Genomic DNA, 143084 nt, shown 5'->3' with positions numbered 1-143084 from the left:
CGGATTTATGTATTCATTTCACCCCAACATCTCTGGACCGCTTTTTAGGCTTCATTTTCACAGCTGTCCTTCAGTTTCACAGCTTGAAAAATGGTACCTTAACTGTCACGTTTCCACTCAGAAAAGGTGGGAGTTATTTTAATGGTTCAAATAAGGCAACTGGGTACACACACACACACACGGATTATATAACACCGAAGACTGGCGTAATGATCCTGAAAATTCAGCTTTACAACACAGGAATATATATATATATATATATATATATATATATATATATATATATATCACAATATTACTGTCATATATATGCACATAGTCTCTGTAATATTGCAAATTTTGTGTCCTACCATTATTATGATTTATATTCCAAAAGTGTATATGTTGGCAATGTTTATTATTAATAAAGCTGTTTACATTTTGTTTGCTGAACCCATGCGGAGGCTTCATAGTGTGACATTAATAAAGCTAAAATGAGTGCTGTCAGACGTTATATGTATAAAAGAGAAGGTATACATAAACCTTGCAACATACAGTATATTTTGACATTAAATATATCCCATTTCCCTCACTAAATCCTGGTATTTACAATTGGACGTTCTGTTTTTGTTGGTATTATAATATACATTGATATTCTGGGAGATTATTTTAGGCTGTTGCATTTTGTTATGTTGATGTTCGCTGTCTGTTTTGACTTGCCATCCGGAGATTCAATATGGCAGGATTTTACAAGCAACAATTTGAACAAACTGGCGTCATCTTGTCACCCTGATGAGCTCCCCGGAGACCGGCGTCACTCTTTGATCCCTGTTTCCGAGTCCAAAAGGATGCTGAGAGTAGATGCCGGTGTCCTGAAATAGTCTGAGCTCAAAGTTTTTCCGTATCATCCAGCCTTTCAACCTTTAGCTGCTTTTATGCAAAAGGGGAGCTGGAGGGGGGTGACTTTGGAGGATCTTTCATTTATTGTTGAGGTACTATGTGTAACTCAATAGGAACATTTCCAAAACACATGGGATCTCTTTTATTAACCTTGCATATGAAAGGGTGCGAATGCTTTCATGCAAAAATCATGATTCATCAGTAAGTTTGCACTTTCTAGTGGAAATGTTGCATTGTTTTTCAGCCTAGGCTCATCAGAAAAACGTAGGCTACTTGTGGCAACATTTTTGCAAAAAATACATGTTTCGAGACAGTGTCAAAGTGAAAGTTCCATTGAGTTGCGCTAAAAGTGTGTGAGAACAGATGAACGTGAATATGGCAACGTTTTTTTTTTTGTTTTTTTTTTTTTACATTGGAGTTTATCACCAAAGTTCAGAGTTGAAATGTCCAGTGAGTGGCACAAACATCTTAAAGGGATAGTTCACTTTTAAATTAATTTTTGGTATGTTTTATCTTACCTCAAGGGCATCCAAGATGTAGGTGTCTTTGTTTCAGCAGTATTTTCAATTTTGATATTTTTAGGTCAAACCGTTCTTGCCTGTCATTCATATAATGGAGGTCTATGGTCACCACCTCAAAGAGCATGCACAGAGAAGTCCAAGTTAAACATGATTTGGCAATGCCAGTACTTCATGGGAAGTTAAAATTGCAGTATGAGTCTTTACCTTAGACTTTGTTGATTAAATTTGAAAGATTGAATGCAGGGTGCTTTCTTTTCTTTTCTTTTCTTTTTTTTTGCATTCACCCTTGGGGGCCGAAATCAATTAGGATTTGTATGTTTGCATGTTTGATTTCTCCACCTATTCCTGTCCGTTTATTGTAGTGTGCTTAGCCTATACGTTGCACATCAGTATGGAGTCACCCACTGCTATATAAAAGCACTAGAGCGATCACTCCCTGCGAAAAACAGTCGTCCTCCATGCAAAAGCCTCCCCTCAGCAGAAAGAGCAGGGTTACAGAACCTCAGGGGTACAGTAATAACCATATAACCACTCAGCTGTGCCTAATATAGACAGAAGAAGGGCAGATAAACAAAAGGTCAGTAAGCATCATTCTTTCCAATTTACTTTACCCAGAGGGCTGATAGGTGGGTTAACAATTTAAAAAGAGGCTTTATGCAATCTAAGGGTTTTCTGAAAAAGCTTAGGGGAGAATTTCAGGGGAGGTCTTGGAGTATAGGCTATTATCGTCTATACATAAATGATTAATAACATGTTTGATTGGTAAGCTTTACTAAGTCTCTTTGGAGACTTAGGAAAGGCTGCAGATATACACTGTAAAAAAATGTATACGATCAATAAGTTATGACAATAATGTTTTTATGTTGCTTTAACTCATCAAAATACGTTTTTAATAAATCTTAACTTTATTTTAAAACCTTATACAAGAATCAACTCATTTTTAAAGCCAGTTTAATCCAATTTAAGTTGAAAAGACTTGAACATCCATGTTGATTATACTTAAAAATTTAAGGCAACACATTTTTTTTTGTTTTATTTTTATTAGGGGAGACCAGGGACAGTTGTAACAAGGGACGGTTGTAACACTTTGAATTCCTCCAATCAGAAACAACCTAGAGTGATGAGACTCACTCTGCTCATGCTCAGGTAGTTTCCCACCATTTTTTTTCCAAAAGGGAGCTACAGTTGAAACTTTCTGGCAGAGTTATCAATAAAAGGTTGTTTTTGAGGTAAAAAAAAATACTTTTCTTTCTGATGTACTTTTTTGGATGCTCTTATAAAATAAAAATTTTATTAATTCAAACAAGTATTATTAGAATCACTGTTTTTTCAGCTAAAAATAGAAATGGCTAACAAGTGTCAAACTAGCAGTCAAGCTAGCTCACATGAGATGAAAACATGGTTGCTGATACTGGGACGGTTGTAACGCCCCGTTACAACTGTCCCTGTATCACCAACCAAGTTTCGTTTATATTTTAAAAACTAATTAAGTTTAAAAAAACGGCATAGTTTCCATTTAATGTGCAAATTAAAAGTAAAATGTGCATTGTGCATAGCAAATTAAATGTAAAATGTCATCATATGGCATTTGCCATGTGACCCTGCACCGATTCCACAAGAAGAGGAGTCAGGGATCAAAGACACTTCCCAGAGTTGGATACTGGATAAATTAATAGTCACAATAACATGACTGATACATAATATTTTCCATTTTGAGTAGGTTATATCATTTAATTCATTATGTAGCCTATATTTTAGACATGTTACAACCGTCCCTGACATATGTTACAACCGTCCCTGTACACTGGGACGGTTGTAACAGTGGAGATACTATATTGAAATTAATTTTGCAACCTATACATATTTCATAAAACCACTTTAATACATTGTTTCAGCAGTAGACTGATTGAAGTTTATAATATAACAAATTGGATATTCCAGTATAAATGGTTTTTGATATATTGCTAAAAATTGCAAAAAGTGTTACAACTGTCCCTGGTCTCCCCTATTATTATTATTATTTTTTTTTTTTTTGCAGTGTAGTCAAAAATAGGCCTACACTAATGTTGGGAAGTAGTATAACACTTTAAAGTAACTGTTTTCTATTTTTAGATACTTTAAAATGTAATTTATTCCCATGATCAAAGCTGAATTTCCAGCATCTAGTCCAGTCTTCAGTGTCACATGATCCTTCAGAAATCATTCTAATATGCTGATTTGCTGCTCTATAAATCTTTATTATTATTATCAATGTTGAAAAAGTTGCGCTGCTTACTTTTTTTGTGGAAACTGTGACTTTTTTTCAAGTTTTTTTGTTGAATATAAAGTTCATTCTTTGAATAAATTTTAAAATAGATTTTCTAACATTATACATACTGACACTCTTTTGATACATTTTATGTTCCTTGCTAAATAATTCCTTAAAATTCCTTAATTCCTTAAAAGAAGTCTTACTGACCCCAAAACGTTTGAAAAGTTTGAAATATATATATATATTGTTTTAAAGTTTGAATATTCAAAGTCAATAATAATTTAGCTTAAATTTAGTTAAATTTAGCTTATAGCCAAATAAAATGCTATATATTTATACTTTGTGCATAACTTTTACATTATCTATCAATTCAGAATGCATCAATCCTCCTGATTTATCAAAACACTTGAAGCAGGAGATTTAAGTTTCAATTTGTTATCCATTTGAACTCAGAACTGAGACACAATTATGATAGAGAAATCGCATTACTGATTTATATTTCCTCTGGGTGGATATCATGTCACCACCATTATAAATACACCCGCACGAGAAGTCTTGTTTGTTCATTGAAACACCCAGTTCTGCTGAATATAAAACGGATGTAATGTGTTTTTTAAACTTCCCCCTGTGAGTCTCAGCTCTGCAAGCAACTAAGCTAGTGTGGCACAAAGACATGAAAGGATTCTGGCCATAGATATGGAAGGATAGACAGGGCTATTGACTGGTAGGCGGTTGCTCTACACCCCGTGGTTTTCATCTCTTTACACACACAGCTGTCTGTGGCTGAGCGGACCACAGCCTGAGTCTGGTCACTTCTCCAACACCCCAAAACAAGCACTGCAAAATCTGCTATTCTCAAACGGCCATATATGTTCCATCTTGAACTTCACAGCATCGTCAATGCTATCTAATTTGTGCAAGTGATTAAAAGGTGGCAAATATCGAATGAACTCAGATGTAAAAAAAAAAATAGTCTAAACCCACGTGAGGGGAGGTTTAGTTGCGGGGTCATTCGTACGAATTCATACGAACTTGTAAGATTTGCACGAGTGAGGTTGTATGAATTCTTGCGAATTAGCCACTAGACAGGTCATGATACATATTCTGTAGTCTCTTGTAGGAAGCAAGAGAAACAATTGGACTGTTGTCAGTATCATAGTTGAGTCTGTTTGTGGATCATGTGACTTGGTTCAAATGTCCTGTGCTCGTTTTGTAAGTTTGACCTGAAGCCAACATGTCCACCCATAATGCTGGACATTCAAACACATATTTTGCTGCATTTTGCTCATTTTGACTTTCTGATTGGTGGAATTATATGGGTAATGTAGTTTTTTTCCAATATGAATTTTGAACATGATTAAAATAAAGCTAATTTGAAATAATGCAAGCTTCACCAGAAGTTCAGGATAATGTCGATTAACAGCCTCGTTGCTCACAGTAAGTCTGGCTTTAAGTTACCATTAAAAATAAATGTCTTTGTGGAGATATTTTAAGTTCCAGTACCCGACTGGCACTCTATATGCCTTATTTTTATCCTTATTATTACTTGATTTATTTTTTTTTTAAATGAATGGTGCAGAATTTATTTCAAAACCATTTTCAACAGCAAATAACATAATTAAATGTGACATTTCTAAGTAGAAAAACATAAATAATATTTTCTTGTAAAACATACGCCTACTCCAATAAACTTTACAGTGTAACTGAAATAAAATACAAAAATGACTAAAACTGCAACATAAAATAGACATAAACAAAATAATAGAAGTAAAAGCTAATTCAAAATACCAATAAATTCGGAATTAAATTATGTTAATAGGAATAAAACTATATTCTCTACTCCATTATAATTAAACATACCAAATTAACTATTCTCTCATAATTAATTTGAGCATGTGCTATTAAACAAAAATCATACACCTTATCCTCATAATTCATTATTTCCAAGAAACAAATCACTCAGCATTAGTAATCTTAATGTTCTTTAGGCTCATGCTTGACCTAACCAGAAGTGCTACTCTTTAGTACAATGGTAACCCCCCAAATGTGTGTGATTGAATACAAATGTTTAAAGGGATACTTCACCTCTGGAAAGATCATTTATGTGAAAAAATGTGAAATAATTTTTGAATTCAGAGCTTTCTAGACTGAAAAAAGCCAGACTTATATGGATGAAAGACAACAACTCCCAGACTGCACTTGCTTCACTGCCCTAGGAGGCCACGCCTACCGGTAACAGAGCGCAGTAGTTAAACAACAAGTCTAGGCTACTAGTGAGTCTCCGTGACGAGTCTGCCCGAAAATGTGTTTCGAGATCGCCCAAAATGTCAGAGATACAAAGCTTAATGCTGAGTCCTGAGGTATCCCTTTAAGTCACTAGTTTGAGAATGTATAGGATTAAGACGTATGAAGTATACTGTCAAATAGTTTGAGTTAATAGCTTTGCATTTCATTCTATTTTAATGCTACTAAAAAAATTAAATAAAAAATTGACTGATCAAAGTCCTGTGAAAGAGAAACTTTATTCCATCATTGTAGGGAAACATCTGAATGCCCCTTTCTACAAAACCTATCGATAGGGGTTAGAAAACTGGAGGACGTGGACTAAGTGTCCTCAACTGCTCACCTGAAGATCAAGCCGTGAAAGCCTGTTCCAGTCAGAAATGGCCGCATGCAATTATCATATCATTCACTGTGTGTTTCAGGAGAGGCATTAAAAGTTAAACAAGTGCAATGAGAGGTTTGCAGAGAGCTTGTCCTTGCAGGCATTCGCCAATAAGTACGCTTCACCGAGCCTTGAGTGCTTTACTGCGAAACTTGGGATTACCGAATGTACGGAAAGGCAACAAATAAATGATTCGGAACAAAAACATTAAAGATAAATCCGACTTTGACGGCTCATCTGCAATAAGATGTTGAGAAGAACTGCCTGTCAATACGGCAAACTTAGGAAACCAATTCATTTAAATAAAAATGACGATACTTGCAATCGCAATGCAAGCGATACCATTTGGAATTAATAATAATAATAATAATAATAATAATAATAATAATAAACAAATAAATACATATTAATTTAAATCTTTATTAAACACTTGCATGAAATTGATAATGGAAGTATTAATTTAGACTTTCTAATAAATAATAATACTACAACTACAACAGCAGCAATAACAATAATAATATTAATTTAAATATTATTAAGACACTTGCAATGGAAGTATAATTAATGGAAGTAATAATTTGGACTACTTAATAACAACAACTTCATCAGTGACAACAAAGATAATAATAAACAAATAAATACATATTCATTTAAATATGTATAAAACACATGCAATGGAATTTATATTAATGGAAGTATTAATTTAGAATTTCTAATAAATAATAATACTACAACAGCAGCAATAACAATAATAATATTAATTTAAATATTATTAAGACATTTGCAATGGAAGTATAATTAATGGAAGTAATAATTTGGACTAATTAATAAAATCAACTTTATCAGTGGCAATAATAATAATAATAATAATAATAATAATAATAATAATAATAATAATAATCATTATTATTCTTATTAATTTAAATAGTATTAAGACACTTACAATGCAAGTAATAATTTGGACTTTCTAATAAATAGCAACTAGTTGTAATAATAATGATAATCATTTTTATTATTTTTATAATTAGTAGTGTAGTCGTAGTTGTACCTGGAAGTGATCATTTCGACTACTCAATTTTGTTGAATATTGATTAATGAATATTCTTTAACACATTTCTCATCTTGGCATGTATAATATTTTGGTCGTTTGGCTATCCTATACTTGTAGCAATAAACATTGTGTATGTTTAATGTCTGGACCTCTTAATTTTCATTGTGTGTCTTTCTATAACAACAAGAAAGAACAAATTGGAAAGAGTTAAAAGAGTCGAGTCTACATGTTTCTCTTCGTCCATACTGGAGTTATCCGGCTCCATTTACATAACCCATCACCCAGGCTCAGTAAGGCTAATCTGATAAAATGATGAGTAAGTAGAAACAAGCTGGAGACAATTACCATTACCTACATCTGCAATTACTCGCCCTGGGCGTATTTTTCTATTCATGCAAAAATATGACATATTTATGGCGCCTCCATTGAACACGTTTACATCATGGGTCCTTGGGGCCGAAAAACCTCTCACCATCTCTCCTCACAGCTCTCATACAGACCCAAAGCACAAAACAACACTGCGGCAATGAGAAGACGCATTACAAATGATGTACAACCTCAGAGAAGACTTTGAACGGAATAAATATGTATTAAAGTCCACAAGATTATTGTTTTATTTTAGAGAATGAAGTAAAAACTCAGAAATGAGATCTCTTTGACGTCTCAATTGTCTCTCCTTGACATCAAGATTACATTTCTAAATGAGTTTAACGCAGAAGTATACATTGGGCTTAATGACTTCATCCTACAGGAAGTGACATCATATTTTTGAAAGGGATACCAACGACCGAAAGGATCAGAACATTCCATCCTGTTTGATACAATCACAGATATCATTTGATATCATTTTGCTTATTTTTTTAAAAGGTTCATAAGGCACCGCAGAACAGAAATGACCAAATTGGCTCGCGATTTGATTCTGTAATATTGCTGGATTTCCTTGTGAGCTCTGTTGAATAGGTGCCTCTAAGGGAGTGCTTTTGTCCATAGTGACATTAAGCTCAGAACATGAGTGGTACATGCTCTTCCCACTGAGCTCATCCTTTTAAACCTGCCAGAATTTTGTGTTTCGCTTGCCATCCTCCCTGACAGCATAGACAAGAGATGTTTATTTTTGTAAAAGATCATTATTTTGCTTTTAATGCAGAACAATATGAAATCAAATACAATCTTCTCTCGAAAAGGACAGGAAGTTATGTGTGTGCCTGTAGCATATTAACAAAGCGAGGTCATAGATGAATGAATATGACGCCGTGAATCATGCATTTCAAACCATTGGCAAACACACTCTAAAAATGCTGGGTTGTTTTAACTCAACTTTGGGTCAAATATGTACAAACCCAGACATTGGGTTAAAAATGTAATTAAAAAATGTAACCCGATGGCTGGGTTTGTCCATATTTGACCCAAGGTTGGGTTAAAACAACCCAGCATTTTTTTAGAGTGCAATCATAACTCATTTCGCTTCAATCCATTCAGTCCCATTGCACTGTAATGGATAAGGTCATTTCTGAATCATGATTGGAGTTCATATATACTAAAGAAAGGTGTGTAGGTTTTAAATTAATTAGGACAAGATGCATAACATGCAAATATGGTTGCTTGAATTGCTAAATCAATATAAATAACATAAATAAACAACTGCAAGACAAACGTCGTTGTTCACAATCAATTTATACATCAATCAAAACTGCTAAAAATCCATTGGTAACATTTTAGTTTAAGGTCAACTTGTTGCTATGAACTAGTGTACACTCATCCAAAGGATTATTAGGAACACCTGTTCATTTTCTCATTAATGCAATTATCTAATCAACCAATCTCATGGCAGTTGCTTCAATGCATTTAGGGGTGTGGTCCTGGTCAAGACAATCTCCTGAACTCCAAACTGAATGTCAGAATGGGAAAGAAAGAGGATTTAAGCAATTTTGAGTGCTGCATGGTTGTTGGTGTCTGAGTATTTCACAATCTGCTCAGTTACTGGGATTTTCACGCACAACCATTTCTAGGGTTTACAAAGAATGGTGTGAAAAGGGAAAAACATCCAGTATGCGGCAGTCCTGTGGGCCAAAATGCCTTGTTGATGCTCGAGGTCAGAGGAGAATGGGTCGACTGATTCAAGCTGATAGAAGAGCAACTTTGACTAAAATAACCACTCGTTACAACCCGAGGTATGCAGCAAAGCATTTGTGAAGAAGACACAACACACACAACCTTGAGGCGGATGGGCTACAACAGCTGAAGACCCCACCGGGTACCACTCATCTCCACTACAAATAGGAAAAAGAGGCTACGATTTGCAAGAGCTCACCAAAATTGGACAGTTGAAGACTGGAAAAATGTTGCCTGGTCTGATGAGTCTCGATTTCTGTTGGGACATTCAGATGGTGGAGTCAACAGAATGAGAACATGGATCCATCATGCCTTGTTCCCACTGTGCAGGCTGGTGGTGGTGGTGTAATGGTGTGCGGGATGTTTTCTTGGCACACATTAAGCCCCTTAGTGCCAATTGGACATCGTTTAAATGCAACGGCCTACCTGAGCATTGTTTCTGACCATGTCCATCCCTTTATGGCCACCATGAACCCATCCTCTGATGGATAATTCTAGCAGGATAAAGCACAGCTCAAATCATTTCAAATTGGTTTCTTGAGTTGACTGTACTAAAATGACCTCCTAAAATGAAATTTATTTATTTTTACTGAGTGATTAGCTTAGTCATGTTTGGGTCGGTTAACTCTTCAATTTGAGAAGATTCATTCTATCCAATTTGTGATAAAAAAGGTTTTGGTTTGTTTACCCCAAATTTGCAATTAAATCAACCAATAAATCAAATCAGTTGTATTTATGTATCAAACATGCCAAACAATCCAATTCCAAGTTGTTGTTTTTTTTGGAAAATTATCATAAGGGTGATCACATGGTGGCAAACGCTCAGGACGCCTTCATTTATCATGCTCGTTTAGTAAAGCATCTCGACTCATTTTTATGATTCTACTGCTGTCAACATCAGTCACCGGAAAGGATACAATCAATCATTCCTTTGAGAGCGAGTGATGGCCGTTTGACAGGGAAGGATCATTAGTCAGTCACTTTTTTGTTTACGCCACACAACAGCGCCTGCCAAGTCCTGGCTTCCGTGAGCGCCATTTGCTTTAGTTGGAATGGCTGGATGTGGAATTTCAATCCATTAGCAGCCTGGCTAGCCGTCCCACCGGCTTTACTGAGAGTGGCCGCCATCAGATGAATCTGCATTCATTTACACCGGCGGACATTTTCAGCAGCAGATAAACTACAGTCTCGTGTTCCTGGCTTATGCGATAATTGCAACATGACTAAACCGTATCTCTTTAAATCAAAGACATCAAATGCAACCACAAGGAAAATGATGTTTTCATAGCTCAGATGATTTAGTTCTCTTTCATGCCTCATCCCAATGTGTTCGTCTAAAATAAGCAATAGAAATAGACACAAATGATTTTGTTTGCATATAGTATAGAGCTATAAAATGAATGTGGATTGCAGCATATTTTTTATAGACAGTTTATCTCTTGTTATCTTAGAGAATCTAAACCAATGAAGATCAGGGGAAAAATATTGAGAATAGGAATACTTTTTAGGCTCTCCACACAACTGAAGAAACAATTGAGATATCAAACGAGGTCTCTTTTGTGATTTTACTTTCCTCGGGGAAAGCTGCTCATTTAAAGAGAGGCTGGTTGACCAAATGTTGCACCAGATGGATTTTCATTTTTTTTGTTTGCAATAGTGAGTCAGTATGCTTTTTTAATCTTTAGAAGATTTATTGGGTGCTCACCTTAACACAAATCGGAATATTTCTCAATTTAGACAGCATACTGGTACATTATTTGCTAAATGCATGTTGCATGAACAACCCAGGCTCATAAAAAAAAATCTGAAAATGATATTACGTTGCTTCTTGCATAATTCGTGACTCTTTCAAAGTGATGTGTCCGGTGAAAAGCGCGTTCAGTTTTGGTAACGGGTGGTTATGATTTCACTTGTCTAACTTGAGTTGGCGTGTAATGTTGCTGTTTGAGCATAAACAACATCTTCAAAGTTACAACGCTCAAAGTTCAAAGGAAAGAGAGATATTTGCTTTTAAAGAAGTTTTTAAGGATACCAGTTATGTGAGCCGGGCTACGCACCCATCACATGGAGTCGAAACTAGACCCTTGGAAAAAAGTTACCCCTCCACCCGAAAGCCTCAAGGTGTTGGTATTTTCAAATTCAATACGTATTGAAATAAATGGGATCAGTATTTAATATTGCCATGCACATTTCAGACATCTTGGCTTTCACTCAAACCTACAGGTTTGAGTAAAATCATTCAATGTGATTTCACAGTGTTTCTATTCAGCCCATTCTCACCCCCAAGGCGTCACTTAACTGACGCCTTGGGAAGCATTTGGACATGCTTCAATATCTGACGCTTTAGGCGCCCTTTAGCGTCAGTTAGATGACGCCCTAGGATCGCGTGTACCCTACCCCCACCCCCACCCCATACCTAAACCTAACCGCGTCCTCTAACAGACGCTTTCCTTTGGCGTCAGTTAGATGACGCCGTAGGATCGCGTCATGTAAGTGACGCTAAAGGGCGCCTAAAACGTCAAACATTGAAGCATGGTCAAAGGTGACGCCTTGGGGTGAGAATGCGTTGTTCTATTATGACGTGTCTAAAATATGGGGAGTTAAATATGTAAATATCAATAAGTCATTGAACATTTTTACCTTGCAGATAAATCTCTTTTACTGGGATTCTGCTTTGTCTGTTTTCATTTATCGGATAATCAGCATAGTTGATTTAGTATTTTACATTGACACTTGCTAAACTTGGCAAATTCTAAACTTATATCTAAATATGTTACAATTTAAAAGTAAATCCACATTGTTCTTGCCCCTTGTCATAACACAAAAATAATCTTTAATTCATCTATAATCTGCCCCTGACTGAAGTAATTTGTATATATTGGTAAGTTTTGGGAGTTTTGCACAACTGTAGTTGGAGGCGCCTTTTACCAATGAGCAAGTGTTGCATAATAAATAAATAAGTTGGTGAAATAAATCAAACATTGCATGTGAACAGCAACCGTTAGTGGCAAACGAGATCCATCGGTCATGCTTGAATGTTCATTCTGTAGTGCAAAAAGGAAGTGCAAAGACTTCCAGAAAGAAGCAGGGTAATTAAATGGACCAAAACCAAGTATGAATCAATCCTGGCCTCGACCAGGAAGCCCTCGGGGATTGATGCTAAGCTTTGTTCTGTCTGTGAAGTGCTGTAGAGGTGGAATAATGACCGTGGCCATAACAAACACTGTCTGCCCGGACCCTTGATGGATCACGTGAAAGTACCTTTAATGCCCTGACTCTCTAATCCTCTTTCTTCTTATTCATTCTCTTATCCTTCACTGTCTAATCAGCATCAACTTTGGCCTCGACTGTGTTTTTTTGGTGATGAAGTTGCTTTCATATACAACTTTAAAGTTTGCTTGACTTAATCACGTCTGGATATCTGGTTATCCGGGGAGGTTTTTGCACTTGAATACTGGGCAACTATTTAGTGAGACACAGAGGGGCCATTTACTGTACACAACACCCGTTTTAACTAAAACCTGAAAATGTTTTATTTTTTTTATTTTGTATGTGTTTTGGCCATGACAATGGCATTTTGGCGTCTGAAAATGCCAACTTCTGAAAACAAGTTTTTAGAAACGACACCATTATCGTCTTTGTGTATAGTACAAAAACACGAATTTGAGGAAATGTTCAATACAGTCTCGTGATGATGCGTATCTATACCACGAATGTCATTTCTTGTGGCATTTATACGCCAAAAATATTTTTGGCGTGCTTATGCTACGCACTAAAAAACGAAAAACGCGTGAAATGACATTCGTGCTATAGATACGAACTTTCATGAGATCGGGCTCAAATGTTGACATCTTGCCCAAGTGTATTATGTGTTCAGTGACAGTCTATTGGCGAATAGTTGGCCAAATACTGGCCAGAATAGAACTTTTTTACTATTTTTAGTGGATCCGTGTTAATGGTAAATGGACTGCGTGTATATAGCGCTTTCACAGACCCAATTGTCACCAAAGCGCTTTATATTTTACCTCACATTCACCCATTCACTCACTCATTCATACACCGACGGCGGTGTCAGCCATGCAAGGTGCCATCCAGCTCGTCGGGAGCAGCTGGGGTTAGGTGTCTCACACACACACACAGCTGGGATTAGTTGTTTTGCTCATGGACATCTGACCGAGTGTCGAGGTGTAGACAACCTACACTCTTAGAAGAAAAGATTCTATATAGAACCTTAAAAGGTTCTATCAGCGCTATGTATTTGGTACCACTAAAAGGTTCTATACACTCTTAAAAAAGGGTTCCTCTGGGTTCTATATAGAACCCTGAGGTTCCATAGTTGGCCAATAAAATATTTAGCCAAAAAACAAATGGTTCTAAATAGAACCATTGTGGAGTTCCATATATGAAGCGGCTGATGGAACCATTTTTGGTTCTAAATAGAACCATTTCTTCTAAGAGTGTACATGAACCACTGACCCACTGCCTCCCCCTAATGGGGATCGTTGTCGTCTGTATGTGAAAAACGTTTCCGTTTTTAGTACATCATTGCCTTGTAAACATACCCAGAGAATGTACCAGCCAACACGAGAATAGAGCCAAGTCTTCAGTTTACCAAGACAAACTTAGCATGAAGGAACAGTGATTTTGGTTTTATAAGACATTTTAAAGCTGTATGGATGTCATGATGAATAACTAAACTTGTTGAAGAGCACCTACCATACCCGGTTCATATTGCTTTCACAACATATGTGATGCCTAATCAAATACTACTCAAATATGCTTACTGTGGAGTCCAGTGGTTTACAAGATCGACAAGAAAGCTTTCGACCGACAGCAATTACTCCAACAATAAAGGTTTATCCCGAAGATCACAGCTTGAATGTACACCGTGAATGCCTTCGCCTGAAACAACTCCAGGATAATACAGAAAAGAAAAACCTTCATAAAAGCAAAAATCCTGAGAGGACAAGGGCGATCACGAACCAACTCATCTTTGACCTGTTTAATAAAACACTCGCTGTTACTGTTTTCAAAATCTCAAAGTATCTATAATTACTCCTGCAGCAAGGAGTGACGGTTACGTAATGTTCTCGCAACATAGATACGAGGGGGGCCGACACAGATTGACTAAGAATTATGCAAGCGTTGCCACGAAAAACAGGTCATAATAGAGCTAAATCTGTCTGCAAACCTGTGACCTTGCTTCTGCAATCAACTACGATACGTGTAACTAGGTTAGTTCTCCTAAAAAAAAAAATATTATTTATTCACCTTTCAAACAAGTAGACTATAGGCTGTTGTATTTTCCACTGAACACAAAGGGGGAACACCTCTTTTTTTTTGGCTGCAAACCCGGCTGCAATTATTTAATCAAATGTAGAGATCAAAACAGTAACATCACTCTGAAAACTGCCGGGTTGTTTCAACCCAACTTGGGGTCAAATATGGACAAAGCCAGTCGTTGGGTTACATTTTTAATTACATTTTAACACACAGTTTGGGTTTGTCCATATTTGACCCAAAATTGGGTTTAAACAACCCAGCATTTTTTAAAATGATATTATGAAATATTACTAACGTTCAAAAATAACTGTATTCTATTTGAATTTATTTAAAAATGTAACTCCTGTGATCAAAGCTGAATTTTTGGACTTCAGAAATCTGAGTTGATGCTCAAGAAACATTTCTGATCATCATCCATGTTGAAGACAGTGAAACACTCAAAAAAAAATCTTTGAATGAACTTGAAAAAAAATAAAAATCATGCGGAAAGGTTTTCCACGTGATTACCTTGCTTCTTTTCAGCATTATGCAATTCTGTTATTCGAATTTAATGAAATTACGTTGGGTCAACTTAATGTATTAAGGTTGATTTAACTTATTTACTATGGTTGGCACAGCTTAATTTAATATTGTCAGTGAATTTAAAAAAAGGCTCCCTGATATGATTCAGGTCTTCAAATTCTTTCACCCAATACAATAAAATTTACTTTAGTGTCACACTTCTAACCAAGAATTAGCTAGAATAGCAATTGTTAACATTTTAAATTATAAAAAGTACATGCTTCAACCAAAGCATTTGCTAAAAAAGAAAAAAAAAATAGAATTGTCAAAACAGTTTTCAACCTAACAAAATGCTCCACTCTTCTCCACAATGGTAAACCACTGAAATTTAAATGGTTCTAATAATTCCAATGTAATTTTATATTAAACATAATTACACACTATCAAGTATTCGCCTTTTCTAAATTTCTCAAAAAAAGATAAAATAACACTTATTTTTAACATTTATTCTCTCTTAATTCAGCCACATGCAAAGCATGCTGGGAACTAACAAGCACCGCCCAGTTTCATTAAATGCAACACAAATCATTCATGTAACCCAACACAAACGGATTAAGTAAACTTTAAATTTGACATATTTAAGTAGATTAAACACAATCAAATTAAGTTTGGACAAATTGTATAGCAATTGTGTTGCTTCAGCTCATTTTAATTAAGCAATTTCGACAACAAGTTTTTGTTGCTCAGTTTCTTTGTGGAAACTGTGATGCATTTTTTCCCAACAATCTTTGATTAATAGAAAGTGCAAAATAACATATTTGATTTACAAAAAAAAAAAAAAAAATGCAATAAAAGTATTCATAAAAAAAAAAAAAAATCGTACTCACCCCAAATATGTTAAACTCAGATTTGTTTTTAATGTTCCGTACTAAAAATGAACAACAGAGGTGTGGAACAACATGAGTGAATTCAGAAGTATTTGGATTTGAGCAGGGGAAGCTGGTCACGGATTGGAATAAAAGCAAATTATTCGGGGAAGGCTGGTGCTCGATGTCCTTTAAACTTGATCTGAAGGCCTCCATAAGTCCTAGAAGCTGACGGCATGATTCCTGCGCTCAGCTAAACAGGGAGAGTTCTGTATCTGTGATTGGCAGGATTAGGCTGAGGCGTCTGCGAAGCATCCATGTTGACAGACAAGCAGAGGAAGGACTTTAGTGCTTAGCATTCTGAGGTTCAAGACGGAGAAAAAACATGATTGTCGGGCTTCAGAGAAGGCCTGTGGATCAGAGGCACTCTAAATGAGTATAATTATCATTTCTGTTGCTCCACATTCCCAGAAGGCCATTAAGAAGACAGTACACGGACCTGATAACCTTCTGGAAACATTTTAAAAACGTGTGAGGATTGTAAAGATCTGTTAATGTTCCCAGCACAACATTTGGTGCCATTTTTGAATAGTAATGCTTACGAGCGCGATTGAAAAAGCTCATCTATTGTGCGCTTGTGCTCTAGTGCTAGTCGACACTTGTATTAAAGCATCTTGTACAAATGAATATTATGATTCCGACTTGATGCTTAATTTATCAGGACCCAGTTCACTTCTTTTTTCTTTCTTTGCAACTAATTTACTAATTCAATATTCCTTCACCTGGGTGTTCCTAGAGGAAATTTAAATCATTAGTTCAAGGTAATTGCTCATGAATTTTAAAATCAGCACAGTTCAAATTAAAAGCTGCAGAAAGATTGAAAGCAAACATTTTACGCTAACAGATGACATTAGCAGCATTGATTAATCATTTTAGGGATCTATCTATCTATCTATCTATCTATCTATCTATCTATCTATCTATCTATCTATCTATCTATCTATCTATCTATCTATCTATCTATCTATCTATCTATCTATCTATCTATCTATCTATCTATCTAAACTGAAAGACACAGTGCAGCATGTAACGTGTATTGACAAATAGTTTCTGTAAAAGAGTAATGCTAGTAGTATTGTGAGAGGAAACAACATCAACAGAATAATAGGAAGGCTCATGAATTTAAACAATTAGATTTTCCAAAAGCACATCTCTGAAATGCATTACAGGATTGTGAGAAGTAAATTGAGGTCTACAGATAACTGCAACAATTCACACATTAAAAAAAAAAAAAAATAGGACACAATGTACTGCATTAATATAAAGTCATTTCCCATACTGATTTTTCACAGACATTGAGTTTTAAATTGTTCTAGAGGTTGAAGGAAATGTGTGGTGAAGACCACACAAAATGTAAATGTATTGTTCAGTGTTATTTTTTAGTATTATTTTTCTCAACGCATTCTCATCCTTGATTTTTCTTTATTCATTAGAGGCATGATGGGGCGAGAGGAGGGAGATTTGGGGAACAGAGAAATCTGGAATGAAGACCACCTCCCCTGTACCCAGCTGGCATTCAACTGACATTAAACGTTTAACTCCTATTGGGGTCAATTTGACCCCATTGAATGTTTAACATCTGTAAACACATCATTTTATTTATTTATTTATTTTGCTTCAGATTTAATTACTTTTCCTAATTTAATGGGGACAACTCTGCAAAAATAAAATTAACCAGCTATTATTTTTTCAAAGTCCTGTACACATTTTGTAGCATCGCTGTTCCTTGGGGTCAGTTTGACCCCAGGCTCTTTTAGTTGTATAAAACCGAAGAAATATTAAAATTTCACATACATTAGGTGGATGTCAACTTAAAAGATTACTTAAGTAGTCAACAAAGACATAAATTACCTGAGACAAACCTTTGTAAAAAAATAAAAAAAATAATATATATATATATATATATATATATATATATATATATATATATATATATATATATATATATATCAAATTGACCGCAGTGGGTAAAAATGATATCAGATTTGAGGGTAACTGGAGGGTTAAATGTTGGAAAATGTCAGTCTATGAAAAAAAAAAAAAAAAACATGAATTAAACGTCAAAACAATGTTGAACCCCAATATAGTTGAAGTGGTGTTGTTAGCTCACTATGGATTCAACATAGAAATTTCAAAAATGTTTGAGTTGCACGTCAAATCAACATTATTGGTTATCCAACACCGGCACGTGGATTGATTTAACAGTGACTCGACGTTAAAATGCCAGCTGGGTAGCTTTATTATTAAATGCCTGTTTCTCTCTGTCTGACACATGATACATAATAAATAGAAATCTCTTGGCAAAAGTAACCGGTTCTGCGATTAAACAATGATGGGGAAAGCGTGATTTTAAAATCTGCAGTGGAAACTTAGTGGAATCTTTTTTTTTTTTTTCTTACTGTGCAAATTTCATGGAATTTTTTTATTTGCACAAGCTCAAAACAAACCAAACATCTTTTCGTTTGTCTTTCCTGCAGTATCTTCATTTCTACAAAATCGGTCTCATGAGCCGGAAATTACAGCGTCTCTTCACCAGCACTTCATTAGCCATGCTATCTCATGCACCCCGTTTCTTTTCGAGAGCCTCAATTTGGATCGACATGAAGCTCCTTGCTGTGCTTTCTGCCAGAGACAGCGAAACCAGGGCAGGACAAAACAACCCAAAGAACAAAATCGTATTATGCTACATTTCTTTATGAACATTGCAAAAGAAAGGAGGAAGAAATAACTATTGCTAAAATAACATCAGCTCTGTAACTGCCATAGGAAACAATCTCCATATAATGGGCATGAGTCATGCATGAAATCACATTGTTGTGTATGGAGATTATGTTTCAATCCTGCATGATATGTGCACATAGCAGTGTGTGTATCTGAACACGAATATGAAATTAAAGCCAGAAGCAATTTTTAGACAAAGTCCAATCCATAAGCCTCCAGAAAAGACAATGCATCAATCGTACACTATCTTGACATAAAAAAAAAAAAAACACATGCTAATGTATTCATTGCAAAGGAATATTAATAATTACAGTAGATGTTGCTGCATGTTTCAAGATTATGTATCATAAAATCAACCTGGTTTAAATAAAAACGAGTATGAAAGACATGCACATTTTTGGCAGCCGGGTCATTGCTGTTAAGCAGTACAATTTTAACCCCGTAACTTTAAACATTAAAAAAAAATTCACATGTAAATGCGTGTTGCAATGTCAAGTTTTAGAGTGACACACAACTACTTCCACAGAATTTATTACAATCATTTCTAATATGTATTGAACTGTAAATTCTTTAACAAAATTAATTAATGATGAACATAATTAAAGCATTCTGATTTTGGTTTAAAGGGCAAACAATTGCATATTTCTTAATAAGCAGGTTTTCATTGTAACAAAAATAACCATTGGGAACATTTCACAATACCAAGGATGTTTATTAAATTGCGATATTGTGACAAAATCAACTGTTATGATTTCCGTCTTGTAGCCCTCAAACCATATTCACTTTATAGCCCTTAATCCTGTAATTGGCAAATGTGGGCACAGAGGACTCAGGTGAAATCCGAATTTTTATTTATTATAAATGTTATATCACTGTCTTCGATAAAGTTTTGTCTATCCATTTAGGGTGTTTTTTTTTTTATTATTTTAGTTTTTTTTTTTATTTATTTACTTCAAAAAGTACCATATTTTCTATGTAAATGATTTCTATGTAAATGAATTACTATGCAGTTTTATTTTTACATTTTTTTAACTACATTAAAATATTATTCCAATAAGTTCTTAGAGCTAAAACCTAAAGACTTTGCTGTTGCCAGGTGTCTTATTTTAGAATGCTCTAAATTACAGTTTGTCCCATTCATTTCTATGGGTGCCCATTTTTGACCCAAATACAAGATTAAGGAGTTTTTTTTTTCACCCACTTAACATTATAGAATTGAGTGAAAAAATGTGTGTGTTCAGGAGGCAAACTTAGGAAAAGTAGCCAAGTCTTGTACCGCTCAAATCAAGGGAAGTATTTTTTACAAATAAACCAATACTATTTTGCCCACATTTGTCCAGAATACGGTTTTAGGGTTAAAATTATGACATTTTCTTTAAACATTTTTTTTTAACATATACTGCATGTAAATGTACTGCATGGCAGAAATGACTTTGCACTCCAGCTGCCCTCAATCACTGATCAGATACCAATTGAATTGAACAAAGCAGTCGGATCCTTCCAGTCTCTGTTTTTACATTTACAGCTTTTCTTCAAAGTGACTTAAAGTGCATTTAAGGTTAACGTTTCATTAGTATGTGTGTTCCCTGGGAATAAACTCAAGACCTGAGTGTTGCATGCACCAACTGCTACAAATAGCAGATATAAGTTCAGCAATCAACAATTTAAACTGGGGTCAGAAAACTTGTGCACATATTATTCCCGGATCGGGGAACTTCACCCAATGTGATTTTGGCTGTTGTGTGACGATGATGTAAGGGCTGTTGTTAAATGGCTCAAGGAGTGATACATAAACCTGTTGTATTATTTTAGATTTGTTTGGCCAGACATCACAAGCGCTGGGATGCAGGGAGTCGGTAATGCAACACTCGCCATTTATCAAACGACAGGGTTACCGTGGCTGCCTATCGCTCGGTGCAGTTTTGTGAACAAACAAATAAAAACAGTTGTAATGAATACAGCATGAAGTCGAAACCAACACACAACCCATCAGGGTGTCACAGGCACCGGTGCTGATAAAGAAAGTACAACAAAACATATTTCAAATTACTCCGGGATCATTAGACACGTCGAAAAATACGGTTATCGCTGACTATACGAGAGTGATCTCATTTATATTTGCACATGCATTTGAGCAAAGTGTAATATATATATATGAAGAGTTCAGATGCAAAAGCCTCTAAATGCCATTTGAAATTTTCTTCTTTAATGATGATTTTTTTATCAAACTTGTACATTTAAGTTCAGTAATTTCACTTAAATAACAATTAATAGGTAATTATCATTGCCATTTAAGTGAAATCACTGAACTTAAATATACAAGCTTGATAAAAATGATCATTCTAGAAGAAAATTTTAAATGGCACTTAGAGGCTTTTGCATCTAAACTCTTCATATCTACACACACACACACACACATATATATATACAGTATATATTAGGGCAACGATTAATCGTGATTAATCACATCCAAAACGATTAATCGCATCCAAAATAAAAGTTTGTGTTTACATAATATATGTGTGTTTAGTGTGTAAAATTATATTGTATATATAAAAACACACACATACATGTCTATATTTAAGAAATATTTGCATAAATAATTTAAAATTATAATATTTATAATATCTAACGTAATATATTAAATATAAATATTGTATATATTAATAACACATTTTTCTTAAATATATACATGCACGTGTGTGAATTTTTTATACAAAATAATTATATATATATATTACACGCACACATATATTATGTAAACACAAACTTTTCGTTTGAATGCGATTAATCATTTTGGATGCGATTAATCGTTGCCCAGCCCTAATATATATATATATATATATATATATATATATATATATATATATATATATATACAGGCGATATAACACAAATACTAATGAGATCATGTTTTCAGGGGGAGATATTGCAGAAAACAGTGACTAACATGCTGAATTATTCAAACAACCTGTTTAAATGTCATATTAAGTTATGGAGTAAAAAAAAATCAGAAAAAAAGATCCGCTCTTGAGAAAACACTTGAGAATAGTCAAAGGTTTGTGGGATCCTTTCAACAGAATTACACATTTGCATTCATTTCAGGAAGTAGTTTTTCTTTTTCCCTTGACAGAAAGATGTGGACAAGCAATCACAGAGAGTTTTGCGAAAGAAAACATTGCCAACAGGCAAACACTCATCCAGAAGTTTTAGGGTAAAACAGAAATCCCCAAACTCGCGCTGGCCTACATTAAATTATATTTAGCCCTGGTGAAATGAGAACAGCATCACGGCGCTGACGTCAACGTCAGGTTTCCTTTCTAACTCTCTCTCCTTCAGTTGTTAGTTTAGCCCAATGAAACCTAAAGGGAGTTGAGACGAAAACAAATTAGACGTGTTTTCGCAGAGAAAAAAAAAGCCCGCAGCTCTTGCAGAGGGGCCTTTTGCTGTCTCTTTGTTATGCTTATTTCTCTACCAGTTTAAAGCTGCTAATTTACCAAAAATATACTAATTAAAACAATTTTCCACAACAATCTGGGAAGATAAAGCCATATCATCGTGCAATTTGAAGTACATGAATGCAGTCGTATGAAGCACAGTTTGCCATGTTTTATGCTAATTTCCCTTGGATTAGCCAGGAACCAACAGGTGTCTAGTTGCTATGGCAACCGCTGGCACTTACCAGCCCATAAGCATGGCTAACTGTGTTTCTCACAGCATCCGAGAACTTGGCCACGAGCAGCGCGCTTTATTCGTTTGAATGGATGAAGCATGCAATCTGAACGCTTTAGCTTTATAAACCACTTGCTTCTAGGGGCCGATCCAGGCCCAAATTAGGCCTTGTCCACTGTCCAAATCGACTAGATACCATTGAAGATTTGATTTTAAGGATAAACATAGACAGGTGCAACCCCCTAAACAATTCAATGCGTAATTATCTCCATTAGCTCTTGGCATAGCTTGAGCAAGTAAAGCAATATATTTACAATTTTGCATTAGGTAGCTTGTCCTTTATGCTGGATTATGGAAATAAGCACATCTTGAATAATATTACAGTTCATAAAATTAAAAAAAAGTAAGTGGATGAATGGTTGCACTTTTTTAAGCAAATGTACTCATGTGTACTTACTACACTAAAAAAGTAGTGGGTAATATAAGGTAACTACACAGGTTGAGGTTAGGTTTAGGGGTAGGTTCAGAGTTAGTAGGTTATTACCCAGTTATTGCAAATACTATAATAATTGCATAGTATGTACTACCGGAAAGAAGAAAAAAAAAAGAAAATACAGGAGTGTGAAACGATTAATCGTGATTAATCGCATCCAAAAAAAAAGTTTGTGTTTACATAATACATGTGTGTGAACAGTGTATAATTATTTTGTATATACAAATACACACACATGCATGTATATATTTAAGATATATTTGCTTATATATACAGTATATATATATATATATATATAAAAAAATATGTACTAAACCTAAATATTTTATATATAAATAACACATTTTTCTTAAAAATATACACGTATGTGTGTGTATTTATACATAAAAAATAAATATACACACTTCACACACATATATTATGTGAACACAAACTTTTATTTTGGACGTGATTAATCGCGATTAATCGTTTCACAGCCCCAATAAATATAAAAATGTACAAAAAAACAGCATTTTTTGCAGACCTGTGGAGAGGCACGCAATGCAAAACATTGAATTGATCAGCTCAAAACATCCCACATTTGAATGAATAAAGAGATTCACAAGGAAATAACTCAGAAAACCCATACGAATTGGTGTGTAAACAAATTAGCAATAAACAGCAAACAAGACTTTGAGCATCTCCAGGCCAGACGGCAAACTAGTATTGTTTCAGAGACTTAAAATGACTCCCAACCTGCAAAATCAACGCACTTTAACGTTTCCCCACGGCTCAAGGAGTTCCATTAAATACCATGATTAAACTAATCAACAGACTCATTGGTGCCTGTCAGATATCATCGCTGCCTTCTCAATTAGCCAAACCTCCTTGAACTCAATTGCAAATGTTGTCAATCGCATGCCATCTCCCTCCCAGGTCCTCTCTGCTGCACTGACACCCCCCCTAAAATGAGATAAGTGAAATAATCAGTGGGGAAATTAAACACCGTAGCATCCCCTGACGGCCCCTCCCAAAGCCCATCATGCCGATTAAGAGGCATCATGTGCGATTTGTGGACTTGGAAGTATGCAGTTGATGTTTTTATCTTACTTTTGTGCCACCAAACCGGTAATACAACCCTCGCCGTTCAAAACATCCTTCGGTTCAGAGCGCACATTAGCTCGGAAGCCAAAAACAATATCAGCTAATGGTTCGAGGAACGGGCAAGCGTTAATATGGAGATCATTTTGGGGATGGGGAACATTCAATACCGTATTGCACAGGTTTGGAAAGCATCCTAAACGTGAACGGTAGAAGAAAGACACCCCTGGCATTTGACCTTGCCATGCAGATATCCTTGACGCTTCCTTGAACCCAGGAGACTGATCCTGAAGACTCCAATTATGTTGCACAACGTTTTATTTATGTCTGTTAATCCAGATTTTCTGATCAAAAATTACAGAAAACAAGTCATCCAAAACACTTCCTGAAATGGTTAGGAATGACAAAAAAAAAAAATCAAAAGAAATGCACAGTCACCTGACAATCAGCCCTTGCACATTATTAATTACAGCAGCACATCGGTGTGTAACAGTATGTCAAGGTCAGTCCTCTCATAATAGCCCCTTGGTGGCTTTACAGTGCTGCGACTCACCCTCTTCAGCTTATAAAGACAAGTTGTCAGGTTACCCGAATTATTCAAGCCCCTCATCCTCAGATGCATCCTTCATTTTCCGCAGCTATAAAAAGATCCACATCATGCTCAAAGTGGAATAGGACCCTTGAGCCCAGTGAGGCACTGGGTACAAAGCAGACCTCTTTATCATTGAGTAGAGGGCCAGGTCAGCTTGCCTCCTCGCTTCTTCTCAACACTTGACACAGCAATTTAAATCCACCGGCAGATACAGCTGTACCAATATCTTAGTCCGTCGTGGTGTAGAGGGCAAACTTCTCTTAAATCATCGGAAAAAAAAAAAATCCATTGAATCCAAGAGCTCCTAAACTACTAGCAATCTCCAAAATGAGTTTGAGATCGTTCGATGCAAACCCTTGTATGCTTTACCACTCGGGTCATGCAAGAATGCTATAATTTCACCTGTTCTATTATTAGCATGAGCATCGATTTCTTTTTCTTTCCCACACCCTAAGAGTAGTTTACCCTATTTAGTAGAGTATTGTGTGCTCTGCTCCCCTGCTTGACCAATAAGGAGTTTGTGAGCATATAGGTACCGGTGTTCTGACGATTCATGCTACCCATCGAGATTTGCTACTTACCGGTTATGCGCATGTGCAGACTCACAGTTTTTTTTATAAACGGTACATTTTCCTGTTATAATGTATACTTTCCCTTTAAAAAATGCTTACTACCATATGAATATTTGTACGGTCAGCCAGCTGAAAAAGAATACGTTTCAGTTACTATGAGGAAAGGTGTACTTTGACAAGTCAAAGATGAATATTTAATGATCATTTTTTACTTTTCACACCGTTTTAAAAATAAAAACAGTAGTCTACAGTATACAGTAGCTACTCATAACTTAGAATTGCATCATACGACTTTAATGGGCATTCTGTGATCAATTCGCGCTACGGTAGCATTTTTTTCGACAAGGACGCAAAAATCGACAGAACACCGGCTTGGTGCATTAAAGGATTAGTTCACTTTTGAAAAAAAAACTTTTGCTGGTAATTTACTCACCCCCATGTCATCCAAGATGTCCATGTCTTTCTTTCCTCAGTCGAAAAGAAATTTCCAGGATTTTTCTCCATATAATGGACTTCAATGGGAACCGGATGGTTCAGGGTCCAAAAGACAGTTAATAACTGTTTCAGATGCAGCTTCAAATGTCTTTAAACGATATCAGATGATGAATAAGGGTCTTATCATGCGAAACGATCGGTTATTTCAAAACTTATTCCAAAAATGTAACTTTTCTAAGGACAAATGCTAGCCTTGTAATATATTGTGAGGCGCGTTTGCAACGTCACATAATACGTAATTACGTGCAAAAGGTCACGGGCGACGTAGCCGGAAGTACAGAATCAAAATCGTCCGACATCGTTGTTTTACCTTTTAATTCCTTTTATGTAAACGGCGTTTGAGTTAGTTTTCACGTTCAACCTATGCGTTCAACTTGTAAACACTCTGTAGTTCTGGCTACGTCGCCCGTGACCTTTTGAACGTAATTACGTATTACGTGACGTTGCAAACGCGCCTCACAGAATGAAGAAAGGCTAGCATTTGTCCTTAGAAAAGTTACATTTTTGGAATAAGCTTTGAAATAACCGATCGTTTCGCATGATAAGACCCTTATTCATCGTCTGGTGTCGTTTAAAGACATTTGAAGCTGCATCTGAAACTGTTATTAACTGTCTTTCGGACCTTGAACCATCCGGTTCCCATTGAAGTCCATTATATGGAGAAATATCCTGGAATGTTTTCATCAAAAACCTAAAGTTCTTTTCGACTGAGGAAAGAAAGACATGGACATCTTGGATGACATGGGGGTGAGTAAATTATCAGCAAAAGTTTTTTCAAAAGTGAACTAATCCTTTAACTCCTGTCAACTTACAATTGTTGGCTACCTGGCGGAAGCCTTGGTTATCAAGCTCGTTTTAATTTCCAAAAAAGACCTATGCGAACCGGACATCATATTTATTGATGACATAAACATATTTTGGTCAATATAGTGCAATAAGTGCAAAGCAATCAAAACAATGAAAACGATAAGGGAAAGAGAATCGCGAATGCTTGTATAAAAATAGGTGTTACATTAAAATACAACATAATTATTACTTCAATTATTATTTATGAATTTTGATAGAACATATTAAAAATACATATTAAGAATGAATGCACATATTCATTTTTAATATATAATATTTCTTCTAATGTTAGCTGGGAAGACCCTCTGGCCTTCCATCTTCCAAAAAAGTGCAGACAGCATACAAAGACACTTTTCCTTGGAAATCGTTAAATGATGCAAAGTCTCTCTTTGACGTTGGGGTGTGCCACTGCTCAAAAAAAGCCACTTGTACAATGCAAGCTACAGTGAGTGATCGGAAACTACAAACAAAATGTCCGTACAGAGAATCATGGGACATGACACACGTAATATTGATGAGCATTGATTTTTTTTTCTTTGAAAATACATGGCAAAGAGTATACCAATAAATACAGTACTTACTTACAGACTAAAGCAGAGGAATTGTCCTGCTCGATTGGATGCGTTGCTGCTGCTGCTGCTGTATAGTGTTTCTGTCAGAAAGTGTTTTTTTTTTCTTCTGATCTTGTAAGTAAAAGCCCTCCCTGACCCGGTTAAATTCACAATAGCTGTATGATTATATTCCTGAAAATGTATTTGGGTGAGATTAACCTGTACACTTAGCTTAATGCGTATTCAATCGTCGACTTAAAAAAATAGATTTTGCATCGCCAGTTTTATATCACAACTCGTGCTTTCATCCAAGTTCAGCGAGCACTATTTATTTATTTTCATTCTTACTTATTTCTGTAATGCCATGTGGTTCTGAAATTAAAGTAACATAGTTTGGCACACCCCACTGAAGGTTTTGGATTTTTTTCTTTCTTTCTTTAAGTTGGTGTGTATTGTGCCAAGGCACCCTCCAGTTTGAGTCAGTATAAGGGGAAAAATGCGTCTAGACGAAGGTTTAAAACTGGCTCTGTGTTGTCTGTTTCTCAAGAACTTCGAGGTAGTCCGGCTCTATTTGAAGTTTTGCCTTTAGTTCCAAATAGTCATTTCGATTGGGCTCCACAAAGACAGTACTTGGCGCCGTACCATAAAGCATAGTCTCTCGTATTCCTTCGGGATGTAAGAACTGGCGCCTCACGTCGAAGTTAGGTTGGTACGTGTACGGGACGGGGCCAGTGTACTTGTATTCAAACCTGCTGCCAGCAGGCGACGGAGACTTATCCGGCTCCAGAATCCCTCTGAAGAAGTGTTCTGCGTCCTGAACAGGAGACGGCTGCTCACGAGGCTCGATGGTGCTCACCGTGTAATTGGGGCTCCTCAAGGTGACCTCCTGGTCCTCGTCAGCGTTACTCCTGTAGGTGACCTTGAGTTCGTGCAGGTCGGGGTAATCCTCCACGGCGTTCCCTTCCCGGGACCTGTAGATTGGGTTTTTGCACATGTGGCCTAACGGATGGGGGATGTACTCGTAGACATGACCCGCCGGGGCCTTGACCTTGGGGACGGAGCGATTGCTATAGAGATTGTACTGCAGGTTGAAGGAGCTCACGTCCGAGTTGTTTGTGCTGGTCCGGTCGCTCTGAGACTTCTTACGCCTCTTCATGACCACCACAAACAGGCCGGCTGCCACAAACACGGACATTATGAAAACAAGAAGGAGGCTGAGGATCAGAACAGACAAAGGGACGTTGCTGGAAGTGGTGTTGAACCTCTGGGGCGTCTCGGTGGTGGTGGTGGTGATCCGGTCCGCTGAAGGCTCCTCGGAAGGAACCACGGTGGACACGACGACGTCGGAGTAATCCGGACACAACTGCTCGGAAGGGACGACCCGCATGTCCTGCCCGGCAACCCGCTTGGGTGTCACGCATTTGACGTCGTTCACCACCGTTCCGGTGTTCAGCTGCTCCAACCAGATCTTCATGCCAACCGCGTCGCAGGTGCAATCCCAAGGGTTCTCGAACAGGTCAATCTGGACCAACGCTTTCAGCTGGTCCAGAACTCCACTCACGGGCAGGTTTTGAAATTGGTTGCTGCGGAGGTTGAGGCGGGATAGAGACAGACTCGAGAAGATGCCTCCCGGCAACGTTTTTAAAAGATTGTTGTTGAGGAAAAGTAGCTGAAGGTTGGGCACAAAGCGGAAGGTGCCCCCTACGATCTCTCGAATCTTATTGTACTCTAAATACAAGTACTGCAGACTCTTTAGCCCGAAGAACATATCTGCGGTGAGTCTGTCAATCAAATTGCCATTCAAGTACAGCCTACGTAGGTTAATTAAATCCCCAAAGGCTCCGTCGTGTATGAGCGCTATCCGATTGTTCCCCAGGTGCAATAAATCCAGTCCCTCGGCCTCCACGAAGTCAGATCTACGTACGACGGGGATGTAGTTCCCCGTGAGGTACATCTTTTTAGGATTGTATGGCTTGGGCTTGAGATCTGATATGTTTTCGATCTTCCTTTCCTGGCAGTTGACGTTGAGCCCCAGGTCAGAGATTTGCAGATTGCACGTACAGGTGGTGGGGCAGTCCAAAGGCACGGGAGATTTGGTCTGAAAAGCGATGATGGGCCCGTAGTTGTAGGGGTTGCCCGGGATCCGAGATGTGGGCTTGGACTTGGTTTTGCTGGATTGGCGGGTGCCCTTGGTCGGCCTAGATGAGGATCGCAGGACGGCCGAAGACGTGGCTGACGCGGTCACTGCTGCCGGCGTGGTCTGGAAATAGCTGCTGGTGCTGAGCGGGGGAGGTGGGCGCATCTCGTACTCCGATATGGCCCTCCGGGGACACAGTTCCTGCTTCGAAACCTCGTCCAGATCCCTGCCGTGGAGCCTGAAAGGAGTCTCACAAACCACCTCCCCCACCAGAGCAGTGTAGGCGATGCTCTCCAGCCAAGCCTTGAGCGCGATCAGCTCGCAAGAGCAATTCCACAGATTTTCCTCAAGCTGTAATTCCACTACTTTGTCCATATGCTCCAAAAGGCCGATGTAAGGGAACATTTTTAAGCGGTTTCCCCTAAGATCCAGGTGCGTCAAGGGCACATTTCGGAAAATGTTCGTGGGCAGAGAGGACAACAAATTGTCATTGAGAATCAGAACAGTTAGTTGATGGAGCCTACTCAGAGCATTAGGTTCAATGGTGCTAATGAAATTATAGTCGATCTGCAGGTATTCCAGGCTCTCGAGTCCGGCGAAAGTGTCGTCCCGGAGAACGTCGATTTTGTTATTGTTCAAGTGTAATCTCTTTAATCCCTGGAGTCCATTGAACGCCCCAGTCTCCACCTCAGATATGTCATTATTTCCCAAATGCAAAATGGTAGCTCCAGTATAGTTGATGAAGTCATTGGCAGACAATCTTTTCAGCAAATTACCTGTCAGTAAAAGATGGTACGTAGAAAATTGCACCGGGCTTATTTCCGACAGTCGCACAATGCCCCTGTTCTCACAACTGACCGTCAGAATGCCTTCCTTCTCCTCACAAGTGCACAGATTCCTACAGATCTCCCCATAATTGTCATACATCTCAACCAGACTCAGGGATGTGGCAACCAGCAATATTATTTTCAGTATCCAGATATGCATTTTCTTGTGCAGGAATGGCCCAGCTCACGGTAGTGCAGTTGTAGTTTTGGGTGTCATCTAGAAAAGGAAAAGATGTGATGAATGTCTGTTACATCTGCAAACTACAATACATGGTGGACAAGATGCTACAGGAATATTTTAAAAAAACAAAACAAATGGCAGGATCCTTCCAATTTATGTAAAGCAAACTGTTCCCACTTAATTTGAAAGCCGATGCTATGATAAATGTGCACTTAAACTTTGAAATGGAAATGGATCTGTGAAATCTATCTGTGTTTAATAATATCAGAATAGTCTCATACTAAACTCTATCAACGATATATATATCAGATGCTTCGATTTATTCAATACACATATTATGTAATGTTCATGATATTTCAAACACAACCACATTATTTTCATCACGACACTCGGGCACATTTAAGAAGACATACTGTAGAGGGAAGAACGAAGAGGGGGGAAAAAACAGAAAACGTAATCGATCCTGAGACATTCAAAGTAACATCTACTGGCACATATACTATCCAATGCGCAATTTGGGAATGCATTTCCAACATACTATCCGGCGGCATCTCAACTCAAGAGGCAAAACGGAAAGCCAGTTGCTCATGCACTGACCAAATCGACATCTCCATGGTTTCCAACTTGAAAATCTGCCGTTGAACGAGACCGATCTACATAACAATTTCACTTTGCATTATCACGCAGGTATATATGTATATATTTTTGTCTCAAAACAGAGACCATTTACAAAAACACATGCAAAAAAATATATAAATGTATACAGGATATAATATTCCCGTACTCACCCCACATATCCGGCGACTTCAGTTTTTATTAACTCTCAACCAGTAGGCTATCGAAGTTAAACGTCGGAGTGCACGACACATCTATGCTTTACAAAGGTGCCTATGTTGAATTTCTCCCTTTGATGCCATATGTGATAGTCATAGCTCGTCCCTCAGGCGACAAAGACGCGAGTTGATTAAAATCAAAACGCGACGTCATCGATTATAGCCCGATTCCATCTTGATGGGGAGCAAACAATACTACATTAAACCATTTTATTGTGTAGAAGCATTTGTATTCATGCTAATCAACCTCTCTCTCTCACTCCCTCTCTCGTTCTCCCCCCTCTCTCCCACATAAACACACACTTGAACGCACACACAGACGCACACACACAGATACAACACATCAGTCTAATGCGCTATAGAACGACCCAAAAGTCTATATTAGCCACGTTAATTTTTAAAAAGAAACAATAATTAAGTAAATTACAATATAACTGAGCCGATCCTTTACAAAACAGCCCATTCATCGCGCACCCAAGCCGGTCTTTCCAAAGCAACGCGTAATCCCTCATAATTGAGGCTCTTAAATCTAACGCCCAATTTGTGAAGCACATATGAAGTTGTGTAACGCATACACAACTGAATATTTCAAAAGACAAAACAAGTGTTCAAGAGCCAGCTGTCAGTAGCAGCGAGATAACAGCGTTTCAGCACCACGGACAGTTCCAGCCGCAAGAAAACGGGGCTTCGTATGAGATTGCTCGCTTTGCTTTGGAAGACAATCCATGTTGCTTACCCGCTTAAACGTGGTAAATTCGAAAACATAATTAGCACGGCCAATCTATAACCTTGAAGACCTCTTCAGCCCGACTGTATAATAATCCGTGAAGTGGTTCGTGATCAGCCTGGGTATAACAAACTCTCGCTGGAAACCTGACGGTCAGCAGGCTGTAAAGAGGAAAAACGCAAGTTTAGGAATTTCTCTTGATGTGCATTGCCATTCCCTGGCACAATCCAACCAGTGCAGTGTCCATTTTAAACGGAATGTATCCACAAGCAAGGCAGTCTATCCTTTTTTCTCAGAAACGGACGCGCAAAGTACGCATCCCCGAGACGCTCGTGAGTGGTACGGCTGGTATCGCGTTGTATATTGCCGGATGCACATGCGATTTCTTCGCTGATCTCTGGTTCCTCCAATGCCGTGTTGTCTGTTTTCATATTTTCTTTGTTTTATTTTTCTTTTGGCAAAAGGTTCACATAAATCCGCCTTTGGAGATGTGTTGCCATCTTAACTGGAGTTTCAACTAGTGGAACTTGGATTTCCATTGGCTCACTGTTGCTGTACTGTCGTCAGATCAATTGTAAATTTGGGGCAGGGTGGAATATTTATGAGAGGACTTAAAATAAGAGCTTCGTGCACAATATGTTGCTCGCACACTGCCCTCTCTCTAGCTTATTTTACGCAACAGAACAATTGAAGGGTAATGGCGATGGTAAGACAATCGGAGAGAGAAAGAAGAGGAAGAAAAAAGGCACAGTGTGCGTGTGAGAGAGAGAGAGAGAGAGAGAGAGAGAGAGAGAGAGAGAGAGAGAGAGAGAGAGAGAGAGAGAGAGAGAGAGAGAGAGAGACCCATAGAGGGCAGTGTAATTCGGTAAAAGAAGCTTTTGGCATCTGTATGCAGTACGACACATTTAACTTGTTACAGCTCAGTTCCATTTTGCATAATAGGCACAAAGTGTATGCCAATCAAAATTGCAGCTAATTTACTTTGCACAAAATAAAGGTTTAATAATGCGTAAGACTGACAATGCAAACTTTTTTGATGCGTGTTGTCATTTACACAGACGTCAACCAATGCCCAATCAACCACATCACCCTTAAGGCAGAGATCAGCAAAGCTTCCTAAGCTTGCATGGAGCAAGATTTTACTTCTAATCCCTGATCTTTCATTTGGGGGAAAGATAAGCTAAATGACAGGCAACCTTCAACATTGCGTTTCTGACGGTTCACCTTGAGGCTGATACTGTACAGTGTTGGATATATATATAATGTTACCCCCAAAAGTGTAATAGCTGAGGCCACATCTAAAGATATGAACATCATTGCATTAGTTTACAAAAAAAAAAAAAAAAGATTCCTCAAAATACATAGAAAAAATATGTTAATATTTTGAAAGTGTTTTTTTTTTAAATCTTTAGCAAAATATTTTAAGACTTATTTAAATTTTTTTATTTATCAAGCAAATATTTTTTAATTAAAATAAAATTTTTATACATGATTTAAAAATAAGTTTACACACTGTAAAAAATATTTTTGGTTTAACTTAAAAAAAGTAAACTGCAGGTTTCCTTAAAATTTTAAGGTGATTGAAATGGAAAAAGTGAATTAATACAATGAAGGAGGTTAATTTAATCATCAGAAACTTAAAATAATATGTTATCTGATTTAAATAAATTACTGAAGTTGATTTGACAAAAGACAAAACGTTGTGTTAAGAAATCTTGAAAATGTTTTTTTTTTTTTTTTTACATATTAAACATCACTGATAAAAAATAATGACTTAAATTATTTGGTTTGTGTTTTCGTTTTGTGTATCTAATGTAGTGAAATTTTTAAGCATTACATTTTTTAAAGTTTTTTTTTAGTGTGGTTGTCACATGTTATGGTACATGATACATGTATCATACTTTGTTTAAACAAATATTTTGATAAAAAAAAAATATTTGCTTTAAAATAATTAAATAAAAATAAATAATTCTTGTCAAAATTGCTTAACTGGAATGAGCTTAAGCAACACTGCTATAAATTTTGTCCAAACTTAATTTGATTGTGTTCAATCTACTTAAAAGCATTAATGTAACATTAAAATACAGTTTATTGTATTGGTTGAATGAATATTATGAATTTGAACACCTGAGTCATATCAGGGAGCCTTTTTAAATTCACTGACAATATTACATTAAGCTGTGCCCAACCAGTAAATAAGTTGAATCAACCTTAGTACATTAAGTTGACTCAACGTAAGTACATTCAGTTGGAATAACAGAATTGCATAATGCTGAAATAAAGCAAGTTAATTACATGGAAAACCTTTCCATGATCTTTTTTTTATGTTCATTCAAAGAGTTATTTTTTAAGTACACAAAAATATCAAAATACACACAGTCCTGAGGACCAGTGCTACATGTTTCCTTAAACACATCACCCTCTTTAACTGCAGGCCGTAGATTTATAAGGGCTCAGCTCCAATTACACCTCAAGAGCCACGGAGCAATCTGAATGTAAATAGAATTAACTCCAGCATGCTAAAGCTCGTATGTCCTGAGGAATCTCCTCCTTTGTCCTCTTTTGTATGATAATTTGTGATGTCCACCTCTCTTAGCATTCCAATGAGGACAGTAAGCAAGTGTGACATCTCCGACATCTTTAGCATGCCATTGAAATTAACCACTAAGATGCATTAAATTATTTAAGTCACAGTCTGTGGCTAATCGCATTAAACTGCTACAGTTATAGGACATTTCCTGTTGTGAAGGACAAATCTCCAAAACTGAAATACCATTAACGTAATCTTTCAGAAAGTCCCACTCAGCACACACTCAGAATGCAGATTCAGCCAAAATACATTATAGCCACTTTGCCGCAAAACTTCACGGTATATATGTTGTTCACACTTTACATGAATAGGTGTCCCATTACTTCTTTTTTTTTTGTACTCTAAACTATGATATTATATATGATCTAACATTAAATCAACACATCATGGTGCTGTTAAATGCTTAATTCAGGGTCAGACTTGCTATGTGCGATTTTCAATAACTGCATGTACAACAATTTCCATTCTCAAATTTTCATTTTTATGCTATGTGAACAGCATTTACTAAACTAGAAAATATGTCAAATATATACATTGGCAGAGGAAATTTAAAGTTTTTTTTTTTTTTTTAACCATATACAGTAGACTCACTGCATAGAAATCTTTGAAATTACAGTAAATGCTTTGGATTTAGATATGAAGATTCTTTCTAACTAATGACAACCTGGCTGTTTCAAGATTAATTAGAGTAATTCTACATGAAAGAGCTTTTTAGGAACTAACTAAACAACATATTGAGTGAGAATTATGCTAAACCCTACTGTAAGTAAGACACATGTACAGTAAAATGAAAGGTGGTGTTACAACTATTTTTTTTGAGCATTTATGAGTCTACATATGATGGGTTACTTTGAAGAATTAAAGCATATGTTGAAGATGAACATTTTTATATCTGAACTCAGATATTGCTTATGTAATATATTATGCCAACGTCTATAATGCCACACTGTCTACCTACACAAATGAATGCAATTCTTATACAGATATTGCATCAAGAACTGGAGGAGGAGCAGCATTGTTTTCCCCACATATGCACAAGGTTGTTGGATGACAAAGTCTTGCCTTGAAGATGCAAAATAAAGTTTAGCATATGTTGTGACCGACGAAGTCAACTGATTCTTCACTGCCAGATAAATAGTTTGGAACAAGAAAACTAAAGCTGCATTCAATCAAAACATCAGCAAATATTGGTATAGATGATTGGATTGGATATGTTGTCTTTAGTCCTAAAGAAAGAGCTTAAAATACATGATTTCTCAAAGTTGTAAATAAAACAATATGTATGTTTTACATGAAAATACTATTTCGGTCTTTAGTAACCCTTTAAATTAGTACACACATTGACTGCAGATTACACTGTAAAAATCAATGTGCTTTATCTAATAAAAAAAAATTGTGGCAACAGATTACAAGCAATATTATTTATTCAATTTAACACATTAATATTGAGTGATAATTAATCAAATTAATTCCTTAAAAGTTAACCATTTAAAATGAGTAAAACTTAAAAAAATAATTAAAAAAAAACATACATTTAAGTCACCATTATGGTGATCAGTGTTTTAGGTTTGCTTTAAATTGTGATTCTGCTTGTTAACATCAGGTGTCTTCAATGTTGGCAATATAAAATAAAGAATTCATAATGAATCTTTGACGTCTGTCTGTTATTCAGATATTTTTGTTTAATTTTTTGGTGTGAACTTTACTCATTTTAAATGGTTAACTTTTAAGGAATAATTTGAATAAATTTTATTACTCGATTCTAATTTGTTCAATTTAATTAATAATATTGCTTGTAATCTGTTGCTACAATTTTATTGATTAGAAAAAGCACATTCACTTTTACAGTGTAAGACATTAATATGTGCTTTACAAGTACTAATACACAGGCAATATGCTTGTAATAAGCATCTAGGTAATAATGAATAGTCTTCCTTATAATATAAAAGTGTTGCCAGTCTTTCAAATTCAAAAAGTCATGTTTAATTCAAACATGGTCCGGATTGAAAATGAATGCGCTCCACCTTAAAGACAATATTGTAAATTAAAACAGTGTTTCAATCATATTGGCCTTACTTAAAGCTTATGTGACTTTAACGAAACTTAAAACAAGAGAAAGTTCTTATTTTGGATAATGTTGGCTGGTTTCAGAAGACGTAGACAAATATGCTATATTGTGCTTCAGTACATCTAACTCACTCTCTTAGCCCTCCACTATGGTATTTCCCAGAAAAGGTTGGGATAAACCACTTTTAATGCATGTAAAAGCCTCCCCACAAAGCACACCATAACCCTCCGGCCAGATATCTCTAGACCTAACTTTACCGCAATAAAACGAGAGCTCACATATATGTTTCATTTATCAGACCGTCATAAATCATACAAAGAGGTACTGAGGCATAACAAACACATCACTCCTGGATATTACAGCCAGTGTGAGAGTGCATATTCCATCTTGGCTTCTGCTCATAATGCAGGTCTTTGAGGGGGTTGTAATCAAAAGTTTCAAAGTTAAAGCACAGCATTTATCAGCCGGCACACTGATGTAAAATGTCGACTAGGATTCCGACTGAGGCGAGACAAGATTACCTGTTTGACAGGTAAGACAGATTGGTGAGACACAGGGAGGCTGGATGTGGGCTTACGTACCTTATTCACCACTGTTGTACTTTCTTCCATTCTGAAATAAATGAATATGAAGCAATGTATATCTGTGTGGTTGAAGAATCACTAACCTAAAGCATGAGTAATAGTATTTAGCCTTGGCAAACAGCCTGAATAATTACATTTCACATCGCCTTTGTGAGCGAAACGAGAGCAGTTGTGGAACTGTGAAATCAAGAGAATAAAATACATTATGCATGGTTTTACATCTGAACAACAAGGTTAATGTCATTCTGACCTTACACTTGTTCCACGTCATTCTCAACATCCTGGATCATTTGTATATCTGTTTAGCACGCGAGAAGCCGAAATAACTATCCGTGGAGGCGCTCAATGCTTTCTTTTCACCACACTGAAACTTCGATGTCTATCAGCTGCCAATGACCTCTTATAGCTCCTCGGACAACACTATTTATTCTCATTGTCCCCAGACAAGCGGGCAACTTCGGAAAGTAGAAACCGGCAGAGTGGAATTATTTTTAGACTGATCCATCACAGCTTACTTTAGTCACAATGACATCATGTGCCCCGTATGTTGTTTCAGGTGACACTTCTATAACCAGTTCAAGTGACCCAACATTCTTTCAACAATTCGTGACATCCGTGACTAGTTTTTCTTTTGTGTGTGGAAATGCTGATACTCAGAATTATTTGCTGAACAGAAAGTTCAAACAGACCGAATTTATTTTTAATATACTGTATATATATATATATATATATATATATATATATATATATATATATGAAGAGTTCAGATGCAAAAGCCTCTAAGTGCCATTTGAAATTTTGTTCTAGAATTATCATTTTTATTGAGATTGCGTATTTAACTTCAGTAATTTCACTTAAATGACAATTAATAGGTCATTGCCACTTAAGTGAAATTACTGAACTTTAATATAAAAGCTTGATAAAAATGTTAATTTTAGAAGAAATTTCAAATGGCACTTAGAGGCTTTTGCATCTGAACTCTTCATATATATATATATATATATATATATATATATATATATATATATATATATATATATATATTTATATTCGTCAACATATAAAGTGGATCAAAACCTTTCAAAGTTAAACATGAGATTTGAACAATACGTTCTTGTCTTAGGAAAACTTTGATGAACTTTTTTTGATCCACTTCAAATGTTGACAGATAAAATTAATATGAGTTCACAAGTTGCATGTTTAATAAAAGAATTAGCAAAATTATGTAATATATACACTAAAATAAAGACAATTTATTTTAAATAGAAATATTTTTCAAAAGTACAGACACGTGATCTATTTACTGCTTTATTGCTGAATAAATCAATTTATTCAGCAATAACACACAATCTATCTATCTATCTATCTATCTATCTATCTATCTATCTATCTATCTATCTATCTATCTATCTATCTATCTATCTATCTATCTATCTATCTATCTATCTATCTATCTATCTATCTATCTATCTATCTATCTATCTATCTATCTATCTATCTATCTATCTATCTATCTATCTATCCATCTATCTATCTTCGTATCATCTTAGGTCTTTGATTGAGTGCTGTTCTTCATTTTAGATAGAAGCACACTACTTTGTCGGCACTTTGATAATGTAAAATAGTTGCATACTGCCTCAAAATGTAACAAAAGTGCGCAGCATTTCCTCTGTGACAGGTGCGGGTTTGAAGCGTCTCTCCGAGCAGACACATCACTGCAGCTTCTGTCGTTTTTACAGTACATTACTCTGCAATGAAGTACAAAATTCACACTTCTACTGTAGAATTCAATCCGTCAGGCTGAATCAAAATACACGATGATATAAACAAACAGCAAGCTGCTCCTCGGCTGGATACAAACGTTCAAAAAGTTGATTTATTTATACGGTCGTTTGTTTCTTTTTGGGGATTTTTGTGCACTCTGAAAAGCATGCAGTTTTACATGCTTTAAATAGCGTTATTCTTCTGCTTTTAATCGTGTGACAAACAGAAGAAAAACTATTTAGCATATGCAAAACTGCAGATGAACCATAATGGCTCTTTAATGACCTGATCATTATTTTACACTTCTTATTCAGAGGATCGCATTTGTTATTAGACTGAAATCCAGAGAAAGAAAAGGACACACATTTCGTAACTCATAAGAGGAACGATTTGTCCTCCGGTTTAAATTGGTGGGTTAATTAAAACCACTTTCAGAGTACGTATCAACCGCATTTTCTCTTTTTCAATTATCCGATGAGAACATTTGCACTCATTTAAGTACATCTGATGTTATTTTCATTTGTCGCTGACTGACATAAATATGTCGAACAAAAGGGATTAGAACAAATTGTACACGAACCTCTCCATATCCAAATCAACGAGCTAGAGAAGATGACTGACAAGAATCAAACAGAATTATCTGCAGTATTCATGGTCCAAGCTTTTTCTGTCACTATGTATGATTCAATGGACTCCAATGAGCATTTATTTACCATGGAAAATCACTGGAGACCCTGCTGGGATGACTTTCCATGCAAAGACTGTGTTACTCTTCTGTGTGGATCATTGATTCTTTGCCTGTGATTTCAGTAATGCTTCGAATGTTCATAGGAATGGACGCTGAAGGACTGGAGATGTCTTTCTCAATGTTAGAAAACCAATTTCGAGCCTCCATTCGATATACAGCAGAAAAAAGAAGGCATTTCGTTAGAATGTTTGCAGTATTAAATGGATAGTTCATTTTGAAATTAATTTTTGATATGTTAGCTTACCTCAAGGGCATCCAAGATGTAGATATCTTTGTTTCCGCAATAGTTTCAATTTTGATATTTTTAGGTCAAACCATTCTTGCTGTCAGTCATATAATGGAGGTATATGGGGTCCACCAACCCGATCTCACGACCAAGTCGTACGAATTCGACGAATGATTAAAAAGTGGCTAATTCGTAACAATTCATACGACCTCACTCGTACGAATTAATACGATTTTGCTAAATCGTACATATTTTACGAATTGGCCAATTCGTATGAATTCGTACGAATGACCCCGCCCCTAAACCTAAACATCACGTGGGTTTAGACAAATCGTACGAATTAGTACGAGTGAGACACTTTTTAATCATGCGTCGAATTCGTATGAATTGGTCGTGAGATAGTGTTGGGTCCACCTCATAGAGTCCAAATTAAACATGATTTAATGACTCGTAAATATAAGTACACATTGATGGCCTAGACATGAAACGAGTGGTTTGTGTGAGAAAACAAACAGTATTTATATTGTTTTTACCTCTTGTAACTAAATCACTCATAAACATGAAACCAATACGCCCGCGCCCTCAGATCACTTGGACGTGGCTGTGGTTACAAGAGGTAAAAACGATATACAATACTGTTTGTTTTCTCACACATACCGCTCGTTTTGTGTCTTAGTCCACCAATGAGTACTTGCATTTACGAGTCATTAAATCATGTTTAATTTGGACTTCTCTGTGCATGCTCTTTGAGGTGGTGACTATAGACCTCCATTATATGACTGACAGACAAGAACGGTTTGAGCTAACAATATCAAAATTGAAACTACTGTGGAAACAAAGACACCTACATCTTGGATGCCCTTGAGGCAAGCTAAAACATACCAAAAATTAATTTCAATCTTGATGCTTAGCATTTTTGTAACATTATAAACATCTTTACTGTATTCAATTTAATATGTCAAATGAATCTGTGCTCACATCACATCTTTGCACGTTCACAGCCTCAGCTGTTTGAATTCAAATGCACACTCTAAAAATTGCTGGGTTGTTTTAACTCAACTTTGGGTCAAATATGGACAAACCCAAACGTTGGGTTAAAAATGTAGTTAAAAAAAAAATAAAATAAACCAATGGCTGGGTTTGTCCATATTTGACCCAAAGTTGGCTTAAAACAACCCAGCAATTTTTAGAATGCAGCTTTAAGCGTAAAAGCGTTTCCCATCCCTCGAGCCTCACGGTCAGCCGTATCTAACAGTCACCAGTCCTCATTTTCTTTTCATTCACAGCCAGTGTTTCAAACCGGACAGGTCATGCATTGCTAGAAGTATCTGATGAAATTGGCCCTTCTCGGAGCTCCTGGGCAGAAGATCACAAAGCAGACTGGCGAATGAATTCTCCCAGGATGCCTTCTGCCCACTGAAACTTGCCTTTTCTAGTGTCCTCAAAGAGCCAGTGCAGCCAGGCCACAGCAGTGGGCCAAAGAAGCAGACGGGCTGGCCGTGTAATGAAGAAAGAGGCGGCTAATGCGACGGTAAAAGTGTGAAGAGAAAGAGAGAGAGAGAGATTTGGACACTTAAGTCACTATAAAAAGCATCCGAATGTCGTTATATTAGATCAGTAAATCATGCCTGAGCTTTTGATGCTTCTATTACATTGATAGAGTCAGTGTCAGCAAACATAATTGACTATATAGTATGCATGAATGAAAAAAAAATTAAATAACAAACAAATATATGTTTTTTTTTAGATCTCAAGCAATATTTCTGATACAATTTCTCAGCGTTTTGTCCTCTCATACACATATAAACAGTTGGCACCTGCAGTTTGTCTACCCTTATATCATTTAAAAAAATAAAATATAAAAAAATAATAATAATTATTTACCTTTATATATATATATATATATATATATATATATATATATATATATGTACCATACATGTGGAGCATATACTGTATATATATATATATATATATATATATATATAGGAAAAGAGTGAATCAATCATTTCTGTTGCAACAGAGTTCTTCTAAGCCATTGTTGCTGTGTTTAGTAATCGTAGGTTTATGCAGTCAAGTCAGTAGATTGAGTTTTTTGGCATCTCTAAGTGGTCCTGTTCATTATCACTGCTTGACTCGTCTAAAACGAAAACAGGCGCTTTGTTTTTGCTCTTTATACATAAAAAAACAATGTGAATTCTCTAATGTTTCTTTCATTGGCACTTTGGTGTGCATACTGCAATTGTAGTCTGTGATTAAATACAATTAATCACAATTAATCACACAACAAAATTGTGATTAATCCAATTAAAAAAAATGATTTACAGCACAATTTAAAATATATGGCACTTGGTTTGATATTTTCTAATGCAATGACATTCATGCATTGTAAAATGTGTCTTCAGTGTCCACATACATTTCTTAACTACGTTATATTAAGTAAGTTAAGCTATACACCTTGATGTTTTGGATCAAACTGGGTCCATTACACAAAAACGCTATGCCACTCAAATCTTTGTTCGTGTCATTTGCTTTACTAAACGAACGAAATGAATGAATTGACTCGGGAAAAGATTTGTTCATTTTGATGAACGAGTCTGAACAGGAGAGTCACGAACGCGCATCACAGAACAGAGCAAGGCGACCATTTGAGCTTATAAAACTTTATATATATTTTTTAAATGAGCGATCGTTTCGCTTGACAATACACTTATTCATCGTCTGGAATCGTTTAAAGCCCTTTGAACAGTTTGTACTGAAACTGTCTTTTGGACCTTGAACCGTTTGGTTCCCATTGAAGTCCATTATATGGAGAAAAATCCTGGAATGTTTTCATCAAAAACCTTAATTCCTTTTCGACTAAAGAAAGAAAGACATGGACATCTTGGATGACATGGGGGTGAGTAAACTATCAGCAAAAGTTTTTTAAAAAAGTGAACTACTCCTTTAATCTGAAGAAACTTAAGCCAAAAAGCATTGCTTGTGACTCAAGTTAAATGAAAAGACTTCCATCTGAAAGCATTTGGTAATGAAACAGTGAAATAAAAAATGCCAGGGCTGTTTATCTCATTACGAAGAGATGCAGAGGTAAAGCACCTTCATTTATGTCTCTAATCTCCACCATTAGTTATGTCTCTTTTTATTATCTCTCGAACATAACGACGATCGCTCCAAATTAGACAAGAGCAATTGCATATCATGAGCTTATAAATTAAATCAATTAACCACATACTGCGTCGAAAACGGTTGCATATTTTCAGACAACCCAATTAGGTGACAGTAAAGCATGAAATAAGCACTGCTTTATGCCAGGCCGGCAACCTGACGGGTGCAAATGCATTCAAATTCACCAAATGTCATGAACTCAATCAAACAGCCATCCCAAGATAATTGTTTTTTTTTTGTTGTTTCTGAATGGCTCTCACTGTATGTGTCGACTCGCAACGCTGAGAAATGCTGACAAACCCAAACCGCTGTCATCTACAGGTAGCTGTATGATTGCAGTTGCAGTTGCATCTGACAAATTCATTTTTCTTTACCTTGCTAACCTTTCACACATTCACGAGCTCACAAACCCGAGAGAAACATCGCTCCGCTTATTCGACAACTTTTAAGGACTTGCCGTAGGAAATAAACGAGAGGAAAAAATAGCCGGAAGGCCTTTCTTTGATAAAGGTAATTAATCAAGCACGCAATAAATCGCCCAGCAGGGGAATTCACCTCAAGCTATCGCAATTACCTCGCGGGATAGCACAGACATATGTTTACATTTGCATAGTCTCTTCATTTTGGAAGCTGAAACCCTGCGGAGGCTATTCTGTAGCCAAGGTTGTGCGACACGGGGACATATATTAAAAACGTGGATACAAAATTTACGAACAAAATTGTGGCCTTGGCCGGTGCAGCTTGACACCGAATATATATTTTTTTGGCATCTTAAGTGGGGAAAACTGTCTTTTTTGTTGGCGAGTCACTTGTTCGTTGTTCTCTGTATTGATTTTTTTTAGGGGCCTTGTCAAGTTGTCCCCTTGAGACTTGATTTGCATAACATCATACCCGTCCGCTGACTTGTTTGTACTAGGGGGAAAAAATAGAAAAAGTTTGAGAGATAAATAAATAAATATATGAAACAAAGACACAAATCAAAGTCAAGTGATGTTTCTCACTAGACCTTTATAATGTCACCCGCTTTGACAAGAAAATATTTAAAGAGGTAAACTGTTGGGAAACTTCAAAAAATAGGTGCATCCGACATGCTTTAGAGGATCTCATGCACAAACAGCGACAAAGCTGAGTCAGATGTTTAAATCAGTCAAAGCCACTAGCAATTAACATTGCATTCATTTACCAATAGACGTTTGAGTCATTTCACATCAGTGGAAGCAATACTCCATTTACCTGAATTTTGATAAGTCAAGAAATAAACGAGAAGTCTATTTTCACATTTAGGATGGTGAATTTGTTTCAGACAAGTATGGTTGAATTAATACACACTGGAAATCCATCACACAGATTTCGAAGGAAGTGCCTTGAACATTTACAGTTGGAAACCATTTCCATTTTTTGTTTTAGGAGTTCCCAAAAACTGTTTAACGTGCATGCAAGGAGAAAAAAAACCACTTTATTTGTCTTATAATATGCATTTATTTTTACCCGATTTGCTCAATGACTCCAAAATGATTCGTTCGACGATTCATTTTCTTGGAGTGACGCGAATACAGTTGGAAACCGAACGATGAACAGCTGGATATGAATCAGTAACACGGAATATAAATTCTGTTTGAAATGATAATATGTATTTTTCATTGAACAAGAGATGGTGCATGTTCACATGTGCTACAGGAAGGAGAAACCAGACGATCATGTTTTAGCTTACATAATGTGTGTTAATCAATAAACCTCTTCACTGAGGAAGTTTCATGACAAGGGTTCATGAGAAAAAAATAAATGAGAAGAGAGAGAGAGAGAAGTGTCATTTGGATATAGCCGGGTGAACGGGATTCAGGATTTATTGTGTACAGCTTTTCGGTGAGTTGGCCGCTGACTGCATCTGTCAGCAGGAAAAACTGGTGACAAGTTATTAGCTTTAAGGTCAAAATCGCACTGTACAACTGTTTAGAATTCTTTCCTCTTTGACAGAACTCGGTTTACTAGACATCACCTCAGATTTAAAGCATTTCATTTTTTTTTTTTTTTTCGAAACAGCTTCCTTCTCTTCAGTTCCTGACCTTAAAATGATAGTTCATAAAAAAGGCAGTCAAGCGCAAAAAAAAAAAAAAAAGGTCACCAAAAAAGTAGCAAGGTGTGCTTGTGTATCTTCAGTTTTATTTTATTTTTAAATATACATTTTTTAAGAACTTTATGTCATGGTTCAAAAGTTTGGGGTCAGTAAGCTTTTAATAATAATGATTTTATTCAGCAAAGATTTTTTTTTTTTTTTTAAATGATCAATTTACATTCCACATAAAGTGACCCTTGGCTACGCACCACCCTCCCTAGTTACTGTTGCTACGCCTGTCAAGCTTTCACGGCTGGCACATCTATTACAGTGTGTATGCACCGGTGTATATTATATATATATATATATATATTATAGTATATATTATATATATATATATATATATATATATATATATATATATATATATATATATATATATTATAGTTTTGAAACAGTTTTTTAATGAAGGAAGCTTTAAATATTTAAAATTATATAATACACCATGCACCCCCCCCCAAAAAAAAATAATAAAAAAAATAAAAAAAAATGTGGTACTATTAACTATGGTTATTTCTAGTTAGTTTTGGAGTCTTCTAAATTTCCAGGTAAATGTTCAGGTTTTCCATATAAATAATTACACTGATCAAAACCAGAATCTGTAAACTCCTTACTTTTCTCATCCCCAATGATTACAGATTTTTTGGGCGGGCTGAATTATTACTTTAACCACTATAAAAAAATGGAATGAAACTTTCAAGGTCTGTGTGTGGGCTCCTTGAGCGGCTCTCCTGACCATTATATTGACCCGCTTTTACTCGATGAACCGAAACTCCATTAAGGATTCATCTCCCATCACCCTCTGAAGTTCTACACAGTCCAGATAATGAAACGTTGCAGGTCTTTGGCAGCAAAAGTCCAGCATGTTCTCCAAGACACTGCTTTAAATTGACTACTGGCAGTGTCTTCTCATTGTCCATGACTTTATAGACCTTAAACTGAACAATATCTATATGACAAGAGCTGATCAATAAGCCCAGTCTTCAACATCTTTACAGTAAAATAGATAAAGAAATCTTTCAGTGAAATTACAGACACTGTCACAAGTGAACAAAACTATTTTTCATCTGAACAGAAGAGTAGGTGGTGGACCGAAAAGACGGCTTTAGTCTGTTCCTCATGCATGGTCAAGTGATACCTGTGTTGCTGGAACATTTGAAGCCTTTCAACTGTTCATTTCTCAAGGATAGACTGATCTGTGACCCTTCCTTAGTTTATGGACTTTGTATTTTCCTTTGTTCAGGCTACATTGAAATAAACTGTATAAAAGGACCATTTTTGGGAAAGCTTTCTGCTTCTTTGTCATATGATCCATTCATTTCAACCCATTCTCACTGAATCATGGTCAAGCACCCACAGCGTCACTGTAAAGACGCCCCTGTGCGTCACGATATGACGAATTAGGAACTCAATAGCTTTCAATGGCAAACCTGTGCAGACGCCAATTTTATCAGTAGAAAATATCATAGAAGAAGTCTCATTCCGCACACATCGCGATATTAGGCATCGGTTCACGTGTGTAAGATGTTGGTAAGTAGTCGTAAATACACTATCCAAATTCGATTTGTTATAATGTCTTTTCTGTTTGTCGATTTTAATAGCATCGTTAGCCAACTATGGTCGCAAGTTCCGTCGTTATCAGCATAGTTCAACGAGTCGGTGTTTCCCGAAACAATCGTTCCAACGAATATTTGTAAACAGCATCGCAAAGTTGTGTGAGAGGTTTTTATCTTACATAGTTAGCTTAGAAAAACAATAGCACATCTCTTCTCAACAAGCCACACAATGAGGTTTCATTCATGTCTAACACACACCAGAGTTCAGAGTATTGTAACAAAAAGTTCTTTCTGAAAGATTTTTTTCATATATTTTCTCACAAAATATTGTCTAAAATACATATAACAGAAGCTCATACTCTTCAAGTAATTATAGCAAAAAAGCCTGGCATGGAAATGTTTTGAATGATTCAAGGTGCCAAACATGGTCACCGTTTACTGACTCCCCTGCTGACTGTTTTGGAACAAATATAGCAATCTTCCAAGTAATTATTTGGCCTGTGAAATTTATTTTCTCAATTTTCAACGTTTAGTGATTGAAAAAATGGCAACATTCCCAAAAAAACTAAAACCTGTGTAAATATGAGACTGTCTAAGAAATTGTTGGCTTGTGTCGACAATTTCCCATGTACACACAATATGATTTATTGATGATTACTACTAAATTAACCAAATGAGAGCAACTGTAATGCTAAAGGCGCATTACAGTGCAGTTTTAATAATAATGTGAACCAGATACAAAACATCCAAAACCACGACATAAAAATAGCAGAGTAGATTTTGGCTCGACCATAACAGATTTGACAAACTCACCAACAGTTAAGTCAAGTCAAGTATATTTATATAGCGCTTTTCACAATATAAATGGCATCAAAGCAGCAAAATTGCAGCAATTAAGTGTTTAATTTGTCGATCATCTCTTAACTTGTCGATCATCTCAAACCTCCTCTGTGTGTTCAACATCTGGTCCGGATGAACTATCCATTTGAGCTGATATTCTCACAATGTTGGGTTTGAGATGATATTCACTAATGATCGTTCACGTGAACTCGACAATCGACTACTCTGGGCTTCGACCGAAAACAGGAAGCAAATAGAGGTATGCGAGCTGGCTGAATAAACATCATTTTTATTCATATCTTTCACGTCTACTGCAGTCAGATTGACCGTAGTCACTCTTAATAACACCACTCACATGGCTGTGCACTCGCAATGACAAATCAAGGATGCTAAGAGGCTAAAAGCAGGTTTAGAACATGCCCCATTAAAGTCAACAGGGTGCGAATTTTAAAAAGAAGATAACACGATGTAGGAAACACCGAATTTTGTCGTTTTCGTCTGTACTGAAAGCACTCCAAATGTACAAAAAAAATGAGCTCAGTGTTAAAAGTGACCGGAGTTCCAACCCGATCTCACGACCAAGTCGTACGAATTCGACGAATGATTAAAAAGTGGCTAATTCGTAACAATTCATACGACCTCACTCGTACGAATTAATACGATTTTGCTAAATCGTACATATTTTACGAATTGGCCAATTCGTATGAATTCGTACGAGTGACCCCGCCCCTAAACCTAACCATCACGTGGGTTTAGACAAATCTTACGAATTAGTACGAGTGAGGTCGTACGAATTAGACACTTTTTAATCATGCGTCGAATTCGTACGAATTGGTCGTGGGATAGTGTTGGGAGTTCTTCTTTAAGTTTTTAGGTGAACTGTCCTATGAAGAGTATCAAAGGATTCTGAGAAGTTGAAGCTGATATTTCTCACTCTCTCCAAGTGCATTGAAAAGCATATAGAGGCCAATGCAACTGTGCCGTAGGTCTCTAAACAGGGTTTACATGCGGTCAGTGATGTGCAGGAACACTTAAAATCATACTGTGTAAGATATATGTTTGGAGATAAACATAAAGGAATGTCAATGGTGTGTCACTTAAGTCATCTTTACTTAATAGGCCACTTAATTATAGCATTGCTGAAATTTTGCATCAATGAAAGTCCAAACTTTTCAAAAAATGCATTCCAAAATATGGTTGAGCATGATGATTTTTTATAAACGGTGGATTCCTATGCACATGAATATTAATGCTTGGGATAATGCTGTTCAAATCCCTCGCCCTACACATGAGCATAACATTGACTCTTGCCTTAGAAAATGGAGTGACAGCTATGCAGAGTCTGTAGGGGGAACAACGGTCAGGGAATTGGTGACGGTATTGACAGTATTTTCAATGCTAATGAAGGACAGGATTTTGTATCTTCATTGTAGCCAGAAGCTTGCCTCCGTGAACACAGGGGCGCGCATAGATTGCCAGGCGTCCCAGTTCAGATTTAGTTGGGATAATGACGCCAAGGAGAGGAAGAGAAAGAAGCGTGTCCTCCTCTGGGAACTCCTCGAACTGGGACACCAGCACCTCTTTTTGTATGCAACTCTGATGAGAGTGAAGTTGTGTCAGGTGTGCGTTATCAGCTGCCAGTCACAGGCTAGTCCTGTTTTTCTCTCTCTGTCCACACACTGCGCCGTGTACGTAGAGAGCACTTCAGAGATGAACACATCAAGGCTTTAGGAGCACTTACTGTACAGTTCAGTAGTTGCTACAAGGGAAAGAAAGGACTTTGCCCTTGATTTACGAGTTTATGAAATGCTGAGTTGACATATTAATATTATATCTCTTCATAAATAGCCATTCTTGCACTCCAAATGTTGTACCCAATAATATAAGGTATAAAACTGCACTGTAAGCAAGGGTTCTACTATAATTCCATTTAAAATGCAGCAAATGTCTTGTATATCTATTTAATGCTCATGCGTTTCAATATTTTTCAGCAAAGTACCACACTGCAGAGTTTTTGCTATCATTGATTGTAACAAATCACAGAACAATTGGATCTAAAAACATAATTTTGGAGTCTATGAGACCATCATGAGGATGGGATGAAGTATTGGTTTATTGAACGGGCTTTCAAATCAATGTTGGCCCGGGTCACGTCTAAAATGATTGGAGGAGCTCGCAAGTGGGCGGGACTTTGACGCCGATGGGGAGCAATTGAAAAGTTGATGAACGTGACAGTAAGACTTCAGTTTAATTTGTTAAGGTATCATGCACTAACAACGAACAACATTTTTGTTCACTTTTATATTTATATGTTTTTGTAATATTGAAAAATGATTAGCTCGTAAAGTATTACCTGTAAGACTGCCATTGTCTGAAATGTACAAACATATTAGCGCAACGCATTCTCATCCTAGGGCGTCATATAGTGACTCTTTTGACAGTAACACACATGGCACCCTTTAGTGTCAATATAACATGCTCTGGTTATGGTAGGATTAGGTCTGGGGTAGGGTTAGGGTTAGACCACTAGGGGGCGCCTTCTGGCCCATATACATCTGCGTCTCATATTGACGCTAAAGGGTGCCATGTGCGTTGGATGTTGACGCATTGTCAAAAGCGTCACTATATGAGACGCAGATATACAGTATATGGGCCAGAAGGCGCCCCCTAGTGGTCTAACCCTAACCCTACCCCAGACCTAATCCTACCATAACCAGAGCATTTTATATTGACGCTAAAGGGTGCCGTGTGCGTTGAATGTTGACGCATTGTCAAAAGCGTCACTATATGACGCCTTGGGATGAGAACGAGCTGATTAGCTGAACACAATTTAGAAATTATGATCATGTTTTTTTTTTTTTGCAATTAGTATTTCTAAATAGAGTAAATATGCAGCTCTGCTCTTGACCAGTTATTTTTTTGTGGGTAAGTTTACTGTTTAGTAGGAAAGTGAGAAAATATCATGGCAGGGACCAAAATAAGTCAAGATGAGTTTGCTTTTTGCCATCGATAACTGCCATATGCATTTCCCATCATCGAAAAGCAGTCATATAGTCCACAATGTATATAAAAAAAGGTTTTGAAGATAATTTTGGGATGCTTCTACCCTCAGCAAAATTCTCCTTCTAGATGCCAATTTCCTCTCCACCCTGACATGAATGATTACCGTCGACTGCCAAGAGTATCTTGGAGTGCATTTTTCAGTTGCTGTTCATCAGAAACTCATAATAGCGAAGTTTCTCCAAGTTTTACTCAGCAGAAGATATGCCAGTCATGTCAGCAATCGAAGCTCAACAGCTTTCTGTTGTTGATGACCTCGTCTGCAGAGTTTCTCAAAACTGCTTTATCACGCTCACATCTCAAGCTTGTGCTCTTTTTTTAGATCGGTACTTTAGGTTTCATTCGATTAGCTTATCCGTTCTAAATTTCCCTATGGTTGGTAGGATTGAATATCTGTCAAGTATCATGTTTCGTTCTAGAACTAAATATCTTGCATTTTTGCCTTTTTTTGGGACACAGCAGAGGAGAATGCCACAATTTTATTTATAGTAATCCAGAACATTTAATATTGAAAATATCAGCGTAAATGCATCTATATAACATGCATTGTGTAATTTATACACGAAAATGAGTTTTTCACGTGCATTTGATACACAGTTTGTTTGCGTGTAATACACACACTCCACAACACTAATTCTACCCAAAAGTACTGTATAATACACACGTACCCCACACCTAAACTTTTAACATAATATTTGCATATACGACTAAATACATTCAGTATTAGGTCAGTATTGTATACTCAACCCAGATGTGAAGTAGATTAGTCTTGCAATCACCATTACAAGGCTTATTTTGTGAAAAAAAAACAAAAAAACAAAAAACAAAAACAAATTGTTGACTGTACATAGCCACCCAGCATTTTTTTTAGAGTGTAATAGCTTGTAAAACAAAAGATAACTCTCTTAATGTCAGTAATCAACTGGGGAAGTTTCATGCTGATATCTGTTTTATGTTTTGTTCCTGTTCACATGGGGTGTCTCCCCTTCAGCGTATACACTCAAAACAATTTTGCATATTTTTGAGGAAAATCCACTTTAAAAAATGCTGGGTTGTTTCAACCCAAATTTGGGTCAAATATGGACAAACCCAAATGTTGGGTTAAAAATGCACTTAAAATTGTTATCCCAACTTCAACTTTCACTTTCAGCTGTACATTTGTTAATTTCATTTTTAACCCAGCATTTGGGTTTGTCCATATTTGACCCAATTTTGGGTTGGGCAGTGTAGCTGCATTATAATATATAGATCAAATAGTTGCAAATAATTGTCACTCAACATTTTCACTTTCAATAGACAGACAAATTGCTTGTACCTGGAAACTCGCTCACTTAATAAGTGATATAACATGCTCATATACTCTCCTATTAGGCAAGAAAATGTAATCAATGTCAGTTCTTGCTGTATGAAAGTGGTTGTGTAGAGATAATTAGTTATCAATATGTGACCTTGTCTTAAAAGCCTCCAAAAGCTTAATGAATTAGTTTCATGTTCATTGTGTAGTTTGATATGTCTATTTGTGCTCCTATTATGCTCAGGTATCACCTTTCACGTAGTGTGTTATGCTATTTGTTAATGTAAAAGGTCTGCTAAGTTTTAAACATCAAAGTGCACGACAAATAAAGGTAATTGTCTCCTAAAAGAAAAATCTATTCTGAACTGCTGAAACGAGTCATCAACGATTCGAGTCTCACATTGAATTTGCATAATGTCAGTGTCCGACCAATCAGAGCAGAGGAGTCTCTCGGAAAGAGATACTCATGCTCTTTTGAGAAATGGGGTAATGTGCATTACATCGTATGAGAAAATGTGTTTTTTGACATTGAATGCATGTAATCCTATAGCAGCACACCTCCAAAATAAAATGAGGAACCTTCAAACAACACATAAACAAAGACCTAGAACCTGCCACGTTAACATTAACACACCCACACTTCAGTAAGTGCTGGTTGTGTATTAGTAAAGCCCTCTGCTCTTCTACTCTGATGTGGTGTCAGTGTCTACCAGTCAAAGAGTTAGCTTTAATTGGTTCCCATCATGTGGACTGTTAGCCTTAAATGATGAAGGTCCAAGGAAACCATTCATTCGTGTAATCCTATTACCAGCCCAGGCTCACTACCTCTGAGCGCCAACTATTCACACGGCCCAAGTTCTCTTCAAGCAGTAATACACCCAAACAAACTACCTCTGCTGTTCTCACCGCTGTCAGACGAGAGATTAAAGCCCACACCCAAAGGCTCGCCGCCATCCATGTCGAGATTGAATGCTCTTGTGATGATTTCGAGAGGAACACTGTGTTCCCTTTAAAGACGGCTTCCCTGCTGAAAAGACCAGCATGAATTTGTATCATAGTCAAGGCAACGTTATGCTAGTTTAATGCTGGTCTAGCTGGTGCACCATTAGAGAAAGGTTTAACATTAATATTAGCTGATTGACTGGCAGGTTATATATATATATATATATATGAAGAGTTCAGTGCCATTTGAAAATTTCTTCTAGAATGATCATTTTTATCAAGCTTGTATATTTAAGTTCAGTGATTTCACTTAAATGGCAATGATAATTACCTATTAATTGTTATTTAAGTGAAATTACTGAACTTAAATGTACAAGTTTGATAAAAATCATCATTAAAGAAGAAAATTTCAAATGGCATTTAGAGGCTTTTGCATCTGAACTCTTCATATATAGTTTTTAGAGTGATGGACATTTAACTTCAACAAAAATGAAACCTGCTTATACATGGTGGCATTTAGTGGGAGAAGGACATCTGTTTCAGCCTGTTAAGATAACTAGTGTAAACCTTGCAACAAAAGCATGTAATCCCTCAATATGGATGAATACATCATGCTTAAATCTGTTTGTAATCACACACACACACACACTAACATATGATGATCCTCTCCTAAACACACACAGTCAGACACGTTAACAATTTGGTCCTAGCATTAAACATATTGTCCTGTAGTCTTTCATAAAAGGCATTCGTCCAATTTTATCAGTTATTTGAACAATGTTTGTACCAGCAGCGAATAATCCTCGTCCAAACCGATCCTGTTGCACACAGCGCTTGCTAGTCCCTTGATGCTTGTGGAACACCATGACGAGAAACAGCTGAGCGAGGAATAAAAAGCGGTAAAGAAAACATATTTTTAACCGCATCAAATTCCTGCAGCATTCAGAGGCACCACTGTCTTCGGCACCCCGATTCTGTCAACCTGATTTTGATAAGTTGTTGCTTATGTAATGTCTTCTTTCTTCCTCCTCTTCTCGTTTTCCTTACTGTTTCTCTCTCATTTTTTTTTTGCCCCTCACCTAGTCCAAAATTAGACCTCCCTCCTCCAACCCCCAACAGATATAATTAATCACAGTGGGAACGCAAGACATGTAATTATGTAGGTTACCTCTGAACGCTACAAGCTCCTCCCACTTTATTTCCCAGTGTCCCATCATGTAATCTTCACAATCACTCAAATGAAAAGTGCGCTGATTTTTGGATGAATATAACAGATAATTCTATGAGACTGACTTTTTTAATTTTTGAAGACATTTAAAATTTAAAAAAAAAAAATAAAATAAAATAAAAACATTAATACATTCTATCAAATAAATAATGACGCGTTTTTTTTTTTTTCCAAGCCCAGCTCACCCTACATGAAAAACAAATAGTAATGGTAACATAACATATTTCCATAAAAGCTAAGGATATTGTAATGCATTAAAAGTGGAAGTTAAGAGTTGTTATTTTTAACTAAAGCTATCAATAATATAATAATATATTTGTTAATTGAAATAATGCTGAATTAAAAGAAAATATAGATATTAGCTGAAAACTCGCAAAACATTGTTAAAATTGTTGTCTTTTCAACACTTTTCCAAAAAGTACTATAAATAATTAAAATAAAATCACACCAAAAAAAAAAAAAAAAAAAAGAGGCAAACACACATACATAAACCTTAAGCTAAAAAAAAAAAAATAAAAAAAAAAAAATAATTCAAATTTTTAATAAAAATAATGCTATATAAATAATACTAAAATACCATAATACTAAAGTAAAATAACACATTATTCTGAATTAAAAGTCATTACTGGATGATTATGTTTTAAGTATTTATTTTTTATATATTTGCTTTTTTTCTGATTCTGTTGGGAAGTTACACTTTAGATTAGGCCTTTTTATGACTTTTGCCATGACAAACTCCTAATTACTGCGAATTGTAGAATCAAGGGATGTAGTCATGCAGAAAAAGGCATTAATATATGTTTTATAAATAGTAATAAACAGACAATATAATTTGCATGCTAATAAACAACTTACTAGTGAGAATTCGACCTTAAGCTATCCGACTCTACCTCAGTCTGGTAAATTTCTTTCTTTCCTGGAAAACTGAGACGACTAAAGAGAATTGTAATGAGCGAACTGGCAGCTGAATAAAGTCAGCGTAATATTTCAAAGTCAAACTGTGAACCTTTGGGGGAAATCATCTCTTACACATTTATTTTAATAAACCGTCCTGCAAAAGCTCAGTGATGAAACGTACAATTGTAAATCGCATGTTTTATAAAACCTGTGGTGTGCAGACTTTATAGAAAGTGTCATTTTTTTATTGTGATGAATTGTTCATGTGGATGAGCATATGATGTTCATCAACAGTTTACTGCGAGAACAGCATTTCAGCATCGCATTGGACATGTTGACATCTTAAACTGTGAAACTGGGTGTTTGATTACATTAAAATGCTTTGCAGTTTAAAATCAGTGTTATGCGAGTACAAGGACCATGTCTGAAGAAATTATGCTGATTTTACAATATAACAGTATTTTGATCATATGCATTTACAGAGGGATTATACTTCCCGTTTCATTCCAGGAAAAAGGCCCGGACTGCGTCTGATGAGGTCTCGTCCCGGACCGCGTCTGATCATTTCTTTAGGTCTCGTCTCTTTTCGAACGCATGCTCTAAAGGATGAGTCAAAACGCTTCTCTGAATTTCAGAAATGTCAATGGATATGCACACAGCTCTGTTGCCATGGCAACATGCTGCCTTCTAAAAACAGAAAAAAAAGTGTTGTTGTTCAGAGCAGTTAAACACTTCAGGTTAGGTCAGCAGGCTCTTCCTTACACTCGCTGAATCGGGACCACTCGTCATAATGTAACAAGGATGGCTCTTTATAATATCTATATTTATAAAGAATGGCTAATGTTAATTAAAAGGCTATGCCGAAGGGAAAAACACTTGAACGTTGTATTTAGGGTCAATTGTTCAACGTACTTTTGCTTCATTGATTTCTTGAAAGCACAGATTTTCTCAAAGTGTCCTAACATTTACAACAAGCCAAATGGATAACACTTATGAGGACACCGATGTCTTAACAATATTTTACTTTTAAACACAGTCTGCCTCAAGGTCCTTTCCCTTATCCTCTTCTGTTTTACCATTGCTTCCTGTTTCTCCTTCATTATCCTATGATAATAAGGATTAATACAGATCATATATATATATATATATATATATATATATGGAATAATAATGCTGAAATGCTGAAAAATGCTGAAAAATCCATTTACAGGAATGAAATAAAGTGTAAAATGCATTAAAGGGGTAGTTCACTTTGAAATTAATTTTTGGTATGTTTTAGCTTACCTCAAGGGCATCCAAGATTAAGGTGTCTTTGTTTCCACAGTAGTTTCAATTTTGATATTTTAAGGTCAAACCGTTCTTGTCTGTCAGTCATATAATGGAGGTCTATGGTCACCACCTTAAAGTCCAAATGAAACATGAGACACCTACATCTTGGATGCCCTTGAGGTCAGCTAAAACATACCAAAAATTTATTTCAAAGTGCACTATCCCTTTAAAAATGCAGATTGCTGTTATTTTATTAATGTTTCTTATTATATTTGTAATCAAATAAATGCAGTCTTGGTGAACATATGTTTAAACAAATCTCATTGACCCCATTCATGAACAATATCTCAGCCAGCATCATTGTGCACATGCATTCAAAGCATACATCTAATCAGTTCATGCATTCCCTGGGAATCAAACCCATGACCTTGTCGTTGCAAGTGCCATGCTCTTCTGATTGGGATGTTCTAGATGAAACAGAAGGCAGCTAAGGCCTTTGCCATTTGGTTCACCTGTCTTACCTATGCTTGTGATTGGCTATGGGATTTAGGGGCGCTATGCTGCCTCACAGGAACAGAGGTTAAGGGTTTGCTGGTTATAATGGGCAAGTTAGTCCCTTCTGATATTAGAGAATGTAGGCAAAAATAATCCTTTTCAATGACAGACATATGCATTAACAACTTTTTCTTCATTAAACAGCAGAGCAACTTTCATGACAGGTTATATTCAGGATACATTTCTCCATTGGGGTCATGAACAAACTCTTTGTGCCGCATTGCTTAAACCGGTGCTCTCCATACGCACTCATACAAATACTCCCTAAGTCATCTATGACGTCAAAATCTCGCCAAAAAAACTCCTTACACCAATTATACTTCCCCTTCTGCCGATAAAAGGTTCAACATCAGTTCATGACGAGATTAATGCACTGTAATGAACACCACCCCGTGAAATACTCCTGACCGGCTCAGAATTAGAACTATTAGAGGCATCTGACAAAATCCCTCTTGACCGGGGAAGAAGTAGTTTGCATTGTGTGCAGTCAGCAACTAGACTGAGATTTGCCAATCAGATCGCAGCAAACACATCCCACAGGAAATATTGTGAGCCTTCACTGATTTTGATGGAGTTGCATAGAACTCAATCTTGGCAGATCACTCCTGTCATGCAGGTTGGTGTTTGTGTGTAATGTTAAATTTTAATGCGATCAAACGGACTCCCACGGCTCAGGTTGAAGGACAGTTGAAGAAGAGGAGGAGGATGGGCTGTGTCCATATTGATAGAGGCACTGAAATTAAATATGTGATTGTTGAATTTCAATCACAGAAAAAGTATTTTGTATACTTTTTCTTACTTCAAAATGCATATCTTTTTTATGTTAGATTACACTGAATATCAATTAGCATTAAATGATACGCAAATAGATCATCGGGGTTTAAGCGCTTTAAGACCTTTAAGCACAAGCGTACAAAAGGTATTATGTTTTATTTAGCAAGCCTGTAACCATTTTAGCTGGAAAATACTATTTAAATCAATTCAGGCAATTTATAAGACAAATTTGTTTTTAAAGCTTTTTTTTTCAGTTCTAGCGCCACCTATGGTCCAATCTCCATAAAAATTTGCATGCTTCTTCAGAATTATATGTCGAACGCACCCACCAAATTTTGTAATGACCGAAGTTTTCATTTAAGAATTATAGGCTTTTATTTACACTTGGCCACTCTCATTTTCTAAACGACCCTATAATAGCCATCCAAATCCAAAAATATTTTTGTTTTATTTTGGTTAATTATTGACCTATAGAGTCCAGAGTGAATCTGATAGTTGCTCAAATTGAGGGTGTGGGATTGGCGGAGTTATAGGAAAAGGTGCAAGCGCAATGACAGGACTGAAACCTTAAGAGTTGTGTATGTTGCTCAAATACGCCTATTGATTTTTCCCATAACAAAAGATTCATCAGTTCACATTCATTCCTATTTCCAAAACAACGATGCCGTTTGTATTTCGACTGCCCTTGATGGATCTGAAAGTCAATCGAGAGCGAGAGGCAGAGAAAGGGGGGGGGCCATAAAATAAAGAGCAAGAAAAGTGGAAAAAATTGCAGTATATGCCTTTTTTTCTCCTCTGATTAGATTTGCTTCTTATCTGTTTGGGAGCGATAACAGTTTTACCCAGGGCTTGCCAACTGCATCCCAATCCCGTTCCTTAACCGGATGAGGAGCCATGCCAAAGAGTCTTTGGTGGGCTGTCGCTGAAGATGCCGCCTCAGCCAAAACAGCCACTTGGGATCTTAGTCGCCTCTGATGGGCATAATGCCGCTACACGACTCTTGGGCAATAACGGTTTGAAGGACACGGCTGTTTTCTCTGGGATGAAGGATGCACGCTTCATTCTTCCAGTACTGAGTGGACAGCAAACAATAAGAGGTTTTAACGGACTCTAAAAGGATCAAGACACTTGAGGTTAAGAGCTAATCAGGCAGGTTTAGAGGAATCACAGCCTCCATCATATTAGGATTAGAGGATTGTCAATTGCAAGATTGCATTTCTGGTCGCACAGCAATGCTCTATTACTAATTGTGTTGTTTTGTCTTAGTCCCGTAGGAAAGGACAATCATAAATAGGATGTTGTGCATTTCTCAGTTGTCACAATGAGACTAAATGAAGAGCAAATATTGCTTAAATATCCTGCTTCTCAGATACACCTCCTGAGAATAAGACCTCAGTAATATTGCATGCGACTCCTATTTAAAGAAAAAAGAAAAAAGGTCTTAACTCAAAGTCTGCAATCAGATATCTGGATGAAATACCTTCAAAATGAAAGCTGAAATCGGTTCCAATTTATTCTACAGTAGTGCACTTATGTGTACTTACAGTGTACTTACCTATGAAAGTAGTGGGTCATATAAGGTAACTAAAAAAATATTGTTGGTTTAACTTAAAAAATTAAGTAATGGTTGCCTTAAAATTCTAAGTTGATTGTGACCTCAGTCTTGTGACCACTAAGTGTTTTCTGTGTTTTTTGTTGTTGATTCCGGCTTGTAATTTTTATTTAGTTTTTTTTTAGTTTATTTTGTTTTTGTTGTTATTTTGTTTGTTGTAATCTTTGTATTTTTTGTTATTTGTCTAGGGACTACGGATGTAAATTAGCCCTGTGGCTATAATCCGGCATGTTTACGTCTGTTTTGTTGTCTCAATTCAGAAGTTCATTAATGTGCATTGTCCCTATCAAATAAATAAATAAATAAATAAATTGAACTGGAAATAGTGAGTTAATTCAATGAAGGAGATTGATTTAAGCATCAGAAACTCAAAATAATAAGTTATCTGAACTAAATAAATTATTTAAGTAGATTTGACAAAAGAAAAAATGTTGTGAAAAACAAATCTTGAAAATATTTTTTTACAGTGTAGGTTTAGGGGTTGGTTAATAATTTGACATGGTTTGTATTAATATTGCATGGCAATGATTGTCCTATTTGAGTCTATTTTAACAAATTTTAAGCGGAAAATTTTAAAAAAGTCTCGCAAAGCAACCACAGAGCAATAACATTTTCTTCTGGGAGCATTTTTTGTTGTTGTTTTTTTTAAATTATTATTATTCTGGAATGTGTTTTAAGTCCCAATAATCACACTGAAAACCATAACACAGACACAAACACCAACAACATTATTTTTTAAAGTTATTGCAATTAAATGATCTTGTACGTGTTGAATCTACTAATTAAAATTCATTGGTTCACTCAAGTTAACACAGATCTTCTCCGCTCTCTGAAAATGCAGGGAAATGGAAGATCTGTTTGTTTCATCATACTCACTCATCAATATTTAATTGCTATTCCGTTGATCAAACATGCAGCAGTTATTGAAACTAACACACTCTTTAAAAAAAAAAAAAAAAAAATTCAAATCTGAATAATGCAAATCTCTAAAGGAAATGGCTCTCAGATAATGTGTTGAAAATAAGACATCTAATGCAAAACTTATGCTTACTGCGTCATTATGTTAGGGCTCATTTGGTGTGACTTATGTATATAAATGAATGTGCTTTAAAAAAAATTGAGGCAACAGATTACAAGCAATATTATTAATTCAATTTAACACATAAGAACCGAGTAATAATTAATCAAATTAATTTCTCATAAAATTAATTTAAAATTAAAATAGTAAAACTCGTAAAAAACGTACATTTAAGTCACCATTATGGTGATCGGTGTTTGTTTTAAAAATTACGTTTTTCTCCTTCAGTGATTCTGCTTTTTATCAGGTTATTGATTAGAAAAAGTGCATTCATTTTTACAGTGTGAAATTTGTAAAAAATAAAAATAAAAAAAGAAAGAAAGCATGTTAATGGATTGCAAGCCTAATCATGACATAACTGTAATTAGACAAGAAGATGTCACCCAACATGTAACCAAGATTATTTCTGACATCATACCTCTTATAAACCACATGAATCCATCATTTTAAAGCTGCTTATATGTGTTCATGTGGTGTGTGGGTCATGGCCTGTATTAGTTTTATTTAAGAAATCACTGTAAACCTATTAGGTCATCAAGTGCTGATGGGTTTTTCTAACCGCCCATGCAGGAGGTAATGCTGGATGGACGCTGTTTTGGCCGGGGAAGCATAAGGTGCCCTTGCTGGGCAGTAGTATAAAATTACATTCCCCTTCCTTTGCCTTTGGCAGGATGCCGAAGCAAAGCTATTGTCCCCTCAGTACAAAGCTTGCGACATGAAATAACACATAAATGAATTATTTGGTCAGAGGAGGGAAGCAGTGAAATTAATCAAAGGTGCCATGGCTCTATTGTAGCTGTTCACTCTTCTTGATAGCATTCTGCATTTGAAAAAAAAAAAGAGAGAGAAAGAGAAGATAATGGCCTTGGGAGAGCCATTCTCTTGTTTTGCATTCTTACATTCACCTCACAGAATCCATATGCCTTTACAATGGTTCACTGATGTTTGATGCAGACAGACACACCTAAGTTGCGATGCCTGATCCTTCAAATGAAGTTTTAGAAGTCGTGTGTATTTGCATCTTAGTTTTATGAAGTGTATCCAGTTTGTGAATATTTTATGTGGTAGTCTTCATCAGTCTTCATCAATTTCCCATATAATCAGTGCACAACATATAGCAAAGACGGTTACACTTTATTTTAAGTGTAATTACACATTTAAGTTTTGAGTAATGATACTAAACTACATGTACTTACTATAGTGTTAGGATTATGGTTGGTTTTAGGGTTAGCAGTGCATGTAATTATGCATCATTTAACGTGTAACAGACACATATTGTATGCGCCTCTCATTTGGCTGAATACAGCATCAAACCCTACATATTTTAATTCTACTTTGTGAACAACTAGAATAGGAACTGAATAATCTGAGGGGTCTTTCTGGTTTGTAAATTGAAAGCATTTCAAAAGTAAGAAGCATTTCAAAAAGTAAGCTTTTCTGTGACATGATGTTCTGCTGGGCTTCATGCCAAAATCTAATACTGTAGGTGTGATTTGCCTTGGGTGAATTAAATTAATGCAACAAGAGGTTAAATGCATAGTTTGTAGGTTCGCTCAGTAAGCATTTGCAAAGTAAATAAATGTAGGAAGGGAAATCATCTTGTTTGCACTAGGCTGTATAATTATTCTGTAAGAAGTGATATTGAGTAGATGATTTTAGCAAGAAATCCCTTCCGAGGCCATTTCTATTTATTATACTGGTAAATTGCCCAAATGAAATTGCGAAAACAAGGATTTTGGCTTGGTTGGGGCCATAATGTAAACAGAAAATCAGGTGTCTTAAAGGGATAGTTCACTTTGAAATTCATTTTTGGTATGTTTTAGCTTACCTCAAGGGCATCCAAGATTGTTTCCGCAATAGTTTCAATTTTTAAATTTTTAGGTGAAACCGTTCTTGCCTGTCATTCATATAATGGAGGTATATGGTCACCAACGAACAGTATTTATATTGTTTTTACCACAACCACGTTTAAAAGTGAACTATCCCTTTAAGGCCCAAGACGATAACTATAACAATAAAGATGTAATTCTAAAAATTGTTCTAAATTTAAAAGATTAGCCGAGTCCACACCACAACTATAGCGGCACAGAGAAACACCATTGGAATCATTCATTTTATTCCAGCAGGTGAATGGTTAAAATTGACAGCCAATCAGAATCCATCCTGCTTTAAAGAGCTCAAGCATTTAAAGTGGCAGACGACAAAACTGCAGCACATGCTTATAATAAACGACACCGCACTGGTGTGTTATTTTTATAGTAAGTATTCATGGTGTGAATGGGCTTTTAATAAATACAAAACATTCCTGAAAAAGTATTTTCGAACTATAGATTTTGAAAATTGATGTGTTGGAATTGCACTAGAGTAGACGAGAAGAGTCTACATTTGCATAAAATGTCCAATGTGTTCCTCTTATGTGACTGAATTCAGGTGTTGTTTACCTCAATGGGGACGTTGGGGTAATGCTAGGTTGTCGGCTTGGTGAGAAGGGCCACATCTTGGTGGAAGAAATCTTATTTTTGCTTTGAACGTCCGGAAATCCATGACTGTGAAATAGAAAGTGGAAAAAAATAAATAATACAAAGGGTTGGTATCGGCTCCTGTCATAGATCCGTTGACGGAAGTCCTTGGTTGGGGAAAAGGTCACTTCAGTGATCTCTGCCCAGATGATATGATGTGAAGTGTGTTACTGTATTCCTGAATAAATCAATGTAGCCCAGTGCAAAATCATGAAACACATCATTTTATATGTAGAATTACATGGGTAGGCTCTCCATTAAGATCAGTTTCATGCTAGAGAGCTGAACTCCTTTATTCATAGTGTTCTCTCTCTAAAAATGGAAACAAATATAAAAGTCCAAATAATATATCTCAATGTCTTTTTATTTCAGCTGTTAGTTTATATTTAGGGTTGTAGCTCATTATATAAAATGTTTAATTATGCATTACAGTCCTCATTTACGCAACTCAGAGAAACTTACCGAAGTTTATGGTCTCTTCTGGTTACACTTGAGCCAGCGATGGTTAGAGATTGACAAGCATCTCCATAGTCATCAGAGAGTTCAGTTCCAGTGTGTTAGATCTGCAGCAGGTGTCCCACGTCGTGTCTGTAAGCAGGCTTGTCAATCTTAATTAATAAGGCCAATCCAGGAGAAGACTTCAGGAGCTGCAGACCCTGCTGTTGGGGGAGCAGAACAATGGAGACTGAATACAAGACTGTGGATCTTCAGCGAGTTGCAGGTGTGCTTTCACAGACTCACACGCTGTTTCCCAAGTGTCAGGAAGTCAGAGATCCACTGACAGATGGAGTCTGGCACAGCCAGATGGGACGGTTCGGTCGGTAGAAGCTGCGAGATTACTGTTTAAAATGTGTAGTCGAAGTCAATGAGCGAATGCGGGATCTTTCGCAGTCCAAATGCTGCAGGATAAAGTGCTAGCACAAGCTCACACCGTTTTCTGCTGACCAGTCAGCTCTGAAAGCAGATTTCAGGTCTTGCGAGGGGTCAGAGAATGTTTTGACACTGTCCAAGAAAGGGCTTCATGACCTTCATGGCTGCTGGACTAGCTACACTGTTAAAGGAGTAGTTCACTTTAAAAACTGTTTTACTGTTAATTTACTCACCCCCATGTCATCCAAGATGTCCATGTCTTTCTTTCTTCAGTCGAAAAGAAATGAATGATTTTGATGAAAACATTCCAGGATTTTTCTTCACATAATGGACTTCAATGGTAACCAAACGGTTCAAGGTCCAAACTGCAAATTGTTGAAAAGGTGATGTCACAAAAAGGTGATGCATTCTAAAAATTGTGAAACAAACAGAGTGAACCAAACAAAGAACATATGTCTCAGCTTGGCTAAAATTATTTACCAACCAACCAACCTTCTAAAATACTTTTTAAAAGTTTTTTTTTTATTAACCTTTCATTTCATAAATTCAATGTTTTCAATTGAATTTGGACTATCACCTTGTTCGGATTCATTTCAGATGTTAGATAATTATGTTGATTTAAATATCCATTCTAATTGGTTAGTTCAATAAAGTGAGGAGCCTTAGGCCGGATTCACATATAGCGCCTAAAAACGCGTAGAAAACGCTAGGCGCGCCGCATTCTCCGTTTTTCCAAAGCGCCAGGGCGGTTGCGCTTCAGTTGGTTCTTGTCACATGACCTATTGTGTGCGTAAGGTGCGCTTGCAGTATTCTGAAAAGTTGAGATGTTTTTATCGCGCCTACATTTGAAATAACGAACTTGAGTGCGCAAAAGACGCGATATGTGAACCGGCCCTAAATGCTCCTTAAGTCCTCATTAAGAAACTGCTTAATTTTCAGCATAATTACTCCAATCCTCAGTGTTAGCCTGGCTAACGCCAGACCATTGAGAATGAGACGTGGTCACGTTCATTTTCTTATATTTGAGGCGTGGTTTACGAATGCCCAGAGCCATATTATTGGGTTCTACGAATGTCTATCAAATGCGCCTGTACGTAGCTCATAGCCAATCGGGTCAGTGATACCAGATGACGTGTGTAGAGCAACAGAAAATTAGACGATGAAGACGACGATGGGTCAGAGATTTAGGAGATTTATGTTTACGCAAAATGTGTTTCTCAATGTAAAGCATCCTTGGCAGGACGGGTCTTTCCAAGTGATTTCCTTCAGAGGCTAGACGAGGCTCCTCTTTAGCATTCGGAGAACACATATATGCAACAGGCTAGCAAGCGCACGTCATTGTGTCATTACATCAGTGAAAGGTCCGCTTTCGGCGCTGCAAAAAATTATAGTGCTACTGGTTTGGTTGCTGAACCTGTTGAAACACACTTGACAGTCCTTGTTTTGTCTTTTTAACCCTCATAGAAATAAATAAATAAAAGTAAGGGATAATGTACAGCGAGACGGTTGTTATAGCGAATACAACCCTGTGAACTCCAATGTGAAGCGGATGGGTCTTGAATCAGCCTGATGGTGTTGTATTCGCTGTAACAACCGCCTCGCTATCCATATTCTCACTCATAACATGGCTGCCTACCAAATAAATCAATAATTTGAGACAAAATATTAATTTAACAAGGAGTTTATACATTTAAAAACTTTTATATTACCAGATTGAACAACTGTGTCCATAGCAACACGATCTAACTTTAGCTGTTAAAACACATGTAATGGTAAAATATGTGATTAACAAAAAAGCTAACATTATATGAAGTAACTATATATATATATATATATATATATATATCTTACTGACGCCAACTTTTGACCGGTATATGTGTGCGGCTCAGAGTTTTGAGGAGGCTCAGCCTCTCCTGCATCCTTTAACAGCATATTTTACACTATGATTTACTGACACATTCATGCACAATGCAACCTTTCTGATGGTGTGGCTCGTCAACTTAATTTCATTCAGATTATGCGGATGATGCTGAATAATGTTCCTTCATTTGAAACGAAACTGACATTTATTGCGGCTCCGAGTTCCACAATAATATTAATTTTCACCCGCTGATGTGAAATTCTTCAAACCCAGGTTGAAATTCACAGAGTTTCACAGCGGTTTGGATGTGGCTCTCATGGCGTGGGAAGTTGAGTCCCGCTGGTTTAAACATTAATTCAGGTCGTTCACCGTTCATTGCTCTGACACTAAACTTAAGTCTGAGGAACTCTGCAATTCCTTCTATTCTCCATTATCTAACCTTAGGAAAAAGTTTTTAAGTTGACACCACTATTGTGATCTGGGATCTGAAAGGAGAGGTTTTAGCAACTATCAACACTAATCAGACGACCAACTCATATGTTGCTGTGTCACCGTGTGGACGGTTTGTTGCTTTGTGTGGCTTCACCCCTGATTTGAAGGTGTGGGAGGATTGCTTTGCTAAATCAGGGGAGTTCAAAGAGGTCACCTGCGCATTTGACCTTAAGGGACACTACTCCTTTGATTTCTCCAATGACTCTCGAAGCATTATTAGCCATGTTTCCCCTTCCCCAGTGCGAGCCAGGGCTTTTTTGAATGGGTCTTTATAGAAATTAGCCCTCGCACGTTCCTTGTTTTTGTAGCGTTTCCTTAGGCGCTCAGCTCTGCGTAATGTTGCCAGCTTCTCTTTTATGGCCCTTTGTAAGAGACAAATATGCCAACAAAAATACAACCTGATGAGCTTCAGCACTAGGCTACTTTACCCAGTAGGCTACTTTATATTTTTAGTTAGAGGAACCAGCCCGTTCTCATCCCAAGGTGTCATATAATGATGCTTTTGCCGATGCGTATGCTTCCACATGGCACCCTTTAGTGTCAATATGAGACGCAGATATATATGGGCCAGAAGGCGCCTCCTAGTGGTCTAACCCTAACCCTACCCCAGACCTAAACCTACCCACAACCGAAGCGTGTTATATTGACGCTAAAGGGTGCCATGTGCATTGGATGTATACGCTTTGGCAAAAGTGTCAGTATATGATGCCTTGGGATGAGAATTTGTTGGAGAAACAGTGGAAGTTCCTGAAAAAAGTTGTTTTATTTTATGATAATCTGGTATGAAGACGAGGCATGGGCTTCTGACAGAAACAATAAAAACATGATTGTGATAGCCTTTATGATTTGTCTGATATCTTCAAGCACTCATGTATAGCATGTTTACTATGCTAATGGTTAGCCTGCATAGTCTTTTGCATCGCGTATAAATAGTTCTACCTTATATGGTGATTAGAATCCACATACAGAAGGCATTAAAACATGAGTTGAGGTAAATTATTTCTAATAATTATAAGTCTTTAATGCTGATGTTAGCTGGTATGACTATAGAATCATCTGGCGCTGCAGTCTCCTGAATTAGGCAAACTTCGCATCTTTTTGTAACCACTCATCTAGCCCAAGCTGGCCCAATTTGGACCAACGTATTCGACGGGCCAGATAATGCTAGCCAACTTTGGACCAATGTATTCGGCGGGCCAGATAACGCTGGCCCACTTTGGACCAATGTATTTGGCGGGCCAGATAACGCCGGTCCACTTTGGACCAATTCGGCGGGCCAGATAACGCCGGCCCACTTTGGACCAATGTATTCGGCTGGCCAGATAACGCTGACCAACTTTGGATCAATGTATTCGGCGGGCCAGATAACGCTGGCCCACTTTGGACCAATGTATTCGGCGGGCCAGATAACGCCGGCCCACTTTGGACCAATATATTCGGCAGGCCAGATAACGCTGGCCCACTTTGGACCAATGTATTTGGCGGGCCAGATAATGCCAGCCGACTTTGGACCAATGTATTCGGCGGGCCAGGTAACGCTGGCCCATTTTGGATCAATGTATTCGGCGGGCCAGATAACACTGGCCCACTTTGGATCAATGTATTCGGCGGGCCAGATAACACTGGCCCACTTTGGACCAATGTATTCGGTGGGGCAGATAACACTGGCCCACTTTGGATCAATGTATTCGGCGGGTCAGATAACACTGGCCCACTTTGGATCAATGTATTCGGCGGGCCAGAAAACACTGGCCCACTTTGGATCAATGTATTCGGCGGGCCAAATAACACTGGCCCACTTTGGATCAATGTATTCGGCGGGCCAGATAACACTGGCCCACTTTGGATCAAGGTATTCGGCGGGCCAGATAACTCTGGCTGTTGGCCCCGAGGAAGACCCAGCGAGGTCCGATGAAGCCCCGAAAGTGACAGTGGAAACGCGATTGTCCCTGCTTTTGCCTAGCTTGCCTGCTTTTGGTCCGACAGTGGAAACACTGCTAATGACATAGTCCTGTTGTGATCAAATGTCCCAGAGCAGCATGAGAATCAAAAATGGCAAATTTGATCAGGTGTAGCAATGATCAACTGTTTAGGCGTGTTGTTTCTATTATGAGAGTTGTTTGCTCGGTCTCGGATTGCTGAAGTCTCCCAAGATGATAAGTGGAGTGCAGATTCTCCATTTCCTCACCTGATATCTGTTCAGCAGACATCTGCTGCACAGGCTGGAAGTATACATGCCGACCAAGATAAAGGGGAATAGAAGCGTTTAAATTTATAGGACATGATTATAGGGAATCTGGTTTTCAATAACAATGCAGCATAGTGGAACCAACGCCATTAATATAGAAGGTGATTCCTCCTCCTCTATCTCTTTCTTCGATTTATAATAGTTTTTACATGAGCACTGCTTAGCTAGTGAAATTACAATTTTTGTCATTTGTTTACCATTGTTATATTACTTATATGCACCTATGTTTTTGATTTCTTTTTCTATGGAATAAAGAGTAAATGTGAATAATCTGTTGGCAGTGGTTTCCTTTACAACTCCGAATATAGGCCACATGTGATGTAGACTAACTTTATTAATTTAATTTCTTTTTTTTACCGGATCTTTGGGAGTTTGACAGCCATGATCAAGTGAACTATTGAAATGCAAAGTCCTGTGTAACCCCCCATAACAGCCTCCATCCATCCATTTAGTTAGTTATAATAGTTCCCTTTTTGGTAGGACAACAGAACATGTGACAAGGCAGGTGCTTTATCATAAAAAAAGACTACTCAGGGGTGTCTGGTGTAAACATGACAGAGTATTTAATGTTAGCGAAAATGGGACAAACGTCTCCCTTAAGAAGTCTTGAAGATCACACAGACCCCAGAGAGCATCCGGAGAGTTTCTGAAGCGCTGTGTAGGATCCATGAAGTCTTTTAAGGACATCGTCGGGATGCTTAATGTAAAACTTTAGAGTCAGTGTTCCAGTATTGATTGTCCAGACTTTTGACCTGCTTCAAAAACACTTTTGTAATTTAATTGCAAGGATTTGTTGCACGAACACTGTCATGCAAAGACATTAAATAAATATATACATTCATTTTAAGCATTTAATTTTAGTGTATGTGTAGTACTACTTGACACTGATTGAAGAAAACATTGATCAAGTGCACTTGTGGAAGTTTTTCCTCTGCATAAAACAGCATATGGTATATCATCCATCACAGTGCTAATCTAATACACATCCCATCTTCTTTTGGTGGTGTCTCACAGGTACAAGAGAGTACTATAGTGTAGGGTTGGTAGTATACTTTTATTGTGCAGCATAAAAACGAGTCAGTCGGTAGATCTTCTTCTATACCGTTTAAACCGCTGTAGGTATTTACATTTATGCATTTAGTGGTTGTTGGTGTGGCTGGGAAATCTTTTGTTATTAACTCACACCCTGTATTTTTAGTAGTTTTTATTTGGTATTTTTTCCATTGGTGGTTTTTATTTTGATATTTTAGTTGGTTTTGTTATTTTTTTGGTAATGTTATTTGAGTTGTTTTTGTTTTTCTCATTGTCTGTCTAATAAACAACTAGTTAATAGTGAGGATTGGACTCTAAAATAAAGTGCTACCATGTCAACAAATGAGACCTTATTAAGTGTTACAAAAATACATTTTAATATTTTAAAGTGTTCAAATTTAAAGTGTATTTTATTTATAATAAGCTTAACCAATGGTGTGAGTTTGGGGGGGGGGGGGAGGGAGGGAGGGAGGGAGGGGGGATGGATGGATGGATGGATGGATGGATGGATGGATGGATGGATGGATGGATGGATGGATGGATGGATGGATGGATCTATCTATCTATCTATCTATCTATCTATCTATCTATCTATCTATCTATCTATCTATCTATCTATCTATCTATCTATCTATCTATCTATCTATCTATCTATCTATCTATCTATCTATCTATCTATCTATCTATCTATCTATCTATCTATCTATCTATCTATCTATCACAATGTTTCCCAGTTCTATTCACTGAATGTATTAGTTCCAACAGAAGTCTTGGATGAGGGAGCATGTATGTCATTCAACAATTTCTGTATTTTCAATAACAGCGTCACTACAAAAGACACATTTGGAGATAAAAGTCATGTATGGGGTAAGAAACTGGAGAAATGCACAAAATAGCTGCTTTAGAAACATAAAGGCTGCCATTTTGGACTAAAATAGACATCATTATAGTAGGAAGCCAGCACATTTTGATAAAGCTCTTTTGAGAAAGTGACAAGTTGCTTCCTTTTTAAAAAAGCAAACAAAGTGGAGTAGGACGTATTAATCCTCAAAATGTGGATTTTGGTAATGGGAGACACTTTTGAAATGTTGTAGCAAAATGTGCTAAAAACACTTTAAATGTGCTTGCAATTTCATCAGACGGCATTCAAAGTGAGTTTGCACTGTATGTTTCTGTATCGATGACAGATGTGTACACTCCACAGCGTTATAAATTCACAGCAGGAAAGGTTGATGTGCCACAGTTATGGTGTCGAAAGTAGATTTATGGATGCTCACTTTGGTTTTATGTTAGTACATAAATCACAATTTGGTACACCTTTGTGCAATGTTACCACTTCAAGATTAGATTGGTGAAATCTACACAGGCTTTATCATTTATACTTTATGACCAAAGCATGTGGCGTCTATAAGGGTTGACATTCAAAGCTAAAGCTGCAAAATGGTTATTTAGAAATTAGAATTGATATAAGATCTATTTAAAACAAACTTGAATTAATAGACATTTTCATTATGGCCTTAAATACGGACGTGACCTTTCACTTCACGCAGCAAATGCAAGGTGCTAATTGATAATCGTTGCTAAAGTTATTCAAGGTGCAAATTGGATGATTCCTTGCAAAAGTTAGAGAACTTTTACATTTTCTAAATAGGACCATTTGGCTTCAGGCTGGCCCAGAGGCTGCTATAATGCAACTGAAAGGCATAGCTGAAACTACACAGCGAGTAAGACAGGCGAGCCCCGGGCCATAAAACATAGTGAGGTGTAGGAAATCCTCTCTTGAACTCTGCTGACTGATGTAAATGTGGAACAGAAAATAAATGAAAACCTTCCATTTAGATGTCTGGATATTGGAATGCACCAAAGGGCCATGTGCACTTTGTCTAGCTTAACTGATTAAAAAAAAAGGTTTAGGGTAAAATCACCTGGATTCTCATGAAAGTGCATCCCTGAAGAGTCGCACCCCTAAAAACTCTCTTTTGAATATTTTCCAAATGTAAAACTGGAATTAATATTGCAATGAAAGTAGGGCTGCGCGGTTTGAGGAAAATGTCATATTGCGATTGCGATATAATATACAAATGGTTTCATGAGTCAACTTACTTGGTTCTAAAGTAAAAACGCAGACACAGATTAGTGATCATTCTGTGTATTAATGTGTATTTATCAACTCAAACTAGCAACAACTAAATGATTGATAACACCTATAATCCCAAGACGTCACATTTTACTGACGTCTTGGGACGTCTTTTGACCATACGTCAACATCCGCCTTTTTAGGGTACCCTTAAACGCCGGCTAGATGACGTTATCGGGTCCTAACCCTACCCCTAAACCTACCCCGTCACCTAACCGACGTTAAAGGTAAAGCGTCAGTTGTATGACGGCCCGGGATCGTCATGTAACCGACGTTTAAGGGTACCCTAAAAAGGCGGATGTTGACGTATGGTCAAAAGACGTCCCAAAACGTCAGTTATATGACTTCTTGGGATGAGACCGTGTTAAATGATCAATAATGTCTGGATAAAAATGACGACACCCCCCACATTTTAAACGTTAATTATAGCCATCCAACATTCCAGTGATTCCATCATTACAATTGAAAGATATTTATTAGGCTAAAAAAATAACAGCTTTAAATTGAGTGAACTTCAAACAATCATCGCATAAACCAGTAATAAATGCCATAATTACCTGTGCCCTTATAGGATATTGAATAAAGTTATCAAATAGTCTGTGCTGCATGAATTATAAATTATATATAGACTAATACTTATTAAAGTTACAAAAGTTATTTAGTCAAGTTATTCAGCCCGTTCTCATCCCAAGGCGTCATATACTGACGCTTTTGCCAATGCGTAGACATCCAACACACATGGCACCCTTTAGTGTCAATATGAGACGCAGATATATATGGGCCAGAAGGTGCCTCCTAGTGGCCTAACACTAACACTACCCCAGACCTAAACCTACCCATAACCGAAGAGTGTTATATTGACGCTAAAGGGTGCCATGTGCGTTGGATGTATACGTATTGGCAAAAGCGTTAGTATATGACGCCTTGGGATACGAATGCGTTGGAAGACCTCAACGTCAAGCCTCATCTGTCAGTCAAGTAAAGCTGCCACACAAGATTCGGAGTGACCCTCTTGATGCCCTGCATTGGAACCCTCTCATGTATGGAGCAAACTGTGTTTCTGTGCATTTCCATTATGCACTGTCTGAATACTGGCACTGATCTGAATGTCACGGAGGTAGAAGCCCATTCAGGTGAGAGCCAGAGCAGACAACAATTGAGCAAGGGTTTATTACAACAGGTATTGTCACATGGCAATAGCAGCAGGTGAGATCGGAGCCCATCTGGGCCAAAACAGGACCAGAATGAATGCATGCTGGTTTCTCCGCTAGCCTGCCACGGGGCGCAAAACACACTCAGTCTTAAAGAATCATGAACTGAGATGATAAAAAGTTAACCACTTTGAGCGCTTCTTTATTTAAAACTTTTTTTGAAAGTAGTACAGAACAGGAGCCATGTATAGAAATAAGATCTGTGCATTAATATTCTGTCTTTTGGAGCTCACAGTTTGGAGAAATGTATTTGGGAACCAACCTTTATTTTTTCCTTTGTGCTGTTCATCAACAAACTTTTCTTAGAATAAAACATGCACTATTTCTTTTTTTGAATAAAGACTCATCCCATGGCATTTATAAAATATGTATTCAATATTTGACATGCCATCAAAGTTACAGAATAGTGGTGCATACATATGTGTCATTGGGGATTAACTGCATACATTTTTAATACATTTCTGAGTTCTTAGAGGAATATGGCTGGAACCACATTTACAATTTTCTGCTTTGTCTGCCAGAAATAAAAATGTGAGGCATTCTTAATTGATCTAGATTCAAACGAAATTAACTAGCTTAATCAAAGTTCTCTTAAAAAAACAAAAGTAATTGACCAATAAGTTTGAGGTGAATTTGTGGAGTGGGTGTGCAACAATATTTAGTTGATTTATTAATTAATTTATCATGTTTTTGAAAGAAGTCTGCATTTATTTGATCAGCATTACAGTAATAACATAATTTTAAAAATTCATTTATATGATGCAAATCTGAATTTTCATCATCATTCTTGTATATATATATATATATATATATATATATATATATATATATTGTTTGTGGATACTGATTTTTTTATTATTTCAGGTTTCTTAAAAACAATGAAATAGTAATAATTTGCAACATCATAAATCTTTACTTTTACCTTTGATCAATGCAATGCTTCCTTGCTGAAATAGATGGATTACACAGACAAATACATTGATAAATACAAACAATCCCCAACCTTTTGTTGTAGATTTAGTATATTTAAATGCAGATATAATTTATGCACAATTACCAACACCAAATAGAGTTTTAAAAATGATATTTGTCTTCCATATAGGTTTCTCAAAAACACCACTACCTATTCTCACTCCACTTGACATACATTGACATGATGGTTCTCTTGTGAATGCAAATGTACAAACTCAAAAAAACTAATTTGGAAAAAATAAAATCGTTCTCTAATTTGTCAAGTACCAAAAGACATCCAAATTGATTTACTGGCTGTGAAGAATGAAGGTAAAACAACTGATGTAGAACAAAACAAATGAGGTTATTAAGGCTAATGCTGTTTTGTTAAGCTGCTTAAATATGTAAAGTTTAATGCAATAATTTAAGGCAGTGTAGCGACATACTAATAAAAATGGTTCAAGGCCACATGCTCGTCTCTTCTTTCGAATGCACATTTCCACAATTCCCATCAAAGAATGGGAGGTATCGGCATCATGGAACTACTGGGAGTACAAGTAATAAGAATTGTGCAAAGAAACACTGTCATGTCTTGATAGAGATGATAGGTAAACAAGAACTAATGGAAATAATCCCCTAAAGTAACAGCAAGTAATATGTGGAGATCTTGTGGCCAAATATTTGCTAGGATCAAATTAATTGTGTGTTTGCATTGATGCTGGGTAAAGAAAAGGAACATTTATACACCAAAAACATGTTGACACATGTTATCGCATATATTACCAGGGACATGAAAATGTCAAAAACTAACCCTGACTCTCCCTGAAGATACCTTGGTGGAAAACAAGATCTCCAAACATGTTTTGCATTGAAATAATTACAATATAAATTAAAGCACAACTGAATCTACATTAAATTGTCTCACTATGACATATTATCCCCTATGTGACAACACAACCTACAGTCTCTAAAATGAGGAAATTGCATCTCCTTTAAACCTCAAACAACAAAGTGAAAAGGTTAAACTTGGGAGTTTCAATGGTGTCACGGCAAAAGAAGAATTCGGAAGTGATGGTTTGATTCAGAGCAGAAATGTTCAGAAGTTGATGGGTGCACATCATCAGTCTAAAGATAGAGATGTAGCTGTATAATCTAGGACAGGCCTTAGTCTCTCTCTCTCTCACACACACACCCCTCCAGAATCTTCTGGTTTAATTCTCAGAGGTATATCTGTCTTTTACACCACTTCACAAAAGCAGTCATCTAATAGGATGATGCTCCACCGGGACGGTTCCTCTCTCTGTGCATGTATATAGGGAGTTTAACTCTCAACAGAGTTTGACCAAAAGGCCCAGACCGTCAATCTAAACAGCATCAGTGTAATACAGATTTTAATTACACAGGGAACAAAAAAAGGATGTATGACAATCATTTACTGAGGATGATCAACTGTCAAAACACATTCAAGTCAAATTTCGCCACAAAAATCGAAAGAAATACATATTTTGTACTGTAATAGTATACATTTAACTTCAATTTATGCTTAAAATCACTGCAGTATTCATGTAATACACTAAAATGACAAAGACAAGTCAACTTTATTATTATTATTATTATTATTATTTACAGATTTAATGATTCAGTTGTGCAAACAGAGCTCAATTTGGATGTAAAGCAGCTCGAAAAACCACACAAACAAAAGTGTCATTGTTCAGGTCATTTCAGTGTTGATTTGGTTTCGTTCTGAAGATCATCATTTATTAAACTAGTTGAGTTCAGCTATAAAGCAGCGCCGCAGGAAACCGTCATGTCATCGCCCAGCTAAGTTCACTTCTCATCAAATAGTTCCTGTGCAGTCAGATTAATAATATAGTTGAACATTAAGTGTCCACATCGAAGCAAACCAGGGGCAACAGCGGCCGGCGAGGAACCCAAACTCCATCAGTAGACAGTATGGGGGGGTTGGTTGTAGTTCTGGTGTAATTATATTTCAGGATCCATCAGATTGTGGATTGCTATCATTCAAAGTATTTCATCCAGTTCCTTCTGCTTGAAGATTGGATGCATCACTCCAGTATGGAGACCAGCTGGCCATCAAAGTCTGTCCACAGGTCTTTGGTCTGCTTTGATCTATGCCAGTGGCTTTCATGTCAACCAGTTCTTCAGGGGAATTGTCCAGTTGACATGATCTCTGCTGACATTCAGGGCTGGTGTACACCATCTGATCTGGATATGGCCCGGATCTGGCTGAATAGCCTCGGGATAAAGATGAGACGGACAAACTAATATCGGCGTATCAACGCTGTATCAAGCACATTGGATGTCGTGGGAAGTGTTCCAAGTTTCGGTTGACCTACTTCATGCAGCCTAACAATCCTTTAATGGAATTTAATTCATAGAAATGTGATTGTATGCTACAGAGATGATAAGTTAAAGAGACGCAGAGACCTGAAAATGGCTGTCCACCAACGTTTACCATGAAAGAAAGAAAGAAAGAAAGAAAGAAGGAAAGAAAGAAAGCAAGCAAGAAAGCAAGCAAGCAAGCAAGCAAAAAAGAAAGAAAGAAAGAAAGAGAGAAAGAAAGAAAGAAAGCGAGAAAGAAAGAAAGAAAGAAAGAAAGAAAGCGAGAAAGAAAGAAAGAAAGAAAGAAAGAAAGCAAGAAAGAAAGAAGGAAAGAAAGAAAGCAAGAAAGCAAGCAAGAAAGCAAGAAAGCAAGCAAGAAAGCAAGAAAGCAAGCAAGCAAAAAAGAAAGAAAGAAAGCGAGAAAGAAAGAAAGAGAAAGAAAGAAAGAAAGCGAGAAAGAAAGAAAGAAAGAAAGCAAGAAAGAAAGAAGGAAAGAAAGAAAGCAAGAAAGCAAGAAAGAAAGAAGGAAAGAAAGAAAGCAAGAAAGCAAGCAAGAAAGCAAGAAAGCAAGCAAGCAAAAAAGAAAGAAAGAAAGAAAGAGAGAAAGAAAGAAAGCAAGCAAGAAAGAAAGAAAGCGAGAAAGAAAGAAAGAAAGAAAGAAAGAAAGAAAGAAAGAAAGAGCTAACCAGTCAATGGTCCATTCAATGCATTTCTGTTCTCCAATTAATTCAATGCATGTCATTTTTCAGTCATTAACTTTCAATTTCTGCTATTCCAATATGTTGCATTTATCATGAAAATGTTCAATTGCATTTTGAAAATTGGAACTAAACAGCCAGAGAAGACGAATAACAGGACATTACCTTCACCTGATTAAGCTTAGTTTTTAAAGAAAGAAGGTGAAAGAGCAGAAAAAAAAACGACAAAGTGAGAGAGAGAGAGAGAGAGAGAGAGAGAGAGAGAGAGAGCGAGAGAGAGAGAGAGAGAGAGAGAGAGAGAGAGAGAGAGAGAGCGAGCGAGAGAGAGAGAGATATGTCAGCTATCTGCACACAGATGTTGTCAATGTCTTCTAGGAGTGCGACATTATCAGTGAAATGAGACCTTCAAAAGTGGAACACGTCTTATTAGAGGACGAGCAGAAACAGAAAAGAAAGAACGGACAATAATTAAATACTGCAGAGAGTGACTAAGCCGGTTATGTGCTAGAAGAAAAAACTAGCCGTCTGATGTAAAATGAAAGATTGAAGATTTCATGTGACAACATGGGGTGAGGAGAAAGGAGGAAAACAGATTTCTTTGGTATCTGTGTCACGTAGGCCTCAGGCCTGTGACGTTTGCTGTGTCATCTTCAGCTTTCTGAGAACATCTCATTTAAAACATTGAATCCCAGAAAAAAACAAGGGAAGAGCGTGTATCCAGTGCCGTGCCACGTGAATTATGACCAGGTTTTTGAACCGATTTCTATTAGCGTCAGATCTTTGAATGAACTGGCGTTGATATATAAGACATATGTAAGAAAGCTTTGATCTGGGGCTTGTTTGCTCATAACTGAAACTGAAAATACTCAACTTTAAATATGTTCTCACATTAAGGCCTGTGTCAACATATCAGAGTTTCGCTTCAGGGTTCCTAAGCGAGAGGTTGCCAACATGCTTGTAAAGTGCATGTCAACTAGCAACTTCAATACAATTTTTTTTTTTTAAATAGACCTATAAGTATGAACAAGTTTGATGTCAATGTTTATTCTAACAACAAAACACATTCAGTTGTTCCTCCAAACTGACTTTGTTAGACAATATCACATAGGCTAAATGAGTCACCAGCCCGTTCTCATCCCAAGGCATCATATACGATGCTTTTGCCAATGCGTATCCAACGCACATGGCACCCTTTAGCGTCAATATGAGACGCAGATATATATGGGCGAGAAGGCGCCTTCTAGTGGTCTAACCCTAACCCTACCCCAGACCTAAACCTACCCATACACTCTCAGAAAAAAAGGTACAAAAGCTGTCACTGGGGCTGTACCTTTTTAAAAGGTACACTCTTGTACCCAAAGGCTGCATATTGGTACCTTAATGGTACATATTAGCACTTAAAATGGACATATCACCACCTAAAATGTATATATTAGCACCTAAAATAGACATAGGCTACTACCACCTAAAAAGGACACATTAGCTCATGAAATTGACATATTAGCACCTAAAATGTACATATTAGCAACTAAATATACATATTAGTACCTAAAATGTACATATTACCACCTAAAATGGACATATTAGCTTATGAAATTGAGATATCCTGAAATAGACATACTGTATTAGCACCTAAAATGTACATATTAACAATTAAAATGTACATATTAGCATCCAAAATGTACATATTAACACCTAAAATGTACTTATTAGCTCATGAAATGGACAAAAGTTTACCTTTTGAAAAGGTACAGCCCCAGTGACAACTTGTTTACCTTTTTTCTGAGAGTGTACTCTGTGCATGTCATGTTGACTCTAAAGGGTGCCATGTGCGTTGGATGTATATGCATTGATGACACTTTGGAATGAGAATGCATTGGAGTCACAATCACGGATCTGTATCAAAGTGAAAATGTGTGTGTATTGCAGATATATGGGGAAATTTAGCATGCTAAAATCTAAGTTTTGTAGTGTAGTGTAGCCAACGAGAGAGCGAGATACAGGGCAACAGGGCAACAGGGGGAGGAGTCGTTCCCGCAACAGACCATCAGCAAGCAACCATTCCCTCCTTCTTTTTCACTGTAGATCAGTCACTTATTGGGACCCCTCTGGAAACATTTCCATTGTGGCCTCCGTCCTCAACAGTAGAACAGCAATCCAACGACTTAAAAAAACCAAGCATTACAAATGCCCTAGCAACTACTCAAAACACCTTAGCATTAGACAGCAATATTTTCTACTGGCAAACACCACTCACATTCAATATAAGTTGAAATATTTGTTCAAGATGCCCTGCACACCACAGTGATGTTAAGAGTTGTTCTTCCATCCTTCACTACACCCACTCCATCCACTGACACATACAGACTGACGTAGCCCTTGCTTTTCAGTTCATCTGACATTATTAGCTGAGGATATAGGGTGCAAATCTTTCAGTCTGTTCATTAAAAGTTCCCTCAAACACTCCATTAATTTAGGGAGAAGTTTTGCAGTGATATAAATGTGACAATAATAGAACTGCTGCATGGAAGATATAAGGTTAGGGATGGAGGTTAAAGTGTGGATGGTGCATTGAGAAGGGGAAAAATAAGTCAAAATCAGACTATGGTGGTCAAGATGGATAATGAAACATGGATGGTCTACTGATTCACAGTTAAAACCTTCAAGAAACCATATAGCAAAGCTATGACGTTTAAAGTGTGGATAGGAAAAAAAAATGACACAGATAGAATTGAGAAACTGGCAGTATGTGCAGTTGTGCGAGTCATATTGACATTTGTTTGTATGCGTCTGTTCTAATCGAGATTATGGGATCAAAGGGAAATTACAAGACAGTTAGCACGTGTGACAGAGTGTCCGCCTCCCTCCCAAACATCGCTCCCCGGGGCCCTCCTATCACTGGCCCTCGTCCAGCCTCACAATAGGAGATTGCGGCCAAGAAGAGGAAAACAAAAATGGAACGGTGCTGGCAGCGCTCACACACACCTGATACTTATTGTACTTTGTCACTGCTGCAATAAATTTAGCATTGCATCTCTCTTCTTCAGGGAACTGTTTGCTCTCTGCATGTGCAAGGCGTTTTCATGTCTCTGGATTAGTGGTCAACGGATAAAGATTTCTCACAGGTCGATGGTGATATCTGAGCAACTGCCTGATACAATGCCAATATTTACATAATGAAACCTGAAAAAAAAAAAAATATTCCCCACCGTCAGATCCCCACCCTCAGACTTGCGTCTATTTGTTTTAATTGACTGAATATTGTTCTGTAATAGGCCTATTTGAATAATAATAATAATAATTAAAAAAACACGAATCTTTACAAACTAAGATAGATACCATTTAAAAAGGTAAAGACATCAGCTTCAAAAGCTCAAAAAGGTACCAATAATGCTGATATAATAATTTTTTTATTTTTATAAATTCCATTTGAAGGAAAACCCATAACCCAGGGCCATTTGAAAAACATTTGAATTTCCATTGTGTATGAAATGTGCTATATAAATAAAATTGACTTGCCTTGATTTCTTGCCTTGCCATGTTTGATTTCTAAGCAACATCCACTAGAGATTTTAGTCCAAAAGTGTGCTCATAAAGGAATACTGATGGGCTTTCATATGTTTACTTATGATTTCATCATCTTGCATGGTCATTTTCCAATAAATTGAAGCCGACCGGTGCTTCATTCATCAGCAAAACACTCTTATAATGCCTGTACAATTCATCCACAAAGCAAAAGGGTGTGTTTGAGTGGTTAAGAAGACCAGAAATTGAAAAAAAAAAAAAAAAAATGAAATTGAAATTGAAATTTCTAAATTGAAATTCAGTAGAATGTTTATGTTTTACTTCTTTGATAGATGATTGGTGTACAAATAAATAAATTCCAGCAATACGTGACTGATCTATGGTTACATATTTAAGAATAAAAGGTAAAGAATAAACACTTCACAATAAGATTCAATTCATTACCATTTATTAATACATTGGGTATCATTAACAAACCATGAAAGTTCTACAAGATTCATTAGGTATTCTTTATTTATACATACACCAATACATTCATTAAAATTTGTATAAAAAAGAAGCATGAATTAACAGATTTTTAAAATAATACTTCAGTCATTCTACCTTTTTCATGTTTAATTCAATATACATTCCCTGCTTTTGTAATTAATGTTAACATTTTCTATACATTTCTGAGTTTAATTGTTTCTACACTTTAAAAAAAAAAAAAAAAAAAAAGGGTTAGTTGTTTTAATCAAACAGATCTCATTAAATACTATGGAAAAATACTATGGTAGTCAATGGGGATTGAGATCTGTTTGATTAAAACATTCTTCCAAATATCTTCCTTTGTGTTCAGCAGAACAAATAAACACATAGAGGTTTGGAACAACTTGAGGGTGAGTAAATACTGACAGAATGTTCATTTTTGGGTGAACTAACCCTTTACCAATGAAAATAGAATTGTTAACATTACCTAGACTAATACAGTATTGTGGAGTGTTACCCAGAACCCAATCCCTGACTACACAACATCCTTTTCCCAGACTCTTCAAACCGTTCACCTCCTTTTTTTAATTGCATAAATAAAAAGCCTGAGGCGTGTCGGCACTAATCCCACCTCTCATTGCAGAAAAAAAAAATAAAAAATGCTAACAACAAATAACGGCTTCGGATATTGCATCTATTGAAACCAAAATTGCTTTAAAAGCTCTGCGATGGAACCAGATTGTCCGTTAATTGATTCTTTAATCCATCGCCTTTCCATGCATTCGTGCAATCTAAACCACTGATACCATTGATTAATATATGATCAAACAGAAATCTAGTCTGAGATAAGCATTGCTCATCTACCCCAAAACACTCCCTTATCAGCATATCCGAGGGTAATTCTTCCCAATTTAAGACCTTCTAATGCATTTCCAGGCCTTGTGAACAACACCGAAGAGCTTGCCAGGCTAAATCAACATTCTGTAACCGGCCCAAGTCTCATACTACATGATTTAAGACGCCCAGGCTCGAACATATTGTCTACACCTCCTGTCACAAAGATTAATGAGTGGCCATTGTCTTCAGCTGACATCAGATCAGTTGTTATCTTTAGATATGACAAAGCTTGCAGTTTCCATTAAGTGCGTCTAGCTGCAACATCAGCCCTCTCAATTGTCCCTATTGTGGTAGTTGTGGACTGTGTAGATGTGTGTTCTGAATCCACAATGAGGTCTAGGGAGGAAAGCGGCACCTTGGAGCGCCTGTGCGAGATCAACACGGAAAGTACGTTCCCAGCAGAAGTGGAAGGCGACAACACCTCATGTTATTTTCCTTAATTATACAATCGGAATATAATTAACTGCAGCTGTAATTAAAACCATCACAATAACCGGTTGAACCATAACGTGTCTGAAAGCGACCACTAAAGTATAGGATCTAGATATCCACTTGATAAACTTTGGAAATGCTCAATACTTTTTAGTCGAAAAGTGTGCTCATTTAAAGGAATACTGATGGGCTTTCATATGTTTACTTATCTTATGGTCGTTTTCCAATAAATTGAAGCCGACCGGTGCTTCATTCATCAGCAAAACATTCTTACTGTATAATCCCTGTACAATTAATCCACAAAGCAAAAGAGTATTTAAGTGGTTATGACCAGTGAATAGGAGACATTTGATGTCATAGATTTACATATGCAGGATCTAAATAGGATCTAAATGTCCACTTGATAAACTTTGGAAATGCTCAATACTTAGAGATTAGAGATTTTAGTCCAAAAGTGCGCTCATTTAAAGGAATAATGATGGGCTTTCATATGTTTTCATGTTATTTTCCTTAATTATACAATCGGAATATAATTAACTGCTGCTGTAATTAAAACCATCACAATAACCGGTTGAACCGTAACGTTTAGATGGATCTGAAGTGTCTGAAAGCGACCAAGTATAGGATCTAAATATCCACTTGATAAACTTTGGAAATGCTCAATACTTAAATTCACTTGTTAGGTTTTTGAAACGTTTTTATACACAACACAAACGCCTTCAGAGCACTATATGGATTATGGTGTATACAACACTGTCTCACGACCAATTCGTACGAATTCGACGCATGATTAAAAAGTGTCTAATTCGTACTAATTCATACGACCTCACTTGTACTAATTCGTACGATTTGTCTAAACCCACGTGACGGTTAGGTTTAGGGGCGGGGTAACGGGTAGGGGGTAGGTCATTCGTACGAATTCATACGAATTGGCCAATTCGTAAAATACGTACGATTTAGCAAGTGAGGTCGTATGAATTTTTTACGAATTAGCCACTTTTTCATTCGTCGAATTCGTACGACTTGGTCGTGAGATCGGGTTGGGTGTATGTGAGCTTCTTTTTAAAATTCTAGCACTAAATCCAAACTTCAGTGACAGCAAGGTGTATGTCTAAAAATGACTATGATAAGTATCACAGTATGCATGTATTAATAAAAAGGTATGAATGAGGTAATAATAATAATAGTTCTTTGTATAAAATAATCAAATCAAGGGAATTCAAGCATAGCTTTATGCAAACCTGCAATAATTAATGCTATTGATGTGAATAGACCCTTGTTGTGAATGGATATTTTCCACTTTACGGAGATTAAAAGAGCTTTTCCAGGCCACCAATATAACTTGAGAAGTGCAGTAAGTTTCTTTGTATAGCATTATACATGCAGTAAACCTTGAAGAGAACGTCTGCATGGATCTCACAAAGCATTTCTGCTCTATACTTTATTGACAATAGGGCATGCATACCCTAGCATGAGCTCTTCATATGATATGCTGGCACAACCAGAGTCAGAACTGCTATTGATCCACGTGCCGATCTTTGCCATCGATCACACGATTCATGAAGACGTCGTGTCAGATCCGAAGAGACGAGGTAAAAATATTGCAAAAAAATAAATTGCAATGATTACATGCAATACCTGGTAAACCTCAAGATCTACAAGCAGACACAAGATTTGTTCTTGCATTCAAATAACACAAATTGTGTTTCCTCACAAATTGTGTTTCATTGTTTTGAGACCCATTTGTAATGAATCCATGTATCTACTGTGTCAATTCCCGCGCTCTCTAATTCTACGATCTCATTCGCAGTTCGTAACTATTTTACGTTTTTGGTAAATTTGGTAACTCTTTTGAATTAGAATAGTTGTCCATGAGTTTTTTTTTTTTAAAAACGTTTATATTTGTACTGTTCACACATTGAACCAATTTACACGAAACGCCACCTCGTAATATATATATATATATATATATATATATATATATTTTTTTTTTTCTCACAAATTGTGTTTCATTGGTTTCAGACCCATTTGTAATGAATCCATCTATTGTGTCAATTCTCTCATTCTCGAATTCTAGAAACTGCTGTGGAAACGCTCAGGTTTGGCCGTGACTTCAAAGATCCAGCTGTCAATAACAATGCACCTGTTCTAGCCACAGGACATCAGGGTCCAGGAAGAGCGCCAACTCGGTTTGATCTGTTTAAGTCATTTGTGCCGCGGTGCTAAATTGATTGATTTATGCGTTTAGCGCGAGGCTACATTTCCTTGCCAAGCAGGATGTTTTTAGATGTTGCAACTTTTGGGTTCGTAAACAAATTACGCCAAAGAAGATCACAGAAAGTCCATTGAGAAATCGCACCAACGTGGCCCTGGGGGTGGAAGGCATCTTTGAACCTCCAGATATTCATGTTAGGATTTTATATCTAGAGCTCTATGATCTTTTCTGACATATAACCTTTCATTCAGGCGTGGGTCCTCCACAATGGCTTAAGCCATAAATATCTCTGACAAATATCTGCCAATCTTAAGTCTTACCCTCAAGCACTGAAAATCTGTATCATGAAAACTTTTTAATACGATCTCATTCGCAGTTTGTAACCATTTTACGTTTTGGGCAAATTTGGGGCTAATTCTTTTGAATTAGTATAATCTCATTTGTACGTTTACATGTGATCTGTTTTCACCCCAGTGACGGGTATGTTAAGGGGTTGTTGATTATTTAATTTTTTTAATTAAAAAAAAGGTTTGGACTTTTCCTTAATCTTTTTGAAATAAACAATTTCACATGTAAATGTACGGAAAACCTTCTCCCCAATTCAAAGGACAATCGTTTGAAATTAAAATTGCAAGAACATTAAACCATTTATGCCTGAAAGAGCACATCTATTTTTCAGAGTAAAAATTTATATTTCATGTTTTTGAAAGAAGTCTTCCGATGCTTAATATTTGTTTGGTGAAAACCAGGATATATTTTTGTGTAAATGTATAGTGTAAATTTACCATGTGCCAGGTTTCCATTTTTTTTTTTTTTTTAATCGAAAATGCCATTGAAAATGTACTTCACTACAAACAGGTGGATGAAGAAATTAGTCTTCAGATACACTGTAAATAATATGGTGTACAATGCATTTTACACAAAGACACAGCATTTTAAGCATGCAGTGTTGGGGAGAACGTATTACAAGTAACTTGGGTTACACAATCTAAAAAACAAACAAGCAAGCAAGCAAGTCCAGTAAGTAATGCAAACATATTGCATTACTCTCAAAAAAATAACTAAGTAACCCATTTTTTAGGGAGTAATGCAATATTGCAATGCATTATTTTACCTAACACCGATTAAAAAAAAAATAGTGTACAATGCATTTTACACAAATACGCAGCATTGTAATCATGCAATGTTGGGAAGAACGCATTACAAGTAACTTGGGTTACACAATCTAAAAAACAAACGAGCAAGCAAGCAAGTCCAGTAAGAAAAAGTAATGCAAACATATTGCATTACTCTCAAAAAGTAACTAAGTAACCCATTTTTTAGGGAGTAATGCAATATTGTAATGCAAATTTTTTTACCCAACACTGATTTAAAAAAAAAAAAAAGTTTACAAATTACCTCTAAAAGAAATTACATTTAAACACTGTAAAATATATATATATATATATATATATATATATTACAGTGTTTAAATGTAATTATATATATATATATATATATATATTAGGGCTGTGCAAAAGTTAATTGCGATTAATCGCATCCAAAATAAAAGTCTGTGTGTACATAATATATTTGTGTGTGCTGTATATAAATATTTTGTATATATAAATACCTATGCATGCATGTATATATTTCAGAATTTGCGCTAAAATTCTGTATATATATATAAATACATAATCTATATTATATAAATATAAATATTTTATATATGAATAACACATTTTCTTAAATATATACATGCATGTGTGTGTATTTATATATACAAAATAATTATATACAGCACACACAAATATATAATGTAAACACAGACTTTTATTTTGGATGCGATTAATCACAATTAATTTTTGCACAGCCCTAATATATATATATATATATATATATATATATATATATATGTATATGTATATGTATATATATATATATATATATATATATATATATATATATATATATATATATATATATTGATGGTTTAACTTAAAAAAGTAAGTAACCTGGTTGCCTTAAAATTTTAAGTTCATTGAACTGGAAAAAGTGAGTTAATACAATGAAGGAGATTAATTTAACCATCAGAAACTCAAAATAATAAGTTATCTCAACTAAATAAATTATTATAAAGTTGATTTGACAAAAGAAAATATGTTGTGATAACAAATCTTGAAAATATTTTTACAGTGAAGAAAATTATCTATTATGAAATTTAAAGTTCACTAACTTGGCCCTCCAACGCATTCTCATCCCAAGGCATCATATACGGACACTTTTGCGAATGCATATACATCTAACGCACATGGCACCCTTTAGCGTCAATATAACACGCTTCGGTTATGGGTAGGATTTGGTCTGAGGTAGGGTTACGGTTACACCACTAGGAGGCGCCTTCTGGCCCATATATATCTGCGTCTCATATTGACGCTAAAGGGATAAGAACGGGCTGGGCCCTCACAGTTTCTAAGTAAAATAAATAAATAAAGTGGTATTTTTCCAGCACTATAAAACACTGTTGTAATCCCAAATGGCATAAAGCAAAAACAGTAAGGTTTGGGTAGATGTGTCAGTGTACATGGCCATTTTAAGATAAAGTACAAAAAACGTCCTGTGGCTGTGAGAGAGGGAGGAAAATGGTCTTGTGAAAGGAAATGTGTGTTTTTCGGAGCACAGGTAACCCTGACTAACACTAGTAGACCTCAGAACAAAGACTTCTTTTGCAGAAGACGTCTGCTGTTTGTATGATCCACTAGAAACATGCCTGATTCACAACATTTGACCTGCGCCAGTACTCTCTTTAGCCACGCTCCATATGCTGTTTTAGCAAGCAGCCAACAAGCACAGTGAGGATATACCCAAGACAGCACTTGATTAGATTTGCTGTCGACAGGGGCATACATCTTCCACTGCGACTGCTTGTGCGAGGACCACTCTTCTAAGGGCATGAGGAAATTGAATCGGTTGAGGAGTACATATCATCCCGTGTAGTTATTGACAGTAGAACGTGCTCTGAAATGGAGGCACGGCGAGGCTCAAGAGAGACGTAATGAATATGTGCTTTGAAGAATGCTGGAGAAGAGGAAAGATGGCAGAACCAGATATGACTAAAAGCACATTTAACTGCTACGAGTGCCTGTTTTGATGAAAAGTAAAGCTCTTTGAGCAAACCATTAGAGACGGAGGCTTTGGTACAATATTTATAAGCACTTTATATAAGGGGGCTGGTCAACATACAGTATATGTCGACAATAAAGTGTGAAATCATTTAATTCTTATATTATGCATTTTTGTTGTACCCACCAATGCAATGCATGCTCATAAATGTTAATGCAGTCAACAGAATAAATGATGTAATCCTCAAGAATGTGTGCTCACATGTGAAAATAAGTAATGTATCTTGATCTGTGAGGAGTGATATGGAAAATATGTTTGATTTTATACAGTCTAAATAGCCACAAGGCTTCTTTTAAGACGTTTTTCTACTCGCTGTTCAGATCAGCATACATTAAAATAAAGAAATATTATATCCGCCTGTTTTAAGACCAGATTGTTTGATTGATATCATGTACACAACTTAAAATGATCCTGATTTCATTTGCTCTCTAAGCCTAAGATTAATCCCATTGAACTAGATTCAAAACGACGAAAAACTGACATCGAATGGGCTTAAATCATAACACAACCTTTAAATGGACATGTGTGGGATGGAGCGGGAAAAAAAATGTAATCCGGGGTGCACACAGAGCAATAAAAGGCCATTTTATCAACAATTTACAGAAGAACCGTTCATTGCACTGCTGTGGATCAGCAGCATTTAACATCTGCCCGATACAGTAGGATACTAGTGGAATCTCAAAATTAAAAATAAAAGAGACAAAAAAAAAAAAATAATGCCAATGCACAACAGATTTTCAGTACACAATCTCAATTAAATATTTTGCAAAAGCCAAAAAAAAGTATCTAGAGAATGGCTAAATAGTTGCAGACAGCTGAAAAATAAGACATTTATATACAGTATTAAACAACGCACATTCATAACCTGACTACTTGTCAACAGATGAATTACAAGGAGCCATAAAAACAAACAAGCAATTAAACCAAGCAAACGAGAGTGAGCGTCTTCAATGTTTGCACGAAACTGATGGGAATTTCTGTGAAATTCTGAAAATGTAAGAAAGTGAATGAAGGGAGACTGGACTCTCTTCTGTTATTCTCCATTCATTCCTAGTCTTCAATTTCAGTTAATGAAAGAACCTTTGGACCAGCTTAGTTCCTGGAGGGCCACTAGTGTCCTGCAGTGTTTAGATTAAACACACCTCACACAGTTAATCAATGGATGTGTCTCAATCAAGCTCCCTAGTTCAGTAGTCAAGGTACTGATAAGGAAGTTGGTCATGTTAAGGGCTGTCTCAATCGCAAAGTCCGCCCATGGAGAAAATCGTTCGCATCTCTAAAAAGTCAATGCACTGAAAACCTTAACTTGTCCTTAAGGGAAGTTCTGAAGCACGAAACAAATCATGCAAGCCTACTCACCGCACATTTGTGTGGTAGATGGCATACGGTATAGATGTGCATGTGGCATGCGGTAGATGTAAAAAGAACAAGAGGCAAGAACGCACATCACTGGACATTATAGTCGACATAATCTTGCTAACATGTATAATTTAATTAAGGCTGAAATTTTATATGTAACATGCAAGGCATTATAAAGCACATTAAATGACATTTAAAAAATAATGGCAGAAAGATAGCAGTCATAAATACCAGTTGTGATGGTACAAGTGAGGACTTTTCCATATCGCTGAAAAGTAGAGCCATCAGTGTTCCAATGTGTTGTGAGCTAGGGTACTTAATAGGGGCGTAACGGTACACATAAATCACGGTTCGGTACATACCTCGGTTTCAAAGTCACGGTTCGGTACGTTTTCGATACAGCAGAAAGAAAGAAATGCCATGGTTAAATAAAAAAAATAATAATAATAATATATATATATATATATATATATATATATATATATATATATTTTAAATATATAAATATATAGTTTTCCTACATCTTGAAACTTTCAGGTTTATAAATGGGAGTCATCTTTGAAAGATGAACAAATAATGTTTTGGTCAACACATTAAAAATAACATTTAAATACATATTTATTTATATAATATTTGAGTTTTGAAGTGCTGGAAAAACATGTGTAAAGTACTTGAAAGCATTTCACTGTTCCACCCAAACTGGTTCCAGTCTGTGGACGTAAAGTATTACTAGTTCATTCACGGCAAAATGTTTCTCCTGGTTTCCACGTCAGCGGTGATTGATCTAATAGAGATCTACGGTTAATAATGGAGAAATGTGAATGCTTCTCAAGATCTCACGACGATGTTATTACTTCAGTGGCGAATTCAAATGTTTTTTGTTTTTTTTTACTAGATCTCTTGCTGGTTGCTGGTCCGAACTGATAAACGATCCGTGAAGCACAAAATGAGTAGCGCAGTTTCGTTCCGCTTTCATTACGCTTGCGATTTGATGTTGCGCAACGTTCTGGTCACCGCGCCAGCGCGAATTTTGTCAGCAGGAAAAATGCTCCAAGGAATTGTTCGGTTTATATGCGTACCGAAACGGAAGCCTCGAACCGAAACGGTTCAATACGAATACATGTACCGTTACACCCCTAGTCCTTACCAGGGCCTGGATTCGTGACTCATAACCTAGGGATCTGATTGAGACGCGACGGTCTTCAAGATTACTAAAAACAGGTGTTTTGGAGATGGTTGGAGCTAAACTCGGCAGGACATTGTCCCTCCAGGAGCGGAGTTTGACATATGTGCTTTAGACTGGCCACCAGCTACTTTCTTGAAGTGTTCTTTTCTACTTTCAATCCCTTGGGGTTCATCTTAAATAGACAAAAAGCCAAGGCACCCTCTAACCACCATCATATCAGTAAGGTCACTAAAAAACATTATCTGGAGACGTTCTACCCTTCTCACTGTACAAATATTTGAATAATTTCCCTATTATGAATTTATTAATTGTTTTGTCTCACATTATTTAGCACTCAAAAGGTTTCTGTGAGCCTCCTTGACAGGAGAGGTTTGTAAAAATATGCCTGGAAATGCGAGAGGGAATTTGACATCTAAGGGAATATGTAGCTGTGCCTCTTATGATAGACTTCACGATTCATCAAAGAGATGTTTATTTGACAGAAAGGATAAGAATTGACAAAAATAGGTTCCACTCCATTACACCCTACAAGCAGAGGTGATCCTCACACTTTCCAAAGTCAACTGATCTCTGTATTCATCGGTTTTGAAAGTTAAACGCAGTTTATTATAGTGGGTAGTGTGTTACTTTGTAAATCAGATGAGAATAGATAGCATTTTCAGAGCTACAAGGTTTTAGTAGTAACATTTTAAAAGTGTTGTTTTGTTGTTTTCCCTATATACTACAAAGTTAAATAATGCAATTTTACAGATTAACAGACATGGTTGAATGCTAACATGTGACGCTTTGAAACTGGGATCAAGCAAGTTTTGTGGACAGTAATTGAAATGGGGAAATTGATTCAACTGACAAGTTTTACGAGTGGGTATGCATTACACTTCCTCCTGGGTGAGCGCTTCTTGAAAGGTCAGTGAACCCTGAAATGGAATTTCTCCACAACACAACTTAACAGGTCCGTTCAACAAGCCAATGGCATTTATTTATTTATTTATTTATTTATTTCTCATCCCTTTATATCCATTTCAGCACGTTTTACTGATAAAATAAAATCTTCTAGGTTTGGGGAAAATTACAGAGATTCCTAAAAGCAAACATCACTTCGTTGTAAACCCCCAAACCCTATTAAATCTAGTTGATTTATTTTACCTCAACAATCATCTTGCTTGTTGAGAAGAGGTGTGCTATAGCCTTTACGAGCGATCAGTCCTAAGAGGCTCCAGAGTCGTTTTGCTTGGGCCAATAAGAAACCAGAGAGCGATCCATAGCAATACTTTTGCAACCAGCTACAACTAGGATGGTAATTGTCTTCAGAACATGTAAAAATCTCAGTTTCGCTACTGTTATTATTTGTAGTGTGGTTTTGTAAGAACTTAGGTGGAAGACATATTAGGTGGGCAGGTAGTTCAGTAGGTAGTTATGTAGTTTGATAGCTAGGCAAGTAGTTCAATAATCCGATAGTTCCAACGCTATACCGCGACCAATTCGTACGAGTTAGTAAAAGGTGGCTAATTCCAGACTGATCTCATGAAATGGCGTATGTATGACACGCCAATTCGTATTTCCATTTTTGGCGTGCTATCAACACGCATAATCACTTTTCAGCATGTTTATGAACGCCGTTGACTTAACGTTACATTACTGTATATAAATGTGACCTACCCCAACCCCATCCCTAAACCTACCCGTCACTGTGGTAAAACAATTTATGAGTCTTCCCCTACCATCCTAGGAAAAAAAAAATGTTCATTACATTTTGCTTCATTTCGTTCAGACATTTAACGGCACATACACGCCGTAGCTATATGCATACACGCGGATAGCTCAAAATGCGTATAGAAAACATGCCACTTGACTTGAAAGTGGTGTGTATGTTTACGCAAAAGTCATGATGTCATGTTGCTAATTCGTACGAATTCATAATGATCTCACTCGTACGATCTCACATTTGTACGATTTGACTAAACCCCCGTGATGGGTAGGTTTAGGGGCGGAGTCAGGGGTAGGTCATTCATACCAGTTCATAAGAATTGGGCAACTCGTAAAATCAATGCAGTCTCACCCCAAAAAGTCATATAACTGACGTTTTGGGACGTCTTTTGACCATACGTCAATATTCGCCTTTTTAGGGCCCCCTTAAACGTCGGTAGATGAGGTTATGCGATCCTAACTCTACCCCAGACCTAAACCTAACCCTAAACCTAACCCGTCACCTAACTGACGTTAAAGGCAAAGCGTCAGTTGTATGACGGCCCGGGATCGCCATCTACCGGCGTTTAAGGGGGCCCTAAAAAGGCGAATATTGACGTATGGTCAAAAGACGTCCCAAAACGTCAGTTATATGACTTTTTGGGATGAGAATGTGTTGGTAAAATATGTAATTTAGCAAAAATTGTACGAGTGAGGTCATATGAATTCGAAATTAGCCATATCGTAAAATTTGTACGAATTGCCATGCTATCGGTTTGGTAGTAGCATGTAGTTCAATATGTAGGTTAAGTATTTTGGTAAGTAGTTTGGCAGGTAGGAAGGTGTAGATCGCAAATAATTGCTTTACTTCCATCCGAAAATAATGGAGACAGAATGTTATCAGTCTCAGCAAACCTTTTAATTTATACTGCAATATCTATTACGGACTGCAATTGACAATTAAAACCATCTGGGAATTAAAGAAAGGGGTCACAGAACCCCCAAGGATTGAGATTAAAATAAACGCTTTCAATTCCACTTAAAAATTAAAGGGTTAGTTCAGCCAAAAATTAAAAGTCTGTCAGTAATTACTCACCCTCATGTTGTTCCAACCCCGTAAGACTTTCGTTCATCTTAAGAACACAAATTAAGATATTTTTGATGAAATCTGAGAGCTGTCTCACTCGGTAATTGCTAAAAACTTAATAAAGATGTTGTTGAAATAGTCCAGTGGCTCAAACTCGAGTTTATCAAGCGACGGAAATACAAAAATAACGACTTTAGTCAACTATTCATTCCCTTTGACGGGAGATGCAGTTGCTGATGCAATTTCCAAGCAGCCTATGAAGGAGTGAGACAGCTCTCAGATTTCCTCAAAAACACCATAATTTGTGTTTCGAAGATGAACGAAAGTCTTACGGGGTTTGGCAAAGCCCTTTAATCTTGAGAACCCCTTTAATCGTGAAAACTACTCATCTGTCGGTATAAAGAAAGCGGAGTGCTGTGCCAGGCAAGACAAAGTTACAGCACAACAAACACATACTTAAAATGCTGCAACATGTTTTAAGCCTTCAGTAGGCTATTAGAATGTAATGAAGTGGGAATTGTAAACTGCGGTTTAATAATTGATGCTATTCTAACCGTGAAAGATCAATGAATGTTTGTGCCATCCCGAGGCCAACAATGCCCCGATGCTATAAAAACCTTGAGAAAACACTTGATATAGGACACGGTAAAGTGTGGCGAAGTTACCTGTTACCTTGGGCAGTGCTAGAATCTCAGGAATATGCTAGAAGCGAGATATGACGAAACCTGCAATTGTTTCATGAAGTTGCAGACTGTAGTGAAACTTAAGTTTTATGCAGACAAAACTTAGAATATTATAGAGATAGTTGACACAAAAACAAAAGTGCTGTCATTATTTACTTGCGTCGGTTCACACCTTGCATGGACCGCAAAAGGTTTGTTTTTTTAAGAGTAGCACAACTTTTTTTTTCTTACATATAATAAAATGAGAATGGGGCTGTCAAATTTTAAAATGACAAAAAGCACCATAAAAGCAGCATAAAATAAGTCCATATGATTTGTGTACCATATTCCAAGTGTTTTGAAGCCATACGATAGCTTTGTGTGAGAAAATAATTTCATTTCAGTTTTTTTCCCCCCTCCCACAATGTACTTTCTATCCAACATCCGAGTGTGGAGTGATTTGTACTTGAAATACATGGGAATGTAATTCCTCAAACTGAACTTTTATGAACTTTTTGAAGGTATGTTAGCTCTGACATTCATAAACCCTTTTCTATGCAAATTTGGAGAAGGTAGGCAAACACTTTGTGCAGATCACAGTAATTGTTCCTCTTCAGTCTTTGCACAGCGAGGCAGCCATAAATCTGGCGCTTGATGTACAGTTAACGTCTCCTTTATCTATGAATCTTGGATTAATCACTGAATGACAATTAGGAATTGTGTGCACAGTAGGAAATCTACCTCTCTGACTGAGTGCAGAATATTCATTATGCGTAAGAATGGCTTCAGTTCCCAGTTGCTTTCTCTTGGGGTCTTGCTATCAATTTATTCGTATATATCCATGGTCATGGGGTTTAAATGAAAAAAAAAACATTATATATATATATATATATATATATATATATATACAGTATATATATATATACCATACTAATACTGTGTTTGATTCCCTTTCGCCTGCAGAGCAGTGTTGTGCTTTTCAGCACAACAATGTGCTGAAACAAATCATTAGAAATGTTGGCCCATATTGATAGGATTGTATCTAGCAGTTGATGGATTTGTGGGATGCACATCCAGGGCACGAAGCTCCCATTCCACCACATCCCAATTGGTTTGAGATCTGGTGACTGTGGCGGCCATTTTAGTACAGTAAACTCATGGTCATGTTCAAGAAACCAATTTGAAATGATTGGAGCTTTGTGACATGGTGCATTATCCTGCTGGAAGTAGAATCAGAGGATGGGGACATGGTGGCCATAAAGGGATGGACATTGTCAGAAACATTGCTCAGGTAGGCCGTGGCATTTAAAACGATGCCCAATTGGCACTAATGGTGCTTTTCCACTACACAGTACCAGAATGACTCGACTCGCCTTTGTTTGGTTTTCCACTGTTTAAAAGTCACCTCCAGCGAGGTTTTGAGCGAGCTAAGGCGCGCTGAGTTGGTACTAAAATGTGACATGAAAACAATGCCGACTGTTGATTGGTCAGAGATAATAGTCACCATTCACTGCGTCATTATTGCTCGCGCCAGACGGAGTTTCCAGAATAACCCACCATTTTTAAATAGTTTGGCCAGAGATAGTTTCTAAACTTACTACTATTATTATTATTATGGCAACTCAGAAGAATACGCCGTGGTCAAACGAGGAGGTGCAGACTTTCCTTTGTTTGGTTGCCGAAGAGAGGATCCAGCAAGAGCTTGATAGGGCAACGAGGAAAGAAAGGCGTCGCTATGACGACCGGGTACTATTTGTGGCGGTACTGTCTGCAATGGAAAAGCGAGCTAACTCGAGCCGAGTCAAGTTGGTACTTGCAATGGAAAAGCACCATAAGGGGCCTAAAGTGTCGCAAGAAACAACCCCCACACCATTACACCACCACCACTAGCCTGCACAGTGGTAACAAGGCATGATGGATCCATGTTCTCATTCTGTTTACGCCAAATCATCTGAATGTCTCAACAGAAATCGAGACTCATCAGACCAGGCAACATTTTTCCAGTCTTCAACTGTCAAATTTTGGTGAGCTCTTGCAAAATTTAGCTTCTTTTTCCTATTTGTAGTGGAGATGAGTGGTACCCGGTGGGGTCTTCTGCTGTTGTAGCCCATCCGCCTCAAGGTTGTGTGTGTTATGGCTTCACAAATGCTTTGCTGCATACCTCGGTTGTAACGAGTGGTTATTTCAGTCAAAGTTGCTCTTCTATCAGCTTGAATCAGTCGGCCCATTCTCCTCCGATCTCTAGCCTCAACGAGGTATTTTCGCCCATAGGACTGCTGCATACATACACATATATATATATACACACACACACAGTATATATTAGAATTATAGCAATTCTCCTAAATTATTATCGTAGAGAAAGCAAGCAAATTTATCACTAAGCAGCCATGATTGAGCTGCCTAACTTCAACTTTCAATTATCACAATTGTATTTTTATGTCTTTCTCTGAGCCTTTATTTATCGGTCAATGTTTCCGTTTTCTGTGCATATGTCATTCTGTAGCACTCTATAAACAAAATTATTAACCGTTGCAAATCTGATTGGCTGCTGACCTCTAGCAAAGTAAAAAGTGATAACTTCTCTTTTGCACTCACTCTTTCCCTTATGCAATGTTATTACCGGTTTCATGTCAGCTCAGTTTCCATAGCAACTCATCTCAGCACAGAGCTAATGGTGGAAAACTTCAGTGCCTAAAGTGTTTCATCCAAGTGACAGTGAGTCAACTAAAGTTCAGTCACCCAAACCAGATAGATGTATTTCCAGCACACCATGACCTCCCCCTGCATATGAACATCAAGTCACAAATGCTCAGTCAAACATTATCAAACCCCATGAAGAAGTGGCCAAGAGTGCCTTTTTTTGGTATTGGGGTTCATGTAAGAAAGAAAACAGAGAAAATGGTGGAAATGATGGAAAATGGACCAAACCTGCATATTGCGTTTTTATTTCTGTAGCTCAAGTTTATTATTTTTCCATCACTAAATAATAGGTCACACTAACTGTAGTAAAGGAACTAGCGAGGCATATTTAAAGGGACAGTTCTACCAAAAATGAAAATTAAGTAATGATTTACTCACTCCCACTTCATTCCAAACCTGTGAGTCTTTCGTTTATCTTCAGAACATAAATGAAGATTTTTTTTAAATGAAGAGCTTTCTGTCGCTACATTGACAGCTACACATACAACTTTGACGCTTCAAAAAGTTCATAAAGAGATCGTAAAACGAATCCATCTGAATCAAAATGATCAAAACGATCTCTTTATGAAATTATTGAAGCGACAAAGTGTCAGTTGCGGAGGGACAGAAAGCTCTCAGATTTCATCAAAAAAGATCTTTGTGATCCGAAGATGAACGAAAAATCTTACAGGTTTGGCATCGACATTAGACATTTTTTGGTGAAAATTCCTTTAAAGATACCGACTTACAGAAAGCTTTTCAATATTTCTCACTTTATATGTAAACATTCAGAAATCAATTGTAGCAATTGTGAACCTGATCAATTGATTCATTGATCTGACCAAAAAGAACAATCAACTATACAAACATCATTACATCTGCCACAAACTCACCAAAGAGAGCGCAAGATTTTCAATGAATAACGACTTAAAATTTGCTCGTTAATGCCAAAAACTGATAGAGAAACATGTTACAAGTGGATTAAGGCATCACAACATTCTGCAGTATGGAAAATTATTAGCTAAATAGAGTTAGAAGAGTCATTATTATTATAACAATTAACTGTAAAGATGAAAATGGAGCCTCTACAAGGTGACATTTATGAGGGTGATTTTGTACGCTCACAAAACTTTTTTATTCCCCCAGAAATCTTTGCATTCACTTACAAAAGGATTAAAATATAGTTTTTCCTCCCACCTCTTATTTCCATCATCAGTTCATTAGTGAAAACTCTTCCAGAACAAATCAAAAAGAAAAAAAAAGAAAAAAAAACAACAACATTGAAATGTCATGTTTCCTCCCATCTACACTTTCCTCTGGCTCCATTTAAAATGACTTTTAATCACTTTAGAGTGTAGAATTGGTTTTAAAAAGACACGCATTTGTATTTAAAAGTGCATAGAACTCATAGCATTAGCAAAAGCAGTTATTAATGAGTGTAGCTAGAAAATTGAGGTCAAGAGGAAACTGATTAACACCCTTGCTTTGAGTTTCATTGGTAATGAAGAGTTGATAAAGCGGTGGCCTTTGCTTTATAAGACTCATAATAAAATGCAAACATTTTTTAGGGTTAATCTACCATAATATATAACAAAGAAGACTCAAAAAAGTAAGAGTTCTCGCTTCAGTGTGCAATTACGCCGATGTTTCTTTAACAAGAAAAGGCAATTTGGTATAAAGCCCAAGCATCAATATCATGGCAAATGATACCCAACATTGAGGCTTTAAAATGGAAAATTACTAAAGAGAAAGGAAATCACTTTCCCCCGGAAGACGAATGCTTTGCACTCGGCCAATCGTTTGTAATTTTAAACCTCCTTTTCAAAGATTATAGCTCCTGGACTTTATGTGGAAAAAAAAGAAGTAGAAGAGCACTTTACACTGCGGGTTTGAGGTGCAAACGTACACGTGACGTCTTGAAATCATGTTAGTGTGATACAGAATAACCCTGTACTTGAACTAATAGAGCACTTCATCTAGTTTAGAAGAGAACAACCCATTTAATGTTTGTGTTAATGAACACTGATGATATAAAAACCTCTGTCCTTAGTTAGAATAATGGCGAAAAGGACAATCTTCACTTGCTTTTACCAAGTGCCAAAAAAACTGGGTCAACTCCTGCACTGTTCAGAAAGAAAACTCTGATGCTAAATTATGTATTGCACACACGTACACCAGGTTATTAGTCCACTTCCTCATGGAAACTCTTCAGCTAAAAAGGGGCATTTGCTCTGAGCACCCCTCAAACTGAATGCGTTGTGTCCTACTGGTTAGACATAATGCTAGAGAAAACGTTCTTGTGGGTTTCAAAAAAAAAAAAAAAAAAAAAAGTCCCCGGACACCTTCGTACGGGATAACTTCAGGCTGCTGCGTGAGTCTATTTAAATCACAGAAATTGATTGAAGGGGCACCTCACTCTATGGATTGGGTTTCTTATTTCAACATTTGTCCTTGGAGCAACGTGATGACTTTTAAAGCCTTTAAGGGTAACAGGCGGCTCAGTGGGAACGTGTGAATGTGAAAACGGTAACTCGGTTATCTTCAGAAAGGACATACTGTACAGGACAAAGTGTTTTAAGGCTTAGCGTTTGCAAACCATGAAGCAGTCGATAACAATGAGCACTCAAATCACATAAGCAATACTGTATCTCACAAGGTTATTGGATTTGGAGAGTTTCGGTTTCACTCAAGACTTTCAGTGTTTATTTCATCTTTCAACTTTATTTCTGCAACCTGCAGTTGGTGAATACAGCATTTATCAATTTAAGGTCAGAGACCATAACTGGTTGCAAACAAATGTTCTTTCTTTTGTGCATGAAAAAAAGTGTTTTTTTTATATATATATATATATATAAAAATGTTAACACTTTAGTTTGATGGTCCCTTTTGAACATTTTGTTGAGTGTAAGTAACTTTGCTACTACTATCCTCAGAGTGTTCTCAACTCTTTCTTGTGATGCTCCTCCAACAGACACTCTACAGTCTATGTAACATTAGCTACAACTCCCAGTCTATTAAAGGGGTGGTTTACTGCTTTTTTTGTTTGCATGATTGTGTTTATAGGGTGCAATATAACATTTATTTGTGTTTTTTTTTCTTTTTTAAAAAAGTCTTATTTTTCAGAAATTTCATCTTTATTGTAAGCCCTCCTCTGTCATTTGAACGACCGGTTGACTTCCTGAGTCTATGAAACCACTCCCCCAGAAACAGGCAGCAGGCTCAGATTGGTTAGTTTGGGCCGGTGTGTTGTGATTGGCTAATCTGTAGTGCACGTTGTCTGGAAACTTCACGCCCACTACCTTTACGGGCGAACCTTATGGTGTCGAACTGTATCGGTATGAGCCAGAATCAGACCCAGAAAGCTGCGATGAAGAGAGGCAAGCAGAACCTCACCACACACGGCTCTTACAAAACGTTTCTGAATGGTAATTTGCCTATATTTTTTTTACTTTATACATGTGTGCTTTACACTATAGCATCGAACCGACTGGCTATATAGACAAACAGCGTTGGCATTGGTTTACGTTCTTGATCAAATGGAAAAATAACGTCATAAAGTATATATACAAGAAAAATACATTTACAAAATTAGTACTTATACAAATTCAGGTCCAAAATGTTTGTACGCGTTTGTCGTAGACACAAAATAGCATTTGATAAAACTAAAACATTACGTCTGTAATTATACATGCAAATACATTTAAAATGATGAAGTCTTAGCGTACTTACAGGTTGTGGCCCAACAACTGCTGCCTCTGGTTTTAAAGTTGGAATTGCTTCATGTTTTAGTAACAGTTTCTTGTTGAATCCGGTGTTGAATTCATGGAGATTCTGGAAGCTGTCTTCCATAAATGCGCAGCACAAGCTAAATTGCGATCGTCATTTTCAGGAACATAATCAAACATAAATTGTATCCATTATTGACGAACTACAACGTCCGTGGGAAGCCCGAACACAGACCACTGGGTGAACATAACACACTCGACGTGCTGCAGAAATATGCACTTTTTTGCATATTCCGGAGTGAGGGTTGATGTAAATGTATGGGTTACGTATAAAACCCGTTGTAGTCTCAATCGAGTCGTTTTTGTAGGCAAACTTCCTGATTTTTAAAAGACGATATCGCTGCTTACACTGAACTTTCAACGCTGCAACTTTGCAGATACTGTTCATGCACCAACAGCAACATTACACACCATTTAAAATGAAAAAAGTAAAATCGCAATCAACCACCTCTTTAATACTCTAGTGAGAGTTAGTAGAGATGCAGGTGCAACATTACTTATAGTCAGCTGAATGTGTTAAAGGGACCATCCATAAAAAAAAAATGATTACTATAAAATGAGTGAGAAGACAATCACAGTAACGACATCCGTTGCCATGTCTGCAACACTTCCCCATTTCAAGAAATAAAGACTAGCATGTATGCGTGTAGTCATACATGTCTTATCAACATTCTTAAATGTTTGCTAAAATCAAAAAGAAATCACAGAATGAACCTAAACGCTTTAATTTTCACCAACAAATACACTTTTAAGTAATTAAATCAGTTAGACGTGTTCAGGCAGAAACGCATTCATTAACAGGTACAGAGTGCATAATCCATCATTATGCATGCTGATGCAAAGAAACACTCGTAATTTAGCACAATAGATTTACTCTAAAACAAATTAAACCAAGGATTGTCTAAAAAGAAAATAGATTCAAACCGTTCTAATTTCCTCCCAAAGACCTTCCAATGATTTGCTGGAGTACTTTCAGGGCCAACATTTAAACGCTGTAAATCCTTTCACCTTTATCACCTCATTTCCAATTCACTCTTCTTTTCAAATGCCATAATAATCGCCCTTATTGCCCTCCACCCCAAATTTGCGATAAATCAGCGAGCCTCACGTCTTTCGCAAATGTCCCACACTAACAAGTGTGGAGGAAACATACCAAAGCTCTTTGCTCAACCATCATTGGTCATGTTGCTTCCTTACAAATACAGACAAACAATGAACAAAAGACAACATCATACACGCAAAATAGACTAGAAACAAAACTCCTCCCAAAGGTATTGCCAGTGCATTATAAAATTATTCTGGGTACCAAAGAGCGTTGCATAGGACTGGCTCATAGATAATAACACAAAAGAGCTCGTTTCAAAGATTAATAGAAACATTATGCATGGCAGGAATGAGAGCTTTCCGTTTTCCGCTTGCTCATAGAATTGTGTAATCTAGCCTCATTGTCTGGCTGTAAGTTGTGATCATGATTAGGCTTATACGAGCTAACTTACTCCTTTTTCTTACTCTAAAGTTATATTAAGTGCTATGAAAACCTGCATAAGACTGATGATGGTAGCGATTTCTTGACTGCTTTTTAATAGCCATCCAACAGGGGAGATCAGTTGGTTATAAACACCCCGTTGGGGAAACGCTGAGGGAAACTCGACGAAAATGAGTATTTTAAGCAAAAAAGGGGAAAAAAATGCTTTTCTTTCTTTTTTAAAAACAAAGATAATTCATAAGATACCCTCATGGGTATTAAGCATTTTAATTTGTAGGTTAACATCTGGAAGGTAGGCCACCTTGACTTAAATTTGTGTAAAGGTAAGTAGGCTAACATTAATTATACTTGTGTACCTGGAAATGCATGTATACAAGAAGAGCGAATATGTATTGTACTGAAGGAACTGCAACTACATCAGTTTTGCTTTGGGAAACACTCCACAAAGATAAACCAGAGAATTTTGCTTTTGAGTTTAAATGTGAGACCTTCACATTTACAACATCCCAAGACGCCCTCTACATACAATTAAGCGATTAGCAAAGGTTCCAATTACAATCCAATTACCAATGCCAGAGTATAAGAAACAAGACTGATGAGATGAGATTGATCAGATTGATTAGTCTCGGTCATCCCTGGTGAACCACAATTGACTGACATGAAGAAATAGTTTATTTTCCAGCCTCAGACATGCACATGCACATCTCAGGACATAGGCACTAAAAGATCTGATCAGACTTCCGGAAGGCAGATAAATAATATAAATGCGATGTGATCTGGGAAAACCCGTCGGATGTCGCACTGGTACGTTTTCAGTAAGGTCTAAATATAGATTGAATGTCAGTTTTTTTTAATTAACCCTCTGGGGTTGTTTGTTTCAGTGTCACACTCGGGGTGTTCGGGTCCAAATGGACCCAAAGGGTGGGATTCATATTTAAAAAAAAAAAAAAGAAAAAAAAAATCATGATTTTTTTTTTTTTTACTTGTTTTTTATAATATTTTTTCTTTTCTTTTTTGGTGTTTTGAGAAAATAATAATAATTAAAAAAATTATAATTAGTATTAATGCAATAATTATGTCAAAATTTCCCCCATTGAACATAATACTAAAAATTATTTATTTATTTTATTATTTATTTTTTTAAAGCTGTATTTCATTTTAGAGTCAAGCCTATGCCTCATAAAAGCAATTTTTGAAATGAGATGGATGCCATCTGGTGGACAAACTGAGATTTTTAATCAGATTTTTTTTTTTTTTTGGTGAGTTCATGTATAAAAGTTTGTTTGTTTGTTTGTGTGTGTGTCTGGATGTGTCTGTTTTGCACTCTTGTTGTTTAATAGATTCACCCCTTCACTGTTGTGTGCTTTTTTTCAAGATCGTGGCTGATTTGTACAATAAAAATGTTGATCACAAAAAAAAAAAAAAAAAAAAAAGATCGTGGCTGATTTGTAGATTGTACGCACAAAAAACTCAGTATTTTCACATTTTTGCCAATTTCCCATTCATTTTCCATGCGGGTCCATTTGGACCCGAACACCCCAAGTGTGACTATTATTTTTACAACCATTTAGACTACTCACATCCTGTCCCCAATTTTTTGGGGTGTTCAAATATCAAATACCAACAAAGTCACCAAATTTCGGACCATTCCGAGGAAGTTGTGATTTAAAAAATATAAATATTTAAATTCTTCGGGTCCATTTGGGCCGAACAACCCCAGAGGGTTAAATTATTATTCTATAACATCTTGTTTATCATCTCTGAATATATCTTGGGAAAATTCACTAGTTTAGTGCAGAAAAATAGCGATTTATAATGTCCAGCTGAAAAGAGTTTTGTGTTTCTCTTTACGAACACGCACAGCGGCAGAACCAAGACCCATGGCCACCAAAGCGATTTATAATTTGCCTCACATTCACCCATTCATACACTCATTCACACACCGACGGCAGTGTCAGCTCGTCGGGAGCAGCTGGGGTTAGGTGTCTTGCTCATGGACAACTCGACACTTGGTCAGGTGGAACCAGGGATTGAACCACCAACCTTTCGGTTCGCAGACAACCTGGAACCACTGGGCCGGCAGCTGTCACTACAAAGACAGTTCACCTATCAAAATAAACCACATAACAGAATAAAGTCCAGTCCTGTGTAAACTACAACAGCACGCAAGTTTGTTTATTTATTTATTTTTAACCAGCGTTATCGTGTGGTGTGATGCGGAGCACAAGAGAACAACCGAGTTTGAATTCTGCTCGCTTAAAAGATCGTGTTCGCTTCTCAATCGTCCAATTTCAGAACGGTTTTCACAGGATGAATATTGAGTTCGTAAGCTTTTGAATGATACCTAATCCATGATGATTACTAAAATATGTGATATGGAAAAAAGGCAATAAATAAAGAGCGCCAGTCGTCCCGCTGGCAGGACGTGACGTTAATTAAACCTGTTTTTTTCTGAAAATCACACTACAGATAACCATAACTTTTGTTACAGACAAACGATAAAAGCAATAAAAACAGATTTGGAAAGGGCTTGAACCCAGCTTTAACATGGTCTCAAAACCTGTAATATGTCAAATTTCACCATGTGGTGGATTTTCTCAGATCGCATCACATATGCAATGATGGCTTCTGAGAAAGTGCTAAACACTTATGTTTGTGAGATTCATGCCACTGAATATTTGATAGGTATTTTAGTTGTATTACTCGGCAAGAAGATATTCACAAAGAATGTTTTTGTTTTTGAAAAACAAAAATAAAAAATGTACTCCAATATATTACATGCATGGGCATATTTCAGATCAGAAAAACATGATAAATTAATGTGACTGCCGTTTGTGCTCTCTCATTGAACGCATACGTGTCGCTCGATGTCTAAATAGTGACACACAGGGCTCTTTGCCGAGCAGTATTTCACATCTTAAAGATGAGAATCTGAAATTGGTTTGATCAAAGTGGACACAGTATTTTAGAACCAGCGAGATTAGATATCAAGCTAGACGCAGCTATGAAGGTTTTGCTGTATATTTTGAACAAACTTGTGTCTGCCAGGGGTTGATTTCCACTGATTTCCATCATGCCATCATAACATGACTTGAGTGTTTTTTCTCAGGCGTGATTTAGAGAATTACTATCATTACAATTCAAATATGGTGTACCTGATCTCAACAAAGGCCTATCAAATCAGTATACATCACATATAAGGTCTACACTTAAAGGGTTGACTTAGACAGCAGTTGAGTGAATCATGGTATTATATCGGACAAAAACTAAACAGAAATAATTAACCAGCTTTCATGAGAAATTAATTTAGTAGTGCCTCATAAAGCATGGTAAACATCTACCACAAAATCTCATTCATCAATTAATCTAAACTAAAGCATATACGGAAACAGTTCATGTATTGCGTACCTCAAACCTACATACACATATTGATATTGCTTCTAGACATGTCAACAACACACACAAATGGAAAGAAAATCAGTCCTTGAGGCACAACACTAATCCAAGTTCCTCTATTAAAAATAAAAACAAACAGAGGCATGTGCCTACCTTGAAACCACTAGCCGAACCGCTAACACATGCTACGAGGACCCCAGGTATCCACCAACTTTGCCTGTATTACATGATACTGCATTACAGACATGTTCCATTTAAACTTGGTTGATATTAATTGATATAAACACAGTGTTTAATATTATACTGTTGCACAGAGGATGTTAAAGTGATTGAAATAGCTCATTTCAACAGTGTCAGATTGTCAATAGACAAGCATGTCAGCAACACATCTGGTTCAGGTAACAACAGCTTTTCACGCTGTGATGCAAAGGAAGACATTACAAATGATATGATTTGTCCTTATGACAAGTGTTGGAGAATGTTAATTTTAAAAGCAATATTATTTTTTTTAAGTTACTTTTGCATTAGGAATTGCTTTTAACAACTGCTGCACAACAGTGGGAACTGCTTTGACAATTATAAGCTCGCATTCTTTTTTATAGTCTTGGTAAGAAGCTGAATCGAAAATGGATTGCATAAAGTCACATAATCTGACATGATAATAATACTCATTAAAAGCATCCCTCCAATCATCATAATTAAATCGGAATATAATTAGCATACCGAAACATCTCAAGCAAACGAGAACCTAAAATGTTAAGGAGTTTAACCTCTGGTTCTTTAATTCGTGTTAGTGTCATTATAAACAACAGTTCTGTGCAAATAACTGTAATGCACTGACATTTAGCTCTTGAGTATTTTCAGCTTCATATGCTTTTATTATGGGCAATTGCAAAGTTTATTTTTATCCAGCTGCATCATTATACTGGAATAAGCAGTTTTTAAAAGGCCTATTCAACTTGTTTACTGTCAGAGATGAGATTAGAGAATAATCTACAAGAGATTTCCCACAAAACAGGTCAGATCAACAACCAACTGGTTCGGACCGATTATGAATCATCTGTTATTGTTTCACAGATTTGGAAAAAAAGGCTGACTTAAAAACATATTTACAGTGATAATGATTTACCGGTAAAATGTCAGATGCTCAATTCAACTCTTGAGACGTCCAATTAGATGGAAGATATAGCTGAGAACTATTCAATTATGTGTGTGTGCCTCACCTTCCTGAAAATGCATTATGACATATATATATATATCTGTCATATGGTAATCCAGAAAGGCATCGGGGCAGTGCTGTATGGAGGGCACATTCCTTGAGATAAACTACTGCAGATAAATAGAAAAGAGTTTTTTATTTGTGTATGAGACTATTTCTTCCGTTCTAGTTTGGATTTGGTAAGATTTTTTTGCTTTAAGTTTTGGGAAAATATGATCTTATGCTCTTATGATCTATTTTTACCGTATTCCTTTAACTGACCTCTCAACCAAACAACCACATTTTGAGTCACTATATTTTATTGAAAGGTGTACCTAACTTAACTCAAACTGATTTGGCCATCTCTATCATCTAGTTGACGTATATTATGCAAAAATAAATAAATAAATAAATAAATAAATAAATAAAAATATCCAATAGATTTCAGAGTGTCAATCAACAGCACTTGTCACAACACTTCTTCTAACACTTCTTCTTTTTTTTTTTACATATTACACAGTAAGAGCCTTAACTTTAAAAAAATGATGTTACTTGGTTCTATGAAAAAAAACCTTATAATTATATAATTAAATTATAATTATTATAATTTTTCAAAAATATGCTCAACCAAATGTTTGATTTGGCACATAACGGTTAACTGGTTGTAATTCAAAACTTGGTTGTAATTCAAGTATGCTTTGGAATAAAGAAAACACTCAGCAGATTATTGCTGAAGTAAAAGCACTTAAAAAATAAAAGTATGAGAAGGTCATGGAAGTCATTCTCTTTTATATAAAATACATATTTTACAAACTATTTTTTCCTATAAAATTACTATAAAATCAAAGCCATCTAACAAAGTTGTGTTCCAAATTTAAAGTTGATATCACAAAAATTGAAGTTCTCATGAGATTTTTTTTAGGCGTGTAATACCAAAAATGACATACATTCCATTGAATTTAATTATATGCATTCTGCTGTATTAAGAAAGAAAATTAAGAAATGTCTGTCCAAATATCACTTCTGTTACACAATATGAAACCTTGAGACTCCTTTCTGACAATGTGTTTTGACAAGACTAGAAAAGGTTTTGATCATGAATTAAGATGGGCAATGAAAAAGTATGGCAAAGTATGTGTATTAGGGGTGGCACGGTACATGAAAAAACACCCGAACCGTTCGGTTCGCTTGTCTCGGTTCGGAGCGCGTGTGCGTCTCACGGTTCGACGCATGCGCAATGTAACCTCGTGCCCGTGTGTGACGTGTGTTTTCTTTTCGCGCGACATAAACTTGTTCGACTTGGACCGGCACTGCACAGAGCGATCGGTGAATATCAATCTAGCGCGAGTCGGCTCCGTATGCATTCATCACTTTCACGGTATTTCATGTCATTACCGATCGCTCTGTGCAGCGCCGGTTCAAGTTAATAAACAAGCCAGTAAAAGTGGAGTATGGAGCGCTGCAGGTCACGGCACGCGGAGAAATGGCAAGTGGGAGAGATGAGGGAGTTCAACGCATTCTCACCCCAAGGCGTCACCTTTGACCATGCTTCAATATTTGACGTTTTAGGCGCCCTTTAGCGTCACTTACATGACGCGATCCTACGGCGTCATCTAACTCACGCTAAAGGAAAGCGTCAGTTAGAGGACGCGGTTAGGTTTAGGTGTGGGGTGGGGGTAGGGTACACGCGATCCTAGGGCGTCATCTAACTGACGCTAAAGGGCGCCTAAAGCGTCAGATATTGAAGCATGTCCAAATGCTTCCCAAGGCGTCAGTTAGGTGACGCCTTGGGAGTGAGAATGGGCTGGGGAGTTGGAGGACGCGCCAGCGTCGTATAAGTCTATGGTATAAGTCCTGTCTGTGGGAACATTTTGGATTTCATGTTATGATATTTTAATATAACGCTACAGTGGCACTTTATGTATAGATGAGAGCTTCAGTCATACGTTTCCACACCCTGCACTTTAATTTTAAGTGGAAAAAAGTACCCTCACGTTTTGGGAATAGAAGCATTGTTGATACTGTTTTTGTGTTGAGGTTGAACTTAAATTTCACTTTATGTTTATGGCCTTTGCTATTGCTATAGCTTAATTATCTATAGGCAATGAGGTTTCATGAATATTGACATTTAAAAGACAGTGTTTTAAGAGTTCCTCTCTTTTTCTTTTAAAAGATAGAATTTTGGTAAGAGCTACAAAAGTTAGCAGTTGATACATGAAAGTTAATTTCTTTGTGTAAATAAGATTTATGTGATAAAAATGCACAAGTTCTTGTAGAGATAGTGATACACATTCTCCTTTTTTTTGCCAAATAAACAAAAAGCATGTCAATTTCTTCTCTCTTGCTGTATCTAAATCTCACCTAGCTTTCCTCTGAGATAGTCCCAAAATGTGCTTAAAGTCAAAGAGTCAAATTCAGTTTGTGCATGATTGCATGAATATAATATATATTTTTTTAATACTGTATGCTAAAGTGTGGATAATTAAGCTATATATCACATGCTGAAGTACATTTCTGGAGTGTTAAAGATTAAAAGAAAAAATAACAAGAACCGTACAGAACCGAAAACCGTGACCCTAAAACCGTGATACAAACCGAACCGTGGGTTTTGTGAACCGTGCCACCCCTAATGTGTATGAATCCCATGTATTACCATTTAAGTGACATCTCAACCATTTGGTAGAGGCCGATATTTTAAAAATTATGGGATGCATTGAAAATAAATCCATTGAGTGTGGTTACTAGTGACATAAGAAGATAAGAAATGCAAACAAATACATTTTCCATCACTATTTTTCTTGGTGTGGAAATGTAAATAATTTCCAATCTTCAGAGTCACATGATCCTTCAGAAACAATTCTAATTTAATGTTTTGCTACTCCATAAACATTTCTCAGACGGTTTTACATAAAATATTGACTGGATTTTGAATCTTCGATCTGTTAATTCAGTTAATTAAGTTACTCCAGTTCAGAAGATGGTGATACATTAGTTGTTTATTGTATGTGTGTGTGTCCTATTCTGATAAAGTCACTGAATCGGTTACTGTTGTTCAAACTGTTATGAAAACCCATCAGTTTAATTGTGCATGCTTGTCATCGGACATTTGCACGCGTTCAAAATTAATCATCTCCTCTTGGCGTGAACAAGATTGACGCAATCAGTCTGTCAGACAATCCACAGTCACACATGAGATGTGTTAATTTAGTTACCAAATAACAAACAAGATATTCCACAGTTCATTTGATTCGTTCGAGTGCAAGAAATCCCGATCAGTGCAACTTCGAAATTTGAATGTCATTTGGATTCAAAGCAACGACTCGTTCAGTCCTCCACCGCAGGAACGTCATGATTTGTACTCTATAAGAATTTATGACTGAACGTGTGGGTGACACGTGACATTTACCTTTACAGGAGGCAATCGTGCCCTAAGGGCTGGTGGTAACCTGAAGGTTGCGGGTTCGATTTTCAATGCCAGAAAGAAAAATAACTGAGGAGGCCTTGAGGAAGGCACCTAAACCACAATCACTCCCCAGGCGCCACAGTAAAAAATGGCTGCCTACTGCTCTAAGTGTGTTCACTACTCACAATGTGTGTGCACCAACTTGGATGGGTTAAATGCAGACAAATTCACATGACATGCATTTACATGTCACTTTCACATTTATGCATTTGGCAGATGCTTTTAACTTGAAACTTACACTGAAAACATATTTATCAGTAGCTTTAATTAGACATCTTTAGGTTAAATATGGAAGTAAACTTTACAAATAATAAGTAATTTTAACTTGGCTTGTAAAAGGTTGATTAATATTGCTTTAGTTGACATTTCCGTTGCCTTTGCATTACATTTCACTAAAACAATAATATTGAATTTTATTAGTCACTTGGTGCTTACTTAGATCATCTAAGTCATTTATATTACATCATGACAGAAGATAAGCGTCATGTGAATGCAAAGACCTCAATACTTGGTAGACAATACACAATGGCGGTAACATTTGATGGGTCGTTTTTATGTTTGAATGTGTCATTTTGAGCAAAAAATTACTTGAAATGTCACAAAATGGCAAGTTACTAATACTGACAAAAAAATCAATGATAAAACAGTGTAAATACAGCTGGAAACCAGTCAAAATGAACCTCATTAATTATTCATGGCCCAGTGCATGATGGGAACCCCAGTATCAGAAAAGTTGAGTAATTTTTACTTAATTTTGTTGATATTTACACTTTCATTTTCTGCTCGCTTGAATTATTACTGACATGGAATTTACTTTTTTTGCCTGAACTAACTTTTTCATGTAAATTACATTGTTTTTTTTTTTTTCAGTAGTATTTACTTCACCAAAAAAATCACAGTGATTTTTTACAGTGACGCATTATAGAAAACTGCATCAATTGGCTATGTTGTCTGGTTCAACAAGCACACCATGTAACTTTATCATCCCTTAAAAAAAAAAAAAAACATCTTCCGACAGTAACTTCAAGTATCTGTTGTTCAATTATTCTTAATATAACAGTAAAAGTCTGTCAGCAATGATAAAACATTATCCATTCATCAGCATTTCATACTTTCTGTCAGTATAAAAAATGTACGCTGCATTGGCAACAAAGTATACAGCTCAGCATTTATGCAAACAGACACATCCTTGGAAAAATGAGGGTTTTGAGGAGAATTGTTTTCCTTGCACAGATGCAGAACTGTCCTCAATGCATGATTAAGATTTAAATTTGAGTAACAGCATCTTGTCCAAAATCAGCATAAAGTGACAATTCACTGAACAAATCCAAAGTCTTGCTCAGCCTTAAGACACGGAGAAAATCCATTTGCTAAAATTCAAGAGGCTCCCCAGGCATGAAGCTGAATCTTTACAAATATTTTTACTCTATTATTCTGTCCGTAGAGAATAATATAATTCTGTAATATTTCCATATAATCAAGTTAGTTTCATAAGTAATAAATACATGCAGTCCTGAGGATTCTAAAATGAAAAGTTATCGTCTTGAAACAGGCATGAGCCTTTAACATGCATGCAGTTTTTCTGAATTTTTTTTTTGTTTATAGCTCTTTTATTTGACAAGGAACAGTAATCATAGGGCACGTGTGGAGTGGCTGCTGATCCAACATGGATGGATCAGTCCATGGGATAACTGAGATTTATTAGGGTCTTTTTGTCTCGCAAAAGATTTTCGACTTTGTCGTCCAATGCGTCACAATGCCTGCTGTATGTAGAACCCCAGGAGGAGGAAAAGCATTTGCCAAACTGGGTCTTTGAGAATAATTGTGGATCCCGTACCTCGGCTGTGTAAGAGCTCTTGCTGCTGACAAACGAAGCAGCCAGCATGACCTGGCAGACTGAATATAGCAACAAGCATCCAGATGTGACCATGGCAACCGGCTGACACGCATATTTGTTGATGTGGGATAAAAGCAGCCCGATCTCATGAAAGTTCGTATCTATGGCACGAATGTCATTTCTGGTGGCATTTATACGCCAAAAACAGTTTTTGCGTGTATATGGCACGCGATTTTCGCGTACATATGATACGCACTTTTTTGCGTATAATACGCACGAACTCCCCACCCCCCTCCCCCCTAAACCTAACCCAGGGTTTTTTAGTGCGTACCATATACACGAAAAAACACTTTTGGCGTATAAATGCCACGAGAAATGACACTCGTGTTATAGATACGCATCTTCATGAGACTGTGTTGTAGTGTGGTGCCACTATTTACCATTGACAGCACAGCAAAAATAAGAATAATTATATCAATTTAAAAGTATAATTATATCAATTTAAAAGGCTTCCCAGACATATAGCTATGGCTTTAAAAGACTTAGAACAGTACTTTTATAAAAACTAAAAAAAGAAGGTTGAATGGTGTACTTTATAGCACTCAAAACAAATTCCTGGGTTGTTTTAACCAACCTGATCTCACGGGAATTCGTACGAATTTTACGAGGTGGCTAATTCGTAAGAATTCGTACTACCTCACTCGTACGAATTAGTACGATTTTGCTTAATCGTACATATTTTACGATCTAGCCAATTCGTACGAGTGAGGTAGTACGAACTGTTACGAATTAGCCACCTCGTAAAATTCGTAACAATTCGTACTACCTCACTCATACGAATTAGTACGATTTTGCTAAATCGTACATATTTTACGAATTAGCCAATTCGTATGAATTCGTACAAATGACGAGCCCGCCCCTAAACATAACCGTCACATGGGTTCAGACAAATCGTACAAATTCGTACGAGTGAGGTTGTATGAAGTAGTACGAATTAGCCACTTTTGAATCACTCGTACGAATTCGTACAAATCGGTCGTGCTTACTTTTAACCCAATTTTGGTCAAATATGGACAAACCCAGCCATTGGGTTACATTTTTAAATGACATTTTTAACCCAATGTTTGAGATTGCCCATATTTGACCCAAAATTGAGTTAAAACAACCCAGCATTTTTTTACTACCTCATACCGTGTCAAATTCACGCCTACCGCGTCTAGTTATACGCATGAACACTTTCCAATATTTGCTTTGTTGTGCATTAGAACCACACCAGGCATTTAGTCATATTACAAAATCATTTATTGAAGGATCAAGATACTTCACCACGTGAGCAAGCAGCTCCGGCTCCTGATTGGTTAACACGGTGCGAATTGGCGCCAAAGTTCAGACTTTTCAACTCTGGAGGTTGAAAAGTCACGCCAAACGTGTGAATGCACAAATTCACGCCAAACGTGTGAATGCACAAATAACACTAACTAAATCATTTGCGCATAATGTGCTTAACGTGCCAGACACTCAATTCACGGCATTCACGCGCCACCCTCTACGCCTCATTCGCGCCGCAAGAATTTTTTACGTGCATAACACGTCATTGCATTGATTTAACATTGAAATCATTCGCGCCTGACGCACTATTCGCGTCCGGTGTGAACGCACCATTAGAGTAGGATTCTTGAATGAGTTTTAAGCAGTGTTAGGGAAAGTTACTTTTAAAAGTAGAGTTACAATATTGCAGTTTTACATTTTATGGAAAATAATGTGCTACATTACTTTCTAACGGCTGTGGGCTGGACTTGGTTGTGTGTTATTTAATAACAAAAAATAAACAAAAGTTTTATGTTTGGCAAATATAAAGGCCCTTATAAAGTGAAATAATATATAATAGATATAAAGTGAAAACACCTTCAGGTCAATAACACAAATGTGATGCCTTTTTTTGCATAGAATTGGATCATCAACGTTTATTTCGGATGATGAAGATGAGAGAGTGCAAAAAGGTTCAAATAAAACAATTATTTATTAAATAAAACAAACTCAGGTAATCTCCACAGGATGAAAGGCAAAGTGACAGCATGCATAACTCTACAAACGAACAATACCTGACAAATGAACCGAAAACAACGAGGAGCTGAAATACACAGCTGTGCTTTTTTAAATGAATATCCATGACAACTGATCAGTGTTGAGAAACTAGAGAGCAGAAGAAACTAAACAGAACGTGACAGAAATCCAGCAGCCACTTTATTAACCAAGACATTGGTTATTAGTGTATTTGTGTTATTTGACACAATTATTGCAGGTTTCATATGCATATTATTCTGACTTTGCATTCCACTGTTTTATTAGCTTGCATTATTTGAAAAAGATTGAAATAACAATGTTTGTAAAAGTAGTCTGATTACGTAACACACATTACTTTTAATGTGTTACCCCAAACATTAAAGAAACAAAGCCAAGGCCAAAAATGTGTAATAATTCAAACCAAATGAATTAATCAAAACTATGGATTTATAATGGTCCATTGGTCCAATGGGGACTCCTTTAATGTTCTCCTGTATATGGAAACATTTCTACTTAAAGTGTAGACCAGCAGAATGGACGACCTTCATGATACTTGGTGTCTGATCATAAAAAATCTGTGATTTTCATTTATAAAAACAGCAGTTCAGATTAAAAATAAATAAAGACCGAAGAAGAAAATCAATTTGGAATTGGAATTACATGATTCCTAGTAAATGATGAAAGAAAGTTCATTTCAACCCCACAAGTTTAAGCCCGTTCTAGCCTTAGAGATAAACTAATGAAATCCACAGAACGAATATGTCAACAGAGTGAGATTTTGGTTTTGCAGGATAAAAGTAGCTTTTCAAAAAAAAAAAAAAAAATACATTAAAGAGTTAAAAAATTATTAGCTGATGCTTCCCTCCAATATTTGTTTTAGGGCTTGCAAGCTGTTCAACATGACATTTGATCATAAAAACACCCCCGTTTTCATTTCCATGCATAACTTACAGCCTGCATAGGAAGTCAACAATCCGAAAACCAGTTTTAGTATTATAATGGAAAACCAGCGGGGGTTCCTGACTGAGTTCCAGTGTACATTAAGCAAAATGTGTGAAACTAACCGGCTAATTTGTCTTTGCTACCCAAACATATTTTGTCTAAGCAGTCTTTTGTAAATGTCTGTTATTTTTCTCAGGAATTAAAAAGGTAAATGAGGTTCAACTCGAAAACTGCTTTGTTGGTGAGATCTATCCGTAAAGCAAATTATATCAGCATTGTTTCGTGTAATGGTTTGCAATGTGTGCAGCATATTGGCTTACCGTAATGTGTGATGAGGCAAGTGCAGTTTCACTGATATCACGGCCTGGCTGAGCTCGCAGCAGGAGAGGATCGACAATCTTTTCTCAGTAAACAAAGTTTCTGTTTGCGCTCAACCTCATATTGATTGCTACTGATGGTTTCTGAAAGCTCAAACGATCAAGACTCATTTGAAGTTCGTTGAATACTTTTCTGATTCAAATACTGTATAGTTTTGAGCATGTAAGATATGCTCCTGCTACATAAATAGCCATACGTCAAAGATCTGGGCAGGTGGAGCTGGGGGAGGTGGAGGGTTTCAGAGGAACTAACAGGAATAGCTTACAGCAAAAATGAACTAGACTATGTAAATGTTGAGCCAGCGATCTCACTGGCTGCAGGATGAGCAGAGGTCAATCAGCTTGTGCTATGTGTGATAGCACAAGCTGATTGGCCAAGCTGATAGTGCCCACTAGCCTCTCCCTATGGATGATCCCTTTACCAATCTACAGATAAAGCGTTTTGAATTTCGTTTTGCGTTTCTACTCCAAAGTGATAAAATAAAACAAAATTCTGTATCAGGTTTATAGACAAAACAAGTAGTTTGTTCAGGCATGGTTTTGTAGGAAATTACAAACCTGCGCACATATATTCATACGCACATAAGTATAGAAACAATTTTAAATGCCCATGCGAACGCCATCAGCATTTATCCCAGGTTCGCGTTTAAAGTCTGTTTAGAGACATTCAAATACATTTTTACCTTACAGTTACTGAAAATCCGGCATTTATTTCATAAAATGCCAGAGGAGAACTAGCCCCCGAATAAGCCTGGGTTCTCCCAAGGTTTTTTTTTTTTTTGACACCATTGGGTCACCTGATGGAGTTTTAGGACACCATTGGGTCACCTGATGGAGTTTTAGGACACCATTGGGTCACCTGATGGAGTTTGAGGGCACCATGGATCACCTGATGGAGTTTTAGGATACCATTGGGTCACCTGATGGAGTTTTAGGATACCATTGGATCACCTGTTGGAGTTTTAGGATACCATTGGGTCACCTGATGGAGTTTGAGGGCACCATGGATCACCTGATGGAGTTTTAGGATACCATTGGGTCACCTGATAGAGTTTGAGGGCACCATGGATCACCTGATGGAGATTTAGGACATCATTGGGTCAGCTGATAGAGTTTGAGGGCACCATGGATCACCTGATGGAGATTTAGGACATCATTGGGTCAGCTGATAGAGTTTAAGGGCACCATGGATCACCTGATGGAGCTTTAGGTCACCATTGGGTCGGAGTTTTAAGGCACCATTGGGTCATCTGATGGAGTTTTAGGACACCATTGGGTCACCTGATTTTAGGACACCATTGACCTTTGGGTCACCTGATGGAGTTTTAGGACATCATTGGGTCACCTGATGGAGTTTGAGGGCACCATGGATCACTAGATGGAGATAGATGTTAAATAAGATTGATTTCCATTACTCAAGAGTGGATGGTAAAACTTCATGCTGATTTGTACTTGGCTTTCGCCAAGATAAGTAAATAGTCTTCTCCATCCATTTACACTTCTTTCCATATGGTGGTGTGACTCCCCTTCTGTCTGGCGTTAAACTCTAGTGTATTTGGTGCAACGGCTGCAACTACATTGTGGTCTCCCTAGTGGACCACCACGACAACCGTCTGGATTGAGCCAAGTAGGGGCATCTCTAGGGTCTTCAAGTTGGCTCCTTCCGTCCTCAGTGTTTGTCGACTAGCCCACGACACCTCAAGAGGGCTCGACAGTCACCCACCTCCGTCCCTCACTCAACTCAGCTCAGCTTACTGACCTCTACATGCCTCCTGCTGCTGAGGTTGCTCCTTCCTCATAGTTCACACATGACCTAACCACAATCTCACAATCTCTCCGCAACCCAACCATACGCACCAACCCGTTTGACTAAGGTCAAAGTACAGTAGGTTAAAAGTACAGTGGCAACGGTTCCGTATGGCATACTACCAACCGCAAAACACACTATCTGCCCAAACACCACTCCTCATTCACGCAGTATACACAGGCTATCAGGCACTGTAATGTGTTCTTTTTGAAAGCATGATGAGTTACTAATGCTATCATTTGCGAACTGATAACAGTCGTGGTCATTTTAGCTAGAGTCTTCACACAGACGAGAGCTTCAATCTATCGCTTAATACCATTGATGAGACTCTCTATGATATCCCAGCACTTGATATACAGTAATTAATTAAGATCTTTGATTTTAGAAACCGGATTAGAAACCGGAACCTCTAAAGCAAAAGTTCTACCACCAAACCATTAGGGGATACGAATACTGATTGCAGGTCTGTTTATGTATTCACTAATGTAAAGAATCACAGGCATATTGAATATAGCACACTGTAAAAAAATATTGATGGTTTAACTTAAAAAAAGTAACCTGGTTGCCTTATTTTTTTTTTTTTAAAGTGAGTTAATACAAAAAAGGAGATTAATTTAACCATCAGAAACTCAAAATTATATGTTATCTGAACTAAATAAATTATTTAAGTTGATTTGACAAAAGAAAAAAATGTTTTGATTACTACACTGTAAAAAAATATTGTTGGTTTAACTTAAAAAATAAGTAACCTGGGTTGCTTTAAAATTTTAAGTTGATTGAACTGGAAAAAGTGAGTTAATATAATGATGTAGATTAATTTAACCATCAAAAACTCAAAATAATGAGTTATTTCAACTAAATAAATTATTATAAAGTTGATTTGACAAAATAAAATATGTTGTGATAACAAATTTTGAGAATATTTTTTACAGTGATGTCATCAAAATTTATTGATATATTTATGGTTTTACACTAAATTACTGTATTATCTGATCATGTGAAATTCTCTTCGTCAGTTCCAGCTTACATTGATGCTCTGAACATCTCAATTCGTCCCGGAGAACATGATCAGGTTTTGTTCAGATCAGCTCCATTACAGCTGTCAATAAAACAAGGAGCATGCATCAATAAAAAGACATTATGAGACCCATTTTATTGTAATTATTATCCTCTTCCATTTGAACTAATTTCTTTGGATGGTTTAATTCTATATTTATCTTACATATATCCTGGAATGGAAATTGATATTGGAGTAGCCCATAATTGCGCATTGCAATAAAGATCTTGTAGATTAATGGGTTAATTATGTCATTAAATGGTAATCTAAAAAGGTCAATATGAATTTGCACTATATCATATCAGCAGGGACCTTGATTGCCTGCCTCGCTTTAAGACCAATTGGGAAGGCCTGTGAAAAGAATAGGTTCAGTGTTTAAAGGCAGGGGACATCACTTCCTCTGCTTTAGGGGCTTAAATAAATGAAAAGCCATAAGGTCAAACCAACGTGGACTCTTTGCATGAACTGAAGTAATTTTAGACTTCTGCATAAACACAGAAATTAACTCTGTCCTCTGACAGTGACCCTAATTATCATTTGGGCTACCTTTAGTGTATATAAATATAAACCATTCCACAAGAACTACCTTGGAAATGGATTTACTTAGGTCAGTGCTTAGCTATTTCTATTAGTTTTCTAATCACTTCAAGATCAGTGTTGGAGAAGCTCCTTTGAAACCGAAGCCTCGCTCTAGTTATTCATCTAAATTGAGCCTCTTTAATTACTCTTTCCATTTCAGTCAGTTTGTTTTTGGTTTTATGTGCCATTTGTATCACTAAAAAACATTTTGTTTGTGCTTGAAGGGTGAATTGATTTAAAGAATCATTCAAATGAATCAATTCACTAAAATGAATCTGACTTACCAGTGCTTTACTCACTGTGGTCCAGTCATGCTCGTTGAGTTAGTAGCGTCACGACTTTAAGTCAATCGCTCAAGATACGACATGCCCATAACTAATTTAACAATTCAATTTCACTCTTTTTTTTCCCCCCACATCTTCTTTCTACATTGTCCATTGGGAGGCCCTGCTCATGTAATGCACTTGAATGGACCAGTAATTATAAAACTAGGACATATAGCAATGGGAGATAATTAATATTACCAAGTCCCCGGGAGATTTTCTTTCTTTTTTTTTTATTTTGAATTTAGGTTTTGACAGAGGCTTTCAATTATGTCAACCCCACTGGGTACTTATATCCGGAATGTATTACGTCTATATTAGGTGCCTGCATTATGACAAATGTGTGTTCAGATGGAGTTAACATCACAAGGGATGTGAACTTATGATTGTTTGTTAGCTTTAATGCATTACACATGCCAACAAATAGCTGAATTAGTGTACAATGAGCCTCCTCACTCAACCATATGGAGACAAAGATGCCAGCTTGATGGAAAATACTGTAGAATAGCAGCAGATACGGAAAATTACCTTTGAGCCAAAGTTCCCTTTCTCCGGATCTAAAAGAGAAGCAAAGCGTCATTGAAAATATGTTGCAGAGAAAAAACGTTGTTGGAAAGGAAGGCTTGTCCCTTTGAATAAAAGTTACAGGTTTCTTCTGAGCCCCAGCAACACAGTAAAAAAAAAAAAAAAAAAAAAAATATATATATATATATATATATATATATATAAGGTTTGTAATCACAACATGTTTTCTTTTGTAAAATCAACTTAAATAATTTATGTGGTTCAGATAACAATATTTTGAGTTTCTGATGATTAAATCAATCTCCTTCATTGTATTAACTATTTTTTTCCATTTCAATGAACTTAAAATTTTAAGGCAACCAGGTTACTTCATTTAAGTTAAACCAATAATATTTTTCACAGTGTATCTATGCTATATTAGTATTAATATTTTTATTTTATATATTTTTTATTCTAAACTCTTTTAATTATTCTGATTTCTTTTGATTATTTTAATTTCTTCTATGTAAAGCACTTTGAATTACCATTGTGTATGAAATATATATATAAATATATAAATATAAATAAATATACTTATACTTTATAAACAAACTTGTCTTGCCTTACTATACCACAAATTTAAATTATCATGCTATTTATACCCCAAAAAGTTTTATGCATGAGGGTGTGGAGTGCATGAGAAATGACATTCATGGTATATATACACACGATAGTATATTTTAGATGTAAACTTGTACTGAGGCCAGTTTAGGAACGAAATGAGACATCATGGCTATAGATCTTTTGAAGGGTTATTGCTTATACAGCTCGAAATGAGATGAATGAGATGAAATTGAATGAAAAACCTCTGGAAGTAATATATAAGTATATTGCACCAACAATAAAAAATAAATCTTGAAGGTTTTTTTTTTTTTTCCCCCTTAACAAACAAGTAGGATATCAAACTATAGATATCTTTTTTTTGTTGTTGTTGTTGCTTTTATGCGATTTTCCTTGTAATAAGTATCAAAATTAAATTATTTAAATTTTATTTTACTTGTATTCTATTATCTGTAAGTATTATTTTTTTTACTGGGAAAAAAAAAAATATATATATATCAATATTTTATATGTAAATAATATTATTTCTTACATATACATGCATGTGTGTGTATTTATATATATATATATATATATATATATATATATATATATATATATATATATAATTACGCACAGTGCACCCACATACCCAAGCCAGTATTTCTTTGCACTTCTCTGAAAGTGATTCATCTGCCATTATGCAAAACCTCAACCTACAATGCTCTTTATCCATCCAGAGAAAACTGCTTTAATCATTTGTTTTTTTTTCCCTCACAGAATGATGCACCGGATATCTTCTGGGGCATAAAATGCCCGGTTTCACTCAACAGATCGACATGAGCAACCTTTATACTTCCAGTCATAAAAGCTCAAGAGGACAACCGGAAAAGTGGGTCGCTGTGAGAAACTGGAATGTATTCTCTGTCTTTATGACCCTAGTCCCACACAAACTGACCTTATTCAGCACCTGTGCATTGTTTACCTAGCTATAAATAAATGCAACAAAGAAAATTGTTCATGGGAAATGTTTTGCACCAGTGGTATTGATGAGATTTGTGTCTTCAGAGGACAAACATGTGGAGAGGTTGAGTGTTGAGTTATATTAAACATGTGCTCGTGTCTTTGGTGAGTTGCAGTTGAACAGAGTATTGTGTGACCAGGGCAAAAAGTGGGAAAAGGGATCAAAGTGACTTTCAAATTCCACAGAAACTAAAGCATACAGTTTTGGATGGACAGAAACACAAAAACTAAATCAGTGTGTAACTCCATATAAAATAAATGCAAATAATATAACTATAATCTGTTTCTGAGTTAATCACTGTGTAAAGGAACCCAGCATGGAACAAATTGGTCTAAATTTAGCAGGCAAAAATGTCTAAGTAACAACATATTGAACGTTTCTCACAAATGAACAGTAACTTTCCAGTAAATGAAGATAATTGAAGCACTGTAGGTCTGCATAAAACTCTTTGTTTATGCTGTTGTGTTTCAGCGTATGGCAGTTTTAATTTGTCCATTTATCTTACTACTCTAAGTATTATTTATGCTCATTTGAGATAAGGCTAATATTCTAAAAAGGCAGGATTTATCTTCTTTAGACTTTCCACCACTCTCTCTATGAACAGAGGCAAATGTAAATGAATTCATGCTGCTCACAAAGAGCATTAAAACTGATTTAAAGCTCCAGACGAGTGAACAAGTTACAGAGAAACCGGAATTAACTGTGCAGTTGCAAAGTATTTTGCTGATAATTCAGTCATCATGCTTGGAGGTCTTTGGTAGACAATAATACACTGTAAAAATCGACATGAAATCTATATTGACATTAATAGACGTTCCAGGTGTGCAAAAATAGAGAATTGTAGTGGAAATTGATTTTAGTGCAGATTCCATGAACGATATATAATAATGTTTTTGTGCTAGTTTTGAGAACATTGATAACAATGAACGAACGTACTGTTTCAAACAAAGCAGCTTTACAGTAATAAACAGGAAAATAACAGAATCAGTGATGCAAATGTGATCAAATATGAGACTAATTCAATCTCAGCTTATAAAGCAGCTCTGTCATTTTAAATTATGTGCATCCTTTTTATTTAGAACTTTCTCTTTATGAACTTTACAGGAAGAATTTGCTCATAATTCAGAGATAACCTCGGCAGAACGTCACTATAGCGTGATGCACGCATGCATGTCACGATGCCTTTGAGCAAGACTTGTATTGAACTCGGGGATGTTCCTTCAGCAGAGCAGCAGGGTTTTATGATTATTTATTTACAAGGGCTGACGATTTTAAAATGACACATCTAAGATGTGGACAGCCCCAAGGGAGGACAGGGGATTCCTATGTATAACTGTACTTTTTTATATATATACAGTGACCTCTTTTCCAGAACTCATGCAGTGGAGACTGCACGAATGAGCTCGCAGACCCGCCTGAATATCCAGGATCCTCGTCGAACTCATTTATGAACATGAGCAAGAGAGAGGAAAATGAGAGCAAGCAAGAGAGGAATGGGGAGACGCTGCTCAAGAGAGTTAATCGCTCTGAATCCACCTATTTTGTGAGCAGGAGAGAGTACTAAACTATCCCACTGCACTTCGACTCTGAATTGAATCACTGAATTGAACTCGTGAACCGGATCAGTAAGCGAATCATTTAGATCTGATCCAGAAACCGGTTCATTGACACAATAAAATAATGTTATATTTGTTCATGAACCAGCCAAAAGGAGCAAGGTTGGATAATATTTCCACATGAATAATTATAAGTAGGCCAAATTTAATAAACGGGTCAAATTAGCGTGATGGCAATCTAAGCCATTCCAAAAAAAAAAAAGCACAGATGGGAGTGGAAAATTCTGCATGTGTCGTGATCTACTGACGACACACACATTAAAGAACCAACCCGATCACAAATGCGTCTCCATAGCACGCAGTGTGATAATCGTGCAATTTATATGCGAAAAAAAGTTGAGTTCTTACATGTTTTTAAGCGTTAAAGGGTACCCTAAAACGTCGGATGTTGACATATGGTCAAAAGCGTTAGTTGTATGACATCTTGGGATTAGACTGCGCTGTAAAAGTTGTACCTGTACACTCTCAGCAAAAAGGTACAAAAGCCGTCACTGGGCCTGTATACCTTTTCAAAAGGGAAAACTTTTGTCCATTTTAGGTGCTAATATGTACATTTTAGGTGCTATTATGTACATTTTAGGTGCTAATATATACATGTAGGTGCTAATATGTACATTTTATGTGCTAATATGGACATTTTAGGTACTATTATGGACATTTTAGGTGCTAACATCGACATTTATGTGCTAATATGTACATTTTTGGTGCTATTATGTACATTTTAGGTGCTAATATAGACATGTAGGTGCTAATATGTACATTTTATGTGCTAATATGGACATTTTAGGTACTATTATGGACATTTTAGGTGCTAATATGGACATTTATGTGCTAATATGTACATTTTAGGTGCTATTATGTACATTTTAGGTGCTAATATAGACATGTAGGTGCTAATATGTACATTTTATGTGATAATATGGACATTTTAGGTACTATTATGGACATTTTAGGTGCTAATATGGACATTTATGTGCTAATATGTACATTTTAGGTGCTATTATGTACATTTTAGGTGCTAATATGTACATTTTAGGTGCTAATATGGACATTTAGGTGCTATTATGTACATTTTAGATGCTATTATGTACATTTTAGGTGCTAATATGTACCATTAAGGTACCAATATGCACCCTTTAGGTACTTTTGAAAAGGTACAGCTCCAGTGGCAGCTTTTGTACCTTTTTTTTCTGAGAGTGTACCTCCTTTCGTTGTACCTGTACCTCCGGCGAGGTTCTGAGCGAGCTAAGGCGAGGTGAGCCGGTACTAAAATGTGACGTGAAAACAATGCCGGCTGCTGATTGGTCAGAAAGAATGGTCACTATTCACTGTGTCATCATTACACGCGCCAGATGGAGTATCCAGAATATACACGCCATTTTTAAATAGTTTGGCTAGAGATAGCTACTAAACTACTATTGTTATTATGGCAACTCAGAAGAATACGCCGTGGTCAAACGAGGAGGCGCAGGCTTTCCTTTGTTTGGTTGCCGAAGAGAAGATCCAGCGAGAGCTTGATAGGGCAACGAGGAACGAAAGGTGTCGCTATGACGACCGGGTACTATTTGTGGCGGTACCGTCTGCAATGGAAAACGGAGCGAAAAATGAGTCGAGTCGAGACGAGCTGGTACTGGTAATGGAAAAGCGCCATAAGTTTTGTCGCTTCACTGTCATTCACAAATCCTCTCCCGTGGCCTCATGGTGTCCAGCGTATGCTCACCGTACTCATTTCCGAAAACTGCAGCTGACTTGTTGCTACAACAAAATAGAGTGCGCTTTGGTGATAAATAAGCAAATATTAAATTACTGCAATACTACTTTCTTCCTAGAAATAACATCAGAAGTAAAAAAAAAAGTTGGTCAAAAACAAACATTGACACACAAACTTTTTTATAAACTGTCACGGAATAGAACGCACAGGATTGTGGGATATCAAAGGCATCGAAGGATACATCTAAGCAGCCTTCCAAAATCCATCAGATGAAGGTATCTCAGAGTCAGGAGACTAGAAGTGATGCTAACATTGGTTTTGGATGTGCCTTGATACGTGCCAAAAAAGTTTGGAACAGCATGCTGGTTGAGTAAAAAAAAAAAAAAAAAAACAAAAAAAAAAGACAGAATTGTCTTTGTATTTTGTATTGAACTATATTTAATTCAAGGAGAAATGTGATGTGAAACTGATACTCATAAATATAGGCCTATTTCAGAATGTCTGCTATCAAGTGAAATCAGACACAGCTCGTGTCAAGTGACAGAACTGTATCAATTCAAGCGGTGCCAGTAAAAGGATAAATGCGGTCTTTGGATAATGTACTGGGCTGAACAAACCACGGCATTACCATTCCCAATCCCATCCATCAAGATTGAAGTGATAAATGAAACCACTTTCCAGTTTCCAAACTTTGTGAGGCTGATGTAGCTTATACAATTATGTAGAAAATAAAGTACATAATTGTACCTTTAGGGGTACAATGGCTTGTCACTGGGGCTGTACCCTCAAGGGGACAGATTTTGTACCCCTATAATGTTAACAGTTTAAGAGCCACGAGGCCAACTAAAGCAGACACTGATCACCATAATGGTGTCTTAAAAAATAGATTTTCTCCTTCAGTGATTAATTAGGGTGACCATATTTTGATTAACAAAAACCAAGACACTCGGCCTGGCAAACAGATGGGCCTACTCAAATGATACTCGAAGTTTACTCAAAGATACCTTATTAATTTCAATACATTTAAAGTAGGTTATGCCTCCTCTGTATGGATAGAAAATGGTTATATTGTTATGTGAAATCAGGACATGTCCTGGGAAAACAGCACGGTTGGTCACCCTAGATTAATGGTCAATTATCTCTCAATGATGAGCTCATTAACTTTAACACTCTTAAATGTTAATTTAACACTCATATTTGACCATTGAGTTTGGAGCCATATTTAACACTAGTATAATTTCAAGAGACAGACTGTGCTAAGCCATTTTTTCCCCCGTAAAAGTTGTTGTTCAAAGGTTTTAATGATACTTATCACTATATTTGAGTAGAAATAACCTTGAAATAAAGGAAATAACAAATGTGTACCCTATGGCCCTAAAGGTTTATAATATTTTAAGACCCAGCCTATATGATATGATTATTCTACAGTGTTGTTTTGATTTTTGAGACCATCAGTAGTCACATATATGCTTGCTCTGTACAATATTGACATATTACATCAAAAAAGACATATTTCACTCACAGTCAGATCATGTGAACATGACGAGGTCTTTCTCACTATATGGTAATGAGATTAAAAAAAAAAAAAAAAAAAAACGTGTGCAGCTTACTTGATTAAAAGATGTGACATTGCTAAACCACTTACCAAACTCTCCCTCTATATGTCCTCTGTATAGATGCTGCTTTCATCACTTGTTTCCTCTGAATCATTCTCAACCCCGAGGGCAGGCAACAAAAGCTGAGGCGCTCTGTCACAGCGTTTCGTCACTCGGACCATGACTTCCTCATCTGATATTCTTCACTGTATTTTATGATACAGAAATACTTGACCCTTTCGTCGGCAATATAAATCATGTCGCCTTGGGCAAGGTCTCTCCTGCAGATTTTAGAAGTGCACGTCCTAAAAAGGGACAGAAAAATAGAAAACAATTACAAGGATTTGCTTACTTAAGGGAAACAGCAAGGGTTCCTTCTGAATCAGGATCACAGATTTCTCCTTTAAAGCACAGAAGGCCCTTTATCTCTGTATGCACATACACCGTTAGACATAAAATAAATCCCACTGTACATATCAATGGCATTAAATGCATACTTTTTTTGACATCTAATTTTCCGCCACCATGTCTTCAAAGCAAACTCCGCCCTAGTGACACAACAATCCCATGAGGCCATTCTTTAATCTTGTAATGCCCCCATGCTGTCAGTTCTGATATGACACTCGGTGCAGACGCCACATTCACACAGGGTTAAAGGGTTTAATGTGATCAAGTGTGCACACATATACACTGGGTTGTTTTGACCCAATTTTGGGTAAAATATGGACAAACCTAGCCATTTGGTTAAAAATATAATATAAAAATGTAACCCAATGGCTGGGATTTTCCATATTTTACCCAAAATTATAGGTTAAAACAACCCAGCATTTTTTAGAGTGTGAGATCACCAATCTTAGGGATAAGGAGTGTTAGGTTGACTGATTAAGTGTCTGTTAGATACATTATATGATTTAGTTTCTTTCTAAGTTAAACCCATCATACGTTATGCGTAGGAGAAGGATGTGTCGTTTGTTACACTCTAAAAAATGCTGGGTTGTTTCATCCCAAACTTGGGTCAAATATGGACAAACCCAAATGATGGGTTAAAAATGTGATTAACAAATGTACAACTGAAAGTGAAAGTTGAAGTTGGGACAACATTTTTTAATTGCATTTTTAACCCAACATTTGGGTTTGTCCATATTTGACCCAAATTTGGGTTGAAACAACCCAGCCAACCCAACCCATTTTTAGAGTGTATTTGTTTGTATTGATTTATACACTAATTCCTGCGACAGCATCATTTCTGTCACACTTAACAATTTCGCTCCTACTATTACCATTAAATGAGACGTGATGTATGACGAAATCAAAGAAGAAAGGGAGTATATTTAGAAAAATATTTAAAAAGTCATTTTTTTTCCTGAGGAATACATGATTTCTGCTTCCTTCAGATATTTTTAGAGCAACTGAAACATATTTGTCTAACAATAAAGGCAAAATGTTCTTGGTTTCTTTATCTTCATGTAGATCATAAATAAACACCTACAGATATATATATATATATATATATATATATATATATATATATATATATATATATATATATATATAGTATAGCCAAATAAATCCAAAATCAGTGTTGTCTGTGTACAAATATATATATATATATATATATATATATATATATATATATATATATATATATTGTACACTCTGACAACACTCAGGCAAAAAAAAAAAAATTACTATATAGTATATATATATATATATATATATATATATATATATATATATATATATATATATACATTTTTTTTTTTGCATTGCATTGCATTGCAAAATAAAACCATTGTTTTTTCTCTTTTTTTTCCCCCTCATATTTTAATGATTTAATCAAACAAAACAAATATCCCCTCTGGTTATCACTTCTGAGCATTACTACGTATTTTTATATTGCCACAATATTATCTAAAGATATTCGAATAATATTTTTTTTTCTCATTATAGTCATTATAATCAGTATTCGTATAGCCAAATTAATCCAAAATCAGAAATCAGAAAAAATAATCAGATTTTATTATTTGCCTGAGTGTTGTCAGTGTACAAAAAAAAAAAAAAAAAATATATATATATATATATATATATTTTTTTTTTTGTACACTAAAATATATATATATATATATATATATATATATATATATATATATATATATATATATATATTGCATTGCATTGCATTGCATTGCATTGCATTGCAAAATAAAACCATTGGTTTGTCTCTTTTTTTCCCCCTCATATTTTAATGATTTAATCAGAAAAAACAGATATCCCCTCCGGTTATCACTTCTGACCATTACTATACGTATTTTTATATTGCCACAATATTATCTAAAGATATTCTAACATTATTTTTTTTTCTCATTATAGTCATTATAATCAGTATTCGTATCACATGTGCCAGTAAGAAGCTGGTGGGACTCAAGCATATCTCTCAATAATATTTTAGTGTATAACGCCTAACACAAATGACCTAGGGCCCGCAGGTATCATCAGAAACACACTCTCCCAGTATGTGTTTTATCACTGCTGTTAATTTTATGAGGGCAGTTAAGCAAAGTGGAGAAACGTCTGCCAGCTAGCATACAGCGACTCGCAGTGTTTTTCCTAAAGACAAAAACCAGAAGGGAAAGACAAAGATTTCGATTCAGAAAGAATTAGGTTTGTGCTGCTGTTATGAGACCATGGGAGACTGATGATGCCAGGTTTCAAGTGCAACAGGATTTCTTCTCATGCATTATAATGTTCTCTCTGTCTGCCTCTGTCTCTCTCTCACCGGCTCACAAAGAAGCCAGTGTTCGCTATTGTGTGAGATGCATGTTTAAGTCCCCTGATGAGAGATGTTAACCCCTTTAAGCTGCTTGTGTCCACAATGCATGCTCTTGGAAACTGGTGGAATAGTTTGGTTTAACAAATGTTGCTAAAGCTACTTATATAGCCTGTAAAGCTACAAGCTACTTAACATTTAAAGTTCAACTACGGGCAAGGTTAAAAAAGTTCTTGACTTGCCATTCAACTACAGGCAAGACTCCTTAAAAAGCAGTTAAACAAGCTTTGAATCCACAGGGCAAAATCTTTTTATATATATATATTAGATTTAATTAGAAAACTATACAAATCTACTTCTGCTCAACAAAGCTGCTTTTATTTGATCTCATAAGTCTTGTAAAAATCTATTATAATATATTTTAAAATGTTATTTACTCCTGTGATGGAAAAGCTGAACACTCAGCATCATTACTCCAGTCTTTCTAAACGAATCTTTTTTTCGTGTCATTTGGTTCATTCAACGGACGAAATGAACAAATTGACTCTGGAAAAGATTCGTTTTGATGAACGAGTTCAAACAGGAGAGTCACGAACGCGCATCACAGAACAGAGCAAGGTGATTTGAGCTTATAAAACTTAAACTTTGTTATTTATTTATTAAATGAGCGATCGTTTCGCTTGATAAGACCTCGTCTGGAATCGTTTAAAGCCCTTTGAACAGTTTTCAGTTTGCACTGAAACTGTCTTTTGGACCTTGAACCGTTTGGTTCCCATTAAAGTGCATTATATGGAGAAAATCCTGGAATGTTTTTTATCAAAAACCTTAATTTCTTTTCAACTGAATAAAGAAAGACATGGACATCTTGGATGACATGGGGGTGAGTAAATTATCAGCAAAAGTTTTTTTTTTATTTATTTTTTTTTTAAAGTGAACTACTCCTTTAACTGTTTTGAAAAAGTGGCAACAAACAAATATGATAATATTCATATTATTCATGCCTCTAGCAAATATATTGCATGCAAAAACCTCATATCTGGAAAAATACATGCAACCTCAGATGGAAAGCACTGGGTAGCAGTCGATCTCAAACGATGCTCTCTGACCTATGACCTTCAGTTTGCTCAAGTGTCTCTCCACCAATGGGAGGAAATCAATTTCATGTACCTAAATTGGCTCATGAATTGCATCTGCAGTTGCCCACATGTATTCATCTCAAGCACTATCATTTGGTCATGAGTATTTCAGTCAGTGACCCATGCAAACAGTGATCAGAACACTGGATTGATTATCCATCCAAATATACTTAAATAAGCAGATTTACAAATAAGTAAAGCCAGAAAAGGGCTTTCTGAGTACGAATTATTTTTAAATAATTTGGTTCGGATTCAAGTGCATTAGCAGGAAAATGGATTAATTCAGGTTAATGGATGTCCACATAACCATTTTTACAATACACTCTAAAACATGCTGTGACATGCTTTCAACACAAATTTGGGTCAAATGTGGACAAACCCAGATGTTGGGTTACATTTTTAAACAAAATATTTCACTCAACAGTTAGGTTTTTCCATATTCGACCCAAATTTGGTTTAAAACAACCCAGCTTTTGTATGTTTGTGTACTTCAGAAATCAGCTTCATATTTAGAGTGTGTTGCAATGTGTTGAATTCAGTGCATAGACTGTATTTGTGTTTCAATGAGTCACATAATGATGGTCCAAACCGACCCACTGTGGGCGACAGGAAAACGTCAATTTAGACATGGAAGACACTGTGTTTATTGTCTATTGACCTGTCCAGTGTCAAGGAAGGCTGTGCAACATCAACAGTGTGCATAGATTACTTGATGACAGATACATCACTGTAAGAAAAGGGGCCGGGCAAACCCATTTCTTCTCTGTAACAATCATTGACACCAGGACACCAAGTCAATTGGCATTTCTGAGAGTGAGGGAATCTCGGTTTGCATCTCAATGCAAGGCATTTGTAGTTTTTTGAAACCAATCGAAGAGAAGTGATGGAAATATATCAATAAATAAAAAGCCTTACATCGAAAAGTTTGTTCTGTAAGTCCGAGTTGGTAGAACTGAATGATTAATGCATGTTTTGCTGCAGACGGTAGATATCTCAGTTGTGTGTTTTTGGTTCAGCCTTTTTCAGTTAAAAAACAAAAACAAACAATCGTATTAGTTTTGTTTTAATCAAGTCAGTCGGTAGGAACTAGTGATGAAGCTGCACATGAATTGTAAGGATAGTTGCAATGGTATTGCAGTCAAAAGCACAAATGTGAAAGACGAGTCAATGACTAATAAAGATGTCTGAGAAGAATGAAATACAAAAAAAAATAATAATAAAAAGATGAAAATCTGTCTAGATGAAAAGTCTGGATGAAAAAGTTTTAGGAGCATAAGCTTTTTTTATTACACAGTTTCTACACTTTTTACACTTTTTACTATATATATATATATATATATATATATATATATGAAGAGTTCAGATGCAAAAGCCTATAAATGCCATTTGAAATTTTCTTCTTTAATGATGATTTTGATCAAACTTGTATATTTAATTTCAGTTTCACATGGCATTTAGAGGCTTTTGCATCTGAACTCTTCATATAGCCTATATAGTAATAAGTATAGCCAATAAATCATTTTTTTTTGCCTGAGTGTTGTCAAAAAAAAAAAAAAAAAAATATATATATATATATATATATATATATATTAAAATGTATTTAAATTCAGAAACCAAAAAAATATTTTTCATATTTTAAAGTTGCTGTATTTATGAGTTCCAATGTATCTTATGATTTAATAATTAAATCTCGACGAAAAACCCCATATCCTGATCTAATGACTAAAGATGTCTGAGATGAAGGAAATAAAAAAAAATATAAAAAAGATGAAAATATGTCTAGATAAAAAGTATGGATGACAAAGAGCGAAACATTTTCTTATTAATCATAGTTTCATGGTTTTCAAAAACATTTTCTAACAAAAATTTGGATTTACTGGCTTTACTTTTTACTATATATATATATATATATATATATATATATATATATATATATTATTTTTCACATTCTGACAACACTCAGGCACTCTTGACTTCATGCCCAAAAACAAAATAAATATTAAAATCTATTTTTATTCAGAAACCAAAAACACATTTTTCATATTTTAAACTTGCTGTAATTATGAGTGCCAATGTATCTCTGATTTAATAATTAAATCTCGACAAAAAACCCCTATCATATCCCAACCCATATCTTCTGCAGCAACAGAAATATGACACACTTTCCCAGGTAAATGTAGCTGGTGCGTGTGCTTGTTAAAAAAGAAAAATATCGTGAACAACAAATCTCTGCTTGTTCTTGTCAAGCCAAGCTCTATGATCTTCAGGCATAGTCTAAAATAGGCATCAAGTGTGTGTGTTTTTTGTTTCTCTCTCTCTGTGGTTTGGTATTGCATAAGTGACAACCACACTAGCCTTACAAGAAAGTTTCATGATGACCATATTCATCATAACACTTTTATGGTAAATCATCAAAACAATAACCCCGAATGTATTTATGTGGATTCAGCAGTTTTCAGTCCTTGACCCTGTGCATTTTAGTGACTGTCCTGCCCTGAAATGTACTGCAGCAGTATTTTAAAAAAGGCAAATGATGGATGAGCTAATCCTAAACATTTAACTAGTTATTACTCTAAATCAAGAGTGTATACCGTTTGACCTAACAGTTGAATAGTCTGCATTGTGTGTTCCTGCAGGAGTGAGCACGGCAGTGGCAGATGACCAATGGGCTGTGAATGACTCCCCAGCCGGCCGTCTGTGTTTGTTCATTTTATGTTTGGCTGTCAAAGCTCCACATTGACCCTGAATCAGTTTCAATGCTACTGATTTAGAAAGCTGTTTGGCCTTGATGTGAGATCACATCATGGATACATTAAGAAGAGGCAACAGCCTGCTTTCGTGAGTTATATCAGAATCAAGTAAAACACAAGTAATTGTTAGACCTATTATAATAATCGTTGTCGTTAATATTCAAGACTTCTAAAGTTTCCTTACCTTTAATGAACGATATAATTCCCAATGTCTCAAAGTCAAACAGGAAGAGAATTCAGTGCAGATATGCAAGATAGTTCTTTTTCCAAACGACACTAGTGCCCCCTGGTGTTTAGACGGGGTACTGCACAGAAACAGACACCAATTCAGCATTTTTTACTAAGTATTTTTTTTAAATTATTTATTTAAATGAGTAAGCACTTGTCTGGTCTATTCTATTAGAAATTAATGAAGTTTATATTCAATTATCATGGACATTTGGCTGTGGAAATACTACACACACACACACCCACACACAAAAAGCCTTAATTCCTGCATTTCCATATGCTTAAAGGGATAGTTCACTTTAAAATTATTTTTTGGTATGTTTTAGCTTACCTCAAGGGCATCCAAGATGTAGGTGTCTTTGTTTCAGCAGTAGTTTCAATTTTGATATTTTTAGGTCAAACTGTTTGTGTCTGTCAGTCATATAATGGTGGTCTATGGTCACCACCTCAAAGAGCATGCACAGAGAAGTCCAAATTAAACATGATGTAATGACTCGTAAATGTAAGTACACATTGATGGCCTAAGACACGAAACGAGCAGTAGGCACCAGTTGCAGTGCCTCCAAGCTTAAATCATCTAGAACATGCCAATGAGTTCACTAACCTCAAATGATCTTCAGTCACCAGATCTCAATCCAGAAGAGCAGCTTTTGAGATGTGGAGGTTCACATCATAGATGTGCAGCCGACAAAACGTGAAAATATAGAGCAAAGTCTCTGAGAAATGTTTTTAGCACCTTGTTAATTCTGTGCCATGAAGAATTAAAGCAATAGAGAGTTCAACTCAGTATTAGGAAGGTGAACCTAATAAGGTTGCCACACACACAGAGTCGGTGGACAAATAGTCGTCCTCTGCGAGGAACTCATCACACAGGACGTTTATTTGTCCATATAGGCCTGTGTGCGCTTCTTCTTCCACCTACACTCCCGTCTGATTGTTTGTCACACAACCTTCCCTTGGGTTTCGTCTTATAATTATTTCTTCACATTTTCTTGCCCAAAGCACAATGAAGAGTCAAGCGATACCCGTGATACTCAAGGTAACAGGGAAAGTCAGTACGACAAGCTTACGTTAAGCAATTTGAGCTAATTAGCAACTTATTCCATTATTCATGAGAGATCTGTGTTTGTTCCCTGTCATAAATTAATCCAAAGTTTAACAAAGTCACCGAGTGAGACTTAATGATCCTTCTTCTATGTCTCTATTTATTTTGGCGATGTTTGCCCTTTTTAACGGGGGACTATAGACATCTGTTTATTTACGTAATTATGCTCCGGTATCGTGAACATGACCCAGGGTCCATTAAGTGAGTTATCAAACATATTTTACATAATGATTTTCTTGTGTTATTTGATAATTATATGACAAATCTCATCCTTTAACCGAGCGCAAGCAAATAGCTCTCGTTACTAATTCTGCTCATTACTCTAATGAGATGATTTAATTATCTTTAGAGGACTTTGCCACCCAACAAGGGCAGATTTAAGTTCTACAAGGTGTGTGTCATGTTGTGTGATGACAAAAGTCTAATCGCTGGTGCTTGAGGACTCGGATAAGGGGGGACAAGGCCATTGAAAAGCTTTTTGACCGTTTGAAACCATCATTTTCTTGCTGGTGTTATCACTCATCCTGTGATGCCATCAAATACTAACAAACACTTTATTTTAATGTGTCTTTGTTACATATGTCGAATGCAGGGTGCGAAACACGAGGGGTCCGGGGCGGGCTCGACCTAACTTAGTACATAAATATATAGGCTAATTACACTTCATCAATGACACCTTAAAATACAGTGTAACCCAGAATGTTCACTGTCATGTGAAATATGCATTATACATATTGACAATTCTAACATCAACCTGACAGATCTGAGTCGTCAGAGATGACCAAATTACCTTATGTTTCATGTAATAAATGCAGAAACATGTTTTGTTTGCCTGATGTTGCCAAATAGATCCTATTCAAAATATAATTATCAAAATAGACCTGTTTTTAAAGGAGTTGTTCACTTTAAAAAAAAAAAAAAAAATGCTGATAATTTACTCACCCCCATGTCATCCAAGATGTCCATGTCTTTCTTTCTTCAGTCGAAAAGAAATTAAGGTTTTTGATGAAAACATTCCAGCATTTTTCTCCATATAATGGACTTCAATGGGAACCAAACGGTTCAAGGTCCAAAAGACAGTTTCAGTGCAAACTACAAAAGGGCTTTAAACGATTCCAGACGATAAATAAGGGTCTTATCAAGCGAAACGATCGTTCATTTAATAAATAAATAAATAAATAACAAAGTTCAAGTTTTATAAGCTCAAATTCTCTCCTTTCTCTGTACTGTGATTCACGTTCGTTACTCTCCTGTTAGAACTCGTTTATCAAAATGAACGAATCTTTTTCCATTCAACGAACAAAAGAACAAATTGACTCGGAAAAAGATTCGTTCGTTTTGATGAACGAGTTCGAACAGGAGAGTCACACAGTACAGAGCAAGGCGACATTTGAGCTTATAATTGTAAAATAATTGTAATTAATCGCGAGTTAACTATGACATTAATGCGATTAATCGCAATATAAATATTGTAATCGTTTGACAGCACTAATTTCTATACAAAATGTTCGAGTTAGAGCCCATTGAATCAGTGTGATCAAAAGCGGAGTGTGTGCGAGTGAGCCATTTCATCAGAGCAATAGAGGTGACAGTATTGTGGTGGAGAGATTGTCTAATACCACTGGGTGTGTTAGACGAGGTCACAGTATTCCTAGGACATTTAGATGGGAAAATGTAATCCCTATACATAAACTTTGGGTCATCCTTAATATTTCTCTAATTTACAGAAAGTATCTATCTTTAATCACTTTTAAGATATAGCCTTTTGAAATAAAGCTGTCAAAATCGATTGTTTTAGGAAAAAAACTCTCTGTGTGTGTATATATATATATATATATATACAGCCCATTCTCACTCCCAAGGCGTCACCTAACTGACGCCTTGGGAAGCATTTGGACATGCTTCAATATCTGACGCTTATATATATATATATATATATATATATATATATATATTTTTTTTTTTGTTCAAATAAATGCAGCAATGTTTGCAGAATGTAAATGTTGCTATTTTCAAAACTAATTGCTGGTAAACTTATGGTAAACTTCCTCAGATAACGTATTTGAAGTATCAGTGTAAATTCTCAAAAGAATACAAATCCTTTAGAAAAGCAGCTTTGCCGAACCACGGTGTCTCGTGGCGTCAACACACTCCAGGTGGCGGCTTTCAGCTGGAGATCAAAGTGTTAAATGATTACCTTTCCCTCACGCTGAAGTCTGCCTCAAGTCAACATTGTCTCTGACCTCCATTTTCAGCAAAACTAAACTGGAGATAAAACGCAGTAATTGTTTCATTGGAAGTCCCACCTGAGAGCGTTTAGGCTGGGGGATAAACGGCCCGGCTGATGCCCGTGTTCCAGGAGCCTGGTCGCGTATTGGGGGATTTGGAGTGAAAGGGGGAGCTCTGGCCTGTGCCCAGGGGCCAACACATTAGCATTCAGTGCACTTGTACGGCCATCCAGGGAAAGGATCCCGGAGTCACAGAGCAAGGGATAAAGGTAATTGCTAATGGATGTGTGCACCTGCTACTGTGGGCCTTGAGTCTCCCATGAATGGAGAGACGAGAGAAAGAAGGGACGAGGAAGAAAAGAGACGGGGAGGGGAATTAGCAGAGCTTTGAGAGAGAGAGAGAGAGAGAGAGAGAGAGAGAGAGAGAGAGAGAGAGAGAGAGAGAGAGAGAGAGAGAGATCTATCTTCTTAAAACATTGATCTATCTATCGTTCATCCATCCATCCATTTTATATATACACTGTAAAAATATATTTTTGAAGTTGTCAAAACTTCTTTTTTGTATGTTATACAAGAAAATACCTTTAAAGTCAATGTTTATAATGTAACAATATTTAATTCAGTGTTACTTGTTTTTATCTTCTATCTATCTATTTGTCTGTCGGTCTGTTTGGTTCTGTCTATCTATGTTTTCTCTCAGCTGAGTTCAGTTGTTTTTCTATCAGTGAACTGTGTTAGTTTTTGTTTCTCTGAGAAACAGTGTTTCCATTATGAAACTTTCCAAAAGTGAGGTCTAGAAAGTGCACAGCACATCTTTAATGATGAAGTAGCAGCAGTCCGGGGTTGTGTCGGCCTTGTGGGTGCAGAAACATGCTGCTAGATTAATAAGAGACTTTCTTGAAATCTCAGCAAGCTCAGTTAACGGTTAATAGATTCTCACATCCGCTTGGCAATACACACCTGTTCAATGGTTTTGTGAATTGTTCCTATAAATGTTAGACAAATCATCTTCAATGATTTTCTGAATAACAAATTAAGTATATGTAATGATATATATATATATATATATATATATATATATATATATATATATATATATATATATATATATATATATATTTAACAAATTATATATTCATTTAACAAATTAAGTATAAGTGATGAAATAATGAAATATATGAAGAGTTCAGATGCAAAAGCCTCTAAATGTCATTTGAAATTTTCTTCTAAAATGATCATTTTTATCAAGCTTATATATTCAAGTTCAGTAATTTCACTTAAATGACAATTAATAGGTAATCTTCATTGCAATTTAACTGAACTTACTGAACTTAAATATACAAGCTTGATAAAAATGATCATTCTAGAAGAAAATTTCAAATGGCACTTAGAGGCTTTTGCATCTGAACTCTTCATATATATATATATATATATATATATATATATATATATATATATATATATATATATATATATATATATATACTGTATATTTCATCAGTAAGGACCAAAGTATTAGTCATTAATATTAGTATTATTGCATTCACTTGAAGATTCACTTCTGAATTAATGAATTAATTATCTCAGAATTACAAGATTTTATCTTTCATTTAATTTTTCATTTTTCATGAAAAAAAGTTTTTTTTCTCTCTCTGTTTTTCTCTGAATTAATGACAAAAATATGAAAATAACTCATTAATTCATAAAAACAGAGTGAAAAAAAGTTTTTCAAGAAAAAATACATCTCATAATTCTGAGATAATTAACTTATTATTTAAGAAAAACAGAGCAAAAACCATTTTTTTCATCAAAAATTATCTAGTAATTCTGAGATAATTAACTTGTTAAATGAAATATTATTAAATAATATATGGAATTCTTAAGGTTAAAACAAATTACAAAGATATTAATGTTGCTTTGGCATTAAGTGAAAAAAGCAAGTTTACATTCTAACACTTAAATTGAAATATAAATATAACAAAGATATATAGACATACAGAAAATTTCAATAATGACAAAAGCACTTTTTTACCAAAGTAAAAATAAAATTAATTCTACAATATAATATTCAATATTTGATAACAAATAAATATATGATAGCCTAAGTATTATAATAACAGTCATAATGGGAGGCCTTTTAATGCAGTGCTTTCAATGTTTTTAAATGCCTGATACTGACATACAAAGTCCCCTTTTTCATCTGGTGATCCCATTGACTGACACAGATTTAAAGGTATTCAGACATTCACATTTTACTCCTGAACGTCCGATAACGGCAGTCTGCACTTCCTGTCTCTTATCATCAGCCACAGATAGTCTCAGTTCCACACGTCACTCTCTTCTCTAACCGAGCCTGTCAGGAACAGCACAGACTGCGGGACGCTTCAGCGTTTCACTCCGGCTGACGTCTGGCTCGGGGAACAGCCCCGCTGATGTCCACTGATCTAAAGTGGGGTCTCTTCCAGATTTCCCAGGAGACTCCTTCAATTGGTGCAGAACAGACTCCATAAACCAGATCAAGTCGTGTTCCTTCAGTGGAAAGTAGAAGTGATGCAGGAAATGGAAGACATGTGAGGCGAGCTCGTTTTTATTTCATATTGTGTGAAATGACCATGAAATCACGTAGACCGTTAATAGCATGTGGAGAGAGGTTTCATGTGTGTGATCAGCCCGTTCTCATCCCAAGGTGTCATATACTGACGCTTTTGCCAATGCATATACATCCAACACACATGGCAACCTTTAGCGTCAATATGAGACGTAGATATATATGGGGCAGAAGGCGCCTCCTAGTGGTCTAACCCTAACACTACCCCAGACCTAAACCTACCCATAACCGAAGCGTGTTATATAGACGCTAAAGGGTGCCATGTGTGTTGGATGTAAACGCATTGGCAAAAGCGTCAGTATATGAAGCCTTGGGATGAGAATGCGTTGGTGTGATAGCCTATAACAATAGTACAAATAATTTTACAGTTGTTGCACGTGATGGCACACTATGGGTTGTCACTGATTTGGTAAATGAAAAGTAAAAAGTCAAATAAAAAATACCAAATGATATGCATTTCATACTTCATATGTATTTTCAACATAACTTAAACTGAAGTGACAAAAATTGAAGCAAGAACATAAATATATATATATATATATATATATGAAACACATATTGCCCCATCATAAAAAAACAAAATTTTTTTTATCGTGTTTTTTTATTGTGTTTTTAATTGTTCAAGATGTTTTACAAAAAGGTTATCAAACCTTTTTTGGAAAAAAAATAAAATAAAAATAAAACACCCCACACTAAAACTGTGTGATTTTTTTAAAAAATAACTATTAATTGTTATTAAATAATAATAAAAATAATAATAATAATAATGTTAAAAAAACATCATGTTAAAAATTAATTATTAATAAGATTAATTGGCGATTAATCACATCCAAAACAAAAGGTTGTGTTTACAAATTATATTTGTGTGTGATGTGTATAATTATTTTGTATATATAAATACACACACATGTATGTATATATTTCCGAAAATGTGTTATTCATATATAAAATATTTATATTTATATATAATATAGATTATGTATTTATACAGTATATGCAGTATTTACGTGCAAATATATTTCTAAATATATAAATGCATGCATATGTATTTATATATACAAAATAATTATACACAGCACACACAAATATATCATGTAAACACAAACTTTTATTTTGGATACGATTAATCGCAATTAATCTTATGATTTCGGATCATTTGACTGAAGACTGGAGTAATGATGCTGAAAATTCAGCTTTGGGTTACATGAATCAATTTAACCTTAAAATATAATATTTATAATAATTTCAAAATGTAATTATAGTTCACAATATTAATATATATTCATTTATTTTATTTATTTATTGGAGAAGGATAACCCCTTGAGATGGAACATCTCATTTTCGAGGGGGTCCTCAAGATAACACCAAACACTTACAGACATACTAAAGCTCTTCCACACAACCAACACCCCAAACTGTCCCAACTCTGTCCAAAGCATATCACATAAACAATATACTATGACATTAGGATAGCCTATATTACAGGAGAAAACCATAATTGACGAAACCACAAAAACAAACAAATATAACCTACATATACATACAAATACAAAAATACATTCCTATATACACATATGCACACAAACATGCATGCATGCATGCACTGCCAACATACATACCACATACCTACATACACATGTACACATCCCCGCACACATGCTCTTTTCTTCACATTAGTGAAGGAAAAAACAAACAAAATAAATAAATAAATAAATAAATAAATAAAGCAAATTAAAACACAACTCATATACTAGGAAAACATATACATTGGTCACAAGATTGCAAGTAAGTTAAAAGGGCTGACTTAAAGAGTGGAAAGGAAGAGATGGACCTTAAGGAACAAGGTAAGCTGTTCCAATCAGAGGGGGCTTTGAATTTGAAAGAACGTCTTCCAATTTCTTTAGATATATTTGGGACAGAAAAAAAGAGATGATCATGTCTCAGACCATAAGTTGACCTATATAGAACTAAATGTTGCTTCAAATAAAAAGGATAATTAAAAAATATACATTTATAAACAAATTGAAACCAGTGTAGCTGACGTCTAGCCTTTGGTGATAAAAGATTCAATTGTTGGTACATATGACAATGATGGGTTTGAAACGGACATCTCAACACAAATCGACAGAGACTGTTATAAACAATATTTATGGGTTTAAGGTGTGATTCTGTTGTACTCATATAGACAAAGTCAGCATAATCAATAATAGGAAATAAAAGCTGAGTTACAATTCTTAATCTAATCAATTGTGTAAAGCAATTAATTGAACGATATAATAATCTTAAATTATAATTTACTCTTTTCACTATAGAATCGATATGAGGCCTAAAGGAGAGGCTGGAGTCAAGCCAGAGGCCCAAGTATTTCAATTCCTCAACATTCTCCATTAATGTACCATCTGAGAATTTAATTGTTAAGTTATTGCCATGGTTATGTCGAGCAGATCTAGTTGAGAATAACATACTATAAGACTTACTTTTATTCAATATAAGTCCATTATTCGAAAACCACTTTTGAATAGTATTAAACTCAAGTTGCAGTGATGATTGGATTGAAATAATATCACGTTTTGAAGAATAAATAACTGTATCATCAGCATACAAGAGAATTTGACTATCAGAGCACATTTGTGGGAGGTCATTAATGAAAATAGAAAATAAAAGAGGGCCTAAACAAGAACTTTGAGGAACACCCTTATCCATTATCATAAACTGAGAGAGAGCACCATTGAGATTTACACACTGACGTCTGTAATGAAGATATGAATTAAACCATAGAATGGACTGTTCAGAGAGACCAATGTTATATAGTTTATCAAGGAGAATATAATGATCAACCAGATCAAATGCTTTGGTAAGATCTATAAATATTGCTCCAGTGGACATATTATTGTCCAAAGAAGATGTAACATCGTTAACAAATTTTGTAAGAGCAGTAGTGGTGGAGTAATTGGGCCTAAAACCTGATTGGTTTGGAGAAAAAATAGAATACTCATTAATGTATTTAAACAGTCTCTTGAATATAATTTTTTCAAATACTTTTACTACATTACTAATAATTGAGATTGGTCTATAATTGTTAGGATCAAGAGGATCACCACTTTTGTATAAGGGTGTTACTCTAGCACACTTCCACATAACTGGAACTTTGCAGGAAGATATAGATAAATTAAATAGATCACATAATGGATATGCTAGAACATGAGAGGCAATTTTAATGAACTTTATCTCCAAACCATCTATACCAACACCACTTCCTGATTTAATTTCATAGATTGCCTGCTGTACCTCAGTGGGATGAATTGTAGTAAATGAAAAAGAACTGTTTACTACATTACTATTTACAGGGTTGGAGTAACAGAATTCAGGTGGACGTAAGTTACAGACAGAAGAGAAGTGATGATTGAAGGCATCAGCTACAGAAATTGGATCACTTATAATAGTATTATTTATTTTTAGTTTTGCAAGGGAATTCTTATTAGATTTATTCAACAAGCAATTAAGTTTTTTCCAAAAATGTTTAGGATTTGTAAAATCATTTGATAATGAATTTTTATAATAGTCAGATTTGGCATTTCTTGTTTTAACAGTACATACATTTCTTAATCGCTTATATTCAATCCAGTCTGCCAGATCTTTTGTTACATGATATCTTTCCCAGGCCTTGTCCCTTTGCTTAAAGAGATGTCTTAAGTCACCAGCAATCCAAGGTAGCTGTCTACCCTTCACTTTAACTGAAGCCCATGGAGCATGTTTATCTATGACTTTTAATACCTCAGTATGAAAGAATTCTTATCCATATTGTTTTAGCCTCTTAGGTGTTTAATGGATTCTGTCATAAAGGATGCAGGGCTGGCAAGGCTCATGACTAGCTTTAAAACCCTGCTTTAAATCATTGAAAAACTCAAATCATACTATGAACAGACCATATTGCAGTGTCATTCTTGCGTCTACTCGCCAGAAGAGGGCGATGTGAGACAGAAGACCATGTCTCCATGAGCAGAATGTGTCAGCTCTGAAACATGTCCTGATATATTCTTCATTATGTCTGGAGGCTGGAAACACTTCCACCCCGTATAATTTGGTGGGAAAAGCACATTACACAGGCTTGTGTTTTTCTGGGGTTCAGCTATTTACTGAGAGTTAAGCCTCAGAGAGCTGCGAGACATCCATTCAAGTTAACTGGAACAGTCAGCACATATGAACACAAGGCCAGAGCGAGTGGGGGCACTTCAGAAAACAGTCTGAAAATCAGTAAATTAACAAACAATCAAGATAATACATATCTGAACTGTGTGGATTAGTACAAGATGGTGCAGGTGAACCATTGTTTGATGTGTTTGTTTGAGTTTTTGAATGATCAATTTCTCCGGTATGTCAATTTTAATCCTTTATATTTCATCAGATTCATTATCGTATGAAATTCAAGTAAAACAAAGTAGGCCGATTTATAGAAAATAAACCCATTCGCTGAACCCATTCTCCATCCATCAGACCATCCATCGGCGCTAAACCCATTCGCTCACATTCACCACCATTCACTGCAGTTTCACTACAGATACAGTACAATATTCATGTTATCGGTTATCAGTGATATGTGAATGTATAATGTGGCAAATAAACATATTTCAAGCGTTAAATGTGTTGGTCTCACTACTAACTAATGATTATTTGAACATCTTGTCTTTATTACACGAATAAAGTCAATCACGTTTGCATATAGATGGCTCATTTTCGACTGATGTGGGTAAACTTGATGTTGTATCAAAACACCTAGGACAATTTAAATAATAATATTTAATGGATCATGGAATTTCTATCTTGGACTAGTAAGACCCCATTCACACTGCAGACAAAAGTGGCCCAAATGCAATTTTTGGGGGGTCGAGTGACCAG

At 36.3% G+C, this 143084-nt stretch overlaps 1 protein-coding gene across 7 annotated transcripts; it reads right to left on the bottom strand.

Moving 5' to 3' along the window:
- Positions 1-26688: 26688 nt before the first annotated feature.
- slitrk5 (SLIT and NTRK like family member 5) lies at positions 26689-104881 on the bottom strand. Of its 7 annotated transcripts, none has more exons than XM_089132547.1 (6): positions 104823-104881; positions 63902-64033; positions 63261-63457; positions 62721-62825; positions 31926-32077; positions 26689-30392 (listed from the first exon to the last, which is right to left on the bottom strand). In XM_089132547.1, the coding sequence occupies exon 6, from the start codon at positions 30333-30335 to the stop codon at positions 27726-27728; it is 2610 nt and encodes an 869-aa protein (XP_088988673.1). In that variant the 5' UTR covers positions 30336-30392; positions 31926-32077; positions 62721-62825; positions 63261-63457; positions 63902-64033; positions 104823-104881; the 3' UTR covers positions 26689-27725. The 7 variants fall into 7 exon arrangements, 5 of the variants coding, with proteins under 5 accessions (XP_088988673.1, XP_088988674.1, XP_088988675.1 ...); XM_089132548.1 differs by having other exon boundaries at positions 63261-63454; XM_089132549.1 differs by lacking the exon at positions 31926-32077.
- Between the last annotated feature and the right edge of the window lie 38203 nt (positions 104882-143084).

Source organism: Pimephales promelas, chromosome 6, assembly GCF_988280905.1.
Source record: "Pimephales promelas chromosome 6, fPimPro1.hap1.1, whole genome shotgun sequence".
Lineage (NCBI taxonomy): Eukaryota > Metazoa > Chordata > Actinopteri > Cypriniformes > Leuciscidae > Pimephales > Pimephales promelas.
This window is presented reverse-complemented; position numbering and strand designations above follow the sequence as displayed.

What these genes read in the sequence shown, in the direction of transcription:
- slitrk5 (XM_089132547.1), bottom strand. Translation starts at nt 30,335, where the DNA reads ATGCATATCTGGATACTGAAAATAATATTGCTGGTTGCCACATCCCTG.